Consider the following 137,472-nt stretch of genomic DNA (forward strand, 5'->3'; position numbering starts at 1 on the left):
GTCCCCCCCAGGTCGAGTGATGGAACAGAAGAGGACAGTGTTGAAGCATCACCAAAACAGAGCAGAAAGGTTTGCTTGGCATGTGTGGCAGTCCTGCAGCTGGCTTGGTGACTTCAGAGGACATTGAAAAATAAATGGCTTTGTGTCAAGGAAATGAAAGGTGTCGTGGGGCTGGCTGGGGACAGCAGCTCTTCATCCCCAGCTTCAGAACCTGCAGGGCTCACAAACCCCCCCTGGATTGGAATGGAGGTGACAGCAGTGCTGGGGAGATCTGCAGAAGCCCTGGGAAGCTCCTCTCCTCCCCCTGGTCTGATTTTCCATCCCCCCCCCAAGCTTCACTTGGCTCAGGGTGGAAAACTTTCCTCTTTTAAATCTCTCCAGACACGGAGAATCCACTCCTTCCCTGGGCAGCCCATTCCAATGCCTGATCACCCTCTCCAGAAAGAAATTCTTTCTCATCTCCAACCTAAACCTCCCCTGGCACAACTTGAGACCCTGCCCTCTTGTCTTGCTGAGAGTTGCCTGGGAAAAGAGCCCAACGCCCCCCTGGCTCCAACCTCCTTTCAGGGAGTTGCAGAGAGTGATGAGGTCTCCCCTGAGCCTCCTCTTCTCCAGCCTCAACACCCCCAGCTCCCTCAGCCCTTCTCACAGCAATTCTGCTGGATCCCTTCACAGCCTACTTGCTCTTCTCTGGACCTGCTCCAGCACCTCAAGCTCCTTCCTGAGGGGCTGAGGGGCCCAGAACTGGACACAGGACTCAAGCTGTGGCCTCCCCAGAGCTGAGCACAGGGGCAGAACCACCCCTGGAGCTCACGGGGAGCGTGGTGGTGGCTTTGGCTTTGGTGGACACTTGTGTCCCTGTCCTGGCTGTGCAGGCAGGCAGCAGCCTTCAGCTCATGTGATAAGGACCTACTGGTGGTCCCAGGGACAGACCTCGGGTTTGGGTTCCCTCCCATCCTTGTCCCCATCCCCAGAGCTCCTGCTGGCCCCGCTCTCTCCACCCAGGGTGGGTTCTGGGCTCTCCTCCTCCCAGGGACAAACCTCGGAGGCTTTCCTGGGCTCTGTGCTGCTCTTATCAGGGGATGGGGGCTCCTCTCCTGCTTCCCAAGGACAAACCTCAGCCCCGCTGGTGCCCGGGATGGTTCCGGGAAGGTCCCTGGAGCCCCGGGGGGGTTGGATGCCCGGGCCGGTTCGGTGCAGGGCTTTGTGCTCCACTTTGTCCCCGGACCTGCCCTTGGGTTTCTTCAGCAGAGCAATCGCAGACACGGCCACCAGCTTGGACCTTCCCATCCCCGGGGGGGCTCTGGAATTCTCCTTCCCCGAGCTGCTGGGCTCAGCTGCTTCCCAAGGGCACACGGCATCATTCCTGCCCTCCGAACTCCCGGATTTCTGGGATGGCTCTGTCCCCGCTGCGGTTTTCAGGGAAGGCTCCTCCGTTCCCAGGCTCTCCCAGGGACAGATGGCCTCACGCTCGCTGCTCCCCTTCTCCTCTGATCTGGGGGCACCCACTTCTTGTTTTGGTGGGAGATTCACCTGGCCCGGGGCTGCTCCTTCCTCCTGCGGAGCTGCAGCCACCTCCCAGGGACAGATTTCAGCCTTAGCAGGGGCTTCAGCCTCCGGAACTTCCCAAGGACAGATCTCAGCCTTCAGGCTCTCCACACTCTGGGATTTCTTGGAAGGGGATTTGGGAAGCTTTGGGCTCCCAGTGCTGAGCTTTGCTGGGGGCTGCTCCGTGTCCAGGCTCTCCCAGGGACAGATGGACTCACGCTCTGCTTTTGCTGTCTCCTTCTTTGCAGTTGTGCTCTCTGCAATTTCTTTGTGGAATCCTGGAGTTGCTGAAAGGTTTCTGCTCACCTTGGACAGAGCATCTTTGTCCTGCCTTGGTTTTTCTTTGCCTGATGGAGGAGCAGCCACCTCCCAGGGACAGATTTCAGCTTTATCAGTGGTTTCAGCCTCTGGAACTTCCCAAGGACAGACCTCAGCCTTCAGGCTCTCCACACTCTGGGATTTCCTGGAAGGGGATTTGGGCAGCTCTGGGCCCCTGGCTCGGGGTTGTTCTGGGGGCTGCTCCGTGCTCTCCCAAGGACAGACAGCCTCCCGCTCACCACTGCCCTTCCCCAGGGATCTCATTTTGCTTCCTAACACTGCCTGGGGTGGGATGTTGCTTGTCCCCCTTGGAGACCCCCCAGGACTCCCTTTGGTTGATCAGAAGGAGCTGCAGCCACCTCCCAGGACAGATTTCAGCCTTAGCAGGGGCTTCAGACTCTGGAACTTCCAAGGACAGACCTCAGCCTTCAGGCTCTCCACACTCTGGGATTTCCTGGAAGGGGTTTTGGGCAGCTCTGGGCTCCTGGCTGAGGTTCTTCTGGGGCTGTCCCATGCCCAGGCTCTCCCAGGGACAGATTTCCTCCTTCATGCTCCCCGTGCTCTCTGATTTCTTGGAGCTGGCTTTCAGCAGCTCTGTGCTCCTTGTGCTGTACCCCGGGGAGGTTCCCTCTGTGTCCCTGCTCTCCCAGGGACAGATGGACTCAGAGTCACTGCTGGCTTTCTCCTTCTTTGCAGTCCTGATGTCTCGGGTCTCTTTCAGGAGACCTGGACCTGCTGAAGGGCTTCTGCTCACTGTGGACAGAGCATCTTTGTCCTGCTTTGGTTTTTCTTTACCTGATGGAGGAGCAGCCACCTCCCAGGGACAGATTTCAGCCTTAGCAGGGGTTTCAGCCTCTGGAACCTCCCAAGGACAGACTTCAGCCTTCAGGCTCTCCACACTCTGGGATTTCTTGGAAGGGGATTTGGGAAGCTTTGGGCTCCCAGTGCTGAGCTTTGCTGGGGGCTGCTCCGTGTCCAGGCTCTCCCAGGGACAGATGGACTCACGCTCTGCTTTTGCTTGAGTTGCTGAAAGGTTTCTGCTCACCGTGGACAGAGCATCTTTGTCCTGCCCTGGTTTTTCTTTACCTGATGGAGGAGCAGCCACTTCCCAGGGACAGATTTCAGCTTTATCAGTGGGTTCAGGCTCTGGAACCTCCCAAGGACAGACCTCAGCCTTCAGGCTCTCCACACTCTGGGATTTCCTGGAAGGGGATTTGGGCAGCTCTGGGCCCCTGGCTCGGGGTTGTTCTGGGGGCTGCTCCGTGTCCAGGCTCTCCCAGGGACAGATTTCCTCCTTTATGCTCTCCACAGTCAGGGATTTCTTGGGCTTTGCTTTGGAGCGTTCCAGGCTTTTCCTACTGAGCTTTGGAGATGTCCCAGTGTCCCTGTGCTCTGCCAGCTTTGCTTTGATGTCTTCAAGTCCTCCAGACCTTGCTTTGCTTTCCCCTTTGGAAGCCCCAGGGGTGTCCTGACTGGGTCTCTCTTTCCCTGATGGAGCTGTGGGCTCTTCCCAGGGGCAGATCTCTGATTTAGGAACCGGCTCATCCTCCACTTCCCACGGGCAGACATCAGCTTTCCTGCTCTCAGTGGTTCCTCCTTGTTTCCAGGATGTTGTGGGCAGAGATGGGGGTTTTGCCATGAGCCCACTGCTGGGGGGTCCTTTCTGGCCACTTTCCCCATCCCTTGTCCCTGCCCTGGCCCTCGGGGCTGCTCTCTGCAGGGAAATCCCATTTTTCACTGGGGGAATTTCCCCATCACCCATTTTTGCTGCATCTGATGAAGCTGTTCCCCTTTCCCAAGGGCAAACCTCTGCTGCTGCATCACTGTCAGCTCCTGCTCCTTCCCAGGGACAAACTGAGGCCCGAGTGCTTGTTGGGCTCCTCGAGGTCACTTCTGGCAGCTCAGAGCTTTTGGGAGCAGGTTTGGGTGGGGGTCTGGGTGCTTGCAGGCTGCTCCTGCTCTCCTGCTCTCCCACAGCCCCCCCTGATTTTGGGAGGGTTCTCTTCTCCAGCTGCCTCCTTCCTCCTTCCTGCTTCTCTTCCTCTGCCTGAGCCCCCTCCACATCCCAGGGACAGATTTCTGCTCTCATTTTCCTTTCCCCTTCCCTGCTCTCCCACGGACAAACCTCATCCCTCCTGCCCTCCATGCTGCTCACTTTCCCCACAGCCCCTTTTGGCAGCTCTGGGGGGTTTCCTGGAGGTTTTTCCACACCCAGCTTTTCTTGGGAGTCGAGGGGTTCCCCCTTACTGCCCCCCTTCCCCAGGGCCATCTCCAGGCTGCAGCTCCTTGGGGGGACCATCCCAGCACCCCAGCTCCCCCCAGGACCCAGGGGCTCAGGTTGGCTCTTGCTCTTTTCCAGCACTTTTTCCGGGCTCTCCTGACTTCCTGGGACCCAAGTGTCCTCCCGGGAAGCGACGGCCTCCTGGCGCAGCAAGGCTCCTTTCCCTGCTGGGCTGATGGAGGCTCCTTGGGGACAAACCTCAGCCCCCAGTTCCTCAGCACCCACTCTCTGTACCCCAGCAGTGGGTGGGTGGGAGCTGCCCGTGGTGGGTTCTCTGTGTGGCTGCTCCACCACTGCAGGGTCTGGAGGAGGAGGAGGAGGAGGGATGGAGCTCCTGTCCCCCTTGAGCCCATCAGCCACCCTGTCCTCCATGGTGGCCACAGGAGCATCCTTCCCCACCTCCCCCACAGCAGCCACATCCCTTTGCTGGGGCCACACCTCTGCTTTCCCACTGCTGGCCACTGCTGGGCTGTCACAGGGACCTCCAGCTCCTTCTTGGTGGCTACCACTGGGTGGGATCTCATTGCCCCCTGAGGATGCATCCCCAACCTCCAGGGGACTGCTGGGTTTCTCTGCCAGTCCCTCTGTCCCTGGGGCTGTCCTGTCCCCCTCTCCTTCTGCCCCGCTGTCCCCCCAGCCTGCAGCTTCCCCACTGGTGCCAGCATTGTTGTTGTGCTGGCAGGGCCCCGTGTCCCCCTGTCCCGGGTGGGTGGTGGGCTCACTGCCCGGCCTCTGCCTGCTCCACTCAGGGCTTTTGGTGGCTGAGCCTTGGCCGATCCCCCCGAGGGACACTCCCGATGTCCCCACCAGGCTGGACCTCTCCCTCCTGCTGCCCCCCTCCTGCTCCCTCTTCCCCAGGCTCCCCTCACCCTCTCTCTTCCCCCTCAGGATGCTTTTCCCCCTGGAACGGTTGAAGGCTTTGAGGGCGAGTCCCAGACCCCGGAGGGAGGTGGGTTGGGGGGGTGGCTTCAGGCTTGTGGGGGTGACCTCTGTGTCACCGGGGGACCCCGGTTCTGCTGCTTCAGTGGATTTTTGCTTCCGACTCAGAATGTCATCCTGGATCAGCTCCCAGGGACAGACGTGTGCTGGGATGGAGGGGGTGGGCAGCAGCCTGCCCTTCCTCCCCGGCGGGGGCTCCTGTCCTGGATCTCCCCCCACGGTCCCCTCCAGCTTTCCATCCTCTGCTGGGAGGTCCAGGGGTGGCTCCGGGCTGTCCCCAGCTGCTGTGGCACGGTGGCCCAGGCTCTGGCAGCGGATGGGTGGTGGTGGGGGGGTCCTCTTCACTGCCACCCGCACCCGCCCCGGCAGGTGGGAGCTGTCGACGCTGACGCTCTTGATGGGTCCGTGGGTGACGTTTTTCTGCACCTTGCCATCCCCCAGGGGGGACGTGTCCTCCTGGGGACTCCCCTCAGCAGGGATGGAGCCGGCTGGTGGGATGGCATCAGCTTCATGGGGGCTTTGGGGTGTCCTGGCTTGCTCAGAGGGTCCCTGGCCCCTGGGGTGCCCCAAGGAGGGGGTGGCTGGGTGCTGGGTGCTGTGCTGCTCCTGCCACCCAGCTCGGCTGGCAGCGAGCAGAGCCTCCTCCCGGGCCCCAGCCACGACACTCAGAGACTTCTGCAAGGGGGCTGCGTGGGGCTGGGGGGGCTGCCCGGGCCCCAGCAGGTTTTGGGCACTGGCCGACTTGCAGATGAGGGGGGCAGCATCCAGGGACTCGCTGTCGGATTGCTCCGAGGCCATCCTCACCATCATCTTCCTCCCCGGCACGGGGGACGCGGGGCTGGGGGGGCCACCCCGGGACCCCCGGGGGGGTCCCTCGGTGCTGCGGGACTTGCTCAGGGTGGCGTTGGGGACCCTCCTGGCCGAGGAGCTGCGGCGTGCCGGGGTGCCCACCCCCCGCTCCCCACCGCTGCTTCGGCGCAGGGTGGAGCGGGCGAGGCTGCGGCGGGGGCTGCGCTTTTTGGGGAGGTGGGGGTTGTTGGCTGCCATCCTCCGTGTCCTCAGCGCCTCCAGCTGCCTGTAGAGCTTCTTCAGCTCCTCCTGCGCGGCGGAGAGATGGGGGGAGGAAAGAGGAGAGCGCGTACAACGGGGGCTGTGGCGGGGCCAGCCCGTCCCCGTGTCCCCAAGCCCCCGCCCAGACCCTCCCACCCAGGGGACGCGGCGGATTTGCCCACGGGTCACGCCGCACCCTCCCTCCTCCCTCGCCCACCCCCAAAAAAACCCCAACAACAAACAAAACAAAACAAAAAACAAAACCCCAAAACCCCAACCCAACCCCTGCTTTGCATCAGGAGAAAGATCGCGAAAGGCACCTCTTACTGCGGGCGGGGCTGTATAGCTAGCCTCAAAAGAAGGTCCTGAGTGTGCCACCCACCCGAATGTCATCGGGGTCGAGACTGCGCTCGCTCCAGGCCGAGGCGATGCTGCCGGTGAGGCAGGAGCCCGAGCGCCTCATGTCCACCTCATCCTCATACACCTCGGCCGCGATCTCCTCCCGCAGCGGCGACCCGGCGTGCAGGAACTTTTTGTTTGGGGAGGGGGAAAAGGGGAGGATGTGAAGGGGAGGAGGTGGCCGAGGGGTCATCCCCAAAACGCAGCTCCCCAAAACCCCCCCGATCCGAGCTGTACCTTGGGGATGAAGAGCAGCACCAGGGTCATGGTGATGGTGCTGTGGGTGTGGGCGAAGAAGAGGAGCAGGGTCCAGTCGGGGTGCAGCGAGGGGACCATGATGAACCTGGAGGGGGCAAGGAGGGCAGCGCCGGGACCCTCCTGCAGCCCCCTCCCCACCGCCAGACCCTGCAGCTCCCACCCTGCCGGGGACCCGCCGGCTTCAGGGGGTTTCCTCCAGTTCCTGCACATCTCCAGGGATGGGAATCTCGTCCCCGTGTCCTACCTGGCCACGTGGAAGGCGGAGGAGATCATGAGCTCGTTGTGCAGAGCGATGCCCATGTAGCGGGGCTCGTGGAAGGCGGAGGGCACGGCACGCGTGGCGTAGCACAAGAAGCTGCCCCAGAGCAGGAAGAGCATTTCGGCTGCGGGAGAGAGCGGGGGATGGTGCTGAGCACCCGGACCCATCACCTGCTGGGGGGGTTTTCCTGGGTGGTACCAATGGGTGCTGAGCTGTGTGGGTGATGAGCTGCAGGGTGGGTGCTGCTCAGGGTGCCTGGGTCCTGTCTGCAGGCTCCCAGCGGGTTACAGGGACAAGGAAATGAGAACCCCACGTTTCTAGGATGGGGTCCTGGGGCTGTGGGGACTCGTGGGACCCCGGGGAGGGGGTGGCCTCACCGATCACCATCATGTAGTCCCAGCGGTCATGGCCACAGATGTAGAAGTGGAGGCCACGGGCAGTCTGGGTGCGGATCACCAGTGGGATGTTCTTCTCGATGTTCTCCAGCATCCCGATGGTCCAGGCCGCCAGGAACCACAGCACCAGGACCAGGATCAGCCCCAACATCTTCAGCACCCGCCCGCTCGACACATAGGGCACCCGCCGGGCCGTGCGGGACAGGAACACCTTCAGCACCCTGCGTGGCGTGGAGGGGTGAGCACCCAGCCCCTCCCTGCTGGGGGAGGGCCCCAAGCACCCCCCCTTCCCCACCCCAGCTACCTGTAGAGCTTGAGGGTGATGGTGCCGTAGACGATGGCGAAGCCGAGCATGCGCACCCAGCGCAGGACGATGCAGCGGAAGATGCTCGGCTTGAAGTACAGGATGAAAACCTGGGGTGGTGGGAGAGAGGCAGGGGAGGAGGTTCTGGGGGCAGCACGGGTCCTGATCCTGCCTGCCAGGGGGGGGCAGCAAACGCTGGAGACTCAGAAACGACCCATTTTTTGGGCCAACCCCTTCGCTACCCTTCCCCCTTGGCTCCGCAGCATCCCTTGCGGCTCTTGCGGGCGGGAGAGGGGATTTGGGCAGGGATTAACTCCCGCAGCTAGCGAGAGAAAGGGATTTGGTTTTCCCAAGAAGGTTTTCAGCGCAGCCACCGGGGGCTGTGCCAGCAAAACTAACAATTAGGTGGAGTTGTGCCCGGGCACTGCTCGGGGCCAGCTCGGGTGTCCTCACCCGGGAGACAACGGGCCCGGCTGGAAACCCTCTGAACCCCCAGCCCAGAGGTTTGGGGATGGCTGAATACTCACCGGGAAGTAGAGAAGGAGGGATCCGAAGAGGATCGTCTCCAGGAGGATGACTCCCGACGACCGGATCCTCTGCAGGGACAGAGGCGTGAGGGTGCAGCCGGGAGTGGGTGCCCGGAGGGGCTGGAGCCATCCCAAGGGATCTTTTGGGGCTGTGACATCCTGCCCACTGCTAGGACCTCCCCTCCGAGAGTCTCCCAAGGCTGGGAGGTTTCCGGGGAGGCAGGGGGGACCCGGGGACATCTTGCCTTGCTCCGTCGGAAGTGGTAGGAGATGAGCATGCTGAGGAAGACAGCCAGCATGCAGCTGGCCTGGCAGGAGAGGACAGCTGCCCGCAGCACCCCATCCTCCTGGATCAGGCAGGGTTTGTCATCCTCGCAGGTGGCACAGCCCTGGTGGCAGGGCCAGCACGCCAGCCGGGACCCCCCATCCGCCCCCACCACACCTGGGGACAGAGCCACAGCCAGGTGAGGTCACCTCATCCCTGCCTTGCTGACACTTTCCCACAATAGGGCTTCCCAAAGTGTGTCCCCCACCCCCCCCAGCCACTGTCCCCACTGCTGTAGCCATCTGCCAAGGGGTGGATGGGGGACCCTTGGGGCTGGGCATGGCACCCACCTGCCCGGGCACCACTGGCCACTCCGCCAGCCCCGTAAAATCCCGGTTTGCAGCGACACAGGTACTTCCCAAGGACAAAGCCAGAGCTCTCCTGGGGGACACACTGAAGGAGAGAGGCTGAGCACAGCCTGTCCTGCTCCCCACATCCCCACATCCCCCCCACCCCGGCCCCCCGAAGTGCCTGACCCCCATCCCATCCTCCCCCCACCCCCTGGAGGAATCAGTGGTTAAACATTGAGGAATTAAAAGCCGAAGCTTGGCCCCTCAAATCCCTCCCTAAACCCTAAATGGACACTTAATGCACCAGCAGGCACTAATCCTGCCAACCCTGACGGCAGCAACGGGCAGGGCACTGCTGCCCTAATCCCCCCTTGGCCAAATCCTGCCCCGAGTGGGCCGGGCTGGCAGCTCCTCTGGGTATTGTTGTTTCCTGGAGCCCTCCCCAGGGCATGGCCGGCAGGAAAGTGAAGCTGGTGACGCCTTTCCCACTTGGGGATAATTTTTTTTTTTTGCCTCTGGGGTGGGCACTGAGCTGGGGGGCTGGGGGGTTTGGGATGGGATGGTGCTGATTGGGGAACAGACTCCGGGTGGGCACCACGGGAGGGGATGTTTGGGATGATTGTCCCACTGTCCCCCAGAGCTGTCACCCACAGCTGGGTCACCCGCTGCTGCTGGCCTTGGGGAAGGAAGATTTGCACAATAAACCCCTGGGCTGTGGCACCCGGAGCAGCTGAACCAAGCAGATGGATCAGGCAGGAAAGGATAAAGCTGAGCCCGGAGAGAGGGACAGAGACAGAGACAGACACAGGGACAGACACAGGGACAGCCCGGATGGGGGGACAGGGAGGGTTGTGTGTGGGGTGCAGGGTGCTGGTGGCTGGTACCTGGGTGCTGTTGAGGTCACAGAGGTGTGTGTTGGTGAACCAGCCCGGGCCGCTGGCACACTGATCAATGGTCACATCCTGCAGGTCGATGTCCACCCGCAGGACACCCCTGTGCAGAGGGAGGGGGTCAGCCCTGGGGGGCTCCCCGTGACCACCCTGTGTCCCCCACCCCGTGTCACCGTGTCCCATGTAGGAGAGGACCCATGGGGGAGCTGGTGAGTGGACTGGTGGGACAATGCCAAGTGTCACCAATGTCCCCAGACCCCCTGTCAGGGCTGTCCCCCCCTCAGGGCTGTGGCCGGGGGAGGCTGGAGCTGGGGCAGCTGCTCCTGAGTGTGGATTCTGCCTCCCAAGGTGGGGGTTAATGCAGCCCCCGGGGAAAGGGCAGCTCCTGGGGTGTCCCTGTCCCTCGTCCTGCAGGACTGACCCTCTCCCCTGGGTGCTCCCAGGAGGACACGGGCTGTCCCTTGGAAAGAAGGCCATGTCACCTCTCCAGGACCAACCCCAGCTGTCCCCTCCACCCCTGCTGTGGCTCAGGGGGTGCACCCAGGACCCACCAACCCGGGGACACCTCCAGCACCAGGAGGGAGACCCCAGCCCAGCTCCCAGGGGGGCTAAGGCAGGGGGGTGGCAGCCAAAGATGGGATGGGGGGGGACACAACCGAGGGGGGACGGGGACATCTCTGTCCCTGTGGACGTGCAAATGCCCACGCACACAGATGGGGGATGCAGGCAGGGGGGCTGGCACCCCCCCTGCACCCCGGGGTGATGCCCCAGCACCCTTAGACACCCGCTCCCCTCCCCTCAGTCCCTCGGAACCCCCTCACGACCCCTCCCACTTACTTAAACTCGGGGCTGAGGTCCGGCTTGAGCCCGTAGAAAGCAGAGGAGAGGGTGACAGCCCAGGCGGGCAGGAACCTCCCCTCCCGACACTCGAGGAACGGCGGGGACCACCGCACGTGTCCCGAGTCCCCCACGTAGCTGTCCCCCCGCTGCCACTTGGGGGTCTCCATGGTGCGCAGGTCGTTGCTGAGCAGGCGCTTGCGGAGGGGGGGGTTCCGCTGGGATTTGGGGGCGTTGAACCACTCGTTGTCCCAGCTGAGGTTGCCCAAGCTGGGGGCGGAGGTGGAGACGTCCTGCAGGAGGATCTCCCCGTCCCCTTTGGTGGCCTGGAGCATCAGCCGGGGCTTGGGGGCCAGCGGGTGGGCGTCGAGGGCCAGCACCGCCCGGCGCACCCACGGGTGCCCCTCCACCAGGCTGCGGACCAGCGCCTGGTACCACTCCACGTCCTCGGCCACGCTGGCCTCGCGGATGTCGTTGGTCTGGAAGAGCATGTTGAGGAAATTGGCGGCCTGGGACAGGGCTTCGGGGGCGGCACGCAGGGTGGCCCGGAGCCCCGGGGGGGGACCGGGGCCGGGGGCTCCCGCGGGCACCCCCCGGCTGCAGTTCGCCCTCGCCAGCTGCCGCGCATCCCCCGTCTGCAGAAAAGCCAAAGCCGCCGCCGAGCCCTCGGGGTCCCCCGGAGCTCCCGGCTCTGCTGTGGGCGCCCAGGAGGATGAGGGGGTCGGGGACCACCCCCCCAGCTCAGGGGGTCCCTCCTGGGGGCTCTGCCCCCCCGTCAGGACGATGCCGCGGATCAGCGCCGTCTGCAAGAGCCAGAGCAGCGACCACCGCTCCGGCCCCCCCATGGCCGGGGGTCAGCGGAGCCCCCCGGACCCCTGCGGCCCCGGGGGGCGGCCCGGGGGGGACATGGCGGGCAGGGTCCCCTGAGCCCGCTCCGCTCCTCCGGGCCGGACCGGACCGAACCGTCTCTGTGTCTCCTGTTTCCCTCCCTCCGGAGCAGACGTCACCGTCTCCCAAACGTGTTCAGCTGCTGGCACTGCCCCCCCCGGAGCCCCCACCGCTCGCCCCCGCCCCCGGGGCCGCCAGCTCTGCCCGGCTGCCCCCCGCCACGAGTCCCCCGGGGACCCCCTCACCCCGACCCCCCCGGGGTGTCCGTGATGCAATCGCATCCTGAGGGGAAGCCATGGCAACGGGAACGGGAATTTTCCTCCCGGCATCTCCCTCCCTCGGTCCCCTCGCGGGGGTTCGGGGGGGGGATTTCTCCCCCTGGTTCCCCAGATGGTCCCGGGCTTCAACCCCGCAGTGCCCGACCCCCCCCCCCGTGCAGCCGGGGGATGAAAATGGGGGGTGGGAGGTGGGAGGGTGACACACGCAGGATGTCCCTGTGGGGCTGAGGGTGACGCGGGGGTGAGCACCAAGGCAGGGACCCCCACCCAACCCCTCCAGGCTGGGGGCTGGTGGCCTGGGTCACTGCAGAGGGGAAACTGAGGCACGGGAGGATGCTCAGCTCCGCCCCTGCTCAGTGGTGACTGTCCCCAGGTCTGGGGATGGCGGGTGGCACCCCGTCTGCTCTGGAGGGGCGTGCAAGAGTCGTGCAAGGGCCGTGCAAGGGCTGTGTAAGGGAGGTGCAAGGAAGTGCAAGGGATGTGCAAAGGAGGTGCAAGGGCTGTGCAAGAGAAGTGCAAGGAAGTGCAAGGGATGTACAAGGGCTGTGCAAGAGAAGTGCAAGGGCTGTGTAAGGGAGGTGCAAGGAAGTGCAAGGGCTGTACAAGGTCTGTGCAAGGTCTGTGCAAGGGCTGTACAAGGCCGGTGCAGCGCTGCCAACCCGAAGCTGCGGGGCTTTCGTGCCTCAGTTTCCCCCCTCTCCCCCCGCTCTGTCCCGGGGGTCCCCTGCGTGTCCCCCCCCCCGAGCTGTCCCCGCGGTCCCTCCCCGGGAGGGGGCGTGGCCACACGGGACGGGGCGTGGCCTCAGCCCGATGGGGGCGTGACTATGACCGGAAGTGCGTGGGCGTGGCGCTGGCGGCCCTGGCGCGGGGGTGGGCGGGAGCCGCGGCGGCGGCCGAGGGAGGCGGCGGGGGGGGCGCCCGGCCCGGCCCGGCCCCGGTTCCGTCCCCGGTTCCGTCCCGCTTGGGCCATGCGGCGGCCGTAGCCATGCAGCGCGCCGAGCTGCGGGAGGGGGAGGCAGCGGCGGCGGCCTCTTACCGGGTGCTCAGCCGCCTGCTGGGTTACGGGGCCGGGCCGGAGGCGGGCGCGGCGGGCGGTGCCGGTACCGGTACCGGCGCGGCGGTTTCGGAGGCGCTGGGCCCCGTGGCGGGGAGGCTGCCGGCCGTGGCGGCCTTACCGGTGCCGGGGACGCTGCGGGGTCCCCGTCCGGCGCCGCAGCTCCTGGTGTTCCGCAACGCGGCGGAGGGGCGGCCCGGGGAGGAGGGCGGCCCGGGGGCGGGGGGCGGCGGCCCGGCTGCCGGCGGTGACCTCTGCCCGCGGCACCGCTGTGCCCTGGAGCCCAAAGCGGCGGCGAGGTGGGGGACCGGGCCCCCGGGAGGGCTGGAGCTGCAGCTGGCGGCCCTGGGGCTGCGGCCGCCCGGGTTGGGTTCCAAGGGGCCCGGGGGCTGCCCCTGCCTCGGGGGTCTCCCCCCCGCCACCGCCACCACCGGGCCCCCCGCCGAGGAGACCAGCGACGCGTTACTGGTGCTGGAAGCTCTGGAACCCGAGGAGAGCGGGAGCTGCTCCGAGGAGGAACCGGGATCCCCCGGGCGCGGAGCCGCCCGTCCCGCCGGGAGAGGAGCGAGCGGCCCCGCACCGCCCCCCGCATCGGCCCCCGGGGGAACCGCTCACGGTCCCGGTTCCAGGAAGGGTTCCTTGAAAATCCGTCTCAGCCGCCTCTTCCGCACCAAGAGCTGCAGCGGTGGCTCCGCTACCGGGGACGCCGTCGCCACCGAGGGCCGACGGGGCGGGGAGCTCCCCGCATCGGCCGGCAGCCTGACCGACGTCTGCGGGGGCCGCGGCCGGGAGCAGGAGACGGGCAGGTACGGACAGGGGGGAGTCACCGGGGATGGACTTGGGGGGGTTCGGGGGCTGCCCCCTGGTTTGGGGGTGTCTGGGCAGGGGCTGCCCCCCCCCGGGCCAGGTGATGTTTGGGGTGCGGGGTGGGGGTTTGGGCAGCACCAGGAGAGCTCTGGGTGGCTGCTGGGGTGCTGGGGCTGTCAGCCCTTGAGGGAGGTGCCCACGAGGGGCCAGTGCCACCCCACTGGTGGACACCGTGGCCACCAGCAGCTCGCAGCTGGGCTCAGGGCTCTTCTGAGGCTTCATCCATCCCCTGGGGTCAGGAAAGGTTTGAGCTGGAGGCTGAGAGAGGAGGAGGAGGAGGAGGAGGAGGAGGAGCAGCCTGGGTTCTGCATCTGCAAAGGGGGTGATGGAAAAAGGTCCTGGAGTGGTGAGGTGACAGCTGGCTCAGAGGGGACCCTGAGGAAGCTGTGTGTCCCACGAGTGACAGTGCCCTGAGACCCCCCTGAGACCCCTGGGGTGGGGGTTCCTCTTGGAAAATGATTTCCTGGGGCTTGTGAGCATCACAGTTGGGTTCTGGAGCTCCCCTGGTGCCCCCTGGAGCTCCCTGGCAGGACAGGGAGGAGGAAGCAGGGGTTGGGTTGTGTGTGGGGCTGGGGGGGACAAATCTGGGGACCTGTTGGTGTAGGACCCCCCCCTCCCTGTGCCCCATCCCTCTTCCATGGCTCCTCATCCTGCTCCAGGCTCTTGTTTCAGCAGAACACAAGAGCTGCTTGGTACCAAGGGCTGCTCAAAGATGGGGACCTCCTGCACCCCAGAAACAGCTTCCTGTGGCATTTTCCAGCTGCAGAGCTGAGATTCCTCCTGGAGAGGCTGCCCCAGGTCTGCAGCCACCCCGGGAGCAGCATTAAATCATGGGATGGACTCAATATTCCAGCAGAACCCTTTCCCTGGGGGGTTGGTTAAGGCTGAAGGCAGCTGCAGACCTCGTGGTGGATGAGCAGGAAACTTTCTCCAGGCTTGTTCTGAAGGTGCTGACCTTGGCTCAGGTGTGACCTGGTGACCAAAAGGCAACAGGGTGGCACCAGAGGTGAAAATTGTCCCCCCAGTTGAAGCTCAGGGTGGATGGATGAGATGGAGCAGCCTCAAATCCTGTGGCAGTTCCCAGCCCTGCAGCTGGTCGGGGTGTTTGGGTGCTCCCTGGAGCCCACGGACCTGTGGGGGGTGATGGAGCAGGTTTTTGGGGCAGCTTGGTTCCCCTCAGGTGGCTGAATGGACCTCAGATGGGGCTGCCTGGAATGACAAAGTGTTGGTGGCTTCCATGGTCCTGGTGCTTGATGAGAGCCAGGAGTCCTGGGGACCTTTTCCTGGGTCCTGTCCCTGGTTCTGTCCCTGGATGCTGCTCTCTCCTGCCTGGGGTGTCCCTGGATGCTGTTCCCAAAGCTTTGGATCTTCTGGAAATCATTCCAAGCTCTGTGCTGTGGGACCCAGGAACCCACAGCTCTGTTTGCTGTGCTGCTCCTTTGGGATCCCATGGCTCTTCCCTGCTCTGGCTCCACCTTTCCAACCTCCTCCAGCAGAATTCCAGGTGTCTGGAGTGGTGCTGGAGGACGTGTGGTGCAGCAGGAGGTGAGGAAGGAACCCACCCCTCTTACCCAGCTGCAAGAAACAAAACCTGGAGCTCCCAGCTCCTGTTTCCAGCGTTGTTTGGGGGCTGCAGGGCTTGAGGGAGGGGAGGAGGAAGCCTTGGAAGTTGGTTTGGGGGGGAGTGAGGTGGGAAGGAAGGGGGGGATGGAGAGGGGTTCCTTGTTCAGGTCCTGCTGGGAGTGGGAGAAGGAGAAATCTCAGAACTTGATGGCTGCAAAACCTTGGCAGGAAATGGAGCTGGTTTGGTACCAGCCAAAGGGCAGCTCAGGGGGTGCTGGGTGACAAGGTCCCAGTTGGTACTGGTCCAACAGTGGGTGTCACGGGGGGGGGGGAGGTCTTCTCCTGGAGGTGCCATGCTCTGTGCCTCAGTTTCCCAGCATTTTCTCTGGGGAGGGACTTTGGAGAAGGGCCTGGAGGGATGGGATGAGGAGGAATCCCAAGGTGGGAGAAGGGAGGTGGAGATCTGGGGGAGAAATCCTTTGGGGTGAGGGTGCTGAGCCCCTGGGTGCCCCTAGAAGCTGTGGCTGCCCCATCCCTGGAGGTGTTGAAGCTTTGGATGGGGCTTGGAGCCCCCTGGGCTGGGGGAGGGGTCCCTGCCCATGGCACTGGGTGGGATTTAAGGTCCTTTCCATGATTTTCTGATCTGGATCAAGGCCTCTCAAGGGAAGGTGCTGGTGGGCACAGTGTTGGTGTGAAGCTCCTGGTTTGGGGAGCAGCTTTCCCTGGGATCCCTGGTGTTCCTGGCTCCTGGGCAGAGATTCCCATCCATCCCCTTGGCTCTGGGTTCAGCAAACCCCCCCTCTTACCCCCCTTCCTGCTGCAGACCCAACCTGTTTGTCAGGGGCAAGCTCTGATCCAGAGAAATAACGTGAGGGCTGTTGTGAAACAGCTTCTTGGCTCTGCTCACCACCCTTGCTTGGGGTTTTTTTCTTTCCAAAGACTTTATTAATTACCCAGTTAGAGATTTGCTTCCTGGCAGGACAGACCCAGCTTTACTGGTTGTCTGCCCTACTTAGGCCACAGCACTGAATAAACACCCAGCACCTGAGCTGCCTCCAGCTTCTCTGAAGGCTGGGGAAGGTTCTGAGAAGGTTCTGCTGGGCTGAGGAGGTTCTGCTGGTCTGTCTGAGAAGGTCAGATGTGGTTCTGGTCTGCTGGGGTTGCCCCCAGCCCCCTCCCCTGACTCCTTTTTTCCCTGATTTCCCCCCAGGAAACACAGACTGACAAGAACTCAAAGTGCCTTTTCCCCCGTTGTGTTCAGCCCCCTCTTCACAGGTAAGGATGGGGAAGATTTACAGCTTCAGCTTTTATTTTGGTCTGCAAAGAGCAGTGGGGGCTTCTCAGAAACCCCTGAGCATCCCCCCCAGCTCTCTGGGGCTTCCCCACTGCTGCACATCAGTGTTTTGCAATTCCTCCCCTGGATTCACTCCTTGGGGTTGTGCCTGGGGAGGAAAAGGGGCTCTTTGCATCCAGATGGTTTGGGAACCCCCCCTGCAGAGCCAGTGCTGCCCTGGGTGGGTTGTGGCGGGTTGGATGAGCCCCCTTGATCCCCCCCCAAGCCCCACAGAGGCTGCGCTGGGTGAATCCAAACCTCTGAATCCAAACCCAAGCATCAGCCTCCTCCTCCTCTTCCATGTTCTCCTCTCTCCTCACCTCCTGCTGCTTTCTGACCTTCCTTTTTGCTGCTGGGGAAGGGGGTGAAGTTTTTTGGTTTTTAAATGGTGTGAGGAGGAAGAGACACCAAGAGCTGAGCACCGTGGGGTGATGGAAAGTTCCTGGTCCTGAGCTGGTTGGGGTGGGGGCTCCTGGCCCCAGGGCTTGGGGGCTTCCTTGGGAGAGTCCCAGGATTTGTGTGAGTAGGAACTGAAGGGGAAAATTCTGCTGAGTGGGTGGTGAGCAGCTCTGTGGGGTTTTACCTGGCTTCTTGGGGAAGCTCAGAGCCAAACTAAATGGATGTAGAGGGGTTTATTGCAGGGCAGAGGAATCAAAACTCTCTGCCAGTTGGGGGAACGGTGGCAGTGCCCTTGTAGGAGCTTTCCCTTGGCAGAAAGCTGTTGAAGTGACTGAACATCTGCATTATTTTAATTTCTTTGCTTGGTCGTTGGCTCCTCCAGCCTCTCCTGAGGTTTCTGTGACTGCACAGAAAAAATTCTGGAAGTGGAACCACCAGAACAATTCCAGAATTCCAGTGTCCAGCCCAACCTGCGTGGCTGGCAGGGATCTGAAGGCTGAGTTCCTGCAACCCCCCTGATTTTGGTTGCAGGATATGAATGCAGCTCAGCCACTTCATTTTTAGGGTGTGGAAATAAAGTGTCTGTGTGGCTGCTTGTGTGCTCACACTCATAAATCCCCCAGGGAGAAGGTACCTTGGGTAATAACCAACCCCAAATCCTCCTCTTAACCTGGCTTATGAATAGACAGGGCTTTTAAAAAGCAGAAGGGGAAGCTGAGTCAACCCTGCCCCGTGGTGGATGAATTGCTGGGTGTTCACCAGGATGGGGGGGATGCTGGGCAGGGTCTCTGGAGCAGAAAAGGAGTTCCCTGCCTGCAGGAACTGAAATCTGAAGCAGATGGAGCTCATTGTCCTTGGGACTGAGGTTCAGGTGCTTGGGGTGATTTGGTTTATGTGGTTAGATTGATTTTTTTGGGGGGGGAAAAAAAAGTAAAACCCCCTGGCAGTGGTGGCACTAAGAGCTTTCCTCCAAACCCTGCAGGTGAAACGGTGTCACTGGTGGACGTGGACATCTCTCAGCGAGGTCTGACCTCCCCTCACCCTCCAACTCCTCCTCCTCCTCCACGAAGAAGCCTCAGCCTCTTAGGTACCACCCTCCAGAACCTCCTGGGCCTGGGGTCCCCGTGGGAGCAGAGGGATGGAGCAGGAGCAGCATCCCAAGGGGTCCCAGTAGGGGATTTCTTGCTGTTTCTTATGCAAGGAGCTTGGCTGGGCTGGAAATGGGGCTCCTGAGGGTCCCCAGGAGCTCAGGGATTCCCATCAGGTGGTGGATGGGAATCCTAAAATCATGGAATCTCATGATTTGGGTTGGAAGGGACCTTAAAAGATCACCCAGTTCTATGGGCAGGGACACTTCCCAGCAGCTCAGGGTGGTCCAAGCCCCACTCAGCCCTTGAACCCTCCCAGCTCCAGCTCTGCTCCTCCCAGCTGAGTCCCCCAGTGTCCAGGCTCTGGGTTTGGGCTCTTGCTGGTGCAGGGCTCCCTCACTTTCCTGTTTTCTGACCCTCTCTTGCCTCTCTTCTCTCCTAGATGATATCAGTGGGACTTTGCCTCCATCTGTCCTGGTGGCTCCAATGGGTTCTTCCCTCCAGTCTTTCCCTCTGCCTCCACCTCCTCCACCCCACGCCCCAGGTCAGCTCAGCTTTAGGAGCTCTGGCTCTGCCCTTCAGGGACCTGAACTTTGGGGGTGGTTTTGGGGGGCTTTTGGGCTTTTTCTTGGCTTTCCCAGCAGCAGTGCTGCCTGCCCTGGCACTGTGCCCTCTGCCCAGGTGATGGGGCTCTCTTCGTTTTGCTGCACCTCGTGGTGGCATCAGCTTTAATCCTCATTTTTCTCGGGTTCAGTCAGCCCAGCCAGGGTTGTAGTGGGGCAGGTGAGGTGTCAGTGGGTGTCAGCAGCCTGGGGAAGGAGCTGTGGGTGCAGGGTTGAGTGGGTGCAGCCCCCCTGCCCAGCAGCCCAGCTGAGGGACCTTTCCCCTCCAGTTTCCCTTTGGGTTTCGGTTTCCTTCAGCACCCAGAGGTGCTGCCCTTTTCTCCAAGCTGTGAAATTTGTTCCTCCCAACCTGTGGCCCCCTGGCACTGCCCTTTCCCCCTCTACTAATGCAGCTTAAGGGAGGTGAAGGCACCAGGAGCCCCCTTGGAGGAGTCGGGTGGTGCCACCACCACGTCCTCTTTGGGGACATTGTCCTTCCAAAGCTCTGCAGCTCTCCCCTGACCCCCAGAGCCACGGGAGGGGGACAGGGGTGACTCAGCCTCGGGGTGAGCTCCCTCTGGGTGACCACATCCTGGGCTGTCTCTTCCTCCTGCAGATGCTTTCCCACGGATTGTCCCCCTGAGGCCGACGGAGGCGATGCCCGGGCAGCCCACCCCACACCTCCAGTGTCCTCTCTACCCCCAGGACTCCAGCAGCTTTGCAGCCAGCTTGAGAGAGCTGGAGAAGGTGACTGTGGTGTGGGAGAGAGGGGTGGCAGCCCAGGAGGAGGACAGCACTGGTTTTGGGGACTGATCATCCCTTTGATGGACTTGGGAGAGTGAAATAGGGAGAGGGGTTAAAGAAAACCTCCTGCCTTTCCCCCACTGAGGTTTTCATAGAATCGTGGAACCCCAGACTGGGTTGGGTTGGAATGAACCTTAAATCCCACCCAGTGCCACCCCACCCATGGGTGGGGACACCTCTCCCAGCCCAGGGTGCTCCAAGCCCCATCCAAAGCTTCAACACTGCCAGGGATGGGGCAGCCACAGCTTCTGGGGGCACCCAGGGGCTCAGCACCCTCACCCCAAAGAATTTCTCATCCAGGAGCAGTCCCAGCCACCCATGCTCCTGGGTGAATACAACCAGAAGCTTCCAGTCTGGCATTCAAAGGGAATTAACAACAAGAGGAAATGGTGTTGGGTTCAGGTGCTGATAAAGTCTTGCTTGCTGTCATCTGCTGATGTTCTGGCTCCCTCTTCTCCTAGTGTGGGTGGTACTGGGGACCCATGAACTGGGAGGATGCCGAGATGAAGCTGAAGGGGAAGCCAGATGGATCCTTCCTGGTCCGTGACAGTTCTGACCCTCGGTACATCCTGAGCCTCAGCTTTCGGTCCCAGGGCATCACCCACCACACCAGGATGGAGCACTACAGAGGTGAGAGGTGCTGGGGGGACTCTGGAAACCTGGGAGCAGCCTGGTGACAAGGTCCCAGCACAGTGCTCTGAGGCACAGAGGTGGCAGAAGAGGGGGAGCAGCAGCAGCAGCAGGATGTCCTCACACTTGTGCTGGGGTTCTGGAAGAGGCCTTGGAAATCATTCCCCTTCTACCTCTGAAAAACTGGGGGGCACCTGAGAGTTCCCTGTGCCCACTCCTCAGGCCTTGCTTTGATAAACTGGACCCAAAAAATGCTGATTCCCAAGTTTTTTGGCATCCTGCTGTGCAGCAGAGCCACCCTTGGCAGCTGGCACTGCTTTCCAAAGGAAAACTTGGTGTTAAATGAGGAGGTTGCAGACCCTGGGCCAGCAGAATGCCCAACACCATCAGTGGTGCCTGAAGCTGGGGGTGCAGGGGCTTCCCAGCCAGCCTGCTGCACCACCCCCTGCTCCCAGAGCAAACCTCAGCTGCTTCTCCTCCTCCTCCTCCTCTTTGCCCTTGCCCCTGGGCTGCCTCTCTTGCCTTCCTCCACCTCTGCCAGTGGAACCCAGCAGCAGTTCTGGTCCTGAGCCCCAGGACTGATTCTCCCTGAAGGAGCAGAGGTTTTCATCACCCTGGGACACTCCAAGAAGCAGCTGCAGGTGGAAGGGGTGTGAGGCTGCCTGGGGACTGAGCTTTGGAACAAACTTCTCCTGCTCTTGGTCCAGTTCCTTATTTTGGGACTGGGATAAGTCCTCTCTCAGCTCTTCCTTAGCCAGGAGTCTTCCCACCAGTGCTCCAGCAATGCATTATTTAATTTTTTTTTTAATATAACGTGCAATGTACAATGATTGTGTGATGTATAAAGTATTTTCTGTCCTCCTGGAAGGGACCTTCAGCCTCTGGTGCCACCCCAAGTTTGAAGATCGCTGCCAGTCCGTGGTGGAGTTCATCAAGAGAGCCATCATGCACTCCAAAAATGGGAAGTTCCTCTACTTCCTGCGTTCCAGGGTTCCAGGTGGGTCCCAATCCCAACCTGGGGAATGTTCTGCTCCTGCCCAGACCCAGGGAGATGCCTTAGAGGGGCTTTGGGCTGCTGAGCTCAGTGCCCACTGGGGAGGGGATTTGGCCCAAGGAGTTTCTGGTCTACGAGAGGCTGGAGGGGAGGAGGGATGGGATGGGATGGGATAAGATAAATGTTCCCTCCTCAGGGTTCCAAGCCCAGATCTGTTCAGTGTTGCCCTCTGCTGTACTAACAGCAAAACTGATCCTTCATGTGGCCACACCTGGGGGAGGAGAGGGATGGATTTGCAGTGTCCTCAGCCTTCAGAAAACCTTTGCAAGTTGCTACTTCACCTTCCTGATCCTGAGATCTCTTCCCGACTTGGAGGGCTGAGGACTCCAGGCAAATACCTTAGGAAAGGACTTGCTCTGGAAATACAGGATTGAAAAAGAAAACCTGCAGTGTGCACCTGCTGAGGGGTCCCTGGTCCCCCCCCTGAGCTCTCACTGCTGCTGGCTCTGGGTTCTGCTCCTCCTCTCTGGGCTCAGTGTTGGACCTGGGCTCTTGGAGCCTTGAAAAACAAAAATCTGGCAGTGGAACCTGATCCTTAGTGGGGAGACAAAGACTGAGGCTCTGTGATTCCCCTGGGTAATGCTGCAGAAACCTCAGCCCCTGCTGGGAGGAGAGGAGGGGGCTGTGTCCCCAGCTGCCCCCTTGGGGCATGTGGCTAGCAGAGTGTTTGGGCTCCTAGCCCTGGGCATGTGGCTAAGAGAGGGCAGGGAGCTCCTGCTGCCTCCCCCTGCTCCCTGGCTCAGCTCCCAGAGGTCAGTTCCTTTTTGGTAGGAGAAGAATGAGGAGGGGAGGGGGGAGAATCCAGCCTTCAATTGATTGCTGTTCTTGGCTTTCTCAAAAGCTGGCTCACAGCTTCCTGAGCTGCCCGGGGCAGTTCTGAGCCCATTTCAGTGTGAAGAGCTTTTCCCTTTTCTCCTTTCACTCCTTGTCCCTCAGAGACAAAGCAGCAGGAGGGGGTGAGGGTGTCACCAGCTTTGAATCCCCATGCAAAGCCAGATCAGACCTGGGGCTCTGGATGAACCTGGCTCCTCAAGGTCCTTCCTGCTGCTCCTCTCCACCTCTCCCTTCTGTGGGCTCCGTTGTTGCTCTTAACTCTGGGGGAGGAGGAGGTTTTGGGGGGGCTGGATGTGACTTTCTCAGCCCTGCCAGGTTGTTCTCTGCCTGGGGAGCTTCGTGCTCAGCCTCAGGACCCCAACACTGAGCAACTCTGGCACAGTTTGAGCTCTCCAACCCCTCCTCCAGGTTTTTATTGCCCCGAAGGGTTGTGCAGAGCCTACACAGGGCTCATGCTCCCCACTTTCTGCTCCTCCCTCCCAGAGCCTTTTGCTGCTTCATCTCCCAGTCCAGGTAGAGGAGAGGGGTTTAGGAGCCTGCAGTGTCCCAGGACCTGGGTTTATTTTTTTTTTCCACTGCTGCTGCCTTGTGAGGAAGGCTGGAGAGGACTTTGCAGGGGAATCCCTGGGAGGTTTTGAATCCCTGAAGCTCCTGGGGGGTCACAGCTTTTGTCTCCCCAGCTTTTCCCTCCCCCCAGCAGTGACAATTCCTGCCTGAGATCACACTGAGCTCCAATATCCCTTTTTTTTTTATTTATTTTTTTATTTCCTCACAGGTCTCCCTCCAACACCAGTCCAGCTCCTGTATCCAGTCTCCAGGTTCAGCAATGTCAAATCCCTCCAGCACCTTTGTCGCTTTCGGATCAGGCAGCTGGTCCGGATCGACCACATCCCCGAGCTGCCCCTGCCCAAGTGAGTCCAGGGAATGGGCTGGGGATCAATCCCTGTGCTTTCCACCCTGGAAGGCAGGGAGGAGGTGGCTGTGTCTGCAGCAGGGGCTTTGGGAGGGGAGGAGGTGACTTCTGCAGCCTTGATCCGTGTCCTGGGGATGTGGATGAGTGAGGAGCTCCCTGGGGGTGTCACACCTTGGGGTGCTGGCTGGGGGAGAAGTCTTGGTGATCCTTTCCTAGTGTTGCTTTGGGTTGGAAAAGACCTCTTTTAGTCCCAACCCTCTGCCCTGTCCTCCCACTAAACCAGGTTTCTCCAAGCCCCATCCAGCCTGGCCTTCCAACACTGCTTGGGATGAGGGGGTTGGTGTGGTTGTGGGCTCAGGGTTAAAACTTCTCCTCCTGCTTTCCCCAGGCCCCTCATCTCCTACATCTGCAAGTTCTACTACTATGACCCCCAGGAGGAGGTGTACCTCTCCCTGAAGGAAGCTCAGCTCATCTCCAAACAGAAGCAGGAGGCTGAGTCCTCCACGTAGCCACCCTGCCTCCCCAGCCTTGTTGCTGTCACTGATGGTAGGTGAGCACCACAGCTCCCAGCCCGGGGGGGTCACATCTCCATCATCATCATCATCATCATCATCACTTTGTCCCCCTCTGGCTGCAAATTAAAACACAACCATCAAAAAAAAAATGGGGGAAAAAAGAAAAAAATCACAGCAGTTCACTCTGTGGTCCTTCCCCACTGCTCAGCATCCCCTGGGGGAGGGAATTGAGGTTTCTGCTGCTTCCTTGGGGGGATTTCTGCCCATCCCCAGCCCATGCTCCTCCCTGAACCCAAACCAGGCACTGCTGGGACAGGTTCTGCTGGGTTCTTCATCCCTGTGTCCCCTCTCTCTTTCTCTCTCTCTTCTCCCCAGGAATGTGATTGTCACCATCCTGTAGCCCCGGGGGGGCTGTGCTGGGAAGGAGGCACACGAGGGCCAAGCTTCTGCCAGGCCACTTCCTGCTCTCCAGCTCTTTTGTCAGGAGCAGAGGGCTCCAGGCTCCGAGGAACCCAGTGGAACAGGGAACCAGAACCTTGGAGCAAGGGGCTGGGAGCCAGCTGAGCCCAGCTCCTGGACTCCCTGCAGAACAAAGAATGTCATGGCACTATTTACAAGTTTTTGGGTTTTTTGGGGTTTTTTTTTTAGGTTTTTTTTTTTAGAAAGTTTTATTTTTATGCCTTGTTTTTGGTTTTTTTTTTAAATTATTTTCAGCATGAGGAAATCCTGTCTTCTGATCAGCTGAATTTTTCTTGTCCTCCCTTGGAAACTTCAAGGTGGGGAGAGACAGAGAGAGAGAGAGACAGAGAGAGAAGGGGACTCTCTAGGAAGATGATCTGCTCCAGGAGTGTGGGATGCAGCCAGGATGATCTCTGGAATGTCCTCTGGAGATCCCCTGCTCTGTGGGGGGATTTGGGAGCAGAGAGCAGCCCCAAACCTTGTCTTGGGCACCTGAGCTTGGATTTGCCAGGGAATTCCTGTTGAGCCCAGGGAAAGGAGAACATGGGAGCTGTTTGGGTGTCCTGGAACCTTCTGCCAAAGGGAATGGCTGCTGCTCCAAGGAGGAGACAACATTTCCTGCTGCAAACACTGGAAAGATTTTTGCTGAGCCTCTGGCAGGGGTGGAAGGAAGGTGACAGAACTTCCCTGGACCAAAGGAACCTGCAGCAGTGGGATGTGCACTTTCAGCCCTTCTCTGGCTCTCCCCAGAAGCTGGGAAGGAAGTTTGCTTTCTGTGGAGCTGGGAAGGATTTTCATCAGGAGCTGCCAGGGCATCAAACAGCAGCTCTGGAGCAAGGAGCAGAGACCTGAGGGTTCTCCTGGAGCAGCATCTGAGCTCTGTGAGCTTCCCTGCTGCTCCCTCCTCATCCCCAGGATGCCCCTGGAACTCCAGCAGCTCAGGAACTGGAAAGCCAAGAGAGGTTTTGCCTCTTGTTGTGTTTCTGGGCTTAGCACTGGCTGAACCAACCCCCCCTGACCCCTTCACATCCTGAGCTGCTCTTTCATCCACTGCAGCACCAGACATGGTGCTGGAGTTCAGAGCTTGCCTGAAGTGATGCTGAGGAATCTGGAGAAGAGGATTTCCTCCTGGATTGGAATGATGGTTCCCTTCCTCTCAGCCCCCAGACTCCTCCATCCTGCACCAGGGGGGGTCTGGAAAGGTGATGTTGGGCTCCAGGTGACTCAGGAGCTGCTGGGCCTTTGGTCCTGCCCTGCAGAATGAGCCATGATGCCCTTGGGTTTAGCCAGGGGGGATTTTAAAGCAGCCTGGAAAACAAAATAATGCTGCTTGGCTGCCAAGGGTGGTAACAAACCCTCTGGTCTTGGAGGAAAAAAAAAATGGGGTTTTTTCATAAAAAAAAAAAAAAAAGAAAAATATTTGGCTTCCAGGTGAAAGCTTCAAACTTTGGGCCACCACTGACTCTGTCACCACCTGGGGACAGGGGTGAAGCTGCCCTGAGAGGTGCTGAGCAGCATCTCCTGACCTCTGGTGGGACCCTCCATGGTCCCCATGTCCCCTCCAGGCTGGGACCACCCTCTGGGTGATAAATCAATGGGGAAAAGTGTCCCCTGTGGAGGTGACACAGATCCAACCACCTGGCCCTGGGGTTGGGTCCTGGATGGATGATCCTGAGGGACACCTGGGATGGGTGGATGGATGGATGGATGGATTGGGAGCTGCTGAAGCCAGGGGGAAGCTGGTCCTCTCCCTGGGGGGATTGGGGGGGGACAGGGCTGTCCCCCTCCCCTGCTCCAGGGTGGGTTTGGGGAGGGGAAGGGGCATGGAGCCCAACGTGGGGCTGAAAACACAGCAGGAAAACCCCATCCTGCCCTGCCCCATCTCCTGCCCCATCTCCTGCCCCATCTCCTGCCCCATCTCCTGCCCCATCTCCTGCCCCTCCAGAGCTCCCCGTGAAGGTGGGTGAGGTGGCTGTGTGGGGGGTTTTATTTTCTTTTTTGTGTGTTTTTGGGGTTTTTGGAGATGCTGAAGGAGCAGCCAGGCTTTTTAGGGGCAATACTTGAATTCCAGGTGTCCTGAGGGGAGGGATCCTCCTGGTGCTTCTGCTGGGACTTTGTCCCCCATGAAGGGGGGGGATGGCCCTGCCCCAGCTGGGGGGCAGCAGCAAGGGTTGAGGGGGGGTCTGGGAGCTGAAATGATGGAGGAGGAAACTTGGGGGGTGTGGGATGAGGGGTGGGACAGCAGCAGGGGATGCTGGGGGGGCTCCCACCCCATGGAGCTGCACCCCAGGAATAAGGGGGGTGGAAGATGCTCCCAGGGTGCAGAGCCATGAAAAATATGGAAAAAAACCCTTTTTCCTGGAGTTCCTTCCCCTCGAGGTGGATGGGGAGGAAATAATCTTACAGCCTCCTTCCCCCAAGCTGGGATTCTGCAGAGCTTGGTGCTGTCCTCCCCCCTCTCTCAGGGACTGGAGGGAGGTGAGCAAGGAACCAGAGCAAGGCAGAGCCAGAGCCCATGGAAAAAACAAACAAAAAAACCCTTTTTCAGCTGCTGTTTGGGTTTTTTTTTTTTTAAATCTGGATGGGTGAAGCCTCCAGGACCCTGTAGGGTGCTCAGTGTCCCTGCTGCTCCCCACTCCCCAGGAAGGGGATGATCTGGGACCTGAAGTTCAGCTGGAAATTGAAATAATAATTAAAAAAATAAATTAATCTTTAATTTGGTTGGAATGGGAACCCCCTGAGAGGGAAGTGGGGAGGGGGTGGTTGAACCCCACAGGGGGATTGGGGCTGGAAGGGACCTTGGGGACCACCCAGTTCCAGCTGCCCCATTCCTAAACCCTGGAAGTGTTTTTTGGGTGTACCTGGAGGTGATGGGGAGGTGTGGGGGGGGCTGGAGTCGTCTCCAGGAGATTTTTTGGGGAGGAAACACCCAGAAAAGGTGAATTTACCAAAAGGTAAAAGTTCCCTCTGCCCCTGGCTGGGGAATTCTTGGTTTTTCTTCTTCTGAATCTCTCCTGGGGATGATTCCATCCTTCAAATGAAGATTAAAACCCCAGCCCCTTGGGGGGGTCCCAGCCCTGCTGCCCCCCACAACCCCCCAGGGTGCTGCCCCCCACCCACCCACCCACCAGGGGTTTTCTTCCAAAAATGGTTGGGGGGCAGAGTCTGGATTTGCCTTTGGAGAAGGAAGGAGCAGAGAGAGGGGGGGGCACAGGGCTGTCCCATCACCTTTGGGTAAAAATGCAGCTTTGCTTCATTTGCTCTTTTTTGTTTTCCCCTTTTTTTTGTTTTTATTTTTTATTTTTGGTGTGTGCTTAATTTATTGAAATAGTTGCTGTATAATTTATTTTCATAAACTATATTAAAAAAAAAAAAGTTACTAAATGGTAAAGAGCAGACTTGCAGGCCAATCTTTCAGAAGAGAGAGAGAGAAGAAAACTAAGAAAATGCTTTTTGATATAAACACAACAAATGCACTTTTGGGTGTGTTTGGTTATTTTTGGGGGTGGGGAGGGGGGAGCCTGGCTGTACCTGGGGGGTTCTCTGTATATATTGTATTCATAGGCATGTGGGGCCTTGGGGTGGAGAGTGCTGCAGGGCCTGGGGGGAGCTGCTCTGAAGTTCAGGGGTTTGTGGGGTTCTTTTTGGGGTTGTTTTGTCTTTTTTAATTATTTTTTTGTAAGTTGGCAGTGAGGGAGAGCTGACTGTCTGTGTTTGTAACTCATTCCTAGCCCTGTTCTACTGATTTTTTTTTTTTTTTTTTTTTTTTTTTTTTTCTTTTTTTTTCCTTTTTTTTGGGGGGGGGGGGTTTGGGGGGGGCAAGAGAGAAGCTGCGGGTTTGAAATAAAAAGAATTGGAAATTCCTTTATGTGCTGTGTGGTCAAGACTCCTGAGACACTGATTTTCCAACCCCCCCTTCCCCATTTCCAGCATCCCTGGGGGGTGGGATGGAGCCCCCAGGGGGGGGGGTGGGTGATGCCCCCACTCAGCTCCTGTCTCATCCCCACCCCTCCTGTCCCCCCCACCCCGTGCTGAGGTGCTTTGAACACCCCCAGGTTTGGGAGATCAAAGGATGGGGAGTGACAGAATGGGGCTGGGGGGGGTGTGCAGGGGGCTGAGAGCCATGGGGGGGCTGCATCCCCCTCCCCTCCATCTCTTCTCATCCTCCTCCATCTTCTCCCATCTTTTCCTCCTCCATCTCTGTTTTTTCTCCATCTTCTCCATCTTTTTTCTCCATCTTTTTTCTTCTCTCTTTTCTTCACCTTTTCTTCCATCTTTTTTTCTTCCATTTTTTCTTTTCCTTCTCCATTTTTTCTTCCTTTCCATTTTTTTCTCCATTTTTTTCCTTCTCCATCTCCTTTTTTCTCCATCTTCTCCATTTTTTTTCCTTCATCTTCTTTTTTTCTTCATCGTTTTTCCCTCTCCATCTTCTCCATTTTTCCCTCTCCATTCCTTTTCTTCTCCATTTTTTCTTCTCCATTTTTTCCCTTCTCCATCTCCTCAACCTTCTCCTTTCCCCCTCCATCCCTGGCAGGAGGGGATCTTGTGTGGGGATGGCCAGTGGGTCCGGACACCCCTTTCCCTCCACCCCCCTCCTGTCTGGGGGGGGGCAGGGGTTACCCCAGTGCCCCTCCACCCCCCTGTCCCCCCCTGCCTGGGGGGACAAAGCCCCCATTGATGGGGCCAGACGGGCTCTGCAGGCAGGATCCAACATCTGGGGCCTCCTGGTGGATTTTTCCCTTGGCTGGGGCTGGAGATGAGATCCCGGCAGAGCCCCCCCCATCCCTCAGGAATCCCCCCGGGGGGGACAAACACACACACGGTGCAGGAGGGGTTGGGGGTGGTTTTGGGGTTCACCCAGCCCTAGGGAGGGGGATGGCAAGGCGCTGCACCCCCCCCAGACACTCACCCTGGACCCCTGGGGTTGTGGGGTGCCCAGGGCAGGGCTGGCCCCCCCCAGGAGCCCCATAAAGCCCCTTTGTGCATCGCCCTGGAAAAGCCCCAACATGGCTGCGCTGCCTGCAGCTTATTTTTAACATCTCATTTGCATCAGAAAGCAGCGAAATTCCGCCCCCCCCCACCCCCCCTCCCCTCCCCAGCGAGGTTCGGAGCCCCCAGACAAAAGCTGCTTTCATCCCACCCACGCTCCCTGTCCCCCCGTCCCCCCCCCCCCACGGAGGCTGCTGCAGCCTGGGACCCTCAGGACCCCCGTGGGTCCCCAGGGTGGACACAGGGCCCCCCCACACCTCACCCTGTGCCAGGGGCCCACAAAGCCCCGTGTGGGGGTCACTGTGCTGCCCCCCCATCACTAACACCCCCTCCTCACCCCTAAACACGAGGCTGGGGTGACCCGGAGGGGGGGTTTGGGGCAGTGGTACCAGTTTGGGACTGGATTCCATGGAGGGGATGCAGTGGGTGCTCTGCCCCTCCTCATCCTCCCTCTCCCCAATGCGCTGGGGAAGGGAAACTGAGGCACGGCGTGGGGCCAGGCGCGGGGGGGGCTGAGGGTGACAGGGCAGTGGCAGTGTCCCCTGGGTCACCGGGCCGGGCCTGGCACCGGCACTGCCTCCCAGCTAATGTTTACCCAGCCTGCAGGGCTTGGCCCCCGCCCTGGGAAATGCCACGTCCGGGGCCAGGGGCCACCAACCCCTGGTGGCCGGAGGAGGGGGACGGGGAGGGGACAAACACGGCACCAGCACGGCCTTAGGGACACCCCTGGGGATGGGAAAAAAACCTGGAAGCTTCTGGGGACCTCAAGGTGGGTTGGGTGGGGTGAGGGGGGATGGAGAGGAGGGTGGGTGGGTGGAGGGAGGGATGGAGGGAGAGAGGGATGGAGGGAGAGAGGGATGGAGGGATGGAGAGAGGGATAGAAGGAGGTATGGAGTAATGGATGAATGGTGGGATGGATGGAGAGATGAGTGGAGGGATGGATGGAGGGAGAGGGAGGGATAGAGGGAGGGATGCATGGAGAGATGGATGGATGGATGGATGGATGGATGGGAAGATGGAGAATGAATGGATAGGAGGGCTGGAGTAACAGATGAATGGAGGGATGGATGGAGGGAGGGAGGGAGGGAGGGAGGGAGGGAAGGAGGGAGGAATGGATGCATGGATGGAGGGATGGAGGGAGGGAGAGGGATGGAGAGATGGATGGATGGATGGATGGATGGATGGATGGATGGGAAGATAGAGAATGGATGGATAGAAAAAGGGCTGGATGAATGGAGGCATGGATGGAGAGATGGATGGAAGGAGAGAGGGAGGGAGGGATGGATGGATGGATGGATGGATGGATGGATGGATGGATGGATGGATGAGGGATGGATGAAGGGATGAGGAGGGGAGGCAGGCTGGCCGGATGGAAGGCAGGAGGATGAGGAGGGGCGGGATTCAGCCGGCTGGGCTGGAGGGACAGCTGGAGGGGGAAGCCGGGAGGGGAGGGGGCGGGCGGAGGGGAGGGCGATGAAGCCCCGGGTGGGGCCGGGCTGGGCCCCCTCCCGCAGCCTCTCACATGACGCCGCTCCCGGGATGCGCCGGGCGGCGCCGGGCGTGGGCGGCGGCGGCGAGAAACGGCGGCGGCGGGACCGCACCGGGACGCACCGGATCCCGCACCGGCACCGGGACCGGCCCATGGCCCGCGCCCGGCCCGCCCCGGCGGTGCCTTGAGCAGCCCCATGGAGCAGGTAGGACCGACCGGGACCGTGGCTGCTGCGGAGGGAACGGGTCGGGTCCGGTCCGGCACCCCCGGCCACGGAGCCGCTCCGGGGGTTCGGGGATGGGGAAGGATTCCCACCGGGATCGCCTTTTCCACCCCCCCCGGGCCCCGTGCTCCCCACCTGCTGCTCAGGGACCCTTTTGCTTTCCCGGTCCCCGCCCACCTTCCCCAGCCCCCCCACCTGCCCCCCTGGCATCACGCACCCCCCGCAGCCCCCTCCTCATCACCCTCCGCGTCCCCGGGGTCGCCCCCGCCCCATCCCAGCGTCACTTACCGGTCTGGGACCCCCATCAGCACCCACCTGGCTCAACCAGGACCCCCGCCTGCTGGTGGGACCCCCAGCCTTGGGGCTGAGCCTCTGCCCCTTCTGGTTCCTTGTCGTCCCCCCCGGCGCCCCCCCATCCCTGCTCCCCCATCGCCAGCTCTCCCACCGGCTGTGGCATGTGCGTGGGCACCCCTGGGTGCTCACCCTGCCCGGGTGCCTGCCAGGGGGGGACGGATTTTGGCCCCTCACCCAGTGTGGAGGGATGGGTGGCCGGGAGGGGACAGTCCCTGCTCTGCCACCCTAGGTGTGTGTGTGTCCCCCCCCCCGCCTTGCGACATGATTTGGGGAAGGGGTTTCTGCTCGGGGGAGGGGCTGGAGCCGCCGTGGGGTGTGGAAAACACTCGGGGGAGTGGGGTGGGGATGAGGCTGTGTCTGTCGGTCTGGCCTCTGTCTCCCCGTCCTGTTACTCACCAGCCAAAGCCTCCAGTAGCCATTCTGGCTACCGTGGCTGTCCCGGGCTGCCCTGTCCCTCCCTGGTGCCCCCCCCAGAGCTGTGGGTGCTCTTGGTCCCCCCATGCCATAGCTCTGCATGGGGAGGACTTTCCCAGCCTGGCTCCTAAGGCAAGGGGGGGTTATTCCATGACTGAGGAATTCCATCTCCCACCACCACCACCACCCTACCCCCAGTTTAGGGGTCCAGCTCCTTTCCTACCACCTCTCAGGCTTTTCCTCCTCTTTTTGGCCCATCCCTCTGGCTCAGCCCAAACCTGAGCTCAGGATTTAACCCCTCGTGTGTGGGCCCCCCCCCCTCAGCTGGGTCTGGAGCTGCCCCAGGGCAGAGCCCCCACTCCAGGCCTGACACATCCCCAGCACGGGGTGGGTTTTGCTGCGTGCTGGTGAATCCATTTCCTTCCCCCTGGAGCAGGGCTGTGGCCAGGAGAGGTGGCACAGGGAAGTGGGTGGGTGGGTGGGTGGGTGAGTGGATGGGTGGGACCCCCGGGACTCGGGGTTGGCATGGCCAGCGTGGGGGCTGCACGTGATGTGCCCACATCCCTGTCCAGGGGCTGCCAGCATCACCCTGGGGGGGCTGCCAGCCCCCACCCCCACCCCGCCTGCTGCTGCCCGGTGTTCCCACTGGCACAAAACCAACAAAAAAATATTTAAAATCTGTTAAAAAATCCCCCCTTCATCCAGACATCCAGCTGCAATGCAGAGGAGCTCCCGAGCATCCCCAGCACCTTCCCCGCCGCCCTGATTGGCAGCAAACGCCTTCGGAGCAGCCGGGATAATTTTAGGCCGTGAGCAGCAGCAGGTTGGGGTGTGCGGGGTGGGGGGACACAGCGGGGGCAGCCTTGACCCCCCCCATCCCCCCCCACTGCCCCCTGCCACGGACCGGGGCAGCTGGAGATGCAGGGAGAGAGGGGTCCTCGGGGTCCCCCATTCCCATTAGGATTTCGGCCCCTCCCTGATGTGGGATGTCCGCACCGCCCCCCCGCACCCTCCCTCCCGCCCTGCTTCGCTCTGCCCCGCTCCTGGGGGTCCCTCCCCGACCCCACCCCGGGGTTTCGCTCTTGTTGCTCCCCCAGCGGGCAGGGAATGGATTGGGAGGGAGGGATTGGGGTCCGTCACCTCCCCCCTGCCCGCCGGCGGCTCAAGATGGCTTCGGCGTGGCGGTGGCTGAGAAGGGAGAGGAGCTTTGGGCTGGAAAACCTCAGTTTGGGGCCGTTTTGCCACCCGAGTGGGGGCTGCGGGAGACCCCACCCCAACAGAGACCCCCACCCAGTGCCCGGGGTCCCTTTCCCAGTCCTGCTGCCGCGGTCCTGCTCCGGCTTTGGGGGGGCTGCTGTTCGGCCCCCCCGTGCCCCCACCCTGCTTTTATTTTTTTCTTCCTTTTAATTCCCGGGATTAGGTTAAACCCCATCGCCCTGCCGGGATTCCCCTCTCCCTCTCTTTGTCTCCATGGCTCGGCAGGGAGCGGCACCCGGGCAGGCGAGGGGGGGTGTCTCAATCTCCCCCCCTCACCCCCTCCCTTCCGATTCCGCTTCTCATTCCGCTGAGATTTGGGTCTGGGGGTGGGGGTTTGAGATGTGGTGGATCTGCTCTGCTCGGGTGGGCAATAAGGGGGATGGGGGGGGGCAGGTGGTGATTTTCGGGTGGATGGGTATGGAATGGGGTGTGGGGTGGTGGCAGCTTGGGGACACCCTGGCAGGGCCCTGTGTGCCATCCCCTCCCCCCCCCGGGGGGCTACAGAAGGGGGTGCGGGGCTGGGGTGGGGCTGGGGGAGACAAAGAGGGCTGGGAGGAGGGAGGGGGCAGCAGCTGGATGGGTGGCAGCACCCCACTCCTTGGGGACCCGCGTGGAAATGCTCCCCTTGGGAGTGGGCTGCATTTCCCCCCTTACCCTGCACCCCAGAACCGGGGTCACCCCTTGCTGGGGACATCTCCTTCTTGCTGATCCCCCTGTCCCTCACCTCACGTGGAGCAGGGGTCAGGGCCACTGTGGGTGACGTGGGTCCTGTCACCTCCCAGTGAGGGTGGCACTGGGGAGGCTGCGTGGGGACCCGGGAGGACTCTGGTGTCCTGCTGGGACTGGCCTTTGGGAAGAGGCAGTGGGTACGGCGGGATGGTGGCTGGGTTGGGACAGTCCTTGGTGCCAGACCCGGCTGGAGGGGACATTTCCTGGAAAGTGTCTCTGGAAAGCGGCCACGGTGGCGCCGGCCGGGCTGGCACGTCCTGCCGGGACCGGGCAGGCAGAGGGCACCCGGGCAGCGCATCCCGGAGGGACCCGGAGGTGTTTGGGGACAAAGGGACCTGCCGTGGGGCTCGGGGGGTGCTGAGCGTGGGTGGGGGAGCCGCTGGGGACGGGGTGGGGGCATCCGGTGAGCCCTGGCAGGGAGGAAACGTCCTGACCCTGGCATCCGACTGATTGTTCCTTCTCTCCAGCTGCTGGGACTGTTCCCGAGGCTGGGGCAGGGGACAGAGGTGGTGACAGTGCTCCCGTGGGTTCCCCATGGATCTCAGCAGCTGTTTCCCGAGCACAGGACCCTCCATTGCACCCCACTGTTGCTGGGGCAGCTGCACCTCAGGGTGGGGGGTCCTGCACCCCAGGGTGGTTGTTCCAGCATCCCAGGATGCCCAACTCTGCCACCCTCCTCTGGTTGTGTCCTGTGTGAAGTCCCAGCCAGGTGGGATGTCCCCACAGGCAGGATCAGGCCCCCTGGCCTCCTTCCAGCCCCTCCAAGTGGCCGGTGGTGGACACCAGCTGGGTCATTTATTTTTCCTGGTGGTGCTGAGGTGTCTCCAGGCTCCTGGAGGAAGTCGTTGTTGACACAGAAATTGCTGAATTGTGTCAGGGAAAACTCCTGCTCGGTGGCCGGGGCTGGCATCACCGGGGCAGTACTGGCACACAGCGGGTGTGGGCAGGGAACGGGGTGCTCAGGAGGGGTTTGGTGAGCTGCTGGGGGGCTGGCACTGCCCCTCAGGTGTGGGGACATCGCCTGGATGTGCTGGCACGAGCCCAGGCTGTACTGGGTGTGTGGTGCTGGCCCAGCACGGCGAGGGGGAGGTCGCGTGTCCCCTCAAGCATCCATCCCCCACACCCACCCCACTGCCCCGTGCCTGCAGCTGGGTCCCCACTGGGGATCAGGGTGTGGATGGTGACACCCCCAGAGCCATCTCTGGGTGCTGCAGTGGGAGATGGGGAGATCACCCCAACCCCCTTGGATCCAGCCCTGTTGGTCCACAGCCAACCCCCAGCTCCAGCACTGCCCTGCCTGTGTGTCCTCCCCACCCTGTGTCCCTGTGTCCCTGCAGGCTCTGGCCCTCATTCCTCCCTGGTTTCCTGCACCTCCTCCTGCTTTCCCGTCACATGTGGCTCCATTTCCCCTCCAGCCTTGCCCCCCACCACCCCGGGGCTGCTGTTGCCTCCTGGCTGTGTCTGGGCTGACCCCGTGGTGACTCAGGGCTCGTGTTCTGGTGTTGTGGCCTCCTGCTGCCACCCCAGCACCTTTGAGGTGCTGTTTGCACCCCGAGACTCAGGTGTGGGAGTCGATTTAGTCGGTGGCTGCTTAGTGATGCTCTTCTGTGATGCTCTTCTGTGGGCCTGAGCTGGGCCAGGTCCTGTCTGTGTGTCCTTGTCCCTCTGTCCTCCCATCCAGGCCCTGTCTGTGTGTCCTTGTCCCTCTGTCTGCCAGGCCAGGCTCCATCCGTCTGTCCTGCTGTTTCCCGTCTTCGCCGTTTCCTTTCCCCGTGGTTCTGTGTCACCCTTTGTCCCTTCATCAGCCCCAACCCGGCTGTTTCCGTCCCCGTGTCTGCCTGTGCCAGTCCCTGTCACTCCTATCCCCTTGTCCTGGCGTTTCCTGTCCGTGTGTCCCTCTGTGCTCCTTCTGCTCCCCGTCCAGCTGTCCCCATCCCACTGTTCTGCACTCTCTGTGCCCATCCTGGTCTGTTCTGATCCTGTTCCCTGTCCCTTTGTTCTGCACTGTCCTGATCCCTGGGTGTCCTGGTGGTTTCTGGTTGTCCCTTACCTTGTCCCAGTCCCTGGGTGTCCCCTCCCCATCCCTGGATGTCCCATCCCCGTCCCAGTGTGCCCCTGGCTGTCCCATCCCTGTCCTGGTCTCTGAGCGTCCCCTGCCCCTCCCTGGCTGTCCCATCCTTATCCCATTGTGTCCCTGATTGCCCCCCGCCCATCCCCGAGTGTCCCATCCCTGTCCCGGTGTGTCCCTGCCTGTCCCATCCTTGTCCCAGTGTCTCCATCTCGCGTGGTGTCCCTGCCCATCCCACTCCCCGGGTGTCCGCGCTCTGTGCCGGCTCCGGTCCCGGTCCCGTTGCCCCCCCAGTCCCGGTCCCGGTGTCCCGGTGCTCGCTCCTTTGGCTCCGGTGCCGCCGTCCCTCCCGCCGGGGGGGCCGAACCCAACCGCGCCCCGCCCGCCGCCTCGGGCTCCCGGAGGAGGCGGAGCCGCAACCGGGGCCGGGGCTGGGGCCGGCCCAGCCCGAACCGAGCCTCAGCTGAGCTCCGCCGGACCGGACCCAGCTGCGCCGGGCCGGGCCGAACCGAGCCCGGCCATCACGTCCCGATGAATGGGATCGCCTTCTGCCTGGTCGGGATCCCCCCACCCGCCCCTGCGGTGAGCGGCACTGGGGGCACTGGGGGCGACTGGGAGGGGGGGACTGGGACATACTGGGAGTGCGGGGAGCAGGGAGTGGGGGCACTGGGAGATACTGGGAGTGCGGGGAGCAGGGAGATACTGGGAGTGAGGGGAGTGGGGAAACTGGGAGATACTGGGAACGTGGGGAGCAGGGACTGGGAGCGCTGGTGGTGTGGGGCTGTGCGTGGTGCTGAGTTCTGGGCATTGCTGGAGCACCTCGGGGACAGAACCAGGCCCAGGGCAGAGCTGGTGCCCTGGGGTTGGGGACAGCAGAGCCAGAGGGGTCTGGCTGCCCAGGCAGGGCTGTGTGCCACAGGCACTGGTGGCTGTGGTGGCCATGGTGGCCGTGGTGGCTCATCCCCTGTGCCCAGGCAAGGTGGTGTGGCAGGGTGGTGGGGCTGAGCCTCCTGGATGTCTCCAGGGGGTTGGAAGTGAGACCTTGGGGTTGGGCTTCCCCTTCTCTGGGATAAGACCCACAGACCCCCACCCACGTGTGTTTCCTGGGCTCTCTCCCTGTGGGTCGGGCTGCTCCATCCCTGCTGGCTCCATCCTGGTTCTGGGATGAGCAGCAAACACCCCCCGAGGTTCCCCCAACCCCTCCATGTCCCATCTCTACACCTGGTTCCCCCAGCTCCAAAAACTGCTGACCCCACGCTGTGGATGCTCCTCCCGTGGCGTGGGCCCCGTGGTGCCAGAGCAGGGGGGCAAATTCTGGGCTCCCCTGAGACCACCCTGATGCCACGAAATGCCAGCTCAGCTGCCAAGCTAGAAAATCATATTTCCTGCCCATTTTATGCCAAATCCCAGCCACAATGTTGGGTGGGGATGGGGACAATGCTGGGGGACGTGGGTCTGGTGGTGGGGGGCAAGCTGAGGGCTGCTGTGTGGGGCTGGTGTGATGCCTGTGAGTGTGAGCAGGGCTTGCACATCCCTCTGTCCCGAGCTGAATTCCACCTCTGCTCCTCAATTCCTGGTTCTTGGAACTCGTTGGCTTCCCCGGCCCGGCGATGGGGCTAATAACCAACCTGAAAGGATTAATTGGGGTGTGGGAAATGGTTCCGAGATGAGGAGTGCTGCTGCCTGCAGTGGCTGAGCATTAATCATGGTTTCTCTTCAGATTCCTCCCTGCTTACTCCGTCCCGCTCAGTGCTGGTGGTTTTGGGGGGGTGAGGGGGGTGTTCAACTCTCGAAATCTGCTTCTCTGCCACGTTTTGGGGTGAAATGTGACAGCACCTGGAAGGTTGGGGCTTTGCTCAGTGCCTCCCTACTCGCTGGGTGACAAGGGGCACCGAGTGCCTTGGGGACAGGGGGGGTGGCACCACTGCTGCCTCCCCCTGCACATCCAGCGGGTTGGGAGGTGAGGAGGACACTTTGCAATCCTCCAGAGAGGATTTTTTTTTTCTTTTTTTGCTGCCTAAGCAGAAATCTCACCCGGGGCTGCGTGGCAGGGGCTGTGCCCCACTGTCCCCAAGCCTTGGGCTTGTGGCTGCTGTCCCGGTCCCCGCGTGGCGGCTGCCTCCCTCCCTGTTTACTGAGCCTGCAAATTGAGTTTCTTAATACCTTTCTGCTTTGTTTTCTTGTTTTGGTCGGGTTGTTGGGTTATTTTTTTTTTTTCCCTTTCTTTCTTTCTGAACCCTGAACTTGAAAGACAGGAAAAGCCTGTGCTCGGGGCTGCTGCTGCAATCGGGAAACCTGGCAGCGGCGCGGGGCCACGCGGTGTGAGCCATGTGCTGGGGTCTGGCACCAGGGGCTTGGGAACCACGAGTCCTGTGTCCCCCACCCACCCCGGGCTCTGCTGTGGATTTAACCGTCACCCTGTCTCACAGGAGCACCCATCTCTTGCACCATGGGGGGACCAAGGAGTTGTTGGGTGCCAAGGAGCCACCCCTGAGTGTTCTGGAGATTCTGGCAGGGGGGGACATGAGGTGACAGATCTCAGCTGGGGGATGAGGTGTGGGTGCTGCCAGGGTGCAAGGTGGGTGCTGTGGCCAGGGCTTCTCCCTGCTTCCTGCAGAGCTGCTCCTTGGGAGCAGAGAGGGAGGGATGGGAAAGCCACCGAGCCCCGAGGATGGTTTTTTATCCTCATTAAAGGGAAAAGATTAGGTTTCAAGTCGGTGCCGTCCCATTAATAAACCAAGTTTGTCTTCGGCAGGCAGCAAGACCTGATTTAAAAAGGAATGGAGATAGTTGACCTATTTTAAGCTCTCAAGTTGGAAAATATCGACCTGGCTGCCTCTGGGCTGGCAGCGGTGGGGCCGGCTGTGCCTGCTCCCTGCTCCCTGCTCCCAAAACCCCTCCAGCTTTCCAGGAGCCAACCCTGCTTGGGCTGTCCCGGGTTCCAAACCAGGGTGGTTGCTTTAAAGCTGCCACCGACCTCCTGGCCATGTCCCAAACGTCTCCGGCGCTGGCTGGGAGCACCCGAAGCCTCTGACTCCTTTTCCAGGGCTGCTGATCCTGGGGATTTCATTAACTCTTCCCTAATTGCCTTCCCGGGCCATGATGTGCACACCTCCTCTGTGTTGCAAGAGCTGATGGGTCGGTGCCACCGTGTCCCCTGGGTTTGGTGTCCCCTGTGTGAAGCCCTCGGGTCCCCAGTCCCTGGAGGAAAGGGATTGCCCAGGGTGGGAGGGGGCTGGGCTGGGATGTGCTGGGAACACAACATCTCCCAGTTGATATGCTGGGAAAATGGGAGCTGGGAGCTGGAGGGCAAGGCTGGGGCTGAGGGAAAGGAGGTGGAAACCTGGGTTGAGAGTCATGGTGAGTGGTTGGCATGAATCATGGAATCGCAGAGTGCTGGGGCCTCGAGGATCATCTGGTCCAACCTCTCCGGGTAGGAATGTGGTTTAGATTCCATGGCCTGGCATCTTCTCAAGCTGAGTGTCCAGTGTTGGGGAATCCACCCCAATCCACCCAATCCACCCCTTCCCTAGGGAGCTGATTCCAGTGTTCTCAGAGTGAAAAATTCTCTTCTGATGTTGAGGTCTCCCCAGGAGGAACTTGCACCCATCACCTCCCATCTTTTCCGTGGGACTCCTGGTGAAAAGGAGGCTCCATCACCTTGGGAGCCCCCCTTTAAGGACTGGAAGGCAGCAACGAGGTCTCCCCTGAGCCTATTTCTCCCCAGCCTGAGCAACCCCAGCCCTCTCAGCTTTTCCTCGTGGTCTAAACGATGGTGGCCACAGGGCCCAGTCCTGCTCTTGGCCCAGATGGGACCCAGCAGGATCCACTGCCCAGTGCCTGCTGTCACTTTGATCCCTCCATCCCCCCTTGCAGCAGGAGGGAGCTGGGGCTGCAGTAATCCCCAAGCCCCCCCTCTGGCACCCCCCAAAAACAGAGCCAGCCAGGTGCTGGGCTCTGGGTCAGGACATGGGGCAGGCTCAGCTCTACTGTAAAATCCCCCCCCCAATAGTACACCCCCCCCCGGGGTGCCCATGGCAGCCACCCCCCCCCAGCCACCCCAACAACAACAGTGGGGCCCTTGATGGGGCCGAGCGCGTGGGGCAGCTCTGGGGTGGGTGGGATGGAGCCCGGTGGCTGTGGGGGGACAATTGTGGCATTGTGGCACATAGTGGGCTCTTTTTCTGCCCTGCTTGGCGGGGGGGGGGGTTGGGTGGGGGTGGGGATGCAGTGCCAGTGCTGTTGGGGTGAAGCGTGGTCCCTGCTGTGGCTGGTGGTGACTGGTGTGGCACTGGTGGTGGGGACACTGGTGTCCCCGGGTCGGGCGGGACAGAGGTGGGGCAGGGAGGTGGTGGGTGGGGGTGACACGGGCTGGTTGCTTGGCTTATGGGTGCCTGTGGGCTGTGGGTAAATGTTGGGCTGCTCCTAATCTTGGGGGGAAGGGTGGCAGTGGGACACGGCTGTCCCCAAAGCCATGTCCCCGGAGAGCTGCCTCCCATCCTTTCTGGGGCCTCAGGGAGGCTCAGGATGCCACTTGGCTCTTTATTTTCACCCAAAACGATGCAGAATTTGGTGTTTCTCTCTCTGCATCCCCTCCCCCTGGGCACTGCCCCCTCCCCAGTCTCAGCCTGGTTTGCAGAGAAGGCCATGGGGGTCCCTCAGGGATGCGGGGGGGGGGTTGGAGGGGGTGCAGGTCCACGGGCCCCCATCCCAGGCCCCCGTCCTTGAGCTGGGCAGAGGCTGGAAGGAGCCAGGAGCCTCCTCCTGACCTCTCCGGGTTGGATTTTCCGCCGTGGAGAAGCGGGAGCAGAGCGCAAGGTGCCTCCCGGAGCCGCCGGAGGAAATGGCTCATTGTTAGCCCGGCTGGAAACCAAACAAAAAAACCAACAACAACAAAAAAAGAGACCCAAAAAAATGGCAATAATTGAGGCCAGCTTCTATTTGAGGGTTTCCATGGGAAAAACAGGAAATGGAATCCTGTTACTTTTCTAGGGCTTGCTGCCGATAACGCCGGGTTTAGGACAGGGCAGAGGATGAGGAGGAGGAGCTGGGGGTGAAGGCAGCTCTGGCCCTGAGCTTCCTGGTGAGCTGGGAGATAAACCCCGAGGTGTGACACTGCTGCACAGGGACCTTTGGTGACATCCCTGCTGAGCTCAGGCCTGGCTCTGCTGCGTGTCCCCAACTTGGAGCCTCTTTTCCGCCTGGCATTGTGTGACAAGGACAAGATGTGTGGGTTGGGGACCCGTGGCGTGGGCTGGCACAGGGGTCATGCCCCGTGGTGACACAGAGGAGGTGGCACAGCTGTGACTGAGGGACATTCCCTGTCCCAGGAGCTCAACACAGCAGTGGTGGGGACAACATGGTCTGAGTGCCACAGCGGGCACTGGGACCTGGCAGGATGTCAGGAAAAGGGGACAAAGCTCTCCAGCTGCATTCCCAAATTTCTCTCCGTGTGGCAGGAGCCCGTGGGTTGGTGTCCCCAAGCTGCCAGGGGGGAGCTGAGTTTGGGCACGGGGAGACACGGAGCTGAGCGGGGACCCAGCAGGGGCTGAGGACGGGTCAGACGCTGGCGAGATAAGAGCTGGAGTTTGGGAAGGAACCGGGCGATTTCCTTCCCCACGTTAACACCCAGCCGGGGGCGGGAGCGGCTCTCAGGGAGCCAACCCCCTGCTCCTCCAGCCCCCTGGCTTCCCCGGGCACTTGGCTCCGTGTCACCCGGGCATTGTCACCCCCCCCTTCCCCTCCTGCTGCTCCGGGTGATGGGGATGTGAATGGGGGATGTGGGATATGCTGCTCCGGGGGATGGGGATGTGAGTGGGGGTCCCCAGTGCGTGGGGTGCTGCAGCGTGGGTTGGGATTTGGCGGTGGCTCAAGCTGTGTCCTTAGCAGCACCCATGGGTGCCAGCCCAGCATCTCCCACAGGACCTGCGCCCTCCCCAGGCCTGGCTGTGGGGACAGAGTGCCCCACACTCAAGCTATGGGTCCTGGTGTTTATATCTGGTTCCTTTGTGGGGTTTGCCTGGGTGCAGGGTGCTTGGGTGCTGCTGGCAGAGGGGTTGGGATGCAGCTGGATTGTGCCCAGGGCATCCTGGGGGGCACCCATCCTGGGGGCACCCGCTGGCTGCGTGCCAGGGAGCAAACCAGCACATCCTCAAATCCCCCCCTGAGCTGCAAAGCTCCTCAGCCCTGGTTTGGGTTAAAGAGAATTAAAATGCTTTCTCCTGCCATAATCCCGGGGGCTGGGACACTGCCAGGAGGGGCTGAGCCCAGCGCTGTCACCTGGGTGCTGCCCCCTGGTCCAGCTCCTGCTGCCAGAGCATCCCTGGGGTGTCAGGGTGGGTGCAGGCAGCCCCTGCCCACAGGGAGCATCCTTCTCAGCTCCTTTTGGGGGGTGCTGCCTCCCCAAATGCTGTTAGAGCTGGCTGGGACCCAGGGGTGTGTGTGGCACCCCCGTGCCCCCCATCCCTGCAGGTGGGGTCAGGCAGCAGCTTTGCCATGTAAGGGCTGGAAATCGGTTATTGTCTCAACCTGGCTTTCTCCTCCCTGAAAATCCTATTAAAACCTCATTTTTCTGACCCTAATCTCAGTTTGCCGTTCAGGAGGGATTAGTGGTTGCCACCCCCCCCCGGCCCTGCGAGCTGCTGGAGAAACCTCGCGTGGAAGGAAGGAGTTTGGGGCCAAACCCCAGCACACGGTGGTGGTGGTGGCAGGACGGCAGCTGCCTGTCCCCCTGTCCCCCTGTCCCCTGTCCCCTGTCCCTGCCTGCAGTGTGACGTTATCCCTGCCGCCTGCCACGGGTGGTGATGGCGGCGCTGGCGGGGACCCACGGACACAGCTGGCAGGGACCCACGGCCACAGCTGGCAGGGACGGGACACGACAAGGATGTCAACCCCCACCCAGGACCGTTGGGTCCCTCCCGGCGATGTCACCGGGGTGTCAGAGCAGCAGCTGTGGGGCGGGGGTGTGTGTGTGTGTGTGTGTGTGACATGGCTGCAAACCCCACAGCCTCCTCCATTAACCCCTGCGAAACGCAGCGGGGTTGGTTCGGCGCCGCCTGTGCCTCAGTTTCCCCGCAGGTTTGGGTGGGGATGCGGGCAGGGGGGGTGCTGGGGGGCGATGCTGCCCCACGCCTGCGCCCTGTGCCGGCAGTGGGGGCGGTGCATGCGGGGCCCGCCCCGCCGTCCCCCTTGCTCCTGTTTGGCCGCGGATTTAGGACACTCCTGTGCAAAACACCAGGATTTTGGAAGGCGTCCAGGCGTGCTCACATTCCTCGGGGTGGAATCTGCCCCCGCCAGCGCCGCTTGACCTTTCCCACTTTGGGCTGCGGGAACAATCCTGGGGGGCCCATCCTCCCTTTGACACCCCCCACCCACCCCCATTCCCGGGGGGCTTGGGGACCCTTTCTCCAGGCAGTCCCTGCACCCTCAGCCCCCTGCCTGCCTGCAGGGGTGGGAGTAGAGGTGGCAGGATTGGACCCAGTGACAGGATTGGACCTGGGGGTCCAATCCTGCCACCCTTTGTCCCTGGGGGACTCTTCCAGCTTCCCCAGGACCCCCTGATGGAGCCCCCAGCCCCACCAAGCTGCTCTCTCCCCCCTTTTAGCTGGAAAGTGAAGCCCCCTCTGGGTGCTGCTCACACCCACAGCTGCAGCAGACCTCGGGGTGGGGTACATGCACCAGGTGACATCGGGGTGGCCCAGAGAGGAAGGCAGTGACAGGGATTGGGGTCCCATGGGTTCCCCTTCCCAATTTTCCCTGTGTGGAGGCCCTGGGACGGTGTCATGGGGTGTGCAGCCAGGTCCCTGGGGACACGGCTGCCACTGACCCACTCGAGCCACCCCCTGGCAGGGCTGAGGACAGAGCTGTGGCTGTGGGGACTCTGGGGACACGCTGAAGCCGGGGGGCTGTGTGGCATCACCCCCAGGGGGCTGTCCCCTCAGTGTCACACAGTGCCAGCCCGGTTGGTGGGTGTGGGAAGGGGGTGCCTGGCATGGGGGGGGCTGATTCCACTCTGGTGGGGTGGCAGGGGGGCCCCCAGGCTGCGAGCTGCAATCCCAGCAATTCCTGGCATTTCCCCGGCATTTCCCTGGCATTTCCCCGGCATTTCCCCGGCGTGGCCACAAGTGCCTCTCCTCGGCCTCCAGCACGGTTGGAATGCAGCGTGGGACCCCCTTGTGTGGGGACAAGGAGGGGCAGGGCAGGGGGACACTGCCCACCCACAGCGCCTGCCCACTCGGGTGCCCGTGGGCTCCCCGAGGTGCTGCTGGTTTCCTTATTTCTCTCGTGTTTTGGCTGTCACGGGTGGGAAGCAGCTCGGGGGGCACAAAGGGGCGTGGGGTGGGGCTGGGGAAGTGTGATTTGTCCCCCGAGAGCAGTGGGACCCCCCCAGGCATCAGTGAGTGGTTTCTGTTTCTGCCAGGGAGCCAGGAATGAGCCGTGGGGAGTTGTGGCTTTGTGCCGAGGGGACAAGGACCCTCTGTGTCCCCTGAAGTGGGAGATGGAGCAGGGGGTTCTCAGAGCCCCCTCTGGCTCCCCCCTTGCAGAGTCCCTCGGTGTCTCATCTCCTGACCGAGCAGGGGTGACACTTGTGGCACCCCCAGGGCTGTCCCCCTCCCTGTCACCGGGATCGCTCAGTGCCCTGCTGAGGAAGGAAGGAAGGAAGGAAGGGGCCGGGAGGAGGGAGAGGAGGAAGCGAGGAGGGGGAGATGCTCCCGGGTGGGGTGGGGGGAGTGGAGGAAGAAGGGGACGGATTAGGAGAAAGAAAAAAAGAAAGAAAAAAGGGAAAGTCCGGACAAAGTGAGACCACAGGTGGGGGCTGGGCAGGCTGATCCCTGCCAGCAGCTGCCCACCCGCCGTCCATCCCTCTGTCTGTCTGTCTGTCCCACCCGCCGTCCATCCCTCTGTCCCTATGTCCGTCCCACCCGCCGTTATTCCCACCCGCCATCCATCCATCCATCCATCCATCCATCCATCCATCCATCCCACCCATCCCATCCCTCCCATCCCTCCCTCCCTCCCTCCATCCCACTCTCTGTCCATCCATCCCACCCCCGTCCCTCCCCACACAGCGCGGGTGCCGGGTGGGTGCTGGGTGGGGGCTGCGTTATTCGTGGGGGTGTGAGCAAACCGAGCGAGGCAGCATCAGTGGGTTGGGAGCCCTGCATCTCACTCAGCCATGCCAGACAGCTCAGCCCCCCCCCTGCAGCCCCCCACAGCCTCCCCCCGACCCCCCGCTGCCCACCTCGGGTGAAGGAGCCCATGGCTCTGCTGGTCACCGGCTGAGACCCCCCCCCTCATCACACTGCTCACCGGACCCGGACCACGGCCTTATGGTGGAGGAGAGTGTGGAGAGAGGGGAGCGGGGGTCCCGGAGGGTGCTGCAGGGTCCCCCTCGACCCTCGGCAGCCCCCTCGCCTGTGGCAGTGGTGAGCAAGGGGCTGTGGAGCGTGGAACGAGCCGGCAAGGGCTGGCGCTTGGAGAGAGCCGTCGGGGTGGATTGCAGCTTGCCCGAACCTCGCTGCATCTGGCTGAGCAGCTTGTACTGCCCGGACCTCCTCTGGCCCCCGGGTCCCCCCCGGCCCGGCCATGCAGCCCCCCGCACCGATAAATGTCACCGGGTGAGAACAGCGTGCGGGAGAGCTCGGGTGTCACGTTTCGTTTGGGGGTGGAGGTGTTTGCGGGGGATGGGGGGTGTTTTGCAGGGATGGTCTGGGGGTTGTGGCAGCTCTGGGGCACCGTTGTGTCCCCCTTTGTGTTGGGATCGTTTTGTGGGGGACAAATGGCTGAGGTGACAAATGGGGCGTTGGGATGGGAGGGGGATGGGGTGGGTGGGGGATGCCCAAACCCACAGCTTTACCAGAAAAACTTCATGCCAGGGGGTGTGTGAAGGGGGAAACTGAGGCACAGGGGGTTGCTCACTGATGCAGTGGGTACAAGACCACTGAGGACGTGTCCCCTGTGTCACGGGCACGCCGGAGCCGTGGCCACGGCTCCGGCGTGCCCGTGACACAGGGGACACGTCCCTGTCCCTGCGGGTCAGTGTCTCCACCGATCCTACCCTTCTCGGAGGCTTGTCTGTGCTGGTTAAAATCAGCAGGACACATTCAGCTGTCAGCTTAAAAATAATCCAGCGAGCCGGCAGCCGACACAATGGAGGGCACAGATGGGGACAGGCACCGTGCCGGGATGCTCGTGGCCCCGAGGGTGAAAGGATTTGGGCGGGGTGGGGTGTGGGGTTGCCCCCATGAGAGTGTGGAGCCATCTGGTTTGGGGGCTCACATGGTAAGTTTTGCCCCGCCACCCATTTGGGGTTAATAATGGGGTTTTCTGGCTCTTCTCTGCTGGTGCTGTGGGCATCGTGGCTCTCGGAATGGTTTGGGGGGTCTGGGAGCACCCCAAGAGCTTGTCCACCCCCCAGTTTGGGATGGAGGGGGTCATGTGAGGGGACCCTCCCCACGGGCATCCTGTTGCTGAGGGGATAGGACCCCTATGTGGGACGTGCTGGGACGGGGGGTGCAGCCCCGACCCCCACTTGAGCCGCAGTCAGATTGTCCCCACCGGCAGCGAAAAGGGCCCACTCAGCACAGGCGCAGACAAAGGCTTTTTGTGCCTCGTCCCTTTGTGCCTCCCTCTCCCTCCCTGCCCCGCTCCCCAGCCACCGCTTTCAACCCAGACGGCGCCTGAATTTTAACACCCTCGCCCCGGGATGGGACAACTCCGACTGCAGCAGCCGGAGCCGGCACTGGGGCGGGACCCCGGCAGATCCACCCCCCATCCCACCCTGCCTGTCCCTACCTCTTCCCAGGGTACCCATTTCTCCGGTTTTAGCGGAGTTTGGGGCTTCCTCCAGCTCCCACCTCGGCAGGGATGGCTCCTGCACAGCCAGATGTGCAGCCAGATGTGCAGTGATGGGGAGCAGTGACCTCCCGGGGCCAAGCTGGGCTTTCTGCCACCACCACATCTATGCTGGACCCTCCCAAAGCCCAGCAAGGTGTCAGGGCTCCCACTGCCTCTCCAAAGCCCCTCTCTGGGGTTGCTCAGTGAGATGCCCACGGCTGCTTCAGCTCTGTTGTTCCCCCTCTTGGCATCGGGATGGAGCCGTGTCCCTCTTGGCCCCATCTGCTGCTCCAGGCGGTGTCCCCTGCCAGAGCTGGACACGGTGCCAGGTCCCTGTCCCATCTCGGGAAGCATCACTCATCCAGCCACCTCCCGGGTGGCTCTTTCCAGCTTGCCCAAGGTTATTACCGTGGCGTCATCCAAAAGGGACCTTTTGTCCCCAAGTCCCCCATCTCTCCTCCTCCTGTCTCACTGGCTCCTGTTTCCCATCCAGACCCCCAGGCACAGCTCATTTCCACCTTTTTTTTTTTCTTCTTTCTTTTCTTTCTTTAATTTCCTTTCCATTCATCTGACCCCAAAAAGCCCCTTGTGAGCACTCTTTGGGGGTGCTGGTGGGGTGGGGCTTTGCGGGGGGGGGGTGTATATGGAATTTCTGCCAGGAGTAGGGAGGGGGTTGTGAGGTGTGGAGCAGCTTTTTGGGCACAGGGGGGTAGGGGGGCTTTGAGGGCTGACTGCCTACACCCCTCAGAGGTGACACCTTTCTCCTTGTCCCCTACAGCCAGCACCAGGCCGGAGAGATGAAGCATCCCCCAACGCCAACGCACCCCCGGGGGGGGTCCTTCCCCTGGGTGGGTCCAAAGACAGTTCTGCTGCAGAAGAGCTCCCAGGGGGGCTTTGGCTTCACCCTCCGCCACTTCATCGTTTACCCCCCCGAGTCGGCCGTGCACTCCCCTGCCAAGGTGGGGCTGGGACCTGGGGGGGAAAGGGGGGGGATGTGGGGATCCTCAGGGCTCTGGGGTGCTGTGGTTGGGTGCAGGATGCTCCTGTCTGGGCTGGGGGTGGGACATCTGTCACCTGCCTTGTGTTTGGGGCTGCCCCCACCCATGGGTGGCCCTGGGAGAAGGTCCTGGCCCGGTGAGGGGCACATCCCCAGCCCCACCTCTGCTCCCTGCTCTCTAGCCCCGTGGGGTTTTGGCTCCCAGGGTCCTGGTGGGCAGTGGGAAGGTTCAGGTTGGGATTTTCTGCCCCAGGACCTGGCAGCCACCATAATTTCTTGGCTCAGCTGCAGCCCCTCCCCTGTGCTGCCTTTTGAGGGCACCCAACCTCCAGCCTGCCCATTGCACCCCCTGAGCTGCTGAGAAGCCCCAGCCCAGGTGGCATCTTTTACCCTCTGACCTTGCAGAACAACCCAGCAGCTTCCAGCTGTGCCCTCTGCACCCAAAGGTGACAAGGGACAAAGCCATCACTCATGCCATGCCACTGCCAACCCCTGGGGTTTGGATCCCCCCCCCTCTCTCCCTGTTTGAGGCCACGGTGGCTTCATGGGGGTGCAGGGAGCTGGGTCAGGGAGCTCTGGAGTGGGCAGTGTGGATGTTCCCAGCACTTTGGAGCTTTGGAACCAGGGTGGGAAGTGAGTCAGAGGGTGGGGAGGACTCACTCGCTGGAGTCCCCGCTCAACGTCCTCCGTCACAGAGCTTTTCCCAGGCTCCTGATCCTGCTTTCCCAAATCCTTCCTGCCTCTGCTTTCCTGCCTCCCCCGGGCACACAGACAGTGCCTATGCAAAGGAGCTTTCCTCATGGGGATGGCCCCGAGCTGCTCCAAACCCCCCCCAACCACTCCCTTCCACCTCTGCTCTGTTCCCTGAAGCATCCAAAGCATCTTCCACGATGGGCTGGGTCACCCCCTGCGTGAGGGGGGGGTTTCTACCCCTCTGGGGTAAAGCTGGGTCCAGTTCTGGGGTCCCCAACAGCAGAAGGACAGGGGCGTGTTGGAGCAAATCCAGAGGAGGCTCTGGAGATACTGGGAGGGCTGGAGCAGCTCTGGAGCCAGGGGGAGAGAGTTGGGGGTGTTCAGGCTGGAGAAGAGAAGAAGGTGGTTCTGGAGAGACCTTGGAGCACCTTCCAGTGCCTGAAGGGGCTCCAGGAAAGCTGGGGAGGGACTTGGGATAAGGGCCTGGAGAGATGGGATGAGGGGTGATGGCTTTAAATTGAAAGAAAGGAGATTTAGTTTGGATAGGAGGAAGAAATTCTTTGGGGTGAGGGTGCTGAGCCCCTGGGTGCCCCCAGAAGCTGTGGCTGCCCCATCCCTGGCAGTGTCCAAGGTTGGATGGGGCTTGGAGCACCCTGGGCTGGTGGGAGGGGTCCCTGCATGAGCTTTAAGTTCCCTTCCCACTCCCAACTCTTCTCTGAGGCTGTAAGAGTGAGGGACTGATCCTGCCCTGCTGGGCACTGGGGCTGAGCCCCACCAGAGCCGCGTGGGAAGGAAGAGGCTGAGCGCTGGCGGGTGGGGATGCTCTTGGGAAGGGGCTGGGAATAGCTCCCGGCACCCATGGGTACCGGGGCAGGGTGGGGCTGAGCTGGCTCTGCACCCGCGGGTGCCGGCGGGCAGCCAGGTCCGGGGGCTGAGTTTCGGTGGGGTTGAGTCAGCAGGGAGGGTGCGGGCAGAACTCCCTTCACCACCCCGTGCTGGGCACTGCCGCACCCAGACCCTGCCCCAAAGCCTGGAGCGGGGCTGCCCCGGGGGTGCCCCGGGGGCTGGGAAGGGCTCAGGGTGCTGCGGGGAGAGGAGAGGCAGGAGAGGGGTGAGTCCGTGCCCCCAGGGGACCTTGGTGGCCTCGTGTCTCAGCTTTTGCTGTGTCACCACGGGAGCCATGCAGGTAATGGTGCCAGGTGTGTGCTGAGGCCGTGAGGACAGGGGGAGAAATCCCCTCCCTGCTGCCAGGGGTCCCTCCAGGGTGCAGGGGGCTTGGTGGCATGGGTGTCAGCACCCCGAGCTCTCCCCCAGCTTGAGCACCCTCCGGCCAAGGGAGTCCCCCCCAGGATGATGTGAGGGACAAGGGCAGGAGCCCACGGACACAGTCCCCACCCAAGGAACCCCACCCAAGCCAGTGTGGCATCCAGGGCTGTCCCCTGCCCATGGAGGGAGGGGGGGCATCAGGTCCCCTCTGCCACCTCCCTGCAGCACCCACTGCAGCCTCTCCCACGAAGCTGCAGACGTGTGTGTGCTCCCCCCATCCGGAATAATTTTAGGGCTAAATATAGCCCTGCTGATGGCTGAGCCCCCTCCGAGGACACTGGCACAAAGCTGTCCCCTTCTCGGGGGTCCCTGTCACCAGGACCCGCTGCCTGGCTGCTGTGGTGGCCATGGGTGCCAGCAGGCACGTCCACCCCTCCCCAGGACCCCTCTGGGGGTGCTCAGGATCTCCTCAGCCAGGCTTGGTGGCCCAGGAAAAGGGTGAGGTGCCACCACCAGCACCGGGGGGGGGTGTGGGGAGGTGTCCTTCCCACTCCCCTTCCCCCAAACCGGGGTCTTCCCTGGCAGTGGGTCTGGGGGAGGCTGTGGGGGGGTCTGGCTGCCTCCCGGGGGCAGGGCTGGATGGGAGGTTCAGATGGATCCGGTGTCAGGAGGTAACTTGAGCTGGGGATGGCTGAGGGCAGAGGGACATGCTGGTCCTGCAAGGGGCTCTGTGGGACTGACAGCCCTCTGGTCCTATGTCCCCCACCCCCCAAAGTCCCCACTGCCAGCCCTGGCCACCAAATGAATGTTTTTCTCTTCTCTTGGCAGGAGGAGGAGAATGGGAACCGAGCAGGTGAGCACCAGGGCTGTGGGGACTGTCCCCACCCTGTGGAGGGGGACATCACCACCCGGATTGGGGGGTCACAGGGGTCCAGGGGTGTGTGGCTGTCCCATGTCCAGTGGTGTCCCTTGTCCCCAGTCTCTGGCTTAGCACTGGGTGGCAGTGAAGCGTGGCAGTGCTTGGGTGGCAGTTTGGTGGCACTTGGTGTGTCAGGAGGGCTGGGCGTCCCCAAAGCCCTTGGCAGGGGGGTTGGACCTGGCACCCAAGGGGTGTGTGGCTGTCACCAGTCCCCATGGCAGGGGGCTGGGCTGAGCATGGGGGTGTTTGGGGACAGGGACAGGGCCCTGCTCTGCCTCAGGCTGAGGGTGACATGAACGAATGCGAAGGTGTCGGAAGGGATCGGCGTGCTGGCGGGGTGACGAGGAGCTGGGGTAGGCAGAGCTGCCCAGAGCTGGCACCCAGTGCCACCAGGGCTGGGGGGACACCAGCCTCATGCCAGGTGGTCCCAGGGGGGGGGGTTGAGCATCCCCATCCCTCTGCCATCCTCCCACAGCCCCCCACACCACTGATTTCTTGCCTTTTGCTCTTTCAAAGCCCCACTGGGAGGAGATGGGTGCTGGGGGACTTTACCTGTGCCCCCTGGGTGCTGGGTGGGCTTGGGGTGATGAAGAGGGCACTGCCAGGGGCCAAGCGTGCTGCTGCCATGCCACTGGGTCTCTGACACTCTGTCCCCTGGGTGCAGGTCCCCCCCGGAACCGCCTGGAGCCCATGGACACCATCTTTGTGAAGAACGTGAGGGAGGATGGGCCAGCACACCAGGCTGGGCTGAGAACTGGTGAGTGGGGGACACACGGGGTGGCAGGGGACACTGGGGACATGGGGGGTGGTCGGGTCCCAGCGCTAGAGATGGCTCCAGGCTGCTTGTGGGATCTGTGCAATGCTCTCCCTCCTCTGCTGGGGACTCTCTTTCTTCTTTTCTTCTTTTTCTTGCTTCTTTTCTTCTTTTTCTTGCTCTTCTCCCCCCTTTCCTCTACTCTCTGGTGCCAGGGGGGTTCTTGGAGCAGCACTGGGGTCCCCATGGCTGTCTCTGGGGTTGCCTCAGCTCTGCCCCTGCCAGAAGCCCTGGCTCTGTTCAAACCCTACTGTGAGTGGCTGTAGGTTGCCAGTGCCACCACCAAGGGCCCCCAAATCTTGGCTGACTTGGGGTGACACCATCTTTCCCCCTCCCTGGCTCTGCAGGGGACCGTCTGGTCAAGGTGAACGGGGAGAGCATCATCGGGAAAACCTACTCACAGGTCATTGCACTGATCCAGAACAGGTGAGTCCCTGGTGTGCTGTGACCACCCTGTGGGGACAGGGACATCAGTCCTTATGTGGGGACAGCATGAGATTGACCTCCCTGGGCCCCCCAGTTCCCCCTGACCCCTCTGTCCCCTCTCCCTGCAGTGACGATGTGCTGGAGCTCTCCATCATGCCCAAGGACGAAGACATCCTCCAGCTGGTGAGTTTTTTTGGGGTGACATCTTCAGGAAGAGCTGGAGGGCGAGTTCCTCTGGTTCTGGGGGTCTGGGTTGTCTTTGGAACACCCCAAGCAGCTCTTCTAGGGGTGAGCTGGTGACAATGGTGGCCCTGGCAAGGGTGGCCCAAGCCAAGGGGTGTGCAGGGGGCTTTGCCTGGTGCTCCCCCAGTCCCTGATGCCACCTCCCACCCTAGCTCCCACTGGGCTATCCGGTGGCATCCCTGACTCCCCTCATCCTCCCACAGGCCTATTCCCAGGATGCCTACCTGAAGGGCAACGAGCCGTACTCCGGGGGGGCACAGAGCATCCCTGAGCCCCCTCCCCTCTGCTACCCACGGAAGACGTACCCCTTCCAGGCACGGGGTGCTGAGCCCCTCCCGGGACAACCTCCAGACCCCCGCACCCACCGCCCCTCGTCCCCCCTCACCCCCCGGAGCGAGATGGGGGGCAGCCCCGCGCACCGCCCCGACGAGCCACAGCCCGGGGGTCCCTCCCCGCGCCCCTCTGTGCCCCACGGGACCCCCAGCACCTTCTCCCGCCCCGGCACCGTCTCCTCGGACCGTTACGGGGTCCCACCCGCCGCCCCCTCCTCCTACCCCAAGCACTTCCCGGAGCATCGGACTCACTGCGGCTTTAAGGAGGGGGGCGGAGGTCTGTCGGGCCGGCCCCCCCGGGAAGCAGCGGGCAGCCCCCGGGTCCCGAGCCGCCAGGAGTGTCAACGGGCCCTGACCCGCTGGTTCCGGAGCCAGGAGCCTCGGCGCAGCGTTTCGGAGGAGCGCCGGCACGCCATGCCCCCCCGCTACCGCAGCGTCTCCCAGGACCGGCTCGGCGGCTCGAACGTGGCGGCGGCTCAGCGGGGTTGGCCCCACAGCGTCTCGCATGACACTTTACTGCAAACCCCACGGGAGGGCTGGGCCCCCCGCGCCCGCTCCGATCACTTCCTGGGCCGGTACGGCCGCTCCATGGAGGCGCTGGAACCCGAAGCCCTTCTCGGCCCTCGCCTCGAAGGCTCTCCGTGGCCACCCGAGAGGTTCTGCCGGGCCACCACTGTCCCCCAGCCCGTCCCCCAGGGATCCTTCACGGCTTCCTCCTCCTCCTCCTCATCGCGGGAGCCGGTGCAGAAGCACCCGTCGCAGCCCAACCTGCAGAGCGTGGACGATTCGGGTTACATCGGGTACCGGAGCTACAGCCCCTCCTTCCAGCGCCGCACCGGGCTGCTACACGCCCTCTCCTTCCGTGACCCGGCTTTCGGGGGCCTGCCCACCTTCACCATCCCGCAGCGGGTGGACAGGGTGGTCCCCACCGTCCTGCCACCCACCGGACCCCCCCCAGTCCCTAAGGAACAGCGTCCAGAGAGCAGCCGGGTGCCAGAGCAGGCGGAGGAGCGGAGGGAAGAGGTGGTGCTGAGGCAGAAACCGCCCACGGGCCGCAAGGTGCCCGTCCCCCTGAGGCAGATGAACTTTGTCTTCCCCGAGGGGGTGAAGGAGAGGGACATTTGTGACCCCCCGATGGCCGCTGGCAAAGGGGAGAGGCCGGTGGGCGAGCGGCAGGGCCGGCACGTGGCCCCCTTGGCAGCCCCTGAGGACTCTCTGGCCTCCATCCCCTTCATCGGTGAGTTGGGGTGAGTGGGAGGGGGGCTAGCAGGTCCCGTGCTGGCGAGGACATATTTTGGGGGGCTGGGGAACATGGGGGGGTTCAGAGCATCCATCCGTGGCTGAGATGGGAAGGGGCTCTCGGGCACCTGCAAACCCAAAAGCTCTGGGGGGTCCCAGCATGGACTTCCCACCCCCCTTGTCCTGCCTGACCCCTCCTGCAACTCTGCCCACCCCTCTCCCAGACGAACCCACCAGCCCCAGCATTGACCTGAAGGCCAAGCACGTCCCTGCCTCCTCGGTGGTCTCCAGTGCCATGAATTCAGCACCCGCCGTGGCCACCAGCCCCTCCTCGCCCACCTTCGCCTTTGCCCTGAGCCGACACTACTCCCAAGACTGCAGTAAGTGCTGCTGGGGGGCTCGAAGTGGGGCCTGAGGTGGAGTCAGGGGGCATTCCCAGCCTCTGGAACACTTTCCCCGTGTCTGCTGGGCTGAACTTCACCTGCTTTGCCCTTCTCCCCCTGGCAGGCAGCATCAAGGCCGGCCGCCGCTCCTCCTACCTCCTGGCCATCACCACCGAGCGCTCCAAGTCCTGTGACGATGGTTTGAACGCGTTTCGGGACGAGGGGAAGATCCTAAGGTAAGGAAGATCCCAGCACTGCATGGCTCCCGTCCCCTCCCTGCCACCCCGCTCACGGGGGCTGCTCTCCCCCCCAGGAGGATGCCCAGCCGGGTCCCCAGCCTCCGCATGCTGAGGAGCTTCTTCACCGATGGGGTGAGTGTTGGGTGACACTGGAGGTGCCCCCTGTCTGGGTTCCTCTGTGGGATAGAAGCCTGGGGTTGCTCTGCTTGGCTGAGGCACTGATGAGGTTGTCCCAATGGTGCCCTCTGGTCCCCCCCCCAGTCCCTGGACAGTCTTGGCACGTCGGAAGATGCCCGCTCCAAAAGACACTCAACCTCCGACCTCTCGGACGTCCCGTTCAGCGCCGTGAGGAAGGAGGGCTGGCTCCACTGCAAGCAGATCCTCACCAAAAAGGGGAAGGTAGGTGGGTGCCACCACCACCACACCGGGCATGGCCAGCAATGCTGAGAGCTGGGGAACGCTTCCCACTGTGAGCAGAAGGTTCTGAGGAGACCTTAGAGCACCTTCCAGTCCCTGAAGGGCTTCCAGGAAAGCTGAGGAGGGACTTTTGACAGTTCCTGGGGTGCTGGGAAAAGGCAGAATGGGTTTAAGTTGGAAGAGAGGAGATTTAGGTTAGATTTTAGGCAGAAACTTTAGTCTGAAGGTGATGAGCCCCTGGCCCAGGTTGCCCAGAGAAGCTTTGGCTGCTTGGATGGGTTGGATGGGGGCTTGGAACAACCCGGTTTGGTGGGATTCATCCCTGCCCATGTCAGGGGTGGCAGGAGGTGATCTTTAAGGTCCGTTTCCAAGCCCAGCTGTCCCGGGATTGCCTGCTGAGCCAGCCCTTCTCCCCGCAGAAGGTCGGTGGAGGCATCCGGCAGTGGAAGCGCATCTTCGCCGTGCTGCGCACCCACTCGCTCTACCTGGGCAAGGACCGGCGGGAGGCGGTGACCTGCGCGCCGGCCCCAGGTGAGGAGGAGCCGATCAGCATCCGAGCGTGCCTGGTGGACATCTCCTACAGCGACACCAAGAGGAAGCACGTCTTCCGCCTGACGACCGCTGACTTCTGTGAATATCTCTTTCAGGCAGAGGATCGGGAAGACATGCTGGCCTGGATCAAAGTCATCAGGGAGAACAGCAAGGCCGAGGGCGAGGTGAGAGCCACACGGGGCTCCCGGCTGCCTCTGGCTCTCCCGGCACTAAAACCGCCTCGGCTCTCTCCGGCTCTTTGCCTTGTGCTGCTTCCCCAGGCCAGTTTGGGGCTCACTGGGCCCATGAAGGGCTCCGTGGCCAGTTTGGTGTTCACTGGTCCCATGCCATGTTCCGTGGCGAGTTTGGTGCTCACTGGTCCCATGAAGGGCTCCGTGGCCAGCGTGGGGCTCGCTGGTCCCGTGCCATGCTCCGTGGCTGGTTGTTTTGGTGCTCACTGTTCCTGTGCCACAATCTGTGGCCAGTTTGGGGCTCACTGGTCCCACGGTGTGTTCCCTGGACAGTTTGGTGCTCACTGGTTCCATGATAGGCTCCGTGGCCAGTTTGGAGCTCACTGGTCCCATGAAGGGCTCCGTGGCAGTGTGGGGCTCACTGGTCCCATGCCATGCTCTATGGCTGGTTGTTTTGGTGTTCACTGGTCCCATGCCATGTTTCCTGGACAGTTTGGTGCCACTGGTCCCATGATGGGCTTCGTGGCCAGTTTGGGGCTCACTGGTCCCATGCCATGCTCCGTGGCTGGTTGTTTTGGTGCTCACTGGTCCTGTGCTGTGTTCTGTGGTCACTTTGGGGCTCACTGGTCCCACGCTGTGTTCTGTGATGTGTTTGGGGCTGGGCAGTCCCATGCTGTGCTCCCAGGGGTGTCCAAGGAGAGGTGGCTCCACTGGTTTTGGCCGGGCAGGGTGCAGGAGGATGCTCTTGGAGGTGCTGTGGCTCTGTGGGTGCCAGGGCCGTGCTTCAGGCAGGGCTGGTGTTGGCTCCACTGGTGATTTTGGGTCGTGTGGTGGGATAGGAGCACACGTGGCTCTGCCGTGGAGCTGTTGGTGGTGAGAGGTTTGGCCAGGAGGTCCCTGCCCACGTTGGGCTCGGTGTTGGTGCCAGCTGAACCCTCGCTGTGGGGTGTGTGATGAGTTGCTCAGGTCTGAGCTAAGGAGAGCAGCTCCCTGGGGCTGTGGGCTCCAGTGGAGGGGATGTGGAGGCTCTGGGCTGGCATCCCCATGGTGCTGGGGTGGCCTTGGTCGGTCTCAGAGGTGGTGCCGGGGCACGGCAGGCTCTGCCCCTGCAGGGTGCATTGAGCATGGAGTGGTCTCTGGTTCTGTGTGGCCCAGCCCTGCTCCAGAGGGTGCAGGGGCCCTGGTGGGTCCAGCAGCACCAGGCTGGGGTGCATGGAGCAGTCTGGGTGCCCAGCGGTGCCATGGGGCTGCCGGGCAGGGCTGGGTGTGTGTCCGTGGGTGCTGCGTGGTGCAGCGGGTGCAGATGGTGCTGGCAGATGGAGGTGTGTGTGGTGCTGAGGGACGTGCTCGTCCTCAGTGACCGGATGGGACCCGCTGTGTCACCCAGGACACCAGGTGCCACCCTGCACCGTGGCAGGGAGCCCCGGAGGAGGTGGCAGTGATGGGTTTGGGGCAGAGGGGATCCAAGTCCTGCCCTTGCCTGGTGCCCGGCAGAACGTGGCCTTGCCCTGGGTGCCCTGCTCAAGCTCTCCCTTCCCCTCTTCTCTCTGCCCCCCAGGACCCCGGTTTTGCCAGCCAAGCACTTATCAACAAGAAGTTAAATGACTACAGGAAAGTGAGGTACGGACCTGGGGGCGGTGGGCGCCGAGCCCCCCCCGGTGCTTTATGCACCTCGAGTTTAAAGTCACAGAGCAAAGGCAGTGCTGGGGGGGCCCGGGGGGGCTCTGGTTCAGCCAAACAATCACCCAGCAAAGGGTCCGAGCAGCACCGGGGTCCCCGTGACCCGGCGTGGGGTGCGGCCCCGTGGGCAGGGGGAGGATCCGGTGTTTGCCGGGAGGTTTTGCGCCGGGCTGGTGCCCCCCGGCACTGCCCCCCCTGAGCCCCCCGCTCTCCCCACAGCCCCGTGGGTGCCAAACCCGACTCCTCATCACCCAAGGGCTCTCGTGGGCTGGGGATCCGAGCCGAGTTCCTGAAGCAGACGGGAACCAGCGCGCCCCGGTCCCCCAGGCAGGACGCAGCTGTCACCAAAGGTGGGTCCCCTCTCTCTGGCTCTCTGGGGGGGGCTTGGCAATGAGGAGGGGGCTCACCCCGAGGTTGCCATCGTGCTCATCCCCATAAGGCAGCTGGGGTGCTCTTCCCATCTGTCCTGCCTCGTTAGCAAATGATCCTGAGGAGTTTTTCTCCCCAGATGAGAGCAGCTCCCAAAAAGCCCCCTGGGGCATCAACATCATGAAGAAGAACAAGAAATCTGTCCCGAGGGCCTTCGGTGTGAGGCTGGAGGACTGCCAGCCTGCCCCAGACAACAAGGTACGGCCCTGCTGGTGATGCCAGCCCTCGGGGGGACCCTGCAGAGCCCTTGGCACCTCCATCACCCCCTCCTGTCCCCACAGAATGTCCCCCTGATCGTCGAAGCTTGCTGCAGGGTGGTGGAGGACCGGGGGTTGGAGTACATGGGCATCTACCGGGTGCCTGGGAACAACGCCGTGGTGTCCAGCCTGCAGGAGCAGCTCAACAAGGGAGCCACTGAGATCAACCTGCAGGATGAGGTGAGGACGGGGTGGGCTACATGTCCCTGTCCCCCTTCCTTTTCCCCATCCTTGTCCCCGTGCCCTTGGGATGCGCTTGGGGCTCTTGTCCTGGTCCACGGCTCTGTCACTGTCTCTATATTCATCATCATCATTATCATCTCCATCATCATTATCATCCCCATCATCATCATCATCATCATCATCCCCATCACTGCCACCTTCCCTGGGGTGTCAGGGCCGCCTAGTGGCTGCAGTGTAGGTGGCATCTTGGGGACTCCTTTGTCCCCTGCAGTGGCACAGGGCGTTCCTTGCCAGATGCCAGGTGGAGACAGCCCCTGTGCCATCCTCACTGCGAGACCTGATGTCTCCCTCAGTTTTGGTGGCCTGGCTTAGGGACTTTCTCCCACGGGTGCCTGGGTTTGCCTGGGGTGGTCCTTCTGAGCAGCTCCTCCTCTCCCCACAGCGGTGGCAGGACCTGAATGTCATTAGCAGCCTCTTGAAATCCTTCTTCCGAAAGCTGCCCGAGCCCCTCTTCACCGATGGTGAGTCCCTGCACCCCACCCATGTGCTTGATGGGTCCCCCAAATGGCCACAGGTGACCCTGTGCTGGTGGCCACGTGTTGATGGCTGAGACTGGGCTGACCGACAGCCCCTGAGCCCATCCCACCTCTCCTTGTGTTGGGGACAAATCCCCAAGTCCTGTGACAGAATGAGCCAGCACTCACCCGAGGTGGGGGGCTCCTTAGACCCCCTCCTCACTGAGTCCCCTGGGACAGCCCTTGGTCTCTCCGTGTCCTATTGTGATCCCAGTGGGACCCCAGCAGCTCCCAGTCCCCTCCCCAGCATCTCAGGCTGGTACAGGTTGGGGTCTCTGTCCCCCAGGGGGTACCCCCTCCCCTCTGCCCCCCTCTGACACCCCCTCCCTGTCCCACTTCCAGACAAGTACAACGACTTCATCGAGGCCAACCGGATAGAGGATGCCAGCGAGAGGATGAGGACACTTCGGAAGCTGGTAGGGAGATGGGGCAGGGGGACACAGACCCGAAGCCCCCACCTCAGGGCCTGGGATGGGTGGGAAAGGTAGAAGAGGGATGAGCAGAGAGGTGACCCCATCCCTCCCTGCAGATCCGGGACCTGCCAGGTCACTACTACGAGACTCTCAAGTTCCTGGTGGGTCACCTGAAGACCATTGCTGACCACTCGGAGAAGAACAAGGTACCCCCCAGACCCCTGCCCACCCGGAGACCCCCACAGGGGCCGGGGGAGAAGGGAGGCAGCGGCTGATGGAGCTCTGGTTGCAGATGGAGCCCCGGAACCTGGCGCTGGTGTTCGGCCCCACGCTGGTGCGCACGTCCGAGGACAACATGACTGACATGGTGACACACATGCCCGACCGCTACAAGATCGTGGAGACCCTCATCCAGCACGTAAGTGACATCCCGGGGCAGGTGGGCACCGAGGTGGCTGGAGGAGGGGGCTGAGCTGTGCCCCCCCTGGGGGATGCTGTTCCCCACCTCCATTCCCTGCTGGTCCCTGACCCCTCTCCCGTCTCCCTCTGCAGTCAGACTGGTTCTTCAGTGACAAGGAGGACAAGGGTGAGAAGGTGAGGCCCGTCCCCTGCCCAAGGGGGTCTTAATGTGTGGGGGGGTGGGGGGTAGAGCCCCACTTGGGGGCTGAGGTGCCCTTAGCAGGCCCCTGACTGCTGTGTCCCCTCCCCTGGCAGACCCCTGTGGATGAGAAGGAAGCTCAGGCTGTGCCCAACATCGAGTACCTGCTCCCCAACATCGGCAGGACCACAGCACCCAGTGATGCTGCAGGTGAGGGACAGTGCCCACAGCACCCACCCCCCCAGACCTGACACCCAGGGACTGTGGGGGGCACCTCTCCAGCATCTCCATCCCCCCACACTCCCACCTCCAGCCCCACTCACCGGAGCAAACCCCGGTGTGCCAGAATGGGATGTTCTGGCATCCTCCACACCAGAAAGTGGGGACATCCCCCCTGGGGGTGCTGGCAGAGCCCCCTCCCCAACTTCTCCTGTCACCCTTCTCTCTGGTGGCTCTTGTCCCTCTGCAAATGGCCCCCTGGCAGCCTGTGGGACCCCAGCCCATTCCCCCCCCCCCCTGCTGCCAACCTGGGAGACTTTGGGTGTTGGACTGATTTCTTACCTTCTTTCCTTGAACTTCTCTGGGCTGTCCTCTTCCTCCTCCTCCTCCTCCTCCTCTTCCTCCTCCAGCGGACCTTCTCGAGAGCTAGAGCGGGTACAGTGTTCTCCTGGGTGCATTGCTCACACACTAACACCCCCGGGTGACCACGAGAGAGTGGGAGCAGTGGGAGGGGGGGAGGCTTAATAGGAGGGGAGGGGACCCTGTCCTGCCAAGCCACTGTCCCTGGGGTCCCCAAGGTCATGATGAGCAGCTGAGCCCCCGGGGAGCCCCAAGTCCTTTTGTTCTCCCACATCACTGGCCAGAGCCCCTGGGATGGATCCCCTGGCAGGATGGGTGCTGGGGGTCCTGCACACCTAAACACGGGGGTCCTGGGGAGGGGTCAGCACCCCCTTTCTGCTTCCCTCTCTCTCGTTGTCAGCAGCTGCTAACCCCATCCCGGGGTTTGTGGGGTGGGAGGGGGTGTCTCTCATCTTGTCCTTCACACCATGGTGGTGCTGCCAGCACTGCCTGTCACCTCCTTGTCCCCATCTGTCCCCTAACACCCCAGGGAGCCAGGGCAGCCCCATGTCCTGTTCCAGCCCCCTCTGACACAGCCCATCCCAGACCCTGCTCCGAGGTTGGATGTGGCATCCACCCAGCCCCCCATGTCCCCTCTCGGGGTCACAGTGGTGGCAGTGCCATGCCCAGCACCTGTCTTGTCTGTGCCCCGTGGCCGTGGGAGGGTTGGGGTCTTGCTGCTGGGGTCCTGGCTGTGTTTCCCAGATATGTGTGTGCCTGCCTGTCCTCCCCCTTTGTCCCTACTCCTCACCTTGGGGTGAGTGGTGCTGGGGAGCAGCCTCAGAGCCCCCCCCAGCCTCCCAGCATCTCCTGTACCCTCCATCCCTCTTCCCCCCCCCAGCACTGGTGTCCCTGCCAGGGGACAGCCACTCCGATGACCCTGGCACGTCCCCACCCCACTTTGGGGGGGATGGAGCAGCATCTCCCAGCTCTACCCACCAACCCCACTCCCCGGGATGTGCCCCCACTCCCGGGGGCCCTGGCTGACCCCCCCCTTTCTGCTCTGCTTTACAGGCTCCACCCGCAGCGGCTCCGCCAAACCCAAGGTAAGAGGGTCCCGGGCTGGGGGCTGGCGGGGAGGGGACACGGTGACAGGGGCACGGAGCCCTCACCCCATCATGGCCACCCCTCACCCCGGTGTCCCCGTTTTCCCAGGGCACGTGGCCGTCGCGGAAGGCCCCCCCGCACCGGGAGCTCCTCCCCATCCCCTTCGTCTCGGCCGCCGCTCGCAAGAGGAAGAAGAAGAGAGAGGCCGAAGGCGTCGGGAGCAGCACCGACGATGACACGGAGCGCAGGGACACCCCGGGCCAGGAGCAGGAGCACGAGGGCACCGCGACCACCCTGCCGGCACCCGGCAAAGCCCCCGGAGGCACCACAGCCCCCAGCCCGGCCGGGATGGAGCGGGAGAGCTCCGCGGAGGCCAAAGGTGCCGGGTCCGATCCGGCGCCTGACGCCCGCTCCATCGTCTCGGGTTACTCCACCTTGTCCACCATGGATCGCAGCCTCTGCTCCGAGGTGCCCTCCGTGGCCGGGAGCCGCGGGGAGGAGGCGGATGACGAGCGCAGTGAGCTCAGCCACATGGAGACCGACACCGAGAGCAGGGAGGGCACCCGAACCCGGCTGGGGCAGGCGGACGGGGGGACAGGGGACAAGGGACCCCCGGTCGCCCTTCCTTCAACTCCCACCACCTGATCCAGTGCGACACGTTGGCCCGAAGGAAGCTGGGGAGACCCCGGCCGGGCAGCGAGACCCCCGGGGATGCCCAGGGCTGGGTCCCCCCCGGGCGCCCCTCCTTACGGGAGCAGCTCCGGCAACGCCTCCGAACCTCCACCGATGACCTGGGCGTCCGCCTGCGCCGAGCCCACTCCCCCGAGACCCGGCGGAAGAAAAGCAGCTGGAGGAGACACACCGTGGTGGTACCGGGTGGCCTCAAGGACCTCAACTTCAACGAGTGGAAGGAACCGCGGGGGCTGGAGGTGCCCCCGGGACCCTGCCGGGACAAGGACTCGGGGCTCAGCAGCTTGGAGTCAACCAAAGCCCGACCCTCACCCCCCACCGCGGCACAGCCCGGCACTGCCAGCGAGGGGACAGCCACCAAGAGCCCCCCCGGCAGCCCCCCGGCCCCCCTGCGCTTCCCTCAGTGTCTCTGACCCCCCTTCCTTCCAACCCCCCCCCCCCCAACCCATGGTTAATTTAAGGACTCATTTCCCTTCTATTTAATTGTGCTCTGGACAAGCTGCTGTTATTTAACGAGTCTCCGGGGGTGGAACAAAGCCACTTCTTTTGGGGCACCACAGGGCCCCCCCGAGCAGTGCCAGGAGAGTTGTGGGGTGCTCGTGGGGACTGTCCCATGGCAGGCAGTGGTGGCAGTGGTGGCCCTGCTGTCCCCAGCCGTGGCCGTGCGAAGTGCGGGCGCTTCCCTGGGTGCTGCGGTTGCCCTCAACCTGTGAACTTCCCCACACCAGGGACCTTGGGGACCTTTGGGGACCCTGGGGACCTTTGGGGTCTTTGGGGACCTTCGGGACCTTTGGGGACCCTGGGGACCTTTGGGGTCTTTGGGGACCTTCGGGACCTTTGGGGACCCTGGGGACCTTGGGGTCTTTGGGGACCTTTGGGAACCCTGGGGACCTTGGGGTCTTTGGGGACCTTCGGGACCTTTGGGGACCCTGGGGACCTTGGGGTCTTTGGGGACCTTTGGGAACCCTGGGGACCTTGGGGTCTTTGGGGACCTTCGGGGCCTTTGGGGACCCTGGGGACCTTGGGGTCTTTGGGGACCTTTGGGAACCCTGGGGACCTTGGGGTCTTTGGGGACCTTTGGGCACCTTGGGGACCTCAGTGCTGTCACGCTGTGCCCCGTGCTGGCTGAGCTGGGGTGTTCCTGGGGTGAGGGACAGGGGGTCCACACGGGCTGGGTGTTTTTGGGGGGAGGGGGTGTGACAAGGGGCTGGCACCCAAGGGAACTTTGTGTGTGTGTGTATGGGGGGGACACTGCTGTCCCCTGCCCCCCCAACAAGCCACAGCCACGCTCCCAGGACCCCCACCCTTCCCACCCCCAATGCCAGAAGCACTTTAGGCCTGGGGTGCGGTGCTGGGGAGGGGGGACATGGCTGGGGAGGGCACAGGGACCCCGGGCTTCACTGGGACCCCCAGGGACACACGTGTCACCGGTCGGGTGGCCACTGCCGGGGGGGTTGGGGGGTGGGGGTGTCAAGTGATGGGGCTGTTTCTGTGTTGTTCTCCTACGTTATGCAGATAATTGCTGTAAAGTTGTTTGTTTGGTATTTTCTTCTTTTTTTTTTCCTTCCCCTTCGTTAATTTGTTTAATATTTCCTTTTGTTCTTGTAAATATTGTCTCTGCCCCTGTAACATAAAGCAAAGGATTTATAAGGATTTTTTAAGAAGTTTTGCTCAGCTGAGAGGCCAGCACTGGCCAGGGGATGTGCTGGACCAGTGTTGACTTTTTAAACCCTCCTGCATGTGCCCCACCACCCCCCTCCCGTGCCCCCTGGCGTGTTGTACGATTTGGCCACAGTGCCAGTATATGCAAAACTGAAAAAAAATCCCCCAAACAACCCCCCTTGCTTCGGACACCCCCAATCCTGGTCTATATATTGGAAATAAACTGATTATTTGAGGAGGTGGGGTCTGCAGTTATTGCTTCTCCTGCTGGGGGGGTTGGTCTGTAGACACCCCCTTCTTTTTTCCTTTATTTTTCCTTTACTTTTCTTTTTCCTCTTTCTTCTCCTTTACTCCTGGAGTATCCAGGGATGATTTATGCTGGGGGTGTTGGGGGTGGGAAGGAGATGGACCCCTCCCCCCTCCTGCTCCCATCCTCAGCGTGGGACCAGGGTGGTCTTGGAGCTGGGGATGTCCCACCCCATCCCTGTGACACCACCTGGGCGAGGGGTGGGTGAGGAAATGAAACTGCCAGAGAGAAAAAAAAACCCAAAATCAATTTTATTAAAGCCAGACACTCTGATAGAAAAGAAAAGTAATAAAGGGGGGGGGGGAGGGAGGAGGGGAAAAAAAAAAAACCCCAAAGCAACCCTTTGTCATCGGAAGTTACAATGGTCACGTTGCGCACAGAACTACCCATGGCACCCACAGCGACACAGGGACAGCGAGGGGCACAGGGTGGGGTGGCAGGGAGGGGGGCCAGCCCCCCCCCCCAGCCCCCCCCCTGCACCCTGTGCAAGGCCTTTTTGTTTTGTTTCATTTACCAAGTCCTTTTTTTTTTTTTATTATTTTTTTTTTGCCTTACTTCTCTTTAAAACAGCTCACGAGAAAATTCATGCTAAAGAGACACACGACGTCGTAGAAACCCCAGAACAGCCTCTAAAGAGTATTAGGAATGAGTATTAATCTTTTTTTTTTTTTTTTTTTGTCCTTTTAAAAGCCTTTTTTAAACAACATCCAGACGAGTAAAGCGGGGTGCGCATGCAGCGGGCGCCTCCGACACATGCACGATGCAGGCAGCGCTCTGTTTTTGGTTTGGTTTTTAATACTTTTCCTTTTTTTTTTTCTTTTTTTCTTTTTTTTTTTAATATATATATATATATATTTCTCTGGTTTACACCAGAACCCACTCTTCATACGTTTGTTTTTTTTTGTGTGTGTTTTGCTTGCTTTTTCACAGACAGTTCGCGTGATGCCATGAAGGGACGGACGCAGACGCAGTGGGGATGGGGGGGGGGGGGGGGCACAAAACAAGGGGAGAAGGGGGTGAAAAAAAAATAAAATAATGGGTGCAAACCAGCACCGTGCACCCCAGCACCAGTGCAACCCCCCTGGTCTGGAGGTTGGGGGGGGGGCGGTCCCTGGACTAAACCAGGGGGTGGTGCAGGGAATGGGACCCTCCCTGTGCTCCCAGTGGTGCCCCAGCACACCCATGGGTGCTACTGGGATGAGGGTGAAGCCCCCTGGATCTTTTTGCACCCCCTTCTCTGTGTCACTAGGGTGGGGGGTGGTGGATTTGTCACCCTCACACCCCCCCCACCCCCAAAAATGACACCAGGGTGCGTGGGACACCTGCAGGTCCCCCCATGAGTGGTTGGGGGGGGGGGAGGGTGCATATCCAGCGCCACAGGAGCACTGGGATGGGTGGGGGTCAGGGTGGGAGGGGTGCTGGGGGAGAAGGGGAAGACCCCTGACCCCCCATCCCAGCCCTAAGAAGCTGTGGCTTTGCTACAGTGCTTCACTTTGGTACCAAGAAAAAAAAAACACCTAAAAATCAGAAATGAAGTCAAACGCATCAAGTGGGTGCTATTGCTGCTGGGAAAGGGGGGGGCAGTGTGTGTGTCCCCCCCATCCTGCACCCCCGGCAAGGGTCAGGGTGGGGAGGGGGTCGGGAAGGTGCTGGTCGGAGGAGGGGACTCAGCACGAAGAAGCTGCGAGGAACCAACCCTTGGGGAGCCAGGAGGAGCTCCAGGGTAAGGAGAGGGGGGGGTGGGAAAGCCCCCCCTAAGTACACCAGACAGGAAGAGATTTATTTCTTTTCTTTTCTCTTTTTTTTTTTTTTTTTAAATATTTATATATATATATTTATATTACCTATATTATATATATATAATATGTAAATATATTTTAAAACAATATAAAATGTTAAGACAACTTCACTTAAATGTAAAGAGTTGCTTTTTGCAATCCAAAGAAATTGCATCATGATTATTTTTTTTTTTTCTTCTGGTTTTTTTTTGTGGTTTTTTTTTGTTTTTTATTTTTTTTTAAGTTTTTTTTTGTTTGTTTGTTCGTTTCGTTTTCTCTCTGTTATTCAAAAAAGGCTCGGTTCTTCTGTACAAAAATGACTTGAGATACAAAAAAAGACGGGCGGGGGGGGAAAGAAGAAGAAAAAGAATAAAAGAATAAAATAAGAATAATATTAAGAAAGAACAACTCAAGGACAAAGTAGCCAACGAAAAGAGTGATTCCATCTTGGAGCACACGAGAACACGGACACACGTGGCACACAACACACACCACACGTGGACGCACACGCGTGGTGCACACGCAGCCACCGACACACGCGTGGCACCCGCCCAGCTCCGCAGTGCTGCCGGGTGGCGGCCAGAGGACGGGGACCCCCCCTCCCCCGCCTCCCACGGCTCCCCCCAGCTTTGTCTGTGCCCTGGGGTCCCCTCGGGGCTGCGGGGACCCGTCCTGCTGTCCCCTCGGGGGGGGAAGGGGACAGAGATGTCCCCTGTGCGGTCCCAGCGCCTTTTTGTCCCCGCCCGACCCTTTAAAGTGCTTCGGTCCCACCCCCGGGGGGACGGGCGGCCCCCACCCTGCCCCTTGCTGCCCCCTCCCCATTTTACAGCCCTGTCCATCCTCAGGGGGGCGGGGGCTGGAGGTGACCCCCACCCCTTGGGACAGCACCGAGCCCTCGGCCAGCGAAGGACACAGCCCGCCAAGGGTCCCCCCCACCCAGCCCTGGCAGGAGCCCCCAGGGGGGTGTCAGGGCTGCCGGGATGCTGGGGGGTGGTTGGAGGGGTTGGGGGGGGGTCTTCTGCTCTTTCCCACCTTTCCGTGTGGGTTGGGTGCTGCCCAGTGTCCTCCTCGCTTGGAAGTGGTGAAACTGGTGGAGCAAAGCTCTGGGAGCTCTTAAATAAACAGAAAATATAGGGTGGGGGGCAAAGGGAAGGAGGGGGGAACCAAACCCAAACGAACCGAAAGGAAAAAGGGAGAAAAAAGGGAGGAGAAAAGAGAGAGAGGACCAGAAAGTGGCTGTTTGGCCATTGGGGGTTGGAGATGGGGACAGAATTTGGGGTCTGTGGGGGGAGCAGAGGTGGGACACGAACTCGGCCACATGGAGCAAGACATTGATTAAAAAGAAAAACCAAATAAAAATTAAAAAAAGGAAAAAAAACCCATAAAAACTCGAGGGATGGGTGAGGATCCCTCCAGCCAAAGTTCCCAGGGAGGGGGAGCCCAAGGAAAGGAGCAGAAGCTCAGCCCCAGGAGCAGCAGAGGTTGGGAGGAGCTGGCAAGGCTGCTCAGAAGGAGATGGAGGAATTCCTTGCCCCAAAGGAAGTCAGTACGGGGATGGATGTTCTGCCAGCCGTGGGTTTGTCTGAGACCACGGGGGAGGTCTCAGGAGCCTCTTTAGATGGTCTGGTGGCCTAGAAAGAAAAGCAAGATTCAAGGAAGAGGAGGAGGAGGAGAAAGGGGAGGAAAGTCAAACAGTTTCTTGAAGAAAAGTAATAAATTAAAAAAAAAAAAAACCAAAACGAAACCAAAACAAGACAAAAGAAAGGAGGAAAGAAGAACGGAACCAAAGGGAAGAAAGAGGAAAGGCAAAGCAAAACCACAACCAAGACCCAAAGAGGAGTTTGTTCAGAAGCAGCACTGAGTTTTTAGGCCTGAGGTCAAGCAGCTGGAAAAGGTCCACAAAGAGAGCACGAGATGAGCTGGTCCCACACGTTACTGGATGGGAAGGGGACATCCCCACGAGGAGGAGAGAGACAGGAGACAGATGGACAGAAGGGTGAGGGGACAGAGGGATGGGGGGACAAGGATGGGGGACAGAGAGATGGGGACAGAGGATGGGGGACAAGAATGGGGGACAGAGGGAGGGGGACAGAGGGATGGGTGGGCAGAAGGATGGGGGGACAAGAATGGGGGACAGAGGGATGGGGGACAGAGGGGTGGGGACAGAGGGATGGGGGGACAAGGATGGGGACAGAGGGATGGGGGACAGAGGGATGGGGGACAGAGGGATGGGGGGACAAGGATGGGGAACAGAGGGATGGATGACAGAGGGATGTGGACAGGGGGATGGGGACAGAGGATGGGGACAAGGATGGGGAGACAGAGGGATGGGGGACAGAGGGATGGGGGACAGAGGAATGGGGGGGACAAGGATGGGGGACAGAGAGATGGATGAACAGAGGGATGGGGGACAGAGGGATGGGGTACAGAGGGATGGGGGACAGAGGGATTGGGGACAGAGGGATGGGGACAGAGGGATGGGGGACATAAGGGTGGGGGTACAGAGGGATGGGGGGACACATGGACACACACAGAGGTGAGGGATGAAGGGGAGAGGGGAGAAAGGTGGGGAGGGGGGACAAGAAGGGCAGTGTTAGAGCAGAGGTGCCTCTGGGCAGCCCCACGCCAGCCCCCGGTGCCTCCGGGGGGGTGATGGTGCCCACCCAGCACCCATCACATCCCTGGGGTCACCACCAATGTCACCCACCCCTGGTCCTGCACAAGCTGATCCCAAGGGAGCTGCAGAGAGGGGGATGGAGGGGGGGAAAGGAAGGATGCCCCCAAATCCTCCTGGTATGGGAGGAGGGGGCTGGCAGCCCCCCAGTGCCCCCAGTGCAGGAGTGGGGGTGCTGCTGGTGTGTGTGTGGGGGGGACATGGACAAATCCTGCCCCGTATGGGAGCACAGGGACCCCCCTGGATCTTCCTGATTTGGGGGGGTGGGGATGAAAACAAACGTGGACCCAGGGAGAGGAGCCAGGGAGACCCCAGCCTTGAGGACAGACCCTCTCAGGGTGTCACTGTCCTGGGACTGTCACTGTCACCTGCATGGCCCTGAGCTGGTGACAGAGCAGCTGAGGGGGGGAGTGATGGGGTGACTGAGCTGGGGGGCATCCAGGTGCCCATGTTTCTCATGTGCCATTTGCCCAAGTTCCCTTAATTTTCTCCCAAAGCAGCTCCAGGCAGCTGGGAAAAACCTTCCCTTTATCTGACAGGGTTTATGGATCCACCAGGAGGAGCAAAATGGGGTTTATTGGGGCTGGGGGGGTGGGGTTCAGGGACAGACCCAGGGAAAGGAGGGGAAGACACAGAATGGGGAGGGGGAGAGGATGGGGAGAAGCCCCCATGGTGCTGCTGCCCAGCTGGGGGGGCTGAAGGGTTGAGGAGAGGTGTGGGGGGGCTGTCAGCTGCCTGGCATGACCTAGCAAGCCTGAGACCCCCCCACCAGCACTGGGGGGGCAGCAGGAGTGCTGGGAGCCCTGGTACCCACAGCAGGAGTGACCCCTGGGGATGGGAGAGGAGAAGGTGCTGGGCTGGGGTGGGGGGAACACAAACCATCCCATCCCAAAACGCTCCTTTTCCAGCTGCTGTGCCCACCCCCCATCCCGAGGGCTGCTGGGACCATCCCCTGGCTGTCACCTCCCCTGCAGGGTGAGGGTGCAGGGAGGGTCCTGGCTCTCCCAAGACCCCCCAGGATGGGTTGAGCCACCCCAGGCAGAGGTCAGTGAAGCCCCTTGGAGCCCCTGTGCTGAGCACCCACCCTGCAGTGCTCAGCACCATGGCTGGGATGCTGCTGGGGGGACTGGGGGGGGTCTCTCAGGGGGAGGGGACCAAAACTGGGGCTCAGCTCTGGCCATCAGGGCAGTGGTGGCACAGGGGACAAATGCCTCACACACCACCCTGCTCATGAGCTTGTCACTCTCAGCACAAAGTTGTGTCCCTGTCCCCAGCAGCCAGCTCCAGCAACAACCACCCCCAGCACCCCAAAAAACGGGGTCCTTACCCCTCCCACCCCACCCAAGGTGAAGGGGAAGCACCGAGAGAGCACGGACCCCCATAGGGGCTCCCCGGCCTCTCTGCCCCCCACCCACACCCTCACCCCAAGGTGTTGGGGCTGGGGGGGTACCCGTGGCTCCCCCCGTGTCTTTCAGAGCCGGTGCTGTCCCCAGGCTGACCTGCTGCTGGCCCTGGATCCTCATGTACTCCATCCTCTGCTTTAGGTGTTTGCTCTTGTCGGGGCTGCCCTGCTGGCTCTGCTTCAGCCGGGATGTGGGGTTCACAACCTTCATGGCCGGGATGGCAACGCCACCAACCGCTCTGTGGGGACAAAGAATTTGGGGGAGAGGGAGGGGAGAAGGGGGTTAAAAGCAGCGAAAGCCCCCCCAGTGGCACTGCTGGCAGCTGGGCACTGCCTGGAGCTGCCTGGTTGGTGGCACCACCGTGTCCCTGCCTGGACAGCCCCGGGTGGCAAAGCCAGGCAAGGGCAGGGACATTGGCTCTGTGTGCCAAAGGAGCTTTTGCTCCTGTTTTGGGGAGCTCAGAACCCAACTGGGACTTACCGGGGAGGCACTCGACCACTGCAAGGCAAAGAGGGAAGTGAGGGCAAACACTGGGAGATGGAGGGCAGGAGGAGAACATCCCCCCCCCCCGGGATGGGGCACGGCCAAGAGACAGGAAAGAGGCGCCGGGAGGCAGGAGCAGAATTCCAGGTGGAAACGGCAGCAGTGGGAACACAGAGGTTTTCATTTTAAAGTACAGATAGAGGCACAAAGGCTTGGATTCCACCTCCAAAGGCTTGGATCTCCACCGCCACAAACCATCTTGGCCAGCCATCCTTCAGAGCTGCGCACAAGCTCTGCCCTTCCCCGTTCCGCTCTGGGGATCTCTGGATCCACTGCCCGACCCTGAGCTGAGCTTTGCTCCAGCCACAGCCACCCCACAGCTCTGCTTCACAACTTTCCCAGCCTCTGGAAACCAGCAGGACCCAGCCCATTGCCCCAGGCAGAGCACTGTGATGGGGCTGAGGTGGCCAAGGCACACGGAGATTTATTCCCCAGCTCTGGATGCTCTCGGGAAGGCTGATGATGGTGGCAGTGGCTCAGGCTGGGGTTTCCCTCCCTCTTTTCCCAGCTATTCAGCCAGCCCAGCAGCTGCTGAGGATTCCAGCCAGGTCTGGATGGTTTCAGGGAGCCCAGGCTGGGATTTTAACAGCACTTGGTAGAGAAGTTGTTTCTGCAGAAGGGGAAGATGAGGGATGCTGCTTCCTCACCCCCTAACTGGCCCCATGGGATGCTGCTCATCACCAGCCCCACACTCAGCCCCAAAACCTGCCAGAGCCATAGATACCAAATAACCAGGCTCTATAACCAGGGTCTAATTTGGTGCTTTGGGATGGCACCGAGTGGCAGCAGCAAGGGGCAGGTGGCAGCACTGGTGTCACCCCCCTTCCCGATGCCTGCACGTCCTGAAACCCCTTCCAGTGGCAGGGGGAAAAAAAAAGCAGGAGATTTGTTTTCCACCTTGGCTCTGCCTGGAGGTAGAGTCACAGAGAGGGAGCAGGTAGAGGTGCAGGAAGAAAGTGAGTCCAGGGCAGAGCACAGCAAGAGGGAGAACAGAAAATAAACCTGCAGGGTGTCGGGGAGCTGCAGCTTAGGCTTGCTTGGAGATGGACTCTCAGGAGTTTTGGTCTGACTGAGGTCCAGGGCAGTCCCATGGGCACAGCTTCTGTGTCTGAGATCCCTCAGACCTCCCTTGGGCTCCTGGCCAGCATCCTCGGGTCCCTCGTGTCTCCGGAACACAAATTCAACGTTGGGGTGGCTGCTGATCTCACTGATGGTTATTTCCAGCTCACGGATCGTTTCTTCCAAGCTATCCAGTCTCTGGTAGGTGCCTTCATAAATCTCCTTGCTGCACGGAGTCCCGGAGAGGCGAGGGGACAAATGGTCTTTGCAGAGCCCTCTGCCACCTTCCTCCTCCTCGCCCTGGGGTCCTCTGTGCCACCTTCCCGCCCGGCAGCTGAAGCCACACCATGGTTCAGCCTCGAGAGCTCCTGGGGATGCTCAGCCTGGGACTGTCCCTTTCCTGCAGGGCTTGATCCCTGCCTGGAAAAGCTCCAGGATTTGGTGCTGGGCAGGCGGGGCTGAGGAGCTGCTGCCCCTCGGTGTTTGTTTGCAAAGCCCAGAGGAGGCTCCAGGAGGGATCTCTGCCTCCCACAGGCTCTGTCCGGCTCCTCCCCGGGGGTCTCCATCACCGGGATGCCGGGGGATGGGGCCGCAGCCTCTGCCTGCGTGGCAGGGGGGAGCAGCAGCATCTCCCCAGCACCACCACCCGTGGTGTCCCCCGGGGGGCGTGGGGACCTCGGTGACAAATCTTGCCGCTGCCTCCTTGGCTGCTGGCAGTGCTCAGAGCAGTGTCCTTCCTCGTCCCCCACAGAGAGAGCTCAGTTGGTGCCTTGAGAAGCCGGGACCTTGCTGGGGACCCCCCAAATCTCTGCTGCTGCCTGGGTACAGCCCCCAGAGGGGCAGCCGGGGGGCTGGGGGAGTGGGGGGCACCGGGTGCAGAGGGAGATTTTGTGGAGCTGCCAGGTGAGACTTGGCTTTTCCTTCCCCCTGGAGTGCCAGCTCCCCTCCGCTGGCTCCCCGTGCTCCGAGCTGCCCCTTTCCACCCACACCTCGGGTTCGGGTTCGGCTTCGGGGGACGGCGGTTCCGACACCCACTCGGTGAGCACAATCTGGGGAGGGAGAAAGCCCTGCTCCCCGGGGCTGCCAGGGCCAGTGGCTCCTAGGTAGAGAATTCAGAGAGATTAAGAGCCAGGGTGGGAGGAGGTGGGGAGCTGCTGGCAGCACCGTGTGTCCCGTGTGCTGCTCCATGTCCCCAGTGTCCCGGGCATCCCAGTGCCACTGGGCTGGACTGGGAAGGGAGATGCTCGGCAGGGTTGGACTGGGAAGGGAGATGCTCAGCTCCCAGCCTGATGTCCCATCCTTACCCCCAGCACAGACAGGGACTGGTTTTCCTCTGTCCTTAAGAGTCTGGGAGGTTTTTGGCAATCACTTAGCAAAAGAGGAGCTGGTGTTGCTGCAGCTCCCTTGGGAACCTGACTGCCAGGGCCCAGCTGGGAATTTCTCCCATGAACTGGCACGCCACTGGTGGAAGAGCAGAGCCCTGGTGTCAGGACAAGTGGGTCCCAGCAGAGCTGAAGGCAGGGGATGAGCCAGCACCACAACCAAGCTGCCAAGGTCACCCTGAGCAGCAAGAAGCCACCAATCCCTTGCCTCACCACGCTGTCCCTGTCCCAAGGGAATGCCATGGTGTCAGCCCCCGGGAGCTGGGAGCAGAGAGGGAAGGAGACAGGAGTGCTGGCACGGGTACAGAACTCTGGACCAGAGCTGGATCCATCCGAGGGCTGGGGAGAGGGATCTGTGCCCACAGCAGGGACAGGAGATGCTGCTCTGGGCAGCTCTGGTGGTTTCAGCCCTGCTGCTGGGTGTCACGGGTGAGGGGAGGGACCCAGTGGGACCCCCACTGTGTACCCAGTGCCCCCAAGAGCTGAGCTGCCCTGGATGGGGCAGAGAGCAGGATGGGCACTGAAAGCATCAGGGGAGGGAGCTCTTTGCTTCCCCCCGGCACCTCCTGCTCCATCCCACCCAGACTCCAGCTCCTTCCATCTCTCCTCCTTTTTCCCAGGGCAGGAGGTTGGGGGGTGGGGGGGCTGTCACCAGGGCCAAATCCAAGAGGGTCCCAGCATCCCCCAGCCCTTCCCCTCCTGCCTGCATCATGCACCGCATGCACGGCCACCACTGGCCCCATTCCAGTGCCACCCTCCCCGGGCACCCAGTGAGGTGACAGCACCGAGAACCCCCCCGTGCCCTGCCCAGTGGGGTGCTGGGGTGACCCCTTCCTTCCTCCCCTCGGGGGGGGCTGCAGGATTTATTTGACCCCCAGGGGAGGTGCAGCAGCCCCGGGGCTGGGTTAGTGCTGGGTCCTGTGCCCTGGTGGTGAGGCAGGGGGTGAAGAGAAGGCATTAGTTGGTTAAATCAGAAGTGAGCTGGAGAGAGGTGGGAGAGGAGGTGGTTGAAGTGCAGCCAGATCACTCCGAGCTGTTACCTTCCATCCTGCAAGGGAGGTCCCGTTGGGCCACAGGGCTACGTGCCCGGGGCAAGCAGCAGCCCCAGCGGGTGGTAATGGGGCTTGGGAAGGAAAGGGGAGGCAGAGCTCCTCTGAAACACCTGGGGAGTCAAACACGGCGGGTTGGAGCAGGGAGGTTTGGGGGGGGAATGGGTCCTGAAGGAATTCTTGCCGTGGTCACGCCGGGATGGGGGCTCAGCAGTCAGCAAAGTCATCACCTGGATTCACATCATCCCTGGAAACATCCCTGGTCCTCTGCTGCCTCCAGCATCACCTGTCCCCCCCTGCAGCATCACCAGTGTCCCTGCTGTCCCCAGGCCTGCAGCATTGCTGTCCCCCCCCTGCAGCATCACCAGTGTCCCTGCCTGCAGCATGGCCCATCACCCAATCTCCTGGAGGAAAACCAGCAGGAAAACCCATCTGTGACCCACGTGGGCACCCTGACAGCACCAAATGGGGCAGCACGTGGGGCAGAGCCTTGGGGGGGGGCTCAGAGCCTCAGGACAGTGTCTGGGGTGGGATCCCCACGCACAGACCCTCAGCAAACCTCCAGCTGAAGCTGTGTGGGGTTCAGAACCAAACTCAGGCTTAAAGCCTGAGTGGAAATGCTGTGGAGAGGTGGTGGTGGTGACCCAGGCACCTGGATGTTTTTTGGGGGGGGGTTCAGCAGGGTGCAAGGTGAGGGACACGGGTGAGGAGGTGAAGCCCATGGCTCTGGTGCTGCTGGGGATGTCATTCCCTGGTCCCCACCTCATGATGGGGGGTGTGAGGGTCGGAGCAGGGTGGGCACACACAGCTTGGGGGGGTGTGAGCTGAGAATCATGAATCATAGAATGGCTGGGTTGGAAGGGACCTCAGAGATCATCAAGTCCAACCCTTGATCCACTCCCCCGTGGTTCCCAGCCCATGGCACTCAGTGCCACATCCAGGCTCTTTGGAAAGATCTCCAGACACGGAGAATCCACTCTTCCCTGGGCAGCCCATTCCAATGCCTGATCACCCTCTCCAGAAAGAAATTCTTTCTCATCTCCAACCTAAACCTCCCCTGGCACAACTTGAGACCCTGCCCTCTTGTCTTGCTGAGAGTTGCCTGGGAAAAGAGCCCAACCCCCCCCTGGCTCCAACCTCCTTTCAGGGAGTTGCAGAGAGTGATGAGGTCTCCCCTGCAGCCCCTCCCACGCTCACCTCCAGCTCAGCTATGATGCGATCTTCATCATCATCATCCTTGATGGCCGAGGCGATGATGGGGGGGTGGATGCAGGCCTCACCACCTCAGACACCGTCCTCCTCAGCTTCACCTGGGGCTTCTGGGTCTCCAGCTCCTCCGACTCAGCCTTCTGCAAGGGGGAGCAGGGTGGTGAGGGGCTGGGGGGGGGCACTGGGAAGCCAGGGGTGGTCTCGGAGTGATGGGGACCATCCCGTGGCATCACTCCCTACCTTGATGAACCCGGGCTCCTTCTTGCTGGTGACAATGACCTCCCCACTGCGGGTGGTGGTCAGCCCGTGGGAGGAGGGGAAGCTCCGGCGGGGGGGGAGGTGGTGGTGATTTGGAAGGTTTCTCCGTCCGGTACGCGGCACCGTCAGCTCATCTGGGCACAAAGGATGCTCTGAGGGCAGGAGACCTTTCCCTGCCCTCTCACCCATCTCCTGGGCATAAAACCCCCCCTTTTGGGGCAGCCCCATCCCCCAGGATCTGGATCCCCCCCCATACCTGAGCCTCGGCGGCCGCTGGGTCCCCTTTGCCCCCCGCCTTGGCCGCGTGCTGGGGCTTGGAGGGTTTGTGCTCGGGGTGGAGGCTGTGCTGCTGCTGCTGCCCGGGGTTTGCTTGTGCTTGGCAGCAAACTCCAGGTCAGGGATGGCTTTCATCAGCTCAGCCTGGGTCTCCTCCAGCAGGCGGTTGATGTCCTTGGCACTGTACTGGGTCAGTGCCGCCCGCTTCTCCTCCCAGTCCCGCTCGGCAGCCTGGGGATGGGGGAAGATGAGGGGGGGGGAGGTGGGGTGTCAAGCAGAGCACCCCCAGCTCCCTTATTCCTCATAAGAACTTCTGCTCCAGAACCTTCCCCAAATCCTTCACCCATCTCTGGACACGTTCCAGCCCCTCAATGTCACCAGAGGTCCAAACCCCAAACACCCACCGGCTACAAACCCAACCAGGAGGAAGATGGACCTGGTTCCCATTCCCAGTTTTAACTGGGAGGCAGGGTTAGACCCTCTAGAAGAACCCCCCCCATCTGAGGAGCCCCCCCACGCTCTCACCTCCACAGACACAGCTTTGTCCACGCTCTTCTTGCTGGGGGTCTCTGGGCCCGTTTGGGTCTTGGCCGGTACCATCTCGGGAGCTCGGGAAGGGTTATTGCTCTTGGAGGGGTGGCTCTGGGTCTGGGGGGGCTGTGCCCAAAGCTGGGCATGCCCAGGGGCTCGGGGCAGCCGTCAGGTGATGGAGGCTGACGGGGGGGCTGGGGGGCATCTCCAGATCCAGCCCTTTGCTGAACTCTGCCTCCGGGGCCACCTTCTTGGGGGATTGGCTGAGGTTGCTGGGGGGGGTCCAAACACCCTCGTCCACTTGTCTGCAAGGGACAGAAGGTGCTGGGTGGCTGCACAGCCTGGGGAGGGAGGGATTACAGCCCCCTGCCCAAGCCACACCACAAAACAAACAAACAAACAAAACCCCACCCGAACTTTCTCCCCTCCAGCTCTGCCTTGGGTGAGGCTAAAGATTTAGAAACCCAGAATCCCAGAGTGGGTTGGGTTGGAAGGGACCTTAAACCCCACCAGTGCCACCCCACCCATGGGCAGGGACCCCTCCCACCAGCCCAGGGTGCTTCAAGCCCATCCAACCTTCAACACCTCCAGGGATGGGGCAGCCACAGCTTCTGGGGCACCCAGGGGCTCAGCACCCTCACCCAAAGAATTTCATCCTCCAGCCTAACCTAAATTTCCTCTCTTTCAGCTCAAAACCATCCCCCCACCCCCGAGGCTCCCTGATCCCAGGAAGGGCTTGGAGACCTGTCTGTTCTCATCAGCCTGCAGGGAATTGGGGCTCTCCAGTCCCTGCTCTCTCAGATCTGCCTGAAATTGCCCCTTTGGATTCAGGAGTGATTCAGGCCAGGGAATCAGAGGGTTGGCAGAGGCAGCCCCAGCATCCCAGTCTCCCTGCTGGAGCAAAGCAGGGCAGGCAGGAGCCCCAGGCAAGGCTGGAGCTCAGAGCATCCTCCTCCTGCAGCTTGGCTGAGCTGGAAACCAGCCCAGAGGTCTGGTGATGGGAGGATCGAGCAAGGTTGCAGCTGGAAGGGGATTTTTTTTAATTTATTTTTTTTCTTCTCCAGCTGAACCTTTTTGGTTTGTTTTGTTTTCTCCTCAGGAAAGAGATTTCTGAGCACACCAAGGGTCACCCTTCTGACCCTTTGTTCGAGAGGATGAGGAAAAGCCAGTTTAGAGAGTGTTCCCCACATGGGCACTGGAGAAGGACCAAGGGCACTTTTGAGTTCTTTAGAGAAAAATGAAAATGAACTTTTTCTCTTTGTTGGTTTTTTTGTTGTTTTTTTTTTGTTTGTTTGTTTTTTTCCCAACAGCCCTCGGGAATTTGCATCCACAAAGCAGAGAGGACAGAGCAGAGAGGGGGCACGGGGGACACCTGGAGGGACTTCGAGGTTCTGGGGAAGCGGCAGAGATGTGATGGCTCAGATGTGATGGCCAGGGTGAGTGGGGGGGGGGGCTGAGGGTCAGGTTTTTGGGGTGGGGGCTGACCTGCGGAGCTGGGCCAGGGTGTCAGTCACCGTCTTGCAGCGTTTGAGGAGCCGTCCAGGCGGTTGGGCTCCTCCTTGAGGAATTTGACAGCTTCCACCCTCCACCCGCAGCACCACCCGCATCTTGCTCTGCAGGCTGGGGAAACTGGGGCTGGGGAAGGGGGGGATGGGGAGGGGTCACCAGGGTCCCGCTGTGCCGAGGGACCCAAAACCATCGTGACCATCACACCATAGCAAGGACACCATGGAAAGGGATGAATCCCAAGGAGTCCTCCTGGTGTTTCTCCTCTTCCCCGTACCCCCCCTGACCCTCACATCCTTGGGCACCCAACACCACCCCGAGGGGGTACCCAGGACCCAGGGAAGCAAATCCCACGTGTGAGGATGGAGCAGGGAGATGCAGGCAGGCTCCAGGTGTCACCCAACCCCGTCACCTCCTCACCCTTGAGGTCTGTCAGCGTCTCCCCCAGCTGCTTCAGCACCACTGCCTTCTCCTCCAGCTCCTGCACTGGGATCAGCCGATGGTTGTGGGCCAAATCCTTCTGGATCTTCTCCACCGACTTCTCCAGGTCACTGTGAGCACAGGGACAAGGCAGGGGTGACACCGCTGCTCCACGAGGTCCCCGGGAAGCAGAGGACAGAGCTGGAGACCCCCCCATGTGGGTCGGGGACGTGAGCCAGCTCTTTGTCACCCGGGGGGATGTGGCTCAGGGAGGAGGGACCCTGCCTGCCCCAGCCCCATCTCACTTGAGCTGTTGGTGATCAGCTCCTCCTCGTTGAGGTACGGAGCCGTTCCTCCTCACCAGACTCCTCTGGCGTTGCAGGGGGGTTCCTCGGTGCTTCCTCACTGCCTCTGTCACCCCGCACGCTCAGCTCCGTCTCCGTCCTCCGCAGCATCGTCCTCCACCGTCCCTGGTTCTGCAAGCTGAGGGGGGGGAACAGGAGGGGTTTCGGGATGGGGTGGTGGTCCCCAACCTGGGGGTGACCACTGGGGACACCTCTGAGCTCGGCAGAGGGGGATCCCCTTGTTCTCCCACACCCACCCCATCCCATCCCGATCCACCCCCATCCCAACCCATCCGATCCCATCCCATTTGATCCCCATCCCACCCATCCCATCCACCCCCAACCCCATCCCATTTCACCCCATCCCACGCTCGAGGGAGCCTGAACAGGAGCCAGCAGTGTTTCCAGGCTGGCCAAGAAGGCCAAGGGCATCCCAGGCTTGGATAGTAGGAACAGCGTGGCCAAGAGGTTCCAGGGAAGGGATTTCCCCCTGTACTCCGGTGAGGCCACACCTTGAGTCCTGTGTCAGTTCTGGGCCCACCAGGGGAGTTTAGGTTGGATATTTGGGTGGAATTTTTTCCAGAGAAGGCTGAATGCACTGGGCCTGCCCAGGAGGGGTGGGATTCTCCATCCCTGGAGGACTTTAAGAAGAGACTGAATGTGGCACCGATAACCATAGGCTGGGAACCACGGGGGGAGTGGATCAAGGGTTGGACTTGATGCTCTCAGATCCGGATGATTCTGTGGAACTCATTTCCTGCTCCAGAGTTGGAAAACCTTCGGGAGGAGTGGATGGGGTTGGGGGTTCTTTCTCCACTCGGGTACCCACCTGCAGCTTCTTGAGCTGCTGCAGTTGGTTGCGGAGGTCGCTGGCGTTGTGCTGAGGTCGTGGAGGTGAAGCTGCATGTGCAGGCGGGTGACAGCCGTGGCTGTCCTGCTGGGGTGCTGGTGGGCCGAGGTGGGCCGGGGGCTACCGGGCACGGTGTTCCGCCATGCCACGTGAGGCTGGGTGGCTGCGGGAGGGACAAGGGATTACAGCTCGGAAGAGCACCTGGAAGCTCCCGTGGAGAAGGACCTCAGTTCCCCACGAAGTCCCCCGCTTCGGCCAAGTGCAGCTGGATACAAGGTGGCCCGAAGGTGGTCCCACCAGCATCCTGACTGGGTACTAGTTGGTGGGTGGACCCCCAGGCAGGGATTGTCCCCCTGTGCTGGGAATCATGCTGAAGGCCCACACCTGGAATCCTGGGGTTGGGTTTGGGCGCCTCAGGAGCAGAAGGAGATTGAGGGGTGGGGAAGTCCAGAGAAGGGAATGAAACTGGGGAAGGGGCTGGGAGCACAAGGAGAAGGGTTCTAGGAGTGGCTGAGGGATCTGGAGGGTTCAGATTGAAGAAAAGGAGGCTGAGGGGAGAACTTCTCAGTCTGCAGCTCCCCTGGAAGGATGGAACCCCCATCCCTGGGGGGTTTTCCAAACCCTGGAGACGTGGTGCTGAGGGAACATGGGGTCATGGTTGCACCGGCTGATTTGATCTCCAAGGTTTTTCCCAACCAAACCAAGCAGATGCTTCCCAGATAACCCACACAGGAGCTGTCTCTGCTCCTCTCTCTCCCTCCTTCTCCATCCCCCTCAACCCACCCCTCCATGCTGTCTCCAAGAAAAGTCCCCTCCTGAAGCTGCCCCTTGGGGGACAGGGTGTGCTGCTGGGACTGGGGACCCCCTGCTCCTGCACCCACCCAGGGAGCCCCAGCAGTCATGGGTGGGTCCTGGGGGGCCCCAGGGAGGGTCCTGGGGGGTTGGTCTCTGCAGTCACTTACACGCTGATGGGGGGGTCCCACCATTGGTGGCCTCTGTCTTCTCACTGCCAATGATAGAGAGGAGGGGAGGGAGCGTGGAGCAGGCAGCAGGGGGTCTGGGGGAGGGGATTGGCAGAGCTGGGGGTCCCGGACACCCCAACCCCCCCACGTTTTACCTGGGGGTCTCAGCCTCGGAGCCGCGGAGCAGCGCGCTCTGCACCAGCCCCGTCAGGCTGGCAATCTGCTTCTCCATGGCCTCCATCCGCTCCCTGCCAGGGACAGGGACACCTCAGGGGACATCGCCAGCATCACCGACACCCTCCCTGTCCTGGCCTCACCCACAGCCACCCACGGAGTCCCAGGAGGGACAGCAACACCCACCCCTTCCCATTCTTTCTTTGGAGTCCCTGGGAAGCTGTGGCTGCCCCATCCCTGGAGGTTTGAAGGTTGGATGGGGCTTGGAGCACCCTGGGCTGGGGGAGGGGTCCCTGCCCATGGGTGGGGTGGCACTGGGTGGGGTTTAAGGTCCCTCCCCATCCAAACCACTCTGGGATTCCCTGATTTTTGTCCCCACTCACCCCTTCAGCCCCACACCGTGGTGGCACCGGGGACAAAACCTTCCCTCTCCTTCCTCCACCTCCCCAGCTGCACCAGCTCAGCAGAAACCCCATTTTCAAGGGATTGTCCCCTCCTCACCTCGTTTCTGTGTCCTTGGTGGTCCAGGGGACCCAAACCCTGAGAGTGGGGCCGATCAGCCGGGCCAGGGAAGACTCTGGGGGTGCAGAGGAGCCGGGGTTCCGGGGTTTGTTGATGGGGCTCTCCATGAAGACGGAGAGGCAGGAATCCTTACGGAAGGACTGACGGACGGTGCGAGGAGCGGCTGGGGGTCCCGAGTAGGGGCTGTGGGGTCCCTGGCCCGGCTGCACCTCCACCATCTTCTGAGGGGAGGACGGGGATCCTGAAGCCCAGGCCGGGTCCGTAGGTGTCGGTGTAGAGGGGGGCGTTGGGTTTGTACAAAGTGTCCTCCAGCTCCGACTGCAGGGCGGCCGCCGAGTAGGTGCTGAGCGAGCGGACGGACCCCCGCTTGTAGAGCCCCCCCGAGTAGCCAAAAGGGTCCCCATGCCAGCCAGGGACTGGGTGGAGGTGATGCTGAGCCTGCCCTCGTGCACCATGCCGTAAGGATCGGCGTACAAGCCCTCGTTTTTTCACCAGCACCACGTTCTTCCCCGCCAGGTCCTCGTCTGGTTTGACGTCCGGCGTTCCAGGATGGCGCTGGGGCTGGGGGAGACCCCGGGCAGGGGGGAGGTTGGAGAGACGCTCCCCGTGACTGGACGGGGCTGCCGGCGTAGGAGGGGGGACGGCCCCCGCTGTAGGACATGCGGCGACCGGGATGGGGAGGAGGATGGAGCCCGGGGGGGAGGGAGCTGGAAGCCCAAATGGGAAGCTGGGGAGATGTTGTTGAGGGCGCCGGGTGGGAGAGGACTCCCTGGAGGTGTAAACCATCTCCCTCTGTGGAAATATGGGGTAGGGGGGTGTGTCAGCACAGCGGGTGGTCCTATAGGGTGGTCCCCCCCCCCGATCTTGCTCACAAGGGATCTTGCTCTTGTCCAAGGAGCAAGGTCTGCAGCTCCTGCATCTTCACCTGGGCTTGGCAGCCAGCAGCCCCAAGACTGGAGATTGACTGGAGATCAATCAGCCCTCCCTCACATCCAGGAGTGGGATGGGAGGAACCCCCCAAAACCCCCGTGTTCAGGACCCTGCAGCTGCACCCCAAACATCCATCCCCTTACAGTAACAACTCTGAAACCAGGAGAGATGAACCCTGCTCACTACTCCTCCCACCAGCACCAGTAAGTCCCAGTCCCTGTCTCTGGGGCTTGCTCTCTTTCTTGGTGCCAGCCCCTCCCCAGCCCCCCCTGTCCCCCTCACCCTCAGGTCCCCGTTGGCGATGTGGGAGGCGGGGAAGGAGGCGTAGAGGGGCTCTTTGCGGTAGATTTTTAATGATGCTTCTGTCCTGGATGTCACTGAAAGGAGAGGAAGAGCCTTGAGCACCCCAGAGGAGGCTGCTGAGCCCCCACCATGTCCCAGCCCCAGGTCTGCACCCATTCCGCTGATTTAATGGGATCCCAGACTGGTTTGGGTTGGAGGGACCTTAAATCCCACCCATGTGCCACCCCACCCATGGTCAGGGACACCTCCCCCAGCCCCAGGGTGCTCCAAGCCCCATCCAACCTTCAACGCTTGCCAGGGATGGGGCAGCCACAGCTTCTGGGGGCACCCAGGGGCTCAGCACCCTCACCCCAAAGAATTTCTCCCTCCCATCTCCTCTATATCTCCCCTCTTGCAGCTGGAAACCTTTCCTCCCTCATCCCATCACTCCAGGGTCCTTGTCCCAAGTCCTCCCAGCTTTCCTGGGAGCCCCCTTCAGGGCACTGGGAAGGTGCTCTGAGGTCTCTCCAGAACCTTCTCCTTCTCTCTCCAGCCTCAACACCCCCAACTCTCTCAGCCTGAATTTGCCTCCCTGGGGATGCTCCTGAAGGGAAAGGGAAAACCGAAGTTGTGGGGGATCCCTGAGCCTCCTCACCGGACATCTTCCAGCTCGTAGAAGACGTTGCGGGACTCGTCCTTGATGAGGATGGCAGTGTTGGGAGATTTCAGCATCCCCATGGTGAGCTTCTGGGGGAACATGTGGACGATGAGGGCGTGCAGGGTGTCCATGGCTGCTGATCTCGTGGGTGATGTGGACCCGCCTCGTCTCGTCCCCAAACTGCAGGAAAAGGACCCCTGGAAGCAGAGGGGAGCAGAAAACACGGAGATGTCACCACATCCCTTCCCCACCTCATGCTGAGGTGTCCAACCCTGGTTTTTCCACCTCCTTGGAGGTCCCCCACACCCCAACAGTGGCCTCGGGGACACAGTTGCTCATCCAACCACCCTGTGGTGCCTCCCGCTCCTCCTGGGATGCTTTGGGCAGATCCGAACTGGTCCCACCCCAGGGAAATGTTGAACCTTGGGCAGTCCTGGTGGGTTCTGGGCTCTGGGGGTACCTGGTGAGCGCAGCTTGGTCTGGCTGTGGAACGGGACAGGGGAGGCTCTGCCGGAACCGATTCATCCTGCTGAAGCCCAGGGGCAGCTCCGCCTCTGACATGGTTTCCAGGGATTCAGCGAGGCAAAGGAGAGTTTGGCTTGGTCAGCCAAGCCAGGCTGGGAGCCCTGGGGAATGTCGGGAGCTCCTGGTCTGGAAGGGGAGAAGGGAGAGGTCAGAGTTGTGCTGGTTACCCCAGCACTGCTGCTCCCACTGCTCCTCTGGAGCTTGGGGGAGGCTGAGCCAAGCCCAGGGATGCTCAGTCCTGGATCCTGGGCTGAGGCTGCACAGGGATCCATCCCAGAGCAGGGATACAATTCAGAGCAGGGGATGGAATCCAGATCAGGGATGGAATCCAGAGCAGGGATGCAATTCAGATCAGGGATGCAATCCAGATCAGGGATGGAATCCAGAGCAGGGATGGAATCCAGATCAGGGATTCAATCCAGCATCAGGGATTCAATCCAGATCAGGGATTCAATCCAGATCAGGGATGCAATCCAGATCAGGGATGCAATTCAGAGCAGGGATGCAATCCAGATCAGGGATGGATCCCAGATCAAGATGCATTCCAGATCACGGATACAATCCAGAGCAGGGATTGCCACCAAGGTGCCACCTCCAGGCCTCCTCCATCTCTGCCCTAAGCAGGTACAACAAGTGACAGTCCCCTCACCTCCTGCCAGCCACATTTCAAAGCCTCCTGGAGCCATTCCAGGCACCTTGGGGCTCCCACACCAGCATCCTCCAGGAGATAAAGCCAGTGCTGGTGACCCAGCCAGGCTCTGCATGCAAGCTCTGGAATAACCTTAGCAATTATGGAGGTTACACATCCATTACAGCAAGGAACCAGCTCCTGGAAACATAAATGCCTGAGTTATTCTGGAAGCAAACGCAGCAGCAAGGTTGTATGGCTGCCCGAGCCAGGGGAAGGTAATGGCTTTGGGTTTATAGCAAGAAAAAAAAAAAGTAATATTCCAGGAGTCCAATCTCACACGGCCAAGTGTAATTCCTCTGCCTTCAAAGTTCAGGCTAAGGAGAGGGGTTTGCTGCACAAACATCTCCAGACCCACAACTGGGTCTCCTTGCCGACCATTTCCTTGCTGTGAACCCTGCTTTGTCCCCACCCCCCAGGACCAGGCTCAGTTTTCCAGGCGCTGGCACATGAAAGAGAGAGAACAAACAGCTCCTGGGGTGTGGGAAAGGCAGCACGGGGAAAGGGAAGGGACTGCAGCTCTATTTTGAGACCCAAAAAAAGAAAAAAAAGAGAAAAAAATCAATATGAAACGATAACAGCCATCATCATCATTTAAATTAGGACATTAATTGGAAGATTTTAATTAATCCTGTGGGGCGGGGGTTTTGCTGGGACTTTGAAATGTTCTCGCTGGAGCTAATTGCTGGGAAAATTGACTGCTTGGTGTTGCTGTTGTTGTTCCACAGCAGGAATGGGATGGCAGCAAGGTCTGGGGAAAGGGACAGGGAGCTGGGGTGACCCAGGGCCAGCCCAGGCCTGGGGGGTTCTGCAGAGCTCAATAAGCTGCAGGGAGCTGGGGGGGGATGGAGAGACACCAGCTCCCCTGCCTCATATTGACAGGATGCAGGTTTTGGGGATAAAGCAGCTGGTTTGGGGGGTCCCTGTTCCTCATACAGCCCTGGGCACCCTCGTTGCCCAATCTCTGGGGGTCTCAGGGAGCTTTGCCCTCCTGGAAGCCCTTTCCTCCTCTGCTCTGTGCCACAGGGGTTCTGACGCTGCCCCATCTCCATCCATCCCCACTCAACCCCCCCCCCCCCCAACCTCGGGGCTGGAAAAAACCCACAGAGCTTCCACACCAGTGACCACAGACACTCATCCCCCCCCCCCCCTCACCCCTCCTCCCCCTCCTCAGGACCTGTTTTTGTCTGGAGAAAACAATCCTAAGGAGAAAGGGATTTATCCAAGGGGGGGGATGGGAAATCTCTCAGCAGGGGACAGGAGGCTCTGTGGCTTTGTCCCATCTTCCCATCAACCCTGCAGCCCCTCACCCCTCCCAAAACCCAGCCAGGACAACAGCCCCCCCAGCACCCATACAGACCTGGACTTCCCAGCTGTGCAGGATGAGTCCTTGCCATGCTTAAAGCCACCAGCAGCCCTCTGTCCCAAGCTCAGCTCCTGGCAGGGACCTTCCCATCACCCAGCCAAGCCCCCAGGGCTGCAGAGGGTGGTTTCTGGTGGGGGCTGGAATCCAGCAGCAGCCCCCAGACCCCCCCAGCTCGGGGTCCATTCCTGGCCCCATCCATAGGGATGAGGACTGGGGAGCTTTCAGGCATTCATCATCCCTGGGATGGGTGGATGGAGCCCCTGGGAAGGTCCTGGGCCCCACTGCCACCTTCCCAGGCTCCCTCTGCATCTCCTCTGCCACAGGGATGGATGGGGATGAAAGGAGATGGGGGGTGAACAAGCTTGGGAAACAGCTGGCATGGAGCTGGCAAACCCCAGCCCTGGGCAAAGCAAAGCAAACTGGTGATTTCCTGAGTCATCCCCCCCCAGCTCCAGCCCCTGGTTGGACACGGATCTGGATTAATCCCTCGTAATCCCCCCCCCCCAACTCATCATTTAATCCAGCATCTGACTGTGGGGCCCATCTGGTGCTGTGCTGAGCTCTGGTGAGATGGGTCGGCTGGCTCTCAGCACCCCGAGGGGGCCAGGACTGAGGAGATCCAGTTGGGATGCTGGGATGGACATCTGCGGAATCGCTGCTGGAGACTCTGCCTGAGGGAAAACCAGGGGGAACCCCCCCCTTTTCCTGTACCCCCCTCCTGGCACAGCACCCCTGGGATGGGAGAAGGCAATGGGAGCTCTCAGGTGGGGTCTCCTGCCTGATCTCCATCCCTGCCTCTGCCTCCCTGGCTAGAAAAAAATATAAATAGAAAAATAGGTTTCTCTCAGCCATTAACCACATGGATAAATAGACCTTCAGAAAGAAAAGGATGGGGGGAAAAAGCAGTGGACACAGCCCCTTTGTCCTCCCCACCCTGGAAATGCCTGGGTGGAAGCTGCACCCCAGGGTGGGGGCTGGGGCTGGAGTGAGGGTCCTTGGGATGGAGCTCGGGGTGCTGGGCTCTGTGCTGCCAGGCAGGGTCAGCACGCAAAGAAAGGCTGTGAGCAAAGCTGGGAGGCAAAACAACATCTGTCCCCTCCTGCAGCTCTGCTGCTGGCAACATTGCCAAGGAAAATTTTAATTGAAATTGGGAACTTTTTTTTTTTTTTTTTTAAGCAGCTCTGAGAGGGGAGGAAGGGAGAAAGGGAGGGAGGAATGAACACATCCATCCTGCAACGGTTTCTCCTCCGTGTCTCTGCCTTCCTGACCCCATCACAACACCACAGGGGGGGTTCAGCCCAGGCCAACCTCGTGCCACCAGTTTGCTTGGGGCCATTCAGCCCCAGTTGATGCCTCAGTAAGGTGGGACCTGCCCTTTCCTTCCTCCCTCTGAGATGCTGGGATGGGAGCCCAGCACCCCATCCCTTCCTACCCCCCAGGAGGGGTTCCTGAGGGGAGGTCTGGGCCATTGGTGCTCCAGGAACAGTTGGAGCTTTGGAAAATCAACTCCAGTTGGTGTCTGGAGAGCTGCTTGGAGGCTTCCCAGTCTGCCCAGTTCTCACCCTTTCGCAAACAAACTGGTGCCAGCACACCTCCCCCAGCCACTCACTCACTCACTCATTCATTCATTCCTAACGAACTCCTCTCATCCTTAATTATTGATGCTCCCAGAGAGGGAGGCAGGGAAGGAGCTGAGGGATGGTTTGTAAGAGGAGCAGAGCCCTGGGAAGGGGACACTTCCCAGCTGCCTCCTCCTCACCTCCAGTCTCCCAGTAAAACCATTTTGAGGAGCAGCCCCCAGCAGGACCCAGCACCCCCAGATACAACTCCCCCATCATGTGCAGTGCTTCACACCATCTCCAGCATCCAAAACCACCAAAATTCCATGCCAGGAGGAATTCCCAGCACCCCAGCTCCTGCCTCCAGAGCTGGAAGAGCCAGGAGGGAAGAAAAGGAGGAAAAACTGGGAGTAACTGGGGCTGCAGAAGCAAAAGGGGAAGAAATGGGAGGCCCAGGGTGCTGGGAGCAGCACGGGGAGGGATCTACCCCAAAATCCCTCCCAGCCAGGGGTGGGGGTCTCTCCATCCCCCCCCCCAGCTCTCCTCGAATGAAAAGCGAAGGCGCCGGCGGCAGCAAGAATTCCCCCGAAGTCTGATGCTCACCATTTTGTCAGGATTATCCCGATTAACCCAGAATTAATCCCGATCTCAATGTTAACAGGATTAGTGTTCAAATCGGATTAGTTTAGGTTTGGGTTGGTTTTTTTCTTTTTTCTTTTTTTTTTTTCTTTTAAACCAGACCCCTTGTCTCAAGCAGGGACCCTTCCCCCCCCAGATGTTCACAGCCTCCCACAACCAGCCAGATGTCAGCAGGAGCTCAGCAGGAGCTCAGCACCCTGCCCTGAGCCCTGGGGAGAGGTGAAAGCGGGGGCACCCCTGCACCCACCACCCATCTCACCACCTCTGCCAAACAAACACCCAACCTGCCCGACCTGACGAGGGTGAGGAGCAGGAGCCTGACCCCAGGATGCTGCATTTCCAAGCAGAAAACTTCCTTTTGCCCTTGGACATGGCCTGGGTGGCTCTGCAAGGGGACAGAGGTGGCTGCTTGCCCTTTCTTTGCATTTTTTTTTCCCCTTTCTGGCTGGCATCACCTTCTTCCCTCCCTCCCATCACCATCCTCCCTCCCATCGCCTTCCTCCCTCCCATCACCTTCCTCCCTCCCATCACCTTCCTCCCTCCATCCCATCACCCTCCTCCCTCCCTCCTTCCCTCTCCTGCCTGATGAATATTTCAAAGCCTGGATCCTCTGCAGCCTCATGAATATTGACTGCTGCTGGTTGCCCAGGTGCCAGTCCCTGGTCCCTCGGTCCCTCAAAGGGCACCAGCAGCAGGGTTGGCACCACTGAGGTCCCTGGCAGCTCCTGCTGGATGCACAAATCCAGCCAAGCCCCTCAAAACACTCATTCCTACACCCCCAAAAAAAAATTAAAGGTCCTGGCAGGCAGGGCTGGAGCAGGGAGCACCCCTGGGTGGGGGGACACTCAGTGCCAGCTCATCCTCACCCCCCAGCGCTGGGCACAACCCTGGCTCTGGCTGGGAGCTTCATCATGAACCTCCCAGAGAGGATTTTTGCTCCTGGAATTCTTTTTTTCTTGGGTTTTGAGCAGCCCTGCCCAGGCAGGGTGGGGCAGAGAGAGGTTGGAGGCAGCACCTTGGCTGGGAGGGTCCCTGGGGAGGGATTATAGGAGATGGTTTAGGGGGTGAGGGTGCCAGTCCTGCCTTCATCCCAACCTCATCCCCCTTGGGGACACCCCCTGGGGACACCCCCTCCACCCCAGCCACCCCTTTCCTGTCCAGGGCTGAGCAGGCAGCACGTCCCCTCCCTGCTCTCTGGCGAGGCCACCTCGTGTGACAGCATCTTCCAAAAATAAGGAAATCACTGCATCCTTCGGGGGCGCCGGAGCACGGGAAGCAAAGCCAAGTGTGAGAAAGCAGCAGAAAAGGGATGAGGGGAGGGGGAGAAGAGAAAAAACCCAAACCCTGCAGCCCCCCCCTCCTCACCCCCAGCAAGGAGAGGAGGCAGCAGAGGGTGCAGGGCTGTGGGGACACTGGGGTGAGCAGTGTGGGTGACAGGGAGCTGGCAGTGACAAGGTGACAAGGCACAATTTTGAGGCACAATTTGCTGTTTCAGCTGGTGGTGAACGTGTGTGGGTGCCACGGGAAAAGCAGCTCCCTGGGGCTGGTTTGAAGTGCAAAAAAAACCCCCAAAACACTCAACAAACCCAAGTGCAACAGCCCCAGACCTGGGGTGCCAGCCCAGCCCCTGCTGCAGGTCGTGGTGACCTGTAATCCTAAAGGGGTCACCTAGCCCTGCCGTGCCTCAGTTTCCCCATTCCTCCGCTTGTCCTTGGGGAGCTGACAATCGGTGACAGCTCCCAGGGGTGGCTCAAGGGTTGGACTCGATGATCTCTGAGGTCCCTTCCAACCCAGCCAATTCTATGATTCAGCAAAACCCCCCAAATGCAGAGAGGAAGGAGGAGCAGCTGCTCCCCCTCTGAACAACAAAATCTTCCCCAGAAACGCCGAGGCCGGAGCAGGAGCTGCAGGATTACAGGATTTAAACCCTCCTGGTATTTACCCAGCTCCTCTCAGCAAATATCTCTGCCTGCTCAGGATCCTGGGTGGGAAAACACCCCTGGGATGTGGTGCCAAGGGCTCTGCAGCATTCCCGGGAATCCCGGGGACACGGAGCCACACGGAGCTGCTGAGTGACACAGCCCCGGCCACTCTCTTTAAGAGACAAAAGAATCCCCCTCCTGCTTTACTCCCTTCCACACCCCACTCATTTTGTTCCTTTCCTTTGGTCCCTTTGATGTTTTTTTTCCCCAAATCCCGGCACCAAAGGTGGCTCTGCCTTCGGCTCTTCCCATTCCTCCTCCCGGGAGAGCACGGAGCCAGCCCAGCCCCACAGTCAGCCCAGTGGGAGCCTCCAGCCCTCCCAACAACCTCCCAGATCCTTGGGGAGGGATTGAGGAATTTGTCCCCTCCCCAGCAGAGCCGGGGATGTCCCTGGAGCCCTCCCCTCAGTCCTGCAAACCCCGGGGTTCCTGCCCAAGAACCCCAAAACCTTCGGGAGGGTGGCTGGGAAGTGGGGTGGGGGTTTGGGGGGTGGGTGGGTGCCAGGCTGTCCCTGCCTGGGGACTCGGGGAGGAGCAGCTGTGAGTGATTGGATCCATGGGATCCAGCTGGAGGGGGACATGGACCATCCCAGGGATGGGACCCACCCCCCCTCCTCACTGCTGTGACATCCAGGAGCATCTGTTCCTCCCCAGCACAGCAAGAAAACCCCAGCAGAGGTCATGAAAGTTTAATTTTGGGGGGGAGAGCAGGGGGGTGGGAAGCATCTTTCCCAGCTGGAGGCCAAGCCTGCAGCTCCAGAAGACCCCAGGGGACACGGGTGGCCTGGAGGAAGCCCCCCAGCACCTGCTGGCTGGGATCAGGCTCCTGGTGACATTCCTGGTGACATTCCATCCCCAGCTGCCTCCAGCTCTTGGCCCACTTGGTAATGGGGCTCCCTTGGGGGGGATTTAACCCATCAGGCACCTCCAGGACAGGGAGGGGTGAGGAAGATGCTCCCCTTGTCATGCAAAGTATTTCCAGGCTTGGTTTTCCAGCCCTGGTTCTAGAAAATGAATCCCACGAGGCTGCAAACCCCCAGGGGACCCCCCCAGGGTGGGTAACCCCCCAAAGCTCATCCCTGTTTCACTCCTTGCTCACAGAAAAATGGGGGAAAAAAAGAAAATCCAAAGAATCCCAAGGCTTTTGTGCTCTTTCCCCCCAGTCCCAGGAATGTCCCCAAAAGGATGTGGCTGAAACCAGGTGGGGAGAATCAGCTGGGGGAGCTGCTGCTCACAAGTTCTTCCAAGAATGAAAACTGGGGACCAAGTGCACATATTCTGCATTGTTACCACTCCTCCACTCTCTGCTGCAGACCAAGGGAAGCACCAGGGCTTTTTTTCCCCCACAGGAAAAGCAAAACCCCACTGGGGATGCCACAGCAGGGTCAGCCAGCAACACCCCTGAGCCTGAAGTGGTACCAGGACATCCCTGGAACTGTTGGAAAACCCATTCCTCATCCTTCTCCAGCCAGCTGCTGGCACAGCCCAGCTCCAGGGAACAGCCCCAACCAAACTGCTTTGGCACAGGGATCCTCAACCACAAAAAGAAAAAGCCCCCAAGCTCCCACCCCCCTACACGGACACAGAGATGAGGCAAGGGTGGGGAAAAAAAAACCCAAAACCCAAATAAAAACTGCATGCATTTCAAACAGAAGCATGAAAAATCCGAAGTACTGACCTTAAAGCTCCAGTAGTTGGGCTGCTAACAGAAAATAACACAACGAAACAGAGGAAGAAAACAAAAACAAAAATAAAAAAAAAACACCATTAAGATTCTGGTTGGACTTTTCCTTTGGAGAACTGTTGACTTTAAAACTGCTACGTTAAACCTTCTCCAGTTTCTGGAACCCTCCCAGTGGGTTGCTTAAGTTTTCATGCTGGGGAAGGGGCAGCAGCCAGGGCCAGAGCTGGGTGCTGGATGGAGTGGGCAGCCCAGCAGCATCCTTACTGGGGACACTGGTACGTGCTGGTCTGGGAGCTGGCCTTGGAAGCTGGGATAATTTTTAAATGGATCTTCCAGTCCCCTCTCCTTGCCCCTGCCACCTCCTGCTGTCTCCTCTTCCCAGCCTTTCCATCCGTGTCAGGGCAATGTGTGACAGGCAGTGACAGGAGCTGGCATTGCTTCCAGCCCGCTGAGCTGGAGAGCCTGGCAGCAACCTGCTTCCAAACCCCCCCTTTCAGCCCCCCAACCTCCCCGGAGATGGCACCAAAACCCCCAGGATGCTGCAGCTCACTGGAACACCCAGCACCGGGCAGGGGATGGAGACCCAGGGGGATGGATGGGATAACACAGGGCTGGGGAGCTCCTGCTGATGGGGTGAAGCTATTTGGGAGCAAGGAATGAGCCTGGCAAAGGGTGGGAAGCAGCTTCACCCACCCCAGAATGGTCCTCAGAGCCCAACCCAGCTCCAGCAGCACCCCAAGCTCCAGCAGCACCCCAAGGCTGGGCTGGAGGGGGCAGTGGGAGGGGGGGTAGGGATGCTGGGATCCAGCTTGCCAGAGGGGATCAATATAGAAAGGTTTTGGTAGGACTGAGCTGTGGAGCTGATGGGTGGGGTGGGAGAAACGAGCGTGGAGCAGCTTTGGTCCCAACCAGTTTTTTTTTAATTGGGATCCAAGTTCTTGCCTGCTCTTCTCTCCCCTCTCACACCCATCTACTGCCTCACTTTTTTACAGCATTTCCTTCCCCACCACAACCACGGTGGCTGCAAACCTCGTTTGCTACTTAGAGGATGATTTTTTTTTTAATTGTGACTCTTATTACTTGAATTACTCGAAATGGAAAGGCAGCTCCAGGCTCCCCATCCCCAGCAGTCCCATTGCTGGCTGGCTGGGAATCTCCTCTCCCAGCCCTCTGGGAGCAGAGGAAGGAGTTAGATAAAGTCAGATAAGGTATCTGACCAGTATTTATCCAACAATCCACTTGCAGATTTGCTGCTGGGGTAGTTTTAGGTTTTTTTTTTCACCTGCTGACAAGGCAAACAGAGTGCCAGCCCACATGGACACCAAGTCACTTCTCAGCTCAGCTCCCGGCAGGCCACTCTTACTCCAACTCAAGATGCAGTCTGAGTTAACACCCCAGAAGACATCAGCAGACCCAAACCAAGTTCTGCCTCAACCAAACAAAAAGTGTTTTTCCAAGTGACTGAAGCCAAAGGAGTGCAGAGCCTGGAGGCACAAAGGGCTTTTCCAAGGGCACACCGTGACTCAGAGGCTGGCCCAGAAATAGAAGCCCAGAGCTGTGATTATCAGGCACTATTAGATAACAAACCAGCAGCATCCCAGCCCACCCAGGCCACCTAAACCTCATCCCAAACACCAGGAGTTGGAACACGGAGAGGTTGGCTCAGAATTCCCATGGGTACCAAACGAAGCCACCCAGCTCTCCCAGCAATTAAAAACACAGCAGCTTGGGGGGCAAGGTGAAGGGGGCAAGAGATGCTGGGGGGGTAAGAGATGCTGGGGGGGTAAGAGATGCTAGGGGGGTGAAAGATGCTGGGGGGGTGAAAGATGCTGGGGGGGTGAAAGATGCTGGGGGGGGTGGGAGATGAGATGCTGGGGCAGCAAGAGATGTGTCAAGCCAAAGCATCCAAGCCCAGGCAGGGGCTGGAATTGCTGCCCTCCAGGTGGAGGAGCCATGGGAAGCACCAGCAGTGTCTGGGAGAGGAGGGCAGGATGGATTGCATCAGGTCCTGGGCAGTGGGTCGGTACTGGTTCTCCTCGCCTCACACCAGTACACCCAGTCAAAGGGTTTCGGCCCTCATCCTGTCCCTGGAGGCATGGGAATGCTGCCTTGGCACCCAGGATGTGCTAACTCCTTTCTGAACTCCTCTGTGCTCTGAATGGCTGCGATTCACTCCCAGTGTGGGATCGGATGTTGCGGCCGAATACTCCAAGAGCTGTGGCCAAACCAGTCTGTCCCAGTTCCTGAATGGCCCCCACCCAGTCTGTGATGGGAGATGATGCTCCTGACTTTTCCCTTCTGCAACTCCAGGCTCTTTTGTTGTGCTGTTGAAGAGTCCCAGTAATTTTCCTCAGGCCCTGATATTACTGATCCTATCTCCTGCCAGCCCTGAGTATTTTATTTATTATTTTAGGATGACTGGACAGGCTTATCACAAAGCCCATAAATTACATCCCCACCGCACACACCAACCCCGTGAGGACTCTGCCTGAACCCCAAGTGCCACGGGAAGGAAAGGAGAATATTCTGGAAGCAATTTGGGGATGGTTTGCATCACCTGGAACCGGCAGGATTCAGACCCTGGATCCAACCCCAGGAAAGCCCCTTTGCTGGCAGCCCCTGGAGCCTGCGGGACCCCCCCGAGCTGGGAGTTTGAGGGGGGAATGTGCTGCCTGCCCTGCCTGTACCCTGCTGAGAAGAGGGACTGCCCAGGGCTGACAATCTGGTGGCCACGGCCACCACCACCAGGACCTTTCTGGAGCTCCATCTGTCCTGGCAGGAGCTGCTGCAGCACCGGCGCCTTGCCCAGCCCCATCCCGCTCATCCCTCACCTACCCCAAGGCTCCCAAAGGAAGAAAAAAAATAAAAAAAAATAAAAAAAAGGACACATCCCCCTGGCACGGGCTGTGCTGAAGGAGGTGACAGTGACAGGAGAGCAGCACAAGCCCTAAATCCACCCCTTCCCCCACACAAAAGCGGGGCTGGAGCAGGTCCCCTGGCAGCAAGGGGGCAGCCAGCCAGGCTGGGTTTGTACAGAGAGAGGAGAGGAAAGGGCCAAGGTAGAATTAACAAATCGCTGGCTCTTCAAAAGCATCAAAGGGAGATAATGGTCCGAGAGAGGATTTGAAGCGACAGCCTGGTTACAGCCCAGGAAGCAGGAGGCTCGGCTTGCAGCAGGGCTGTGCGGGAGGGATGATGAGGAATTACAGAAGCTGAGATGATAATTACAATGAAAGTCGTGTCCCTGATGCTGCAAAAGGATGGGCTACCTAGGACTGCACCCCCAAAAAAAAACCCCAAACAAAAAAACCCCCAAAAAATCCTCCAAACAAACCAAAAACCCCCCCAGGCTCACGAGTGGGTCCCTGCAAGTGCAAAATGGGTTCGAGCTGCAGCTGTGACCCTGGTGCCACGAGGGACCCCACGGGTGTGTGGGGAATGCACCCCCTGCACACACATCAGAAGGAAAGCAGGGCTGGGGAGAAGTGAAGAACATTTGGGGGATTAGTATAAAAAATATCTCTAAATAAATAAAGTCTTTTGTGACTGTCCCGGGAGAAGACCCAAGGCAAATGAAATCCAGGTGAATCACTACCCTGACCAGGGCAGATTTCCCCAGGTTAGCAATTCCAACACAAATTTATTGGTGATTAACGGGGCAGGTTGGGCCTTTAAAATGGGCACCAGCAGCAGCCCCAGCACGTTCCACCAAAGGGAGGGACAGAGGCAGCTTCATCGGCTTTTTAATTAACTCATTTTCAGGAGTTCCAGTTTCCAATAGAGTCCCCCCAGGGCACAACGTCTCGACAAACAAAAATCTCCTTGAAAAAATAACAATGAAGTGAACTTCATCTGTTTCTCCTTGGTAAAGTTTTTGGGTTTGGTTTTGTGTGTTTTTTTTAACGCTTTTCGGCACAAGAGAAACGGAATTGAAGTGGAAAGAGCAAAATGACAAGCCAGAGCCAAATGCAAACAGGAGCCAGACAGAGGGAAGAGCAACACAAACAGAGCCTTGCAGATCCTGCTGTCTGAGGGCTCACAGTTATTGCAAAAAGACCTCTCAACCCATCCCAGTTTGAGCATCCCAGTGAGACCAGATGGGATGCAGGAGCACTGAGGGTGCTTCCCAGCACAAAAAGGGCACCAAGATGCTCACTTTGCTGCTCCTTTTGCAGGCACAAGCATCTCTAGGGAAAGATTTGGGCTTCCAGCCCAAAGAGGCTCTAATGGCCATCAAGAGATGTCACCAGAGATGCCACAGCAGGTTGTCACAGCGACCCAGGGACAGGCATCCCCACTGGGCCCCTTTCCCAGCGACACTGCTGCCAACTTCTGCCTGCTTTCCCTCGCCTTCCCCCCAAAACCTTTGGGCCTTGGCCACCCTCCCCACACCTCAGAGCGTGTTCTGCTCTTTGCCAGAACCACCACCCCGACCTCCCCTCTACCCGTGCTCCCCCAAGAGCAGGTTCAGCAGCTCTGCAGCACTAATTGCAGCCTTGACCTTCAGCACCGCATCCCCGAGGCAGCCCAGGGGACAGCAGAGCACAAACACCTCTGGACATCGGGGGATTTCTGCTCCTGACCCTCACTCAAGCTCCCCTTTCCCAGCAAGTCAGCAAATTCCTGCTCCAATCAACATCCCCCCCTCCCTGGGATGCATCGGGGCTGATGTTCTGCCGAGGCTCAGCCATGCAGCTGCCTCCTCAAGCTTTAAATCTCCCTCCTGCAGCCTCCACACCCAAGGTCAAAGACCACTTTTGTGCTGCAGGTTCCCTGGGGTCCGGCCTTGTTGCTCAGCACCCCCCCAGCCTGCTCAGGATGGAAGGGGAGGGTGGGTCCCTCTCTCCCATCACTGCCCTGGAGGTCAGGGTCCCCTGCACCCCCCCACTCTGTCCTGCTCTGGGGCGTGGGGAGGTGGCCAAGGAGCAGGGCCAAAGGTTTTGGGGGGAAGGCGAGGGAAAGCAGGCAGAAGTTGGGCAGATCGGGTTGCAGGGTTGCCATGGCAACGGCACGGCGGAGGTGGACAACACAATAGGGACGTGCAAGGTAAACCCGGCTGCCAGCAGGCACCGAGCATCCCTCTGCTCCAACCAAAGTCCCACTGGGGGCCCAAAGAGCTTTGGGGTCACCTCCCACCCTCCCCCAGGTATCTCCGAACCCCGGGAAGTTCATCCCTGCGACCTCCTAGCCAAGGCTGAGGGGGTGGCCAGATCCCCCCTGCACCCCTGGGACCTCTCAGCACCCACCTCCCCCCAGGGGGCTACAGCAGCCACATCCCCCCCCCGAGCAGGGAGCCCTGGGGGGTCCCGGTCCCTGCCCCCAGGCTGCACAGCCAGGAGTAGAGTTTTGAGGGGGTCAGAAGGTACTGAGGTGCAGCCCCTGACCTTCTCTTACCGGAGCCAGAGCTGCAGCAGCAGCGGGGACGGGAGCGCTGCCTCTGGCTGCTGCAGTTTGCTGTCCCGGTGACACGGGGACAGCCACCAGCAGCCCGAGGCCATCTCACCGAGACCCCCGAGGCCACCGGGAAAAGGAGCAGAATTTGGGTTCGGAACAACTTTGGGCAGCAGGGCAGGGATGGTCGCAGCACGAGGTGTGCAGGAGGGGCAGCAGGGATCTGGGATCTACTCGCTCCTTCCCAAGGGGATGGAGCCAGATCCCATTCCTGCTGGGCAGCCACTGGGTATCCCCCCTGTTGGGCTGCACCCCGGATTTGTCACCCACTTTTCAGGGACTTCAATACTTGCTTCCTCCCTGCATCCAGCTGAAGGAGAAGTGGGGTGACCCACAGACCTTTGCCTGACTCCCAGCTCCCAGGGAGCTGATTCCGGGCCAAACCCTGGCCCAGGTCTCTTTTAATCAGCCAGGAATTACTCCCAGTAGAGGGAAAAATAAGAGAATCGATAGAGACAGCTCTGGCTGCAGTCATGAGGATGGATGGACACACACACACACACACACACACACACACACGTTCCACGCTCTCCTCCACCATTACAGCATTTTCCCCCAGCCCACACCACGCTCCCCCTCTGGACACCAAGATCAGATCCCGGGAAAAGCAAGGCAGGGCCCTGTTCCTCACTCCCACTGCCCCAGCCAGCTCCTACCAACCCAGCCACCTGGGGCAGGGCTCTGAGCCCCCCCCTCTCCCCTTTTACCACTGGTTTTGCAAAAATAAATCCTCAGGGTACCTCATGTCCTGCCTGCCTGGGGACACCCCCAGGCACCCCAAGAGGATGGGACTGATGCCACCCCCACCAGCCAAAGCTCCTTGTGCTCAGCTTTGGGGGGGCTGGAGGGAAACGCTGCCAAGCTTCTCCCCCTCTCATTGGGATTTGGGGTGGGGGGCTCACAGAGCCGTCAGGTCCCCCCCGGGAAGGATGCTCAGCCAGGAGCTGGAGGTCAGACAAGACCCCCGCATGGTGAGGGGCTGCTGCACCCCCCCCCCCCCAACCATCTGCCCCTCTCTGGCTGCTCACAGGGCAGTGTCCCCTGCAGAGGGACAGGAGGAGGAAGGGGGGGGGCTGCACAGGGGCACCGCGGGGGGGGTTGTACCGCACCGTGGGAAGCGAGGCGAGCCCCCTCCCCCCTCCTCCCCTCCGCCCGCAGCTGCTGCACCGAAGGACAACACAGGGACAACGGCAGCCGCAAAGTGACCCCCCCTGGGAAGGGGGGACCTGCAGGAAAGGGGAGAGGGGGGACGGGCAGGAAAAGCGGGGGGTGCTCCAGAGGAAGGGCAGGAGCGGTGATGGCGGAGGACCAGGATCCCGGGGAGGAGGGGGGGGGGGCGGAACCGGGACGTTTGGGGTGCAGCATGCCGGGATGAGGATAATTAGGGAGGGGGAGCTCGGGGAGAAGCGGCCACCGGACCCTCACCCCCCCCTCCTCGCCTCCCCTTTCCACCCCACCGGCCTGGCCGCGCCCCGGTACCTGCGGGCAGGTGAGCCGCTCCGGGCTCCGCAGCTCGATCAGCCCGGCTCGGTTCGGCGGTACCGGAGCAGCTTTGGAGGGGGTGCGGATGGAGGGGAGGTGGAGGTGGGGGGAGAGTGTTTTGGGGGGGGGGTGTTGGGGGGCGGCGGGCGGGGCCGGGGCCGCAGCGTGCGGAGCGGAGCCGCCACCTCCCGCCGCTGCCGCCGGCCCCGCGCACGCTCCCGCCTTCCCCGCCTCCCCCCCCCCCTTCCCCGCCCCCCCAACCCCGCAACCGATAAGGTTACCATGGCAACGGAGACTCCACCTGCCGCCGCACCGACCCCCGACAGCCAGGCGAGGGCGCGCGGTCCCGGTGGGGGCGGGGTCTGGGGGGGGGGGGGCACGGGGGGAAATGGGGGTGCGGGGGGAGGGGGGGATCTGGGGAGGTGAAATGGGGACGGGGGGTGCTCTGGGTGCCCTGGGGAAGGGAGGGTGCGGTGAGGATGCAGGGAGGGGTGCAAGAGGGTGGGGGGCGTGCTGGGGGTGCAATGGGGTGAGGGGTGCAATGGGGTGGGGGGGTGATGTCAGGGGTCCAATGGGGTGGGAGGGGTGCTGGGGGAGCAATGGGGTGGGGGGTGCAATGGGGGGGGACGGGGAGGCAATGGGGAACGGGGGTGCAACGTGGGGGTGGGTGCTAAGGGGGGGCGTGGGCTGGGGGTGTGCCAGGAGGGGAGGGCAGCTCAACTTTGTAGCCCCCAGCATGCACCCCCCCCCTCCCCAAAACTCACAGGGTGCTGCCAGGCACCCCAGAACCCTCGGAGCTTTGCAGCCCGTGGGGGGGCTGGTCCCCAGAGTGGCCAAGACCCCCACTTTATTTAGGGAAACTGAGGCACAGAGGCATCAAAGCAGCACCTCCCCAGTCCGCCTGCACCCCAGGGTGATAAGGGAGGGCTGAGCACTTCCACCCTCTCTTTATTTGTTCCAAAATCGGATTTATTCTGGGCAGCTGCAAATCTGCTGCTGTCAGGACACACACTTAACACTCAGCTCCAGCCTCTTCCTTTTTTAATATAACAACACACATATAAATATATATAATTATGTCTATTTGCTGCAGCAGAACCGGACAAGCTTAAATCCAAGTTTTTATATAGTTTGACCTGCACCAGACATCTTTCTGCTCCAGCCCCCCTGGTATTTAACCCCCTGCTGCAGCTCAGGAGCTCTGTGGGGTTTAATTGGGATGGAGTGGGGTTTAATTGGGATGGAGTGGGGTTTAATTGGGATGGAGCTGGCACTTAATGGCCTTCAGGTGGGGTGGGGGGTTGGTTGGTAATCTCTTATTTTCTGGGAGTTCCTGATTTTTCTGCATACAACTCTGCAGTCCCAGTTTGTCCACACGCTGCTGGAAAGTCTGTCCCAAAGGGATGTGGACTTCAGGGAGATGCTAAAGGGCTTGGGGCACCACTTTAAATCATCTAATCGGGATTTTTCCAAATGTTCCAAACTTTGCTCCAGCTGAACCCTGCATCCCACAGCACAGATCAGGAGCCCTGGCAGTGCCACCCTTCCCCTGCTAGATTTACCCCCAAAACCAGACCAAGAGCCCAGCTCCATCAACCAGCTCATCCCAGTCCCATTCCCTTTCCTCTGAGTATTATTCAGTTGCCCATTTAACCCTCTCCCAGCTGGGTTGTAAATCCAGCAAGTCGCTGCCTTGGACCTCCCTGCAGATTTTCTAACAGGTTCTTGGGTTTGGGTACAATTATTTGCCTGGTTTTTGTCTGCTGTTTTCTGTACATATGCTCCAGAATTAATCTTCCACTCACTTCCCAGTCCCTCTGCCTGAGCAGGGAGGCATTTTGCTGCAGGCTTTGCCAGGCTGGAAGGGATGTTGACATTTCTGAAACGTTTCTATTCACCTCCCATTTTCTAAACTCTCTCGTATGTAATTTAAAGGAAAAAAAAAAGAAGAAAAAAACAAAAAAAAAAGGAGAAAAAGAAAACAAAAGACTAAAGCCTGTGATCTGAAATACCTGCCAGGCTCCCCTGGAAGAGCAAAGCAAGTTTCAAACGTTTCAAGCAGGCTCAGGGTGTTGTATCCCAATGTCATTTAAAGGTGGCACCTGGGGTTTCTAATTTCATTTCCCCCCTGTTATTATTTACTGCCTGCTGAGGAACTGACAGAAGGAAGAAGAAAAAAAGAAGAAAAATAGGACTTTGGGGGTTTGTGGTTTGGTTTTTGGTTTTTTTTTTCTTTCCCACCAGTTGCACATGGGGGATGCTTCTGGCTGGGCTGCTGGAGGGAGCTGGAGGGAACTTTACCCCTGTATGACTTTGACCAGTGCAAACAGACACCAAGATCCCCCCCCTCACAGCCCTGAGTGAGGGGGGTCAGAAATCAAGAGAATTCCAGAATCCAGCTCATCTCTCACCTTGCTGAGCAGCCAGGCCAGAGGGGGACTCATCCTCTCCTTGTCAGACCTAAGGATGCTGCTCCCTCTGCCCCACGAGGATGCTCTTCCTCAAATTTGGGGGATGCTCCATTCAGGGACCTATTTCATGCACCGGTCAAGCTCCTGCTGAGCCTCTTCTCCTCCAAACAACCCCAAGAGGGACCCCGAGACATCCCCACCCCCTTACCTGGTCCCGCATGCGTTCCTGCTGCCCCCGGAGCGCCAGGGCGTGCTGCGGGTACTTGTTCTTCAGGTGATCCATGAAAGCATCCCTCTTGCGTTCCATCTCCGACTTCTGGAGGCCGGTGAGAGCCTCCAGGCTCTGGGCAGCGATCACCGTGTGCCTCCTCTCCGAGGTGTGCACCAGCCCCACGTTGGAGAAGCGCCGGGTGCCGTTGCCCAAGGTCCGGTATTCCCGCGGGTATTCGGCATCGTCCGCCGAGATCATGTGGGTGCTGGACCTCTCGGGATCTGCACGGGGAGGGGGGAGAGCAGAGAGGGGTCAGGGGCAACCCCACTGCCACGGGGTGAAGGTGGGGGGATGAGGTTTGGGGGGTTTAAGGTAAGGAGGGAGAGCTGAGCTGAGATGGGAGGGGGGATATCCCCCCACGGGGTCCAAATGGGGTTTTGGGGTGGGGGGGGGTTGTGCCCCCTGAGGTGGCAGTGGTGTCCCCAAACATGGGGCTGGTGGGAGGTGGAAGGGGCAGGGGGCATCAGGAGGGATGGGGGAGCTGGGGTGTCACCGGTGTGTTTGGAACAAAAGATGGATAAAAAGAAGGTTGGGTCACTAAAAAGGCACAGACAGGACACAGGAGCTGGGAACCACTTCAGAGGACAGACAGACAAAGGGACAAAGGGACACACGGACAAACCAAAAAGGAAATGCTGCCCAGGGTTGGGGGGAGGCTCATGTCTGCCCTTCACCCCCCATGCCCTGCCCACAGGACCCTCCTGCAGACCCTCCCCACTCCCAGAGACTCAGCCCCCCTCAGCTCTGCAGCATCCCAGCATCCCAGCAGAGCTCATCCCATCCCATCCCGGGTGGGCAGAGCAGGCAGGGGACAGGCAGGGGACAGGCAGGGGACAGGCAGGGGACAGGCAGGGGGTGCAGAGAGGCGAAAGGGACTCATGGGTTTGCTGATCATTCATTAACTGCACGTTGTGGCTTTCAGTGCCAGGGGAGCTGTGCCCAGTGCCAGCCGTAACCAATGCCTGGAAGTCCCCAAGGGCTGCCAGCGCCTGGCACCTCCTCAGAGCCTGCAGGATGAGGCCACCCCCTGGTCCCCAGCCTCTCCCCAGCCCCGGGACATCAACCCTCACCCCAAAAAGCCACTTTCTAGGCTCTTGTGTCGCTTGAGCCTGTGTCACACAGCCCTGGGTTGGTCCTGGCCACCACCACGGTGCCACAAGGTGTCTTTGCCTCTACCAACTACTTCAGCAACCTGCAGCATGTGCTGCAGGGATTCACTGCTTCAAATCTTCCCTTTTCCACTTGCCATTTAACCTTGATCCATTATTCATCTCCTTTCTTGTCCTTCTTTTTCCCCTCCCTTCCTTCCCGAGCTCCTGTTAAGCAAACTATAGAGGGTTGGGGTTTTTTTTTCTCCTCCCTTAATTATTTATCAGCCCAACATATTAGCTTTATATCAACTGATTGTGTGATTAATGTAGGACAGGACTCCAGCGTGTGCTCCAGACAGAACTCCTCCGCTCAAGGTCACACAAGGGGGTTTGCTACAAGGCTCTCAGCAAGAGCCACAGGGACATCCTTACCCCTTCTCCTCCTCCAAAAAAGGTCCAGGCCCTGCCCTGCACAGCTCCATCCCTGTGACCTTGGCCAGGGGACCGCCACCCCCCTACCCAAAAGACAGCAGCAGAATTGGAGAGCTGGAGCTCCCAGTCCCTCCCTGCCTTGCTCAGCTGGGTCCCTGTGTCACTGCTGCACAAGGGAGGTCATGGTGAAACACCAGGCACGTGCAAAACTCCTCGAGATCCCCCCCCCATGGAAAGTGGCACAGAAGAGGTGACAGAGGGGCCACTTGGGTGCTTCTGCTGGCAGAGGAGAAGGCAGTGTGGGGCTGAAAGAAGGGGCTGAGAGCATCTTCCCAGGGTCCCTGGCACCACCAAACTGCTGAACCCCAGCACCCACGGGAGATGCAGATGAAGGAGTTGCTCCTCTCCCACCCTGCTGAGCCCTGGAGCTTCCTGCTCACCTCCCCCCCCACATCACACCCCCCTCTGCCCTGGGGTTTGCTGGCACCAAACAGAAAACTCCTCCTGCCCTCAGCCAGTGGGCCAAGTTCTTCCTCTACGATGGCAAAGCAGCAGAGATGTGCTGGGAGGGGAGAACACATCCAGCAGCCCCCAGCCCCTACTGGGTGTCCACTGGCAGTGCGTGGATGCATTTGTGGAGCCCTTGGGTGGGGGAGAGGGAGAGTGGGACCCTGGGCATCCCCTCGACATGGGCAGCATCACCACTTCCCACCCAGCCAGCCCCTCTGCAGCTCAGGATCCTGGTGCCAACAGGACTCTCAGCCCCACGCATCCCATGGGAACGAGAAGCCCAGGAAGGCAGCAAAAGAGGGGTGATGGGGCACCCCGAAAGGCCCTGGTCACGGCAGTGACAAGGCAGGGAGGAAGGAGCCACAGCTCCTCTTCCTCACTGGGCAGAGCAGCAGCTTGGAGACCTCAAACCAGAGGTAGGTGGAGGGACGGGGGGTTGGTGCCAGGGGGGCTGCTTCCCTGCAGCTCCCACCTCCCCGGTGCCTCCATCAGCCCCAGGCTTAGCAGCCAAGGGGTGAAGCTGCATCCCTGGCTCCTTCCCACCCTCCTCCTCCTCCTCCTCTCATTGCCAAGCCATGCATCAGCATGCAGCTCCCTGCTCCCTAATTACATGCTCCGGGAGTGGAACGCGCCAGCTCGCTGTCTTTCTGCCGACTGCTAAAAAGGATGATTTGAAAAGCCCTGCACAATCTGCACGGGGGTCAGAGCAAAGCTGGAGCCTGGCGGGGGCTCTTCCACCCCCGGCTGCGCCGCATCCGCTCCCGCATCCCTCGCCAGACTCCGGAGCACCACAAACCCCACAAGATCCACAAGAAGAAGAGGAAAACCCACTGCAGACACGAGTGTACCTGTCCCCAGGGCCACCACCTTCCCCTTCCAGATCCCAGCCTGGAGCAGGCAGGGACCCTCTGAGAAGCAAACAGTCAAAAAGTGGGGTGCAGAGAGGGACCTTAAACCACCCGTGTCCCTTCGTGCTTCCATGACACTGAGCACAGAAAAAGGGTGTTCATCCTCCTTCCCGGCCCTCATCCCAAGGGAATAAGTCCATCCTGACCCCCAAAATCCCCCCACTGAGTTGTTACTCTTCCTCCTGTGCGGGGATGCTGGAGCAGGGGACCCCCCGCTGCCGGCCGCGGCACCGGCAGATCCCTGGAAAGCTCTTCCAAGTAGGTCACTGGGATGGCAAACCTGGTGCCCGGAGCCTTCCCAGGGTGCCCAGCCCATCGAGGTGCCCCTGTGGGACGCGTCCCTTTCCCGGGGACTGTCCCCACGCTTACCCGCGGGCGCAGGACAGCTTCCACGGCGACCAAACTGCTGCGGGGGGACGGGGGAGGCGGCCCCGGGGGCTGCGGGGGCTGAAGGCGGCTCCTTGGCTGGGCGCAGGGCTCCCACCACAGCCAAAATCCCACGGTAAATCCTGGCGAGCCCCTCTCCCAGCAGCGGGGGGTTAGGGAAACGCGGCTCTCTTCGCCGATTCATTCATCCATCTTCCTCACCTGCCAGCAGAGGTGTTCCCAACCCCGGGGCCACAGCCCGGGCTCCTAGCAGGATGCAGCCATCACCTCCTTCCCGGGGAAATAAATAAAAACCAAGCAGAGCAGCCCCGGAGCCCAGCCGTGCTTTGGGTGCTGCTGCTCTTCAGGAACGGAGCTTTGGTGCCCGGCTCGCAGCTCTCTCCCAGCTCCCGGGGATGGGAGAGACCCGGGGTGGCCCAAACCAGAGCCACGCCGGGTCAGGGGGGCTGCGGGGGCTGCTCGGATCCCCCCTTCCCACTCCCCCCCCCCTCCCCTCCCGGCTTTATCGTCAAGAGAGATCTTTCAAACACAGTTTACTGCTGCAGTTTCATAAATCTTCAGGAGGCAGCAGGGCTCAGGGAGGCCGCGAAAGCGCCGGCAGTCAGCGGAGCGTGAAAAATCCCCCCCGAAAGCGATTATACAAAAAGGGGTGAAAGGGAGGGGAGGGAGCGAGTACATTTGGGGATAAAGGGAGGCGAAAGAATAGAAAAAGCCCCTCGGAGCGATGCGGCTCCCCCGCACCCGGCCATTAATGCAGCGGGAAGAGAGGGGATGCTCCTGCCTTCCTCCCAGAGGCTGCGGCTGCCGCACTGCCTGCCCGCTGCCTGCACAGCACCCGGGGAGCCTGCCCAGCACCCAGAGCCCCGCTCGGCACTAACCCCTTCCCTGCCAGTCTGCTGGAAGGCTCCGGGAGGCGGCAAAACCCAGGGAGAACCTGGGTGGCTCCTGCCGCACTTAACTCCTGCTGTGCTGCATAGCCCACCCCGGGGCGGGGAGGACCCCAGAAACCACCCCCCTGGCCCGGCAGGATCGTCAGAGGCATTGCTGCCCCCGGAGGAGGGAGGGGCTGTCACTCAGCCATGTGCCAGCTGCACTTATTTTGGGGATGGGGACACGGTGATCAATCTCCTCCCTCCCCCGTTCCCACCCCAAGAATCTGCTCCAAGATCCCATCTCGCCCTCAGAACGGTTCCAGTGACCACAGCCAAGAAGTGCCGGGACCCCCAGGTGTGTCTCCTCCCGGAGCCATGCCCAGAAGTGGTGACAAGGCAAGTGACACACCGGGGACAGCCACCAGCACCTTCCAACCCCGGCACGGCCGAATCCCGACCGGGTCCAACCATCACCCATGCTTCACACAGCCAGAGCTGCTGCTTTTAAACCAATCTGCAGAGAAAAGGGGCCCTGGTTTGGCCCAAGCCCTTCAGCTCTGGGTGTCCCTGTCCCGTGGGGATGCCAGGAGGGGGACAGACCCGGGTTACACCCCAGCACGAGAGGATTGAGGTGAGGATGGGAGAAGCTGGTGGCTGTGCTGCCCCTCTTCTGTCATCCTCTTGGACTGATGGAGACCTGGCAGCAAAGCTCCAGGGAAAAGCCAGGGGATGCCAAAGCCACCACGAGGAACCAGTAACTCCCAGTCACAGGACAAAGCTCCCACCCCGGCCATGCTAGAGCCCAGCAGCCCCTTGGGAGGGGGGATGCAACTCCCCCATCTCCTCTCCCCACTCGCCCAGCACTGAGCTGCAGCTTTGCCCAGGCTCAGCAGTGGGTGGGGGGCTCCCCGCCGAGCTTTTCACTCCTAAATTCCGAGAGAAACGAGAAAAAAACCCCAAACCACCACCTGCCAACCCTTTCATCGGGATCTTCCCAGCCGGGTCAGCAGAGATCTCACAGCTCCCCCTTCCACCAGGACACCCCTTGGCTGCTCAAAGGAAAGCCAGCACACATGGTGGCAGTCCGGAGGTGACCCTGCAGCCCTGGCTCTGCCTCTCCCCAGCTGCTGCATGCCCTGGGTGCTGCCTGCACCCCCCTGCACCCCGTGATGGGTGCTGTGTCAGTGCACACAGGTTGCTCCGTGCCTGCAGCTCGGGGCTGTCCAGCTGGCACCTCCCTGCCCTGCTGCCCTGCCACTCACCCACCTCCTCGGCTTTGGAAGCAGAGAAACAACCGGAAAAATTCCCATGTCATCATCGTCAGAATGCAAACCCAAGGAGAAATCCCATCTGGACAGCCCTGCAAAAAAAGCAGCAGCCAAGTTCCCACCTCTGCAGGTGTTATCACCCGTGGGAAGGGGAGAGGAGTTCACCCCAGAACTCCCGTGGGGCCAGCACACCCGGCTGCTTGCTCTGTGCTCAGGATCAGGACCAGCACCCATCTGCCCAGAGCCCTGTGCTCACATCCCTCTGGTCCCTGTGGGAAGGAGAACCCAGATCCGAGGAGCTCTCCAGCCCTGCTCACCCCAACCTGCAGCTCCCCTGACCCCTGCAGCAGCTGAAAAGAACAAGCTGGGTGCTGCCCTTCCTCCTCCTGGCTCTGTCTCCTCGGCTCAGCATCTCCCCAGGATCTCCTGCCAGCTCCAGGCCGGGGGGTAGCACAGTCAGGAGGTGGGGTGGGCTCTGACCATGCAATCAGGGGGTGAAAAACAAACCTGGTGTGACTGCTCCATGACAGCCCAGCACCTCTGCTTCCCCCCTGCAGCACCCAGCTCGGCAGCTGGTAGAGCTGGAAACACCAGGGAGAGCTCCAGGGCTCCCAGATGGAGCAGACACCACCCCCTCAACCCCCCCCTGCTCCGGTGGCAAGGGGCAGGTTGCTGCAGACAACACCCAGGGCAGCACAGCTGTGACCAGGGCCCAGAGAGCCAAGCTCAGTGGCATCAGGAAGCCACCAGGTGGGAATGTCCCCAGTGCCCTGCGGGAAGGGCAGCCTGGAGTCAGCAAAAGCCTTTTGGTTGGAAAAGAGCATCCGAGTCCAACTGCTGAAGCATCCGTGGGGTGAGGGGTTGTCCCCACCTATCCCGCTCTCCTGGGACTTCCCAGAGGTGGCAAGCATCGATACCTGGTGCAACAGGAGGCAGAGAGGAGCTGCCCTGGTTTAAGAGGAGCTCAGGGAGGGTGGGGTGGCACGGGAAGGGTGGCAGTGCCAGGGCCAATGTCCCCCTGTCATCAGCTGCCTCTCCAGCCTTTGGCAAGGAGCTGGTGGCATCCTCTGCACATGGAGAGCATCCCTGCCTGGGACACAGCATCCCCTGCCAGGGACCAGAGGAGAAAGGGTCCCCACGTGCCTGGCAAGAAGCCCCATCCTCCCTCAGCTGGCAGGGACAGCAGAGGGGCTGGGGAGGTGCCAGCAGCTTGGGGACGCCAAACAAAAACAAAGGAGGGGACAGGCTGGACCCTGCCCGGATCTTCCCAGCAGAAACACAAAGCACATTGTGGTCCTGTCTCCCACCCACAGAGCAGCAGAGACTGGGGGTGGCCCAGCCTGGCAGCTGGGATGGGGACAGCCCTGGAGGCACCAGCCAGGTCCAAGCCCGGGGATCCCCCTGGGCTCTGGGTCAGAGAGGGAAACTGAGGCACAGGGCTGGGGGAGGAAAGGGTCTGCCCCCATCACCTGCAAAGCTCTCGTCTCCATCCCTCCTTTCCCTGCCCTGCTGGAGGATTCCCAGCACAGACCAGTGCCACAAAATCAGAAATAGCCCCCAAAGCACAGCCCCCACCCTGTGCTCCTGCAAAGCCAGGTCCTGGCTGCTCCTGCCTTGAGCTGCTGAGGAAAATTGCTCTGGAAATCAATTCCAATCTATCAGGTGCCAGAAAAAACGAGAAACTGCCCCCCCACCACCACCTTCAAGACACCAAATTGATGGTTCCTCAGCTCAGGGCAGAGGGAAGGAGGTGGGGAGAGGGAGGACAAGGAGCAGAGGAGGGGGAATGGTGGGGGACGGGGTCCTGCTGCAAGGAAACAGCCCCCAGAGCAGCTCCTGGTGCAGCAGAGGACAGGGATGGATGGAGGGATGGATGGAGGGATGGATGGATGGACAGGGAATGCTTGGGAGAGCAGCTGCTGGGAGCAGGGACTCATCTCCAGCCTTCACCAGTAACCTGTGGCTTGCAGGTACTCTGCTGCCCTCCCAAAAAGGAAGTGCCCTCCACTAAAGGAAGAATTCAAAGCAACCCCCTGGCTTTCCCAGCCCTTGCCCTTTGGCCTGGGATTAAAGCCTCAGGCTGGAGGCACCAAATTGCTCGGATCCAGGAGAAAACACCCAGGAAGAGGATTTCCCATCCCCTCCTTGGCGTGGTGGGACCACGTTGGATGCTCAGCTCAGCACAACTTGGCCCATGGGGAACAAACCCAAAGATTTGGCTTCCACAGCTCCACCACCTGCCTGGGTGCCCAGAGGCCCCACCCAGGACCCCCATCCCTGCTCCCACAGGAATTGAGGGGGGCCCTTGCATTTTGGGGTGACCCCAACCAGATGGGGGGATGCTGGACCCCAGGAGCTGCAGGGATGAGGCTGGAAGATGCTGGTTGGGTGTTCCTGAGGGGCTCAGAGATGCTCCAAAGAAGGGGTGGGGAACAGAACCCTATTTCTAAGCACACAGGTAGCACGTAGGTGGCTGGTCACAGCTCGGCTCTGCCAGCCTGGTTAGTCACAGCTAGTTAAAAACCAAAAATGCTGAGAAAAATAAAAGGAATATCTGCTCAGCTCCACATCTAAAGCCTCGGAGACACAGGAGAGCACACGCACAAGCTGCAAACACAGGGCAGACCCCCCCGGGGTTCCCTGTCACCCCCCTCAGAGGCTCCATCCAGCAGAGGGATGCTGCAGGGATGTGTCCCCTGTCCCCAGGGCACGAGGAGCCCGAGGTGCCCAGACCCCCTTGGAAGGGTCTCGTGTCCCGCTGTGGGTGGCATCATCACTGCATCCTCCCGGGGGGCAGATGCCCCCCCTCCTGTCCCTGCACAACCCCCCTTGCCCCCCAGCCCTTCCTGCACCTCCAGCCAGCAGAGGTTTAGTCAAGCAAAAGGAGGGCAGCAAAATCAGCTGCTTCCCCCCCCCCGCCAGCCAGCCCAGCTCACACCATCACCCGTGGGCTCAGAGCCCACCCTCTTGGGGCTGGGACCCTCCCCAAGGCACCAGCAGCACCACGGCCCCCTCCGTGTTCCCCCCCCCCCTCCGTGTCCATACCCACGGGCAGAGGAGGCAGTCGGCAGTCCCCGGGGGGCTGGGGGGGTCTCTCCTGCTCCCACAGCCTGGGCACAGCTCCGGGGGGGATGCCCAGGGGATGCTTGGCCCAGCGAGGCAGCATCGGTGACACCCGGGCGAGGGAAGAGGAAGCAGGAGACAGCTGGGAGCAGGGCGGGCTCCAAAAAACAAAAAAAAATTAACCCCCCCCCCCGATCTGTGTGACAAACACACGAATCTCCTCGCATATGTTTAAACCAACTGCAAACGGGGTTTGAACTCATCCCTTGGCATTTAAAGCAACACTGTCAGGTTACATCTCAGGAGATGGACGGAGCTGCCTCAGGAATTTCGGGCAATTACAGAAAACCCCTCCCTAATTAACCAGGGGGGGTGGTACCGACCTTCTCCCTGCCCTGCAGGAGCCCACGCAGGGATCTGTGGGTGCTGAGCCACACGGAGCCCTCCCAGCCCAGCACCAACCCCTCCTCTGGGGGCCACGGAGCTGCTGTGGGGGAGATCCCAGAGCCACCCCGGTCCTTGTCACCCCCGGGTGACCCCCACTCCTGTCCCCCAGCTAACGGGGCCCACGGGAGGTGGGGATGGTTCCAGTCTGTCCCAGTTTCTCTGCCAGCGGCCATCGCATCCTCCTGGTGCTCTGCTTGTGCTCCCCCCCCCTTCCCCAACAACTTTCACCCCCCTGCCCTCTTGTATCCCTCTCTGCTCTCTGTCTCTCTTCCTTTTTTCTCTGGCTTGGGCGTTCCAGAGCTCCCCGTGGGTCTCTGGGTAAAGTTTTTTTGTTGTTTTGTTGTGGTTTTTTTTTATTATTTTTTTTTCTCGTTTTTTATTTTTTTCCCCTCTCTTCCTCTCAAAATGTCAACGTGTCCCCTCGACCACATCACCAGGCCTGGGAGCCAGCCACACGTAGCCAGCAGCACTGCCAGCTTGCCACCCTGCCCACCAGCACCGTGCCATGGGCTACCAACAGCTTGCCACGGGCTACCAGTGCCACCCGTGGCGTGGAACCAGGGCTCTGCTCCCCCAGGAGCCAACCTGGAGGATGCACCTAAAACCAGAGTCCCTCTGCCACCCCCTGACACCCAGGTCCTGGCTGCACATCCCCCCATTTTGGGGGGTGTTTCCATTCCCCTTCTCCTAGGGTCCTGAGGAGATGCTGACCCAGCCACGGGAACCCCAAAACTCAGCTGGAGCCCAATGCAAAGCAGCCCAGCAGGAGCTGGACCCCCCCAGCACAGCCCTGGGCTCTTCTGCAAGGATCCCCTTCAGCCCAGCAGCACCCAAACACCAAAATTTGAATGAAAACCCCCAGAACCACCTGCACACAGCCTGACAGGGACCTTTGCACCCCAGTGAGCCAAGAGCTGCATTTCTGCCTGCCAGAAGTTTTAAATATCCACTGGGAACTGGGGCAGCCTCAGCATTGCTCCAGGAAACCCCATTTGCAGAGGTTGAAAAACCCAGCAAAGGGCAGACTGGGATGGGAGCCAATGAATTCACCTTGCTGGAAGAGAAACAGCTCAGGAGGTGGCTCCTGGAGAGCCCAGAAACCCTCACGCCATAGATCAGGAGGCAGCTTTGGTCCCCAGTCTGCAGAAGGGGAAACTGAGGCACGGATAAAGTTGGGAACAGGTTGGCAGGGCAAGAAGATAGAACTTGGGAGCTCTGAGCTCTTGGTTGGAGCCCATCCAGGCTCTGGAACAGCCGCAGCCATGAGTCAGGCTGGCACAGGCAGGCAGATTTATGGCCAGGATGATCCCCCCACCCAAAAAAAAAAAATAAATCTGGCACCTTCTGGCTAAACACTTCTGGAGAGCACTGAGCCAGGAGGTTGGGCTGGATCCCTCATCCCACACATCAGGGGGGCTCCTTCCCCCCCTTCCCCCTTCCCAGGGCATCTCTGTCTTGGTGGGGTTTGGGGTAAAACTTCCTACAAAGAGCTGAGCCCCCACGGGAGGTGAGGAGCCTTGGGGAAGGGCAAACAGCAGGGCTGGGATGGTTGCCCACCCCTCCCGTGTGCCAGGACCCCAAGCAGAAGGGGAGATTTCCCCATGCTCCTGCCCCACAGGGATGCTAGGGCTGAAGCTGGAGGTTTGGGGGCAGGAGGAGGGTGTAGGATCAGGGTGAGGATGCTCTGCTGGAAACCCAACCACTGCTGGCAGTGAGGATTAATTGTCCTGCTTGCTGATCCCTGAGACCTGGCTCCCTCCTGCTGCAGGGAGGGCCAGAGGATGGGGTGACCTTTTAATTCTGATTGCTCTGCCAACGAGGAATAAATAAACATTATTGCAGCTGATGAGCTGCTGGGAAGGACCTGCCTGCAGATCTACTGCTGCCTCCCAGCTCTCCACCCATGGGGCCCACACTCCAGAGCCATCCCCTCGTCCCCCATCCCCCAGGCAGGGTCCTGAGCTGTCACAGGATGGGGACAGGAGCCCAGGGCAGCACCGAGCACCCAGGTTCACCCCAAGATCCTTCCACCACCCCCCTTGCTGTGGGTGCCAGGCACCAACACCCAGGGGACAGTCCCCAGGAGGCTCCTGCTGCCACCATGGGCAGGGCCACCATTCCCTGCATCCCAAAAAGCCCAACTGGGCTTGGTGGGGAACAGAGGCAAACGCTTGTTCCTAAATCCAAAGGTTTCCAATTCCCACTTCAGGGCTTTCCAAGGTGACGGCTGCTCCTGCAGCACAGAGCTCAGCTGGGCAAGAGCCACTTCTGCTCCCAAAAAAAAAAGCCTAAAAAAAAAAAAAAAAAAGCCCTTTGCAAGGTGACACACGTGGCTGGGCAGAGCAGGAACAAGGCAATTCCCAGCCAGGGGCTGATAAAAGCATCCGAGGAAGGGGGAGGATGGGATCTGCAACACCAGGCAGAGCTTTGCTCCCAGCAGCTGCCCAAGGAGCTGATTCCAGACAGGGAAAGATTCCCAGTATCCTGCTCCTTGTCCCTGCTCCCATTCTGGTGGAGGCTCCTGGGATGAGCGTGGTCCCTGCTGTCCCCTCCTCACCCCCTTGCTGCCCTTCTCCCTCTCTTGGCTCCTATTTAATGCTTCAACTCTCCAGCCCCAGAACCCTCAGCCCCCAGCACAATGGAGCCCCCAGAGCACTGAGCTTGTGACCCAAACAGTGAGGCAGTCATGGGGTGGGAATACTGGGAATAAAACCCCCCCTTCTCCCTCCCCCCTCAGCCCAACTGGACAGACTGGCTTTGTGTCTGCTCCCAGCCAGGCTCCACACCCCCAGTCTATCCAGCAATATTCACACAGCCCCTGCCCTGACACTGCACACACTGGGACCATTGTCCTCAAAGGACAAGATATCAGGGACAAAATCATCCTCCACGCCATGTCCTGGGTGCTGTGACCAGCAGGATGAGGAGGGGGGGGGGGATTGTCCCCCTCTGCTCCACTCTGGTCAGAACCCCCTGGAGTGCTGGGTCCAGTTCTGGAGTCCCCAAAATAAGGATGCTGAGGAGGCCCTGATGCTGCTGGGAGGGCTGGAGGAGCTCTGGAGCCAGGGGGAGAGAGTTGGGGGTGTTCAGGCTGGAGAAGAGAAGGAGAAGGTTCTGGAGAGACCTCAGAGCACCTTCCAGTGCCTGAAGGGGCTCCAGGAAAGCTGGGGAGGGACTTGGGACAAGGGCCTGGAGGGATGGGATGAGGGGGAATGGCTCCAAAGTGAGAGAAAGGAGATTGAGATTGGATAAAAGGAAGAAATTCTTTGGGGTGAGGGTGCTGAGCCCCTGGGTGCCCCCAGAAGCTGTGGCTGCCCCATCCCTGGAGGTGTTGAAGGTTGGATGGGGCTTGGAGCACCCTGGGCTCGGGGAGAGGTCCCTGAGCATGGCAGGGGGGGCACTGGGTGGGATTTAAGATCAAAAGATTCAGACCCAAGAAGGATCCTCTGCTAACAGCCCCCAGTCTGCCCAGTGGAGCTGTGATGGGAGCTCAGCACCCAGCCAGCACCCAGCCAGGAGAGGCCACATCAGGCCATGAGCTCTGCCTCAAACCAGAGGGCTGGGATGGTGGCTCTGGGGACTGTCACTGCAGGGATACACCAGACTTCATCCCAATCCTTGGGATGTCACAGGCAGGGAAAAGACCCTTCCCTAAGCACAGCAGAGCAGCCCAGAGAGGCCTTTCCCATTCCAGGGGGTGGTGGCTGCCGAAAACCAGCACAGGGCAGTGCTCAGATTTAGTGGAGAAAAGAAAAAAAATCCATTGGAGCCCTCTTGACATCACCCAGCTAAACACATTTCACAGCTGAGAGGCCAGGGAGTCTGCTTTCTTATTAAGCTCAGCCAGCTGATGGCTGATAAGTTCTGGAGTAATAAAAACTCCTTAAATCAGAGCAAAAAAAACCCAAAAAAAACCCCCCAAGCCCAAGAGGTGTCAAAGCAGCTCTGAAGAGGCTTCAGCGAAGGGAACGGAGCCGGGGGAGTGAAACCGGAGCCATGTGGCTGCAGGAAACATCTGCCCGGGCTGGCAGAGCCCCCCCGGCTCCCACCCAGGACCTGCCAAGGGGGAGCAGGTGGAGCTTTGGGGAGGATTTGGCACCGGGACCGCCCCGGTTCAGGCTCCCGGTCCCTGCCAGCCTCCCACGGGCACGGAGGTGCTGCCAGCCCAAGCTGTTCCCGCAGCACCCGTGGGGCTGGGGCTTTGCTGCCCAGCTGGTGAGGAAACCAAAATCCCCACCTGGAGAAGCGAGGATTTGTTCCCCCTTCCCAAAAAAAAGAAAAAAAAGGAAAAAAAAACCCTGCACAAAACGAGTGGTGCCTCCTGGCAGCCCAGCCCGGTCCCGGCTGGCACCCACAGCACCCAGCACCCAGCCGGCTGGTGGCACAGCACCAAACCCTTCTGTGCTGGCAGCACTTCAGCACCCTGCTCCCTTTTTGCTCCCTTTGCTCACTTGCTGAGCCCAATCCTGCTCCCGGCTGCGGGGCTGGGAGCTCAGCTTGGTCCCATCCCAGGCAGGGGGGAACAGGAGGTGGCATCACAACAGCAAAACCCCCCAAAAAAGGTGAAACGTGAAGGAAGAGGCAGCAGGATGGAGGTTGAGATCCTCCAATGGTTTGGGTTGGAAAAGCCCTTTCAGGTGTCCAGTTCCAAGGTTTAACCCAGCAAAGCCAAGGCCACCACATCCACGTCCCTCAGCTCCACAACTCCACAACTTTCAGAAGCTCCCAGGAATGGGGATGCCAGCACCACCCTGGGCAGCCTCTCAAGGTCCCTGGAAGGATTTTTCCACCCTAACTCAGCAGAGAGAAAGCAAAGCCCAGGGAGGTGAAATCCTCACCAAGAGCAGCACCGGGGTTTGGGGAGGGGGGAGGATTCAAGCTCCCTCCTCCCAGGGCTTTAGGGGGAAGCAGATTTCCCAAGTGCCACAGATGAGGTTCATGACCCCTCAAAACATTTTTTCTCTGCCAAAGGGGGGAAACTCTGCAGGATGGGCTCAATCAGGGTGGTTGCATCCATCCTGACCGATGCTGCTGGGCCAAACCACCCCAGGACAACCCCAGCAGGCACCTGGCCCAAGCCCAAGGAAAGATAAATTTCTTATAATAATTATTTTGCAGCAAGGGGGGGGGCTCAGTGGCCCCAGGGCTGCCCAGGAGTTTTGGCAGCTCCTGGATCCAAGGCAGCACCACATCCTTGATACCTCCACGGGGGTCCCCATTCCTTTGGGATCACTGCTCTGGGCTCCATCCTCCTTGCAGGGTTTTCCTGCTTCCCTCTGCTGTAAATCAAAGGGCTGTTAGCTCCAGTGCCATTACCACTGCCGAAATCTGGGAACTAAATGGCATTTCCCCCACTGCTCCATTTGGATTTCTCTGCTCTTTACCCATTTGTGAACGGCGGGAGGGAGCAGCTGAAGACATGGGAGTGAAAAGCTTAAATTAACAATTTACAAATAGCTTAATTGAGGCCCTGGTCTCTCTCTCTTCCCGAGCAGAAGCTGCTAAATGGTTCTGAATCATTCCTATTTAGTGGTTCTGCTGTGAATGACAAGCCCTGGACTACAATAAAGGGTTCAGTAGCTTGGCAGGGGCTGGGGCAATCAGAACAACCAGGACAGGAACAACCATGGCCAGGAACAACCCGAAACAGTGGCAAGAAACAGGCAAACCAAGGGCTACCTGGAGCCACGGGATGCTACAGCCATCCCAAGGGATTTACACAGCTGGGAATCAGGGGCTGAGGCTCAAGCATCAAGCAGGGAGCCAGGTTTGGGGATGAAACCACCAGCTGAACGCATTTCCCAGGGGCAGCCTCAAGCCCTCCAGCCCCCCCATCAACCCCAGTGCCCCCATCCTGCCCCAAAGCTGGATCCCAGCAAGGCAGAAGAGCAGCACAGGGAGCTGGGGGGGAGAAATCAGCTCTGCCTGCAGCCTCCCACTTGTTAAACCTCTCCCTGGCAGCCAAGGACACTCACGTCTGCATCAGAGCACTCAGCTCCCAGGCTAATTCTGGCACACCAGACAGTAATTACAGGGACGTCACCAGCACTGACAAGTCTGGAGCACGTCAGCTCAGCACCTCTCAGAGCTGCAGACACCTCCAGGGGGGCTGTGGCAGCTCCCAGAATTATTCTGGGGACCTCTTAGTCCTGCTCTGTCCCCCTGCACCCCAGGACCCGTCCCACTCCATCCCTTGCCAGACAGGTTTGGAATGGGAGCTCCATCACCCCCAGGGCTCCTGCACCTCCTGGCCTTGACTCCAAGGTTTTGCTGGCACTGGGTGACAAAGAGGTTCCTGTCCCCTCTGTCCCCTGTCCCCAGGGTGCAGGAGAAGCTGCCTATGGTCCATGGGCACACGTGCAACGAGCCAGAGCTTTCCCTGGGGTAAATGCCCCTCACTGGAGTGGATCCATCCTGATTTACACCAGGGAAGGATCCTGGAGCTGGATCAATACTGAGGGGCAAGAACTGAGAGGTCCAGACCAGGAACATCCCGTGGCTGGGAGCTCAGACAGCCCCAGGAAGGAGGAGGAGGAGGAGGAGGGGGAGGCAGGCTGGCTGTTTGCTGATTTTGAAAGAGGGGAGGAAGCTACACGTGGGGGGGAGAAGCAGTAATTTTAATTAAAAGGCAAATGACTGCACTGAACATTGACTTGAAGCACAGAGATATTAAAAAGCTGTTGACTCTGAATTATTCCTCCCTGGGTTGCTTGACAGGGAAAAGCATTTAGAGAGCAGGGGCTGGTTTAGCATCTTGACTTGGCAGCCCTGGAAAGGGGAGAAGGGAGTGGGAACTCCTGGGCAGCCCCTTCCCTATCCCAGGGGACACCAGGGACCCCTGCCCTCTGCTCTGCCCAAACCAGGACCCCTCATGCCCACTGCCCCCTCCCCAGGGCTGAGCACCCCCAGCACCCACACTGCACCCTCCTGGCTCCCCTTGCTCAACCCCAGGGCTCAGCTCCATCTCACAAGTCCCTGCTGCATCCTGCTGGCTCACAAAAAGACTCAGGAAATACAACCCAAGCTTCCACATCACCCTAAAACCCCCCTGGGCTGCCTGCAGGGTAACCCAGAGTCGGAACCCGGGATGGGATGAAAGAGCTGTGCTGATTTCTGTCCCCAAGCCATGGGACTCGCAGTCCAAAGGCTTCCAGAAGGGGTCAAAACCACCTTTTTTTCCCCAGGAGAGAAGCTCATTAAGCAGCCTCGTTACCCAGCAGTGGGGTGACCTTAGAGCTGCCTCTGTGTTCAGCTCAGGCAGGATGCTGGGGACTGGGGGCTCTTTCATCTTCTTCAGACACAGACAGAAGGAGATCTGAGAGCTGGAAGCTGAGGAGCCAGACAGAGGGAAGGCAAAGGGAGCTGGGGACAGCCTGCACCCAGCTGGGGGGGGTTCTCCAGCATCATCCACCTCTGACCAAGGCAGAGCTTTTCCTTTGGAAAGGTTTTTTTCCTTTGGAAAACTCCAGCCAGGAGTTATGGGGGGATGCAGGAGCTCCTGCCCAGACTTTGTGACCTCCATCATCTGGCTGAGGGCAGACTGGGGGTGATCAGAAGGATCCTAAAAAGATCCTCTGAGCTCCACAAATCCTCTCCACGATTCACCCCTTCCCCTCTGCCTTCCTCTTGTCCTGCTCTCAACACCTCCAGCCAAAAACTCCAACCCTAACCAAGCATCACCATGGTGTTACCCCTGCCAGATGCTGAGCAGGACCTGCAGCTCTCCCCACCAGCACCAGGGAGGGACCAACCATGGATTCCCAGCCTGATTTCCCTCCCCAGGTCCTGCCTGATTCCCCAGGCTCACCCTAGGTGCAGCTCCTCTCACCTTCCAGCCCCAAAAGGCCACCTGGTCCAGGGCTGAAAGTCACCAAAGTCCCAGATAAAGAAGCCAGAAGTGGAAGGAAAGGGGATGGTGTCTCTGCAGGGATGCTGCACAATGCCTGCAGCTCCCAGCCCTGGGGAATGGCCACAGGATGAGCTCCAGGGAGCTGAGGGGTTGGAGGAGATGATGTGGTTTGGGATTTCTGAAGGCAGAAGGTTTCCTGCCCACCTGGAGCAGGACTGAGCAGAGCTGCTCCTGCCCTTGGCATCACCTTAGCTGGAAGCTGCTGCCTGATTGACAGGGTTGGGGGTCACTCCTCAGCCTCTCCCCCCAAAAAAAGGAAACTCTGCAACCTCTGCTGAGCCCCTGGAACCATCTCTGGCAACACCAACACCCAGCCCGTGAGGGGCCAGCAGATGCCAGAGAAATGAAATCTGTTTTTCTGAGAGCCCCAGCAGGGGCTGCTGCTGAACAGATCCCACCACATTTCCCCCTTTTCCGGCTCCTCTGAACCAGAGAACACTTCCAGAACCAGCTCCTACACAAGGCACCTGCCCCTCCACCTTCCAACACCTCTCAGCCTCCTCTGAAAGTTTTCTTCCTCCCATCCCCACCAAGAAAAAAACTCCAAACCTTCCCAACTCCACTTGGTGGGGTGAGAGCTGATCCCTCCAGGGGTATCCTCCAGCTCCAACCCCTCCTTCCCCTGCAAAAAGGGTGGGAACTGATGCCTTAATCATTGATGCAAACCAGGAACCTCCTAAAAACACCTGGGAAAATCAGAGCTGCAGGTGCTGCCCTCACCCCCACCATCCCTGCACTGGGAGAAGGTTGGGGAAGGGGCAAACATCAAACATGAAACAAGGAGGGGGGGGGAAGGAGCTGCCCCCTCTCCCCGTACTGACCTGGAGACTTTAAACAAAGGGAACAGAGTCCTGGCTTCTTCCCTCCTGCAATTCCATCGAGCCCTGGTTAGGGACAGGAAAGGAGGAGATTCATGAATGAACGGGATCCAGGAGGGAGAGTTGGGAGGGGAAGAAACAAATAAATCAGAGCAAGCAAACACATCCATAAATCTGAAACAAAAGAGCAGCAGCAGAAAGCAGCTGAGAAGGAAAGGTGTGGGAGGGGGGAGCCCGGGCTGCACCCTGCTGGGGGGCACAGAACCAGCAGCCCCCTCCTCCCCAGGGCCCTCCTGTCCACCTGGGATGGGGTTTGCTCCCCTGGAAAGAGGGAAATGTCCACACAGGGGCTGTAAATAATCCCTAAAAATGCCCCAGTCTGGGGGGGTCTGGCCCAGGGGGCTCTTGCCACTTCCCCCCCCCCCCTTACCCAAGGGTGGGATGCTTGGTGGGAAGAGGAGGAATGGCCATGGGAAAAGTGAGGGACAACCAGATGTGGGGTTTTTTCTTTTTCCTGGCAAATGCTCAGACTGGACCTTTCTGTCTTAAGGCAAAGGCAGCTCCAAAATCCCAGCACAAAAAGCACCTTCCCAGCTTCCCTGGGGTGTAACCCCCAGAGGAGGGGGGGCAGCCTCACACTGAGATGCTCCCCCCTGAGCATCCTGCCCTTGAGCACTGCCTGGCTCCTGGCAAAACACCCCAGAGCTGTTCTGAGCCTTGTTTTGGGGTCACATCGTGGTTTTTCTCCTCCTCCCCCTGTGCCTGGAGGTGCTGGGTGACAAGGGCAAGGGGGGGCAGGGGACAGCAGAGCTGGGGAGATGCCCACAAGGCTCCTTTTCTCCCAGCTCTGGGAGGCAGCTCAGCTCATCCATCACACTCGTGGCCGTGGGACATCTGTCCCCACACCCCAAGCCTGGTTCTGTCCCCACTCGTGTCACTCCCTCCATCCCTGCCCCGTTCAGCCATGGGGGGAGGCCAGGCAGCTCAAGGGGGGCTCTGTAGGACCCTTTTGCTGAGCAAGAAGAAGGAGGATGAGGGGAATAGGGTGAGGAAGGGCACTTTTCCCCCCTGCACCCCAACAGATGTCAGAGAAGGGTTTGGTGATGCTGCTGGAGCTCTGATGTCCCACGCTCAAAATGTCCCTGGAGCAGCCTGGGGCTCAGCCAGGTCCCTTTGTCCCTGGTTTTGGGGTGGGTTTGCACCTCAGAGCCCCCAAAATGGGGGTGGGGAGGTGTCAGCTGTGATGTGCAGCTTCCCCCCTCCACCAGGAGCATCCCCATGGATCGGGTGCAGATTCAGAGGCTCCAGGCTGGGAAATGGATTTCATGCCCAGAGTGAGTAAAATCATCTTGAAGGCACAATGGGAGAGAAACAAGAAGCAGGGAAGAAAAGTGGAAAATCCTTCCTAAACGCTCTTTGTTCATTTGTTTGGATAATTGCAGCTCAGGTTGAATTATTTATGCCACGCTTTGTAACCTGTCAGGAAATGCTCCAGAGAAATGTTGCTGCTGGTGGTGCCTGCAGCACCCACAGCCCTCAGCGAGGGACCCCAGAGGGACCCAGGGACCCCAACCCACCTCAACATGGGCTGGATGCAGGAGGAAACCTCCCTGAGCTGGCACAAGGATGATTCCTGCTCCCATGGGTGGATCCTTCCTGCAGGAACATCCCTGCTCCTCCTGACTGCACCCAGGCCTGAGCCACCCCTTCCAGCTTTTATTTTAGTGGGACTCCCCAAAAAGAGGGGGATAAACCTGCCTCCTCTCACCCAATGTTTTTCCATGGAGATAGGATGAGCTCTCCGACTTCATTCTCAAGATTTTCTTGGAAAAGGTCAGGGGGGTTCCTGCTGAGCTGGGCCCCTGCTCCTGGATTCTGTCTCCACCTCACCCTGTGTCACCTTGGGCCAAGAACTCACCCTAGGAGCCCCTTGGCTTCCTCAGGTGTGGGAGGGAGATAACAGAGCCTTGCTTTGCTGAGCAGATGGGTCTGGCACCTGAAAAGAGCGAGTTATTTGTTATCTGGGGAGCTCCACAACCTCCCTGCAGTTCTTCAGGCTCAGGAAGAGCCAAAAAATTCACTCCAGGTCCTGCCACAGCCTGGGGATGGAGAACCTGGCAGCTCCCAGCCCAAAGCCACCCTGCCCCAAGCCACCCAAAGGGCTCCCCAGGAGCAGGGCTCAGTTTCTGCCCCTGGGGAAGCAGCACAAGTCCCAGCCCTGTGTCCCCCTGAGGGACCTCGTGCCTGCAGAAGATGCTGTTTGACACCAGGGAGCCCGGACAGCTCACATGGGGACATCCAAACAGAGGCAGGGATGGAGCAGCCTGGCTGAGTCCTGGCCTTTCCCTGGGGCAGGAGTAATTTTCTGGAGGGGAGGAAGAGGAGGAGGGCAGGGAGAAAGGTAAGGAAGATGCCATCAGTGTCCCTGAGTGTCCCTTAGAGGCTTTGCTTTTCACGCAGTGCAGCAGATGAGGAAGGACCGAAAAATCCCCAACTCTCCTCTCCTTGAGTCTCTTCACCCCAGGGAGAGTTGAAAGGAAGGTGAGAAAAAGGAGGAGGAGAGGAGGAGGGAGAAAAAGAGTGGGTAGGGGGGAAGGAGATGCTGCCAGTCCTCTTTGCCCAGCTGAACCCTGCCAATCAGGTCCCCTTCGAGGGGACAAGGACTCCCTGGGCACCTCCTGTGCTCCCCCAGGGCTTGGTGGCTCCGTGTGCCAGGGCAGAGGATGCTCCAAGCACCCATGCCCACAGCACACCCACACCTCAGCAGCACCAAAAAACCCCAAGACCTCCCCTGTGCCCGAGCTGCCTGGGATCCCCTGAGTGCTCCCAGAAACAGCTGGAAGAGGCAGGAAAGGCAAAGGGTCCCGTGTGCCCCTGGCCAGGAGCCTTCGGCCTCCTCACCACCATCATCCCCTGCACCTAGAGGGTGGTGGCAGGGGCTGGCACGGGGAGGTGATGTGGCAGGGCTGGCAAGGTGCCAGCACTCCCTGTTTGGTCTGGGCAATGTGTTTTTAATGAGCCATATAATGTTTTTCAAATGATGCTGGATTCATTAATCCTCCCGAAACGAGGCAGAATCTGCAGCCCGCAGGGGGCTGCCTGTTGCATGCCAGGACCTGCCTCTGCTCTGCTGCTTGCTGGTCCCAGTGAGCCCACTGGGATGTCACCCCCATAACCCTGTCCCTAATTCTGCAAAGGACCAGGCACAGGGTTATCCAGACGGGTCAGGGGGATGAGGACCAGAGCACTGCAGCTCCCGCTGTGTCCTCTCCCTCCTTGAGGCCCCTCGGTGACATCCCCTGATCCCAGATGGATCTGGCAGCCCCGGAGCTCCTCCTCACCCCCCCATGTACCCACTGCCCTTTGCAGACCTGGGCTGGTGGTCCACAGGGCTACTGGTCCCCTGGGCTGCCAGGCACTGTGGGTCCCTCCCGAGCAAAGATGTTCCCTAGGGGTAAAAATCGTTTGGGATGTAAGGAATAATCTGGGAGGCAGAAAGGATCAAAAAGAGCCCCACAACAGCAAGGAGGAGGTCGGGTCACCCAAACCCACCCTGCCCTCCCCTCCTCTCTCCCCAAAGCATCCAGATCAGGAGCTGCCAGGACCCTCCAGCCCTTCCCAGAGCCCGAGCAGTGTGGGACAGACTCATCCAGCCCTGGGATGTGGGAGAGGAGCAGCCCGTGGGGTGGCTCTGGCAGTCCCAGCACAGGGGATGTTGGTGCCAGAAAAGGGCAGGAGGTGGCCCCAGCGGGTCCGGTGCCCCCATCCCAGCTGCTTCCCCCAGTAGGAGGGAGGTGCTGGATTTTTCCATGCATGAAGATCCAAAGTGACACTTTTTTTTTTTCTTTTTTTTCCCTCCTCACTCTTCTGGTTCATTACCATAAAAACCACCGAGCCAAATTAAAAAAACCACCAAGCCCTGAGTGCCGTGCCAGCATCCTTCCCAAGCACACGGGAGAGGAGAGGTTCTGCCTCCCCGGCTCTGCCCTTGCCAAGCTCCGCGGCAGCCGCAGAGGGAGCTCAGCTGCCGGGTGGTTCTTTCACACCTTTTCCCTTTGCCACTCAGCTCCGAGCTGAGCCCTGGCAGATGGAAGGGATTCGGAGCCCCATTCCAGCCCTCGGAACCGGCAGAGAGGGAGGGGATGCTGGGGAAGAGCAAGGCGAGACAAAACCCCCTGCCCAGCCCAGATGTTGGGCAGCTGGAGCTGGGATTCCTCGCTAAGGCAACCTGGACTGCAAAGGAGACAAAAATCTGGGGTCCCTGGAGCACTCGGGGTCACCCAGGAGTCACCCAGGAGATGGGGGAGGCTGTGCCATGAGGCTGGGAGCAGCCCTGCAAGGATGCCCGTGCTTTATGCACACCAATTCCATAGGAATTTGGCTCCCCCCAAAAATGCCAAAGCTTTAGGAACAGCGTGGTCTCCAGCTGGAGATCCATATCCAAGCAAATCCCTGAGCCCTGACACCCTCGGGCACTGCAGCCCCCAGGGCCAGGTCCCTGTGCAGCCCCTTCCTCCTCCAGCATTGGATTCACTTCTCCATTTCCATCCCTTCCCCTATCCTGCACCCCAGGGCTTGGAAAGGATCAGGGACCCCTCCCCTGGGTAATGCATCCCCCCAAAACCCCATCCCAGTCCTCCAGCCCCCCTCTCACTGCTGGGTAGCCCCCCTCAGTGCTCACCTGGCTGCAGGATCCCTCCTGGCTCCCTCCTTCCCCATTTGATCCCATTTCAGCTCAAAATACCCCATTAAAAACAAAAAGCAAACCACCAAACCAGCCCAGCTCCCACATCCTGTTTTCCAAACCATCCTTTTGGGATCAAAACTACAGGGTGGGGAATCACAGCATCCCCCCCCCCAGCATCCCCATCCCTGTCTCCCAGAGGTGATGAAGCCAATGGACAAAAGCCACTGGCCAGGAGATTTGGCACCCATAAGCCCAGGGTGCTCACCAGGAGCATTTTGGGAGTGGGAAATGGGGGAAATTCTGGCAGGGCAGAGGCCAAGGGCTCTTTCCCATCATCAGGGTTGCAAGAACTGCCCCACGGCCCCAAGGAGCTCTGTGGGGCTGGGGGCTGACCCAGGGAGCTGCAGCTCAAGGATGCTCGGGATGGTTGCAGGACAGGAGCCATAAATCTGAGCATCTCCTGAAACGTGGAGGCTTTCAAGAGGCTGTAACTGAAATACAGAAACTGGAGGTGGAGGAGACCCAGACCCAGCTCCAGCCACCTCCACCCCTGGCCTGTCCTCTGTCCCAGGTCCCTTTCCAAGGTCTGAGCAGCATGGGGTGACCTGAGCAAAGGGGGGGATCCATGACTGGGACTGGAAGAGAAGCTGCTCTTAGCCTCTCCTTTCCCAGTTCAGCTGGAACACTGGTTCCCAGTTTGGGGCTGGAGCAGAGATGCTCCATTTCCCAGCCCTGAGCTCTCAGCTGTGTTAGGAGCCCGAATGCATCATCTCCCTTCTCTCTCCTCCTTTTGCAATCAGAACATTTCAGCACAGGGGGGGGGAAAACAAACAACCCATAAGTGTTTCTCCCCCCCTTCCTCTTCCTCCCGCCCCCACCCAGCCCTCTCCATCAGTCCTTCTGTTGGAGATGAATTTAAAAAAAAAAAAAAAAAAAAGCAAATTCTTCATTTGCATTTATTCTGAAAGTGGAAACTGTACAGGGGGAGGGAAAAAAACCCTAAAAACAGCTGACAGCAAAGTTTTATTATCCCCATTGGGTGGCGAGGAGCAAATCAGTAATTTTTTTTTTTTTTTTTACCAAGCATTTAAAGCTCCTTTGCTGAGTGGCTCTTTGAGCCCGGGTGCACCTGCAGCCTGCACAGCCTGGGGGGGTGAGGAGCCCCACGGGTGGGAGGAAGATGCTGGGGACCAGCACATTCTCTCCCATTTTGAGCTGCAGGTCCTTGGGGAGATGAGTTGGGACCTCCCCAGCTCCACACAAATCTCTGTGCCTGCTGGAGATGGAGCTTGGATGGGGGGTGAGACCACCCCCTAGGTGATGCCAAGAGGAATGCCTTTGGAATCCCAGAATTCTGCAGAACTTGACCAAAAGGCCTCTCCAAGTCCCCCCTGGGGACCTCAGCCCAGGCCCCTCTCACCTCACTCACCCCAGGGGGGTTTAATAATAATAATAATAATAAATTACAAAACTTGTAATTTGTGTGCAACGAGCTTGGAAATAAAATATTAAGATTCCAGGGAGACCTCAGAGCACCTTCCAGTGCCTGAAGGGGCTCCAGGAAAGCTGGGGAGGGACTTGGGACAAGGACAGGGAGGGATGGGATGAGGGGTGATGGCTTTAAACTGGGAGAAAGGAGATTGAGATGAGATATTAGGAAGAAATCCTTTGGGGTGAGGGTGCTGAGCCCCAGGGTGCCCCCAGAAGCTGTGGCTGCCCCATCCCTGGCAGTGTTGGAAGTTGGATGGGGCTTGGAGCACCCTGGGCTGGGGGAAGGGTCCCCACCCGTGTGTGGGGTGGCACTGGGTGGGATTTAAAGCCCCACCCAAAACCATTCCATGATTTGATATTTCACACCAGGAGCCTTCCCCAGCCTCACCCAGGCTTCCAGCACCCTGAGGACCCCTGTGCCCATTCCCCTCTTCTTCTGATCCCAAAAAGGACCAGCCCTGTGCCCCCCACCCCAAGCCCTAACCTCTGCATCCTGGGGATGCTCCCTGCCACGCTCCACTCGTGTCACCGCTCCCACGTGTCCCTCTGTGCCAGGCACCTCCCTGGGGGGCAGCTTGGGATCGATGGGTGGCAACAAGAGGAATCAATTTCTCTAATTAAACCCCGAGCTGCTGGGCAGGGCCCCCTCCCACCCCACTCCTCCCCCAGAAGGGTTTTTCAGCCCTACAGCAGCAGCCCCGGGGGGATTTCTGCTCCAAGGCAGCCCCAAAGCCCCCACTGCTCCCCCCAGCAAGGCTTCAGTATGGGGAATTTCTTGGGAAAAGCAAGGAGAGGCCAGCACGGGTGGGTGTTTCCCACCAGGCTGGGCCTTTGCTGCTGGGAACACCAAGGGAAGAGGAGGGAAAGGGGAGGAAGGCAATGGGGGGGCTACAGGGATGTGCCCTGGGATGGGCTCAGCCCACCCTGTGCAGCACAGAGGGGCCTTTATTCCCTTTTTCCTAAAGGGAAAAACCCACGTTTGTGGGAAACTGTGGAGCTTTCCTGCGTGGGGAAGCGGGGCTGAGCCTCGAGCCCACCCCCCCCGCACTCCCACAGACACCTCCCAGTCCAGTGCAATGGCCACACCAGTTCTCAGAATCACTCCTCCCAAAACAGAGCCACCCGGCTGCCCCACACCCTCTCCCTTCCCAGACCACCTCCCCAGGTGTAGGACGAGCACTTCCCACCCCCCAACCCCGAGCAGGACATTCCAGAAAAAACAAACAGGGCGAGCATCCCACCCCGCCGGGAGGGGAGGGGGCGACTCCTGCCAAAGACCAAAGCTCCCTTTACACGAAGCCCCCAGCCCTTTGCCAACCTGGGGGTCCCCACTCACTGCCCCCCACCCTCCTGGCCCCCCCGTGGGGGGATGGGGGTTGTAGCCCCAGGGAATGAGGCAGAAGGAGCAAGGAACCATTTCCACAGGCGGGTGAATGCTCGGCGGCTCCCGGGGGGGTGGGGGAGAGGCTGTTGGGCACTAATTAGCACCTCGTTAAGATGCTAAGAAGGGAGAGGCGCCGCTGGGGCTGAAGAGATCGCAGGGCTCTGATGGGGGCATTGCCCTGACCCCCCCTTCCCCCCGGGGGTGCATTTGTCACCGAGGGGGCGGATCCTGCGGAGCAGCCCCCACCCCAGCAGCAGTGTCAGAGCCCCCAGGTGCTGGCAGAGCTGGAGCAAATTTGGGGGCCTTGGGTCTGACCCCAAAGGATTGAATTCGTTTGCCCCATGTCCAGGGAGGGGACACCCCCCCCCCCCCTCTGCCTGTACCAGGACCCCTCAGTGCGAACTGGGTGGGTGTGACCCCCTGAACCCCACCCCCCTGTGACTGCTCAGAGCCCCCTCAAAGAGATGCCGGGCACATACCCGGGGCCGACCCCAACCCAAAACAAGTTCCCTGAGAGTTGGGGGGTGCGGGGACAAAGCATCAGCATCCCCCAACCCCCCCACACCACAGCCAGGGCGAAAACGGCGAGAACAAAGAGGGGAGAGGCCGGGGGGGGAGGGTGGGCGCTCCCCGCGGCGCGGGCGGACAAAGAGCCCCCCACCCACGGGCGACACAGCCCTGGCATTGTCCCTGTCACCCAGCGGGGGGGGCAGGGGGCAGGGCAGCGCTGGTGGCCACAGCACATCGTACACACCCAGCCCACCCCTCACACCCAGCCCCGATGCTGCGGGGGGTGCAGAGCAGACCCCCCCATTCCTCTCCTTCACACCCCCCACCCCCCGAGCAGGCGGGGGGCACCCGGCCGTGGCACGGGGAGGCCAAGCAGCCTTTGGAGTTATTTTTAAGTTTCCTCCTCCGTCGCCTCCCTCCCCCTCCACGCCCAAGCCCTGCCCGGGATGCGCCAGATTTTTGATTCCTCCTCCTGCGTGGATGCTGAAAATCCCTCTCGAGGGGCGACCCGCAGCCCCCCGGCTGCTCCTGCCCTTTGTGTCTCAGTAGCGAGAGGGGCGGAGGGGGTGGGATGAGAAAAAGGGGGAGAGCAGGTAGGAGAGCAGCCTGCAGCCTCCTCCTCCTCCTCACCCAGCTGCCACCCAGAGAAAGCAAATCCAGAGCCCGGCAGCATCCAGCCCGGCTCGGTCAGCAAAACATCGGGTTTCATGCCCAAGGCTGCAAACAAGGGAGCTGGAACAGCCACAGCCACAACACCGGATTTCTTCGAGCAACCCCGCCGAGCCCCCGCCCCCCAGCACCCATCGCTCCGGCTCCCCACGCGTGTTTCTAGGACAGCGGCTTTCCAGCTACTTTATATTTATCCCTTCGGAGCAAAGCGGCTCCCACATCAAACAAGCCCCAGAAGCTGCATCCCCCCCCAGCACCGGCTCAGCATCCCCCCCACATCCCTCCCCTGTGCCGAGGTGGGTGGGGGGCACACCCAGCATCCCCCCTCCCCTCTCCAGAGCACCACAACCTCCTCTTCCCGGGTGTCAATTCCCAGGCAGCAAACTCCAGCACGGGGAGCAGCGATTTTTTTTATTAATATTATCATTATTATTTATTTTTTATCCCCACCCCACCCCCCGGGCATCAGCACCACTGCCCCGGCGGCATGGAGGGAGAGGGAGGGAGGGAGGGAGGGGAAACAAAACCAACCAAAAAAAAAAAATCCAAACCAACCAAAAAACCAAAAACCACACAAATAAAAAAAAATACCTGCTACTTAAGAATGGATGCACATAGTGAGAGTGACATGCCTTGAGAGGGTGTATTCCCCATTTCTGCTCCGCTTTCCTTCCCTTTCCTTTCTCTCCGAGAGGGGCTCAGGCCCAACCAACCATGGGAGACAGAGGCAGGAGTGCGAGCGAGCGGGCGGGAGCGCGCCCGGGCTGCGTGTGCGCGCCCGGGACCGCGCAGCTCGGCGAGGTACAAAGGAACAAATGGGAAAAACACATTAGCTCATGATAGATTAATGTGCGGGGAGACGGCTCCCCCTCTCCGCTCCCTCTTAAAGGCCCCGATGTGTTTATTCGGGGAGAGATGTCCCCCCCACCCCTCTGCCCCCATGCCGGAGGTGACACCGGGTTGTCACCCTCTGCCAGCACCTCCCGATGGGGTTAGAGGGAGCCGGAGCCGAGGGGATGCTGCGGAGTGGCAGGAGGAGCCTTCCCAAGGTGTCACCCAGCTGGAGAGGGGACAGCAGAGCCACATTTGTACCTCCCGTGGGAGAGGGGCGGGGGGTGGCACCCACGGGCAGGGCTGTGGCTTCTGCTGGAAAAGGTGAGTCCGGGGGAAATGAAGGGAAAAAGGTGGTGGAAATGCTGCCAGCAGCTCCGGGGCCACACGCTTTGTCCAGCGTTTGCCAACCCCAAATTCCCACCCCGGCTGCCTCAGCAGCAAAGCTCCAGTGACACCGGGGCACCTGTGACACCAGGGCTCAGCCTGCCTGGCAGTGCCACCACGCCGTGGGGACCCAGCTGTGGCTCTGGGCACTCGTGTGTGTGTGACAGGAACCCCCACGCTCCCCACTGACACCTCCCTGCCCAAAGGAACCAACCTGGGGGAGAAAATCAAAAATCAACAAGCAGACGTTTGGTTCCCTACGATTTCCCCGGAGGTTTGGGCAGCCTTTCCCCCTTTTCCTTCCCACCTATTCCCATGGGATGGGGGCTGCAGAGCTGCCAGCACTTCCTCAGCTTGGGGACAGGGAGGTGGGGGAGATGCCAGCCCTCTTGTCGTCCCCCCCCCCAGCACTGCATTAGCAGCAGAGCTGCTGCCCAGGGCAGGGGAACGCAGCAACGCTGCCTCCATTAGAGAACATCCAGGGGGCAAAAGGCTTTTCCAGAGCCAGCCAAGTGCATCTTGATGGGGCTGTCACGGTCCTGACAGCAGCACGGGCCCCAGCACGCACAGCCAGGGGGGTGGGGGGCATCCCAAGGCTGGCACGGGATGTGTGACACTGCAACGTGTCTGGCCCTGCTCAGTGGTGGGACCCCATGGGCTTAAACCATGATCCCAGGCACCCCCAGCATCTGATAATGCACCCCACTATCTGATAATGCACCCCATTATCTCATAATGCACCCCAGTATCTCATGATGCACCCCAGTATCTCATGATGCACCCCGGCACCTGATAATGCACCCCAGTATCTCACAATGCACCCCAGCATCTCATAATGAACCCCAGCATCTGATAATGCACCCCAGTATCTCATGCTACACCCCAACATCACCTCACACCCCTGCAGCTGCATCTTGCTGAGGAAGAAGAGGGAAAAAGGGAGCTCTGGCTGCTGGGGACAAAAAGGGGGAACGAGATAGAGGGGGGAAAAAATATGAATGAAAACTGGAAATGGAAAGAGCTGCTCTTAGACCTGGGAGCATTTTGGAGGTGGGGTAAGAGGTGAAGTATTTACACCACGGAGTGAACTCCTCCAGTCTGTGTCTCACTGGTGGGCAGACTGGAGGAGTTTAAGTTCCCCTTGGCATTAAAATCTCTCGTTTAATACCAAATCCTGATCTGCTGCTCTCTGAGAGCTGCCACCAAGAAACTCTGAACCATCACTTGCTGGACAGGGACATAACTGCCCCACGGTGACATCCAGCACCCGGGCACCTCCCAAACCAAGTGAGACAACCTGTGTGGGACAGATCCTGCCCTCCCCACGGGCTCTGGGATCCCCCACAGCATCCCCCAAACCCAGGGGGAGATTTAATTCGTGTGGAGCACCAGGTGAGGAATTCAAGGACATAGGGACAAACTCAGAGCCACCAAGGAGCAGCCAGGAAGGTCCAAGAGAACCCGATGGTGCTGGGGCAGCTTCCCCACAGCCCCTGCAGAGCCCAACACGTTCGGTACCGGCAAAACCCGGTCCTGGCAGGGGGGTGGTGCTGGGTGACAGATCCCGTCCTGCCCAGACACGGGGGTTTGATCACAGCAGATCCAAGTCAGGCAGTGAAAGGTCTCTAAACGAGCTGAACCAGGGTCTAATCGGCAGATCTATTTTCTAACAAGTTACATATTCCCCTCAGAGCTCCAGTCATCTCAAAAACACATTAAGGAGAAATATTTGAAAGCTGAAACGTATTAAATAAGCACTTCATCCTCATCAGCGGAGAGGTTACAGACCTTTGCTGGTCTCCTTCCAATAACCTTGCACGTAAAATACCAGCAGGCAAGCTCCTGGCTCCAAAAAAAAAAAGCCCATTAAAAACACGTGTGGCAGAGGCTGGTCCTGGGGACACGGGGGTGACACACGGCTGGGCTGACACCCCCTCCCCAAGCACCTTCACGGGGGGGTGGCAGGACAGGACAGGACAGGGCAGGACAGGGCAGTCACGGCCCTGGGGACAACCAGGCAGCTCTGCCTGAAACCATGGGAGTGACCTGAAAACACCCAAGGTTTCTTGGAAGAACGCCGAGAAGAGCCCGAGTTTATTTATTTGCTGTTTTCTGAGGCTTTGGGAGAGGGGAAGGAAAGGAGAGGGAAGGTCCTGCAGCCACAGGAGAGGGATTTAATTTGGAAAGGGAAGCAGACATGGTGTGTAACCACACCTCGGGGGTGCCAGCTCTTCAGGAGAGCCAAGAACTCTGATCCCTGTGGGATCCCATGGGGGGCTGGCCCAGGGCCCCCCAAAACACCCTCAGCACCACCCCCCCGCAGGGCCCTGCTGTCTTTTTCCTTCCCAATGGAAGGAGAGGGGCAAATAAAGAGGATCCCAATCCTTCTTGCATTTTTCCCTCCCTTTCCTGACCCCCCCCCCCAGCCCTACAGATGGGGCTGGAGGTCCCTTTGCCACTGGCACTGGATGGGAGGGAAGATGAAAGCTGAGCCTCAGCTCTTAATTATTTATCATACATTTCTTTTTTGGTCTGACTTGTCCTAAAAAGTCCTTTGAAGTACCCGCCACAGGATGAGGTTTGGCTGCTCCATGCCTTGATTTATCTGAGCCATCCTCACCCTCTCTCCTCTGCTGGGCAGCTCCAGCACACACTGCCATGGTTTGAGCTCCTGGCACCCTGCAAAGGGACAGAAATGCCACCCAGGGCTGAGTGGGACTCAGCACCACGGCCCTGAAGAGCTCTGAAGAGCCCCCAGAGTTTAACACCATGGGGCTAACAGGATTAGCCCTGCAAGATTCCTCCTCTTGGCCTCAACAAGCTCCCCCAACTCCGAGTTCCCAAATCTCTGCAGCCACTGGAAAGTTTTTAATTTCATTTTTCAGTCTGACTCTGTCACCCACCTCCCTATGGAATCACCCCCCCATTAACAGGCTGCTTCACAGCAGGCAGTGCCAAACCTTCCCCTCCCAGCATAGCTGCAAAAAGGAAGAAAAAACCCTTGAACCCACTCTTGTCTGTGCCCTTAAAACCCCCCCAGCTCCACCGAAGGGGAGGAACCCAGCACCTGGCAGAGGCTGGAAATGGGAGCCTTGATTTGAGCATCACTTGAGCACCCTCAGCACCCTGGGTGGGTGGTGGTGGGGGGGGGGGTGTGCCCTGCTGATGTCCCCACACCCATCATGGCTCTTGATGCTGCTCAGCCCCCCCAAAAACCCCGCAGCTGTGACCAGGGACACCTTCAGGCTCCCCACGTACAGATTTTGGTGGGTGGAATCCTGTCCATCTCCTGTGCAATCCCAAAAGCAGGAAGGGGAGGGAGGGAAGGAGGGGGAAGCAGCCAAAGGAATCGGAGATGTCTGAGGCTCAGCCCTACCCCCCAGCACCGTCCCCCTCTCCTCACCGCTTCTCCTGGGAGACTTCGGAGCAAACCCTGAGCAGCTGAAGTGCCAGAGCCTCCCTTGCTCGTATTTTTAACCCGGTTTCAGCCGGAGCCATCCCACACACATCTGTCCCCCTGAGCTCGGGCATCCGCTGCCCGCACAGCCCCGCGGTTCCCTTTCTACCGCACCCGCTCGCGCACCAGCCCTCCCACCTTTCCCCTTCCCACCCCCCCTCCTCCAGACATTCTCCATCCAAAATCCACCTGGAAAGCTGAAGCGAGCCTTTTGGTTCCCTCCAAACACCATTTACATACCCACCTTCCTCCTTTTCCTCCTAAAAAAAAAACCCCTCTCCACAGCATCCCGCCTGTACCACCCGGATTTCCCACTCCTGAGCAGCCCCACTGTGGGCAAAGAACATCAAACCCCCACCTAGAACACTCCAGCCCCTAAATAAAGTCTGGGTTACTCCTTTCCCAAATGTAAATAAAGCTGGGAACATTTTCAGAGCTTGAGAAGATCCCCCTGATGGGTCTTGGGGTCCATGTTCTACCCCAGCCCATGGAAATCTCTTCTGGAACACTCCAGAAAGGAGCTGGACAAGGAAGAGATGATCTCTAGAAGAGGGAAAATATTATAGAATGCAAATAAATTCCCCAGCACGAATGTGAGGAGCTGGATCCTCAAAGTCCTGGTGACTGGTGAGGGTTTAATGACAGTAAAATAATAGAAATATTGGTGGATGTTTATAAGCAAAACCACCCCCAGGAAATAGATATTTTTGTCTCAGAAAGGGACCCTTTGCTGCCTCCATGCCCATCCCCACCTGGAGCACAGGAAGAAGCTGATGGGCCCGCTGGGAGCCACCAGAAATTCAAATATTGACCAAGAAAAAGTCAAATTTTTGCTCTGGGAGTTTGACCACTCCTCCTCAGCTTGATTCTAAGGAAAGGAAAGGAAAGGAAAGGAAAAGGAAAAGGAAAAGGAAAAGGAAAAGGAAAAGGAAAAGGAAAAGGAAAAGGAAAAGGAAAAGGAAAAGGAAAAGGAAAAGGAAAAGGAAAAGGAAAAGGAAAAGGAAAGGAAAAAAGATTTCACCCCTGAAGTGGAAACCCAAATCCTGAGGTCTGGGCCCACCCTGCAGGGCTGGGAGTGTCATTATCCCAGTTGTGTGCCTGGATCCAGAGGAACTGACCACTGGCTGAATTCCCAGCCCTGCCTCACCAGTAAAACCAGTTAAACCATTGGGAGCTGGAGCTGGAGGGGGAGGTGGAGGGGACCCTGTGTGACACGTCGTGGGGGGATGCTGGTGGCAGAGGTCAGGAAGGCTCCAGCAGCAGCTCCACGGCTCTGCCATTCTCCACTGCTTTCCTCTGGGCATCGGGAAGAGGGAAAATCTCCATGGCAACCGAGGACAGATGTGACCATGCCTGGGAATCCTGCTCCAGAGCAGGGTTTGGGGCTGGACCAGGCACCCAGACAGGCTGCAACCCCTCCGTGATGCAACCCAGCACCCAAATCTGACAGCAGGGAACCCGGGCAAGGTCCCAGAGGGGAATTGGGGTTGGATTCCCACTTCTCATCCCCTCCAGGTCTTTCCAGCTCAGCCAAGGGGCTGGGGCTGCCCTCTCCCCAGTGGGTTTGGCAGGCAGGCTGGGAGGAGGAGGAGGAGGAGAAGGGTGGGATGGGCTGTGAATTACTCTGAGTTTTTGGAGGTTGAGGGCAGGTTCCTGGGCTGGTGTGAAGGAGAAGGCTCCATCTTTCATCAGCCAGTAGCCAGGTTTCTGTCCCCAAGAGCTGTGTGGGCAAAGAATTGCTGATGCATAATGTATGGACAGAGGAGGGGGATGGAGGGAAGAAGATGAAGGAGAAAAGGAAAAGGGAGGAAAAGAGGTTGAGGGAGTGAGCTCTCCTCCCTCTTCACCCCAGATCTAACCTCTTCCTCTGCTCTGTGTGCTCCTCAAAGCCTCACAAAACTCCCTGTGCTGCTCCCTGAGACCTTTGGACACACCAAGGGCTGTCCCCAGGGTTTGAAAAGGGGGGACAGAGCCCTGGCAGTGCCCAACTCCTTGGGCTGTCACCTGGTGGCAGAGGGGTCAGAGAGCTCTGGAACCTCACAAGAGATGGACAAACACCCCCCCCCCCCCTCTTTCCTGCAGAGCCACCCATCCCACGGGGGAAGACAAAGCAGATGCTTTCTGAGGTTGGATTTCTTCCTGCAGCCTTAAGAGGATTTTCTTGTTAGAAGGAGCAGCTTTGCTGATCGAGGAGATGACCGATATTTCCAGGCAAGAAATCCTCCCCTTCCCCCCCAGCCTGGGGTGAGGAACAGAGGCTGGGGGCTGCCCACGCTCCACTGGCTCCATCCAGGCTTTCCTTGATCCTCCAGATCCCACCATCCCTGCCTCTGGCAGCCCTCGGGCAGATGCAGCTCAGGAGACACCAGCAGGCTCTGCTGGAGAGGAAAAAAACCCAAATCTCCCTCTTCTGACCATGGGCTTGGGATGAAATGATGGCTTAGGATGAAATGATGGCTTGGGATAATGGTGGGAATGCAGCAGGGAATGTGACAAACCTCTCCAGGGAATGGTGTGGGACATCCCTGTGCCTCTCCTGAGCCATCCATGAGCCTGGTCCCAGAAGGACACCTTAGGACAGGTGATGGAAATGACTTGAATCCCCCAGAAGCTGACAAGTCTGGGGTTTAGAGGAGGAGGTGAGAAAGAGGAGTTGTCAGGGATGCTGCAGAAAGCTCCCTCCTGCTCGGGAGGTTTCTCCAAAGGAGAGCTCAGGAGGAAGGTGTGGAGTTTGCTGGGAAGTTCAGCAAGAGGAGAAGGGAGCTGAGTTATCACGGGCTGATCAGAGGCAGAAGTTCAAAGGGAAGGAGACGAGCTGGGGCAAGCAGGGAGAGGTCACAGAAAGCCAGGAGAGAGAAAAACAGCAGCTGGGTTTGGGGTTTTTTTTTGTGCTGGGAGGAGGGAGGGCAGCAGAGAGGAGCAAGGAGAAGAGGAGCCACCTCCCCAGCAGCATCCATCCTGAGCATCCCTGGGACAAAGCTGCGTTTGCCAAGGTCGAGGGCAGCCCTGGGGACAGAGGAGGAGGAGATGCCAGGGATGAGCTGCAGAGGGGAGCTGGGGCACAACTCGGTGCCCAAATCTGCCCAAATCCTCTTCAAACTCTGTGGAAGAGGAGAGGGAAGGAGAGAGCTGAGTCACGGCCAACACCTCCCTGCCGGGTAAATGCCACGGTGCTGGCAGCAGCCAGGAGAAAAGGAAAGGGGAAAAGAGAAAGTAGAAGACTTAGAGGCAGGGATTAAATCGTATTTAGCGTGGCTGTGCTTGAGCTGCTGGCCAGAGAGCCACCAGGGACAGCAGAGACAACCCCGAGGCATCAGCAGGGATGCAAGACCACTGGAAAACCTTGCCCAATACCCTGAAGTTTGCCTGTGCTGGAGGAAGAATCGAACCAGGGGCAGCAATAACTCGGGTTTCTCCAGGTTCTCCCTTTCCTGAGGTGGAATTTTCTCTGTTTCAAGCAAGAGGGTCCTGGGGCTTCCCTTGGGGAAGGGGAGGATGCAGGGAGAGGCTGTGAACCAGGCAGCCAGGCTGGGAGAGCTTGGGAGGTGGAAATGGCTGAAAAGAGCAAGTTTGAGGCTATTTCTGTAGCAGAAGGAACCAGAAATCTGGGTCAGGAGGGGTAGGAGACACATCAGGGGGGGTTGCTTGATGAGAAAGAAGCATTCCTCTCAACCTGGAGGAGCAGGAATCCCACGCCAGCAGCTGAACAGAGCCCCAGTGCAGAGCTCAGGGTGCCAAGGGCTGTCCCCAGACTTGAGGTTTGGGACCCAGCACAGCTCCCAGGACCCCCCCTGAGCTTGCAAAACCCAGTGCAGGAGGTTCCAGAGCTCTGAGACTGCAGAGCAGGAAGAGGAGAGCACAGGGGGTGACAGGAACCTGGTGAAAGAGATGGATCGATCCTGCCCCCAAACCCCAGGCTGGTCGATGCTGGAGCATGCCCAAAGGGCATTTTCCCCCAGCACCACGCTGTGCTGGCCCCGGGGGGGTGTGGAGGGGACAGGCAGCAGTTTGGGATGACACATTCCCCAGCAATCGATGAGCAACAGGAGCTTTGCATGAGGGTTTGGGTTTTTTTTGTTGTTTTTTTTTTCTTCTTGCTTCCCACTGACTCACGGAGCTGAGCTTGGCAATTCAAATACAGCTGATTATCTCTCTCCTGCCATACAGAAAAAGAAAGAGGGGGGAAAAAAAAAGAAGAAGAAGAAAAAAAAAAGAGTTTTGGCAAAGGCTTCTAGAAAACTTGGGTTCATCCCAGTACAAACGAGGAAAACTTTTGAAAAGTCAGAGATGCAGAAGATGGGAAAGATCTTCCCCAAGAGCTAAAGCAGCATCTTCCTGGGACTTTTCCCTTTGGATTTAGCCAGTCAGCCCCGAGCTTCCTCCCCTTCACCTGGAGAGAAATTCCCTTAGAATCTGTAAGAGGCCAGAGAGGTCTGGATGGTGAGGTTGTTCCTGAGAGGAATTGGCAAGCATGGTTCGAATGGACCTTTTTTGCCTGCCTCATTTTCCTGACCTGCAGCACCAGCTGACAGAAGGTTGTACCTTGGAATCAGAGCCAGCAGCTGGCAAGGGCACATCCATAGCTCCGGCAGGGATAGGAACCTCTGGAATCCCTGGGAATCAGCACACGGGGATCCAGAGGGCAGAACCTGCTTGGCTGAGGGTATTCCAGAGGCTGGAAGGGGCTGTTCAGCCCCAGGAGCTGGAGGGGAGGCAGAGGGAGCTGCAGAGAACCCATGAACTCAGCTCATCCAGCACCAGGACTCGGCTGGGACCAGGAGGACACAGCAGGGAGGGAGGGAAGGGCTCACTGCTCCCTCCAGGTCTGGCATCAGAGCTAGAAAATGGAACCAAAAAGCACTGGAAATAAAACAATAAATGTGGGAGCAGCAGAGTGGGGCAGGGGGCAGAGGTGCTCCCAGGCTCCTGACCCTGCTGGCTCCCTGCACCCCCCCAAACCCCAAAGGGCTCCCTGAGATGATGCTCTTTAGGTTAGAAACCCAAATCCCATTTCCCTTCACTGTGTTCTTCCCAGGGCTGGGATCAAACCCTGGCTGCACTCGCTGCTTAAATGAAAGTTTAGTGATGCCCAAGCCAAGCTGGAGGCTGTTTGGGCTTCCCTGGAGCCAGCAAGAACCTCACCCCCAGCTCTCAGCATCCCTCCCTGGCTGGGTGGTCAGAGTGAGCCCCTTTCCCTGGGGATCCCATGATCCATAAGCAGTGAGGGAACCATCACCCAGGCTGGAGCAGTGAGCACTTCACCAGCTCTTTACCACAACACAGGAATATTAAAAATCAAGGGATGCTCAGGGAATGCACTTTCCCTCTTCCTTTTTCCCCCCAGCTAATCCCACCTGCTCCTCCTGTGCCTTCTGCTCTAAGGAGACTCCAAAAGGCCTCCCAGCTTTAAAATGTTGGATCTTCCTTCCCCATCACTAAGGCCTCCTGGTCCTAAGAAGCCCTGGCAGAGCTGAGCCCATGCCCTGGGGAACAGCAGGATGCTTTAAAGGGAAGCAGATCCTGATCCTGCAGTTAAAGCAGTGACAGAAAACCTGACAGCCAGGGACCCAAGTCCCAGCTGCCATCTGCTTCCCCTGGGACTCTTCATCTCTATTTTTGGGCAATCCACACTTGCCTGGTGCCAGGGGAAGGTGGGTGGTGGGGAGGCTATCACAAGCTGGTGTGCTTTGCAGGACTTTTTTAGCATTCTCCTGAGAGCTGGGTACCAGCTTGGGGAGTGAACTGGTTGGAAAGCTCCATCAGCTCGAGATGTGGGCACTGGGCTGGGGGAGCTCTGGCAGGCAGAGCCCAAGCTGCTGGGGACAGGGGCTGGGGGAGCATCAGGGACATCTGGGGCTGGAGAAGAAGAGGTTTTGTAGAGCAGAGCAGAGTGTGATGCTCAGGCCAGGGAGGGGAGAAACCAGGAGCTGCCAGAGCCTCGTGTTGGGGACGTTTTGTTTGGCTCCATCCCCAGAGTCAACCTCTGACACCAAGCCCTGGCGTGTTTTCCCTTAAAAAATCTCAGAGGAAGGAGATAAAAGATAAAAAATAAATCTGCTTCCATGCTCCCACCC

General features: G+C 60.0%; 4 protein-coding genes across 4 annotated transcripts; 2 read left to right on the forward strand and 2 right to left on the reverse strand.

The window, feature by feature from the left end:
* Positions 1 to 909: 909 nt before the first annotated feature.
* Positions 910 to 11,465, reverse strand: GPR179 (G protein-coupled receptor 179). The gene is given in 13 exon segments (XM_030465719.1): positions 910 to 2,206; positions 2,310 to 3,580; positions 4,022 to 6,184; positions 6,519 to 6,665; positions 6,773 to 6,878; positions 7,038 to 7,176; positions 7,430 to 7,668; positions 7,752 to 7,861; positions 8,279 to 8,347; positions 8,524 to 8,763; positions 8,913 to 8,996; positions 9,778 to 9,886; positions 10,621 to 11,465. Coding segments are annotated over 13 exon segments (6,819 nt in total).
* Positions 11,466 to 12,318: 853 nt separating this feature from the next.
* Positions 12,319 to 24,118, forward strand: SOCS7 (suppressor of cytokine signaling 7). The gene is made up of 10 exons (XM_030465720.1): positions 12,319 to 13,646; positions 16,481 to 16,545; positions 17,985 to 18,089; positions 18,533 to 18,634; positions 19,309 to 19,439; positions 19,958 to 20,126; positions 20,995 to 21,123; positions 22,790 to 22,925; positions 23,316 to 23,477; positions 23,818 to 24,118. The coding sequence occupies exons 1-9, from the start codon at positions 12,319 to 12,321 to the stop codon at positions 23,434 to 23,436; spliced, it is 2,286 nt and encodes a 761-aa protein (XP_030321580.1). The 3' UTR covers positions 23,437 to 23,477; positions 23,818 to 24,118.
* Positions 24,119 to 44,798: 20,680 nt separating this feature from the next.
* ARHGAP23 (Rho GTPase activating protein 23) lies at positions 44,799 to 62,272 on the forward strand. The gene is given in 25 exon segments (XM_030466055.1): positions 44,799 to 45,041; positions 47,039 to 47,219; positions 50,045 to 50,069; positions 50,800 to 50,892; positions 51,297 to 51,375; positions 51,504 to 51,558; positions 51,822 to 53,187; positions 53,414 to 53,569; positions 53,697 to 53,808; positions 53,886 to 53,943; positions 54,073 to 54,210; positions 54,648 to 54,944; positions 56,509 to 56,570; positions 56,850 to 56,980; positions 57,139 to 57,257; positions 57,341 to 57,496; positions 57,942 to 58,020; positions 58,417 to 58,490; positions 58,604 to 58,693; positions 58,780 to 58,905; positions 59,040 to 59,081; positions 59,202 to 59,295; positions 60,718 to 60,749; positions 60,859 to 61,311; positions 61,314 to 62,272. Coding segments are annotated over 25 exon segments (4,590 nt in total). The 5' UTR covers positions 44,799 to 45,009; the 3' UTR covers positions 61,854 to 62,272.
* Positions 62,273 to 66,692: 4,420 nt separating this feature from the next.
* SRCIN1 (SRC kinase signaling inhibitor 1) lies at positions 66,693 to 104,603 on the reverse strand. The gene is given in 43 exon segments (XM_030465721.1): positions 66,693 to 66,818; positions 69,361 to 69,500; positions 74,491 to 74,553; positions 74,556 to 74,646; positions 74,747 to 74,834; positions 74,836 to 74,881; positions 74,884 to 74,898; positions 75,021 to 75,053; positions 75,056 to 75,146; positions 75,149 to 75,271; positions 75,566 to 75,667; positions 75,720 to 75,876; positions 77,057 to 77,105; positions 77,108 to 77,153; positions 77,155 to 77,200; positions 77,482 to 77,628; positions 77,778 to 77,846; positions 77,848 to 77,915; positions 77,917 to 77,973; positions 78,659 to 78,726; positions 78,729 to 78,811; positions 79,008 to 79,049; positions 79,650 to 79,697; positions 79,809 to 79,901; positions 80,329 to 80,586; positions 80,588 to 80,751; positions 80,754 to 80,837; positions 80,839 to 80,888; positions 80,891 to 80,926; positions 80,929 to 81,013; positions 81,015 to 81,095; positions 81,097 to 81,141; positions 81,562 to 81,630; positions 81,632 to 81,656; positions 82,217 to 82,350; positions 82,352 to 82,416; positions 82,680 to 82,711; positions 82,713 to 82,800; positions 82,803 to 82,848; positions 82,850 to 82,870; positions 90,657 to 90,677; positions 100,215 to 100,498; positions 104,588 to 104,603. Coding segments are annotated over 42 exon segments (3,456 nt in total). The 5' UTR covers positions 100,476 to 100,498; positions 104,588 to 104,603.
* Positions 104,604 to 137,472: the final 32,869 nt, after the last annotated feature.

The sequence above is a fragment of the Calypte anna genome, chromosome 27 (assembly GCF_003957555.1).
Source record: "Calypte anna isolate BGI_N300 chromosome 27, bCalAnn1_v1.p, whole genome shotgun sequence".
NCBI lineage: Eukaryota > Metazoa > Chordata > Aves > Apodiformes > Trochilidae > Calypte > Calypte anna.

Bases quoted from the DNA above. Each gene is read 5' to 3' on its own strand.
- SOCS7 (XM_030465720.1), top strand. From the start codon at position 12,319: ATGTACAAGGGCTGTGCAAGAGAAGTGCAAGGGCTGTGTAAGGGAGGT. The intron at 19,440-19,957 runs GTGACTGTGGTG...CTCTTCTCCTAG, and splicing joins GCTTGAGAGAGCTGGAGAAG to TGTGGGTGGTACTGGGGACC. The intron at 22,926-23,315 runs GTGAGTCCAGGG...TGCTTTCCCCAG, and splicing joins CCCGAGCTGCCCCTGCCCAA to GCCCCTCATCTCCTACATCT.